The following is a 144,179-nucleotide window of genomic DNA, read 5'->3' on the forward strand; positions in this document are numbered from 1 at the left end:
GTTGTCCTCTGAATCAGCCTCAAGGGAAGGGGAGAGGACAGGCTCTGAGCTGACTGATACACTGAGTTGTCTCAGATTCATTGTTTTGCCTCCAAGTGAAATAAAACATTAAGACAGCAACTGCAAACATGTATGGAAAGTAAAGTACATTTCTGCACTCCTGAGTATCCCCTCCATAGAAAGTCGTCAGCACTCAGATTTTCTCTCTTTTCTTTATAGTCACGTTCTACCTTGTTGCCTGTTTTCCTCTTGCTTGTCATCAGGTACTCTCTAGGTGGGCTATGGCTGCTGACAGCTTCAAGCATACATGTAACCAATTGACAAGGGAAAAGAAAGGACCTCCTGGCCAACAGCTCCCTGCAGAGCACCAGTACTAACTCTCATGCAAGCGTTTTGCATCATGTCCTGGACCAATCACTGGGGCTGTTGACATGGAGATGCTCATATGGCTGACCTGAGATCATGGCCACATTGTAGTTGGGGATGGAGTCAGGTGATCTCCATTTCCTAACGGAGGATAAAGGTGATATTCCCAGAAAGGCAAAGAGATACAGAAAAGGCTGAAATAGCATAAATATTTAATAAAAATACTGCTTAAATGAGTGGAAGAACAAGGCCTTCAAAATCTAAGACCAGGACTGTTGCAGCTACATTACATTGCCTCTATCTTTATTCCATAGTTTATACCAATCTTTACCGAACAAGAAGTCATAACTTGGCTACCTTAAAATGGCATTAGGTCTGTAAGATGGTAAGTAAGCTAATTATGACACATTTTGCACAAGAATTACGGATTCTAAATTGTCTTTCTATGGTACCTAGCTTTCAAGATTTAAAGTCTTATAAAAATTAAATATGAGCTCTTAAGTGGCAAGAAAGTGGCAGAAATGAGGTGAGAGGCTGGATTTCAAGGTAAGCAATCTGACCAGTTCTAAGTGACATGTGAATTTAGGGAGATTCACACATCCTGGAAAAAAAAAAGTTTCATTTATTCTTGAAGTTTCTGAGTTCTCCTCAGATTTAGCACTTATGGTCAAGTGCCTGCTGAGTCTGCTGGGCGGTGAGTCACCTCTAGTTATTCTCCAAGATGGACCACAAGCTATGAATGCAGGACCTGTTCTCACCCTGCACCCCCAGTCTCGCACAGGCTGGTCACTTGGCAGAACGTCAGTGAGTACTTACTAAATGAATGAGATATGACCAGCGGTTTAGATGAGCAAAAGTAGTGTAGACACACTCAGTTTTGACTATAGAATTTTTTTAAGTTGAATTTGTCTTTTCATACTTCATGTCAGTTGATGATAGAGTTACATTGCACCTACGTTTCTTCTCTCATGGTAGGGATCGTGCCTGTTCATAACAACAGCCGACATATACTGAATCTTACCATGTAGCAGGCTCTTCTGTAACTGCAGTTTACTTCATCCCTACAACAATTCTAGAAGCTTCTGTCATTACACATTGTTTCTTACAAAGTTTGTTGTTTATAGAATGCTGGGACTTGACCCTGGCAGTGGCAGTTCTAAGTACGTATTCTCGCTGCTAGGCTTACAAGGCCTTTTGTAAATACTTGCTTGTCCCATGTTTCTCTCTTAGAAGGAAAGAGCTATGATGCTGTCTTAATCACCACACCTGCACAGGGCTGGGCTCAAGTTAATTCTGTCAAATCAAACAAGGGATTAATCAGCTCATTTCCTTGCATACATTGATAGAAAGAGGAGTTGAGTTAGGCATCAGAGATCTAACAGATTTCTTAGACAATGTAGAGAGGATATAATGCGTTATGACAAATAAGAGTAGCTAAATAATTAATATAGACAGACAGATATAAGTACAGGTATTTAGCATGTATAGCCTGCTTTTAGGCTTCCCTCATAGCTCAGTTCATAAAGAATCTGCCTGCAATGCAGGAGACCCCGGTTCCATTCCTGGGTCAGGAAGATCCCCTGGAGAAGGGATAGGCTACCCACTCCAGTATTCTTGGGCTTCCCTGGTGGCTCAGCTGGTAAAGAATCCACCTGCAATGCAGGAGACCTGGGTTTGATCCCTGGGTTGGGAAGACCCCCTGGAGAAGGGAAAGGCCACCCACTCCAGTATTCTGCCCTGGAGAATTCCATGAACTGTACAGTCCATGGGGTTGCAAAGAGTCAGACAGGACTGAGCAACTTTCACTTTCACTTTCAGTCTGCTTTTAGTTAGACATGCTTCCCAGGTGGCGCTAGTGGTAAAAAAAAATCCTGCCACCAATGCAGGAGATGTAGGAGATGAGAGTTCAATCCCTGGGTTGGGAAGGGAACCCACTTCATATTCTTGCCTGGAGAATCCCATGGACAGAGGAGCCTGCTGGGCTACAGTCCATGGGATCACAAAGAGTCTGACACGACTGAAGTGACTTAGCACATATGCGCCTCAACCCTAGATTTGAATAATAAAATCATCATATCTTTGACACTTTCCTAGGGAAAAAAACTACTTTTACTTTAGTGGCTTTTCTGAACCATTTCTTGGAAGTGTACTTGTAGACACAATGGAATGGAAGAAATATTTCCAGATCTGAAATACTTAAGTCTACTGTAATGGACATTTTATTCTGAATTATCAGCAATCTACAAGTTAAAAGAATGATGTCATAAGTTATGAGGAATATTGGTATCAAACGTTTTTAAATATTCATGTTTATAAGCCATCAAGCCCAATAGTCTCCAGCATTTCCTTAATTATGCTGAGTATAATGAGGAATACAAAGATAAATCATAGTAAGGATTACCCTAATTGTGTATTTCATAATTACCTTAAGATTTCAGTTGTACTTTAGAGTTTTAGACTGCCCAACAGGTGTTTTAGCTCTCATGGGTCCATCTAACTACACATCTGGTTTATTTAAAATATTTTTGTGAGGAATAAAAGTAAATTATCTCTAGAGGTCCAAAACAAACTCTATATTTAATCTGGGTAAGTCATCCAAATTGATGTTGGCTATTCATATAATTAGGTATTTAGTGTATGGAATAAAAAAGAAAGAAACCTGCAATTTCAAGGAATCCCCACTGAGGCTGCAGATGCTAGAATAGAGGTATAATTATATGATTTAATTTTCGAGTAATTGCTCGAATTTTCTTCTTCAAGGTAGCAACCTCTTTTAAATCCATCCAAGTTAAATTCCATAACTTTTCAGTCACTCTGTCTCAGGTTAGATCCACGGATCCAGGGCTGTAAGAGTGAGTATCTGGTTTGTTACCTCCCTTTCTCCATTCTCATTTCCTCTTGGTGTGCTACCACTCTGGTGCTGCTAAGCTGGGGAGGAAAGTGAAAGTGAAAGTCACTTAGTGGTTTCTGACTCTTTGTGACCTCCAGGACTATACCGCCCATGGAATTCTCCAGGCCAGAATACCGGATTGGGTAGCCTTTCCTTTCTCCAGGGGATCTTCCCGACCCAGGGATCAAACCCAGGTCTCCCCCATTGCAGGCGGATTCTTTACCAGCTGAGCCACAAGGGAAGCCATGCTGGGGTGGAGGTAGAGGACAAATGATATTTCCTTAGGTGAAAGAGAAAGGTGGAGACCCTCTTCATTTGTTTTTAAAAGAAAAAAACAATCAAATTAAGGACTGCTCCTACAGTGTGCAGGATCCTGAGCAGACAAAAATAGTTTTGTAGGGCCCCTGTTCAACAATTTAGTTAAAAAAAAAATACTACAACATTCATATAAGGACCCATATAAAGTAGAATGATTTATCAATGATATGGATAGAGAGGACATACTTACATATTCGTTTATTTTCCAATCAGGGCAAGGGAAGATTCTTCATAGTGTCCACACCCCACCTCTTTCTCTTAAGGTTCAGGAATCATCTTTTTTGTGTTCTTTCTTCTCAAATGTGCTGTTTCCAAATAATTTCATGTCTCCCCCATGAGCCAAAGGCAGCAAGACTGTCATTAGTCACAATACCATAGCTCTTTGGAACGTGTTTGTGTGGACACAGTATTGACCAGTTTGCCTTTGCAGTTCCCTGATGCCATGTGCTTAATGCTGGTTGTGTCATTACTCATGAGGTTGCATCATCCTGTGGACACTGGCTTCCAGGGAGTCACCCAAACATTACTTTGCTTTCTTGATGATGGCATATACAACTTTATCCAGAGTATGCAGGAAAATGTGAACAATAATTTGTTTTCGGGATATGTTAAATTTATTATCTGAAATTTTAAGTATAAACACAGGATGATTCATCTTCCTTTCACATCTTTTCTTGAACTTGTCAGGACCACAGTGGCTGCACTCCTAGAATGTGAAGTCCTCACTGGGGAAGTCATCCAGATACTAGATCTACTCTTTCTTTTTCTCAGAAGGCTCTTTTGACAGGTTGTTGTCTGTGTGACTATCACTATTATTCATGTTTAAATTCAAATGTCACGTCTTCAGAAAGGCCTTCACTGCCCACTCTAACTAAAGCAGCCATAGACATTAGTTTGTTTTATTATCTACATGTACTCATCACTGGCTAACATCAATTCGCTATTTCTCTGAGTTTGTCTGACTCCTCTATCTTGACTGTAGGATCCAAGAGCAAGGGGCTCAGTCATATTTCCTCCACTATCCTTAGTGTATAGACTAGGTCTTGGCATAAAGAAATTACTCAAGAAGGACTTACTGACGACTGTGATATGATTCTTAAATTTTTCATTTATATGTATAATTATACCGTATTTCTTATTCCTAATATTTTCTGTGGTGAATCCTTTTCTTTCTTTTTTTTTTTTAATTATATTTGCCCATCTATTATATATTTTCTATTTTTCAAGAAACTAATTTTTGGTTTTATGACTCAGGAGTCATGTCTGTATTTTATAATATTTTAAAATTTCTATTTCTTGGTTTATTATTTATTTTATAAGCATTGAACTCATTCCAGGACTTGTACCCAGCATGGCATATAATTCTGGATCTCCTGTATGCTCCCTTTTAACCACTTAGGATAGTCAAAGTACACCTGAATTCAGAGATGAAATGTCAACAGAAGGCAGTTGGTTAGACAATGGTTGGGATGTAGCTCCTGATCTTTCCTCTCAGTGAAGTCTTTTGCCAGTGAAGAGTTCATTGCTTTTAGACTGCTCCATTGGATAATGAAGCCAACGACTACAGCAAAGTACTTGACTGTTAGTCTAATGAGAATTTATGAATGTATTCCTCAAATACCGTGAGATTGGGTAACCCCAAATCTACATCATGAACAAAAGTGGAGATGCACCCTGGCCTCTACCCTCAAGATTCTTGTTTTGTTATCTCTTTTGATCAGTCCTGCTAAAAGGAGTCAGATCAAGCTCCTACCATGTATGAATCTTTGATCTTAAGACTGTTCTTAAGATCTAGACTAGGAGAATGAATTGACTCAGATGCCATAAGAGCATGTTGCTAGACGTGCTCTCATGGCATTATCCCTATTTTGTTTCCTGATTTTAGGAACTAAATTAAGAAGAATATAGGATAAAGGCAGGCTATGAAATATTTATTTGGGGACAGTCAAGGACGTTTGGTATACAGGAAAACCGCTATGTCATCTCAGTGTAGGGTTGACTGCTTTCCTCACCAACCAAGGCACATAAAGTGCACACTTGTTGAAGACAAATTTAAATGACTTCATTTCAACATTGACTAGGTGGAAAACTTGAAAAATTCACCTTTAAATACATGCTCTTTGTGTTGAAACTAGTTCCTAGCTTAACATCTGGTTTTCTAAACCTTTCTTTATTGGTCACAAAGGTAATTAGAAATCCATGTCCTGGCAGCAGATTCCAAAATAGAAGCTAAGGACAATAAGGACTTAATGAGTAAAGCACACATGTTATGTGCAAATAGCTTACTGAAGAAAGTAAAAGCCAGACTCACTGTTTGTATTTCATCCTGAAACTGTAAAGACACACACATCTGGACTACAGGTCCTTCATCCTAACTTTTGGTTTTCTTCAACTTGTAAAATGATTCACACAAATGGGAGTTATAACTAGTCTTAAATATACAAAAAAACAAATACCTTTATATGTACACACATATATATACTTATACACACACACACACACACATATATATACCTCATATAGGTAATATTTATCTCAAATGTGTATGGCCAAGTTATGTGAAGCATAATCAAGTCATCAGAACAATAATGTTGTCATTTAAGGCAGACTTCTCTGCATGTTTTGCTTTTTAAAATCAATCCTTGGAACTGAATTTTATCATGCAATTTCTATGTACATCTAGCCCACAGTTTATTTCGTAGAGAAAAGGAATAACTCAAAATTGTTATTTTCAACCATGACCTTATCTCGTGGGACATGGAGAAATATTTGATCATGAACTTTCAAAGCCATGGTAAATTTATTGTATCAAATTTGGCCTGGTCACAGCACTTGATGCTGTCTAGTCACTTTGTCATGTAATAATACTCTCTCTACTGTCTCTACCCACACAGACTCCTTCAGTTTGGTTTGTCATTGAATTCATCAGAGTAAGGTGCTTTTAATGCAGCTAATTAATATAAAAAGGTTTGGGGTTGATAATATCCCAACATATGCATGTATATTGAGAATAACCTTTCTTTTCTGCCCCTTGCAGTTTCTGAGAACATTCATGCTTCTGGTAAATCTTGACTAAAGTCAATAGAAACAGGGGAGTGAAGAATGCAGGGCTGGCCATGCAGGGTAGGCGGGAATGGTATTTCAGCCTGATGGGGGGTGGAGAGCAAGGAGAGGAGCACTGGGGAGAACTGGAATTAAAGCTAGAAAAACAAAACAGAGTCAGCTCATGGAGAGATGTGAATTCCAGGTTAAGGATTTTAGACTTTATCATGTTGAATACAGTTAATCCTCATTATTTATGGGTTCTGTATTTGTGAATTTGCCTGCTAACTGAAACCTGTCACCCTCAAAATCAATTTTTATACACACAGTGCTTTTTCAGTCATAATGGGATATGCACGGGGTTGGGGGGCACAAAAAACTTGGGTTATTTGATGTGTATGTTCCCAGTTGAGGCTGAACCAAACACTCTGTCTTCTTGCTTCAGCTCTCAGACTGTGGTTCTTTTCACAGGACATTTAGTATCATTTTTTCACATTTTTCTGCTTTTCTGTAGGTGATTTCACTGCTTAAAATGGTTCCAAGAATAGTGCTAAAGTGCTATCTAGTATTCCTATGGGTAAGAAAGCTATGACATGAGTTGCAGAGATGATTCAATGTTAAATGAGCTTTGTTCAGTTACGGTTATAGGGCTGTTCATTGTGAATTTAATGTCAATGAATATATATGTATATATACACATACATACATATGAAAGAAAAAAAATTTAAACAGAATCCCGCATACAACAAAGTTAATGTAGTGGCCAGTTAATGAAAATGTGACTACAGGCTTGTAGGAACCAACCCTGTTTATTGCCTAGGAGGAATGGTTCCATATTCACTAACTCACTGTTCCTGGTGACTCTGTAGAACCTATCCGTAATAACTAATGAGAATTGCGTGTAACTTTTTAAAAATGCAATTGAAAGTCACTGAAAGGTTTGAAACAGAAGACATGCTGTGCGGTGGTCCCCAACCTTTTTGGCACCAAGGACTGGCTTCGTGGAAGACAATTTTTCCACAGACTGGACAAGGGGGATGGTTTAAGGATGATTCAAGCACATTACTTTTACTGAACGCTTTATTTCTGTTATTATTACATCAGCTCCAGCTCAGATCATCAGGCATTAGATCCCGGGGGTCGAGGACCCCTGCTGTATAGTATTTATGTACACATTTGTGCCTATTTTGAAAACATGAGGGAAGTGATATTTGCCTGCATATTTTAAATAGCATTTAGATTTGCAGTTGTGTTGTACAGAATATTGCAATCTTTAGCAGGCCTAGTAGTCTTTCTAATTGTAATGTGTGTGTGTGTATGCATGAGCACACACACTTGCATGTGTGCATGCATGTGCACATGCACACACACACACTGGCCTTAATTCAACTAGATGTATCAGTTTCTATAGTTGCTTCATTATTTTATTCAACAAATATTTTTGAGTGTCTTTCATGTGCCAGGTATGGTTTTTAAGCACTGAAGATTTAATGGTGGATAGAAAGTCCATCCATCTATGGAGCTTATAACGTACTGCAGAAGTACTTGATCCTGGATGCACACATAATTTTCTGATATTAAAAATCATGATGCTGGGCCATACTCCCAAATCAATTATCTGGGGTTGAGACAAAGTTGTCAAGAATATTTTAAAGTTTCCTAACGATTCTAATGTATGATGAAGATTGAGAATTGCTGTTTTAGAGGGAAAACAATCACTTAAATGGTGCTTATTTTGTGTCAGACATAGTTTTCAGCCCTTTATTGCTTTTTAAAATTCCCACAGTAAGGTCCCTTTTAATTCTCACTATAAACTTCTAAATGAGGTATTATTATATCCCCACTTGACAGATGAGAAAACTGACACACAGAGAAGTTGAGTAGATTATCCAAGATTCCAGAGTGCATATCAGAAACACATCTGCACAATCAGGATTTAACCGTTACTCCATGTTACCTGTGCCCTCAGCTGGTTCATTCCTCAATGGCTCCTGATTCAAGCCAGGCAATAGTCTTTCCTAAGAGTTTTAAGTGGCAGGCATGGTGGTCATGGGAATCTAGGAAGCTGTTAGAGGACATATGCCTTCTGTGAGGAAAGATCTACACTAGAGATGAGCTGTTATGAATCGGGAAGCGCAGCTGATGAATGCTGAAAGCACCCTGTTCCTGTTGTTGTTTAGTTGCTCATCATGTCCAGCTCTTTGTGACCCCATGGACTATAGCCTGTCAGGCTCCTCTGTCCATGGGATTTCCCAGGCAGGAATACTGGAGTGGATTTCCATTTTCTTCTCCAAAGGATCTTCCCCACCCAGGAATCAAACCTGCATCTCCTGCATTGCAGGTGGATTCTTTACCAGTGAGCCACCAGGGAAGCCAGAAATCACCTTGGGAAGACCCTTATTTTAGCTGTTCCTAAGTCCCAGCCAGAGAAAGCAATGGCACCCCACTCCAGTACTCTTGCCTGAAAAATCCCATGGATGGAGGAGCCTGGAAGGCTGCAGTCCATGGGGTCGCTGAGGGTCGGACACGACTGAGCGACTTCACTTTCACTTTTCATTTTCATGCATTGGAGAAGGAAACGGCAGCCCACTCCAGTGTTCTTGTCTGGAGAATCCCAGGGATGGGGGAGCCTGGTGGGCTGCCGTCTATGGGGTTGCACAGAGTCAGATATGACTGAAGTGACTTAGCAACAGCAAGTCCCAGCCAGATCCCTGATTTTCCTGTTATTTATCTATATAAACTTCAGCTGAATTCTGTTAACCAACAAACTCCTATTTTAAGTTAGTCCAAGTTGGGAGTCATTTGTGAGTAAAAACATTGACTATCCAGAGATCATTGGCTATAGTCTCTAAATAACCCCATTTAACTCACTCAGGTAGCAATGTTGAATGAGTTTATCATCAACTCTACATGCACAACTCCATCATGCTCTCAGAAACCTCTCCATTTGTGATGTGGAGACAGTTGGCTAAGCACCACTGATGATGCTCATGGGCAGTTGGCCTCCCATAATACCATTCTGTCAGCAAATATTTTAGCCCTTGCTGAATCCAGGGTCGTAAGAAATCTTTTTATAGTCTGGGTTTTGACTCGTAAATGGTCAAGGACATATACAACATGCTTCTCTGCAGAATCCCTTGTTTCTTCGTTTTGATTTTGTATGAAAACCTTCTAGTATTTTAATTTGAGTCTAAACACTGATTGACATCAAGGCAGCCTTGCATATTCAGATTATCACATGTAGCATGGAATTTAATTTTCAGACCACAGAATACATTAACTTGTCCTGGTGGTATATGAGAGATTTTATACCACCTGCTGTTGTCCAGCTTTTCTTTAAAAAGATAAAATTTCATTGACTCTAGATGGTAAGCAGGAAAATGGGCAGGAGATGAACAAGCCTTCAGTGGAACATGTATTTTGTGGTTCAGATATATCCTAGGATTACTTTATCTTCTGTAACTGCAAGAGTAACTACAGGAGTTCAGAAGACCCTATGAAGCACTTTATCCACAACATTTATGAAATCTCCCAACTGTTAGCAGCATTCTCACTCCAACCTACTGACCCCTGGCATTCTACATATCCACTTCCTCATCTCTTTCCATAGACCTCCTACCCCAATATACTAAAATTTGATTCATATTTAAAGCATTGCTAGCATTCTATTGTTAACCTCTTATGATTATGATTCCCTGAAGAGGTATATCCTTGAACCTCACCAATCTGCTCAGGCTGCAAGGAATTAAAGGGTAAGTTTTCTCCCACTGGTTCTGAGCACTATGAATCCCTGTGTACCAGCAGATGGCAGCAGAAATAAATAAATAAGCTAAACAATGAATTACAAAGACCCAAAGAAATGGTGCCCTTTATCCAAATTTTATTCTAAGTCTTAAACCTTGTATCTTTCTCATTTTATTCCTTTCTCCCTAATTTTTCAGAATAATTTACTGATGTTGCAATACTACTTTTAACTTGACTTCTGTGGAAGAATCAGAAAGGATGGAAACAGTTCTATTTATTCGCTACATTGTTTTTCCTGCCTCCATGTCTGACTCCAGGGAGGTCCTTTGGGAAGCCTTCCAGCAGAAATTATTGGGAGATAATCCTTTACCCTGGCTGAAATGATAACCTGAACTCATTAAGGAGATTATGATGGGTGACCCAGAAAGGGCAGGAGAGAGGTGACTGGGAAGTGTTGAGAGTAGTGATTCTCCCAGACTAGGGGGCAGGAAGGTTGCCGGTTCTGGGAGCAGTGCAGACCTGCATCTGCTCCCAACAGTGTGGCTGGGTGAATGCAGCACACATGGACTTGGTTGCTGGCTAAGTCAGGGCAATCTGAGAGCTTGGATTAGCTGAAGGTGCCATTAGCATTATTTTGCTGTATACAAGATTACTGGGATCTTCACCTGAACCTAGGGTGGGAGAAGCCCCAGAATAATGACTAAAACTGCAGTCTGGACATTCAGTGTGATGTGGCTCAGATTTATTTAGATTCAGAGAAAATAAAGTTAACTTACATGATCTTAGACCCTCAAGTTTACAATGCAATTGTAAAGTTTGTACAGTTTGTACAATCTTGGATTTTTGTTCTGCAGAAACACCTTGTCCCGTAATGGGTAGGGTTGCAACTTTGTCCTAGCAACTTCCTCTCTTGGAAGCTAAATCAGCCCTTCTGTTTTAATTCTTGTGACAAGTGAACAAGGGAGACAAATGGGCTTGGCTTATAAAACGTTATCTATACCTAAACTGTTCACCCTCAGGTCACAGGCTAAGAAATTCAGGATACCAGAAATATGGTTTTCCACTTAAGACCTCTAAAAACTAAATCCACATTAACTATCTAAACTTAACCCCCACATCTGCCATCCCCCAAATTTTAAAGAGACATCATCTCACTGCCATTCCTTTAAACTTTAAAAGCAACTTAGTTTCCAATACATTTTTCCATTAGTCCATATTTAGTTGATAAGTATAAATAAACTGAGGGCTAAAATAATAAAATAACATGCAAAGCATTAGTTACCAAAAATTAGCTCTATAGCCTTGTGACAGCCTCTGCATTCAGAAAATCATGCCATTTCTTAAAGCATAAGAACGACTTTCTCACTGAAGATGCAATACACTGAATTTCTTGTCTGTGAACATCCCTGAGTGCAGTGCTATCATTCAGTTCAGTTCAGTTCAATTGCTCAGTCTTTTACGACCCTGTGGACTGCAGCACGCCAGGCCTCCCTGTCCATCACTAACTCCCGGAGCTTACTCAAACTCTTACCAATGAGTTAGTCATGCCATTCGACCATCTAATCCCTCTGTTGTCCCCTTCTCCTCCTGCCCTCAATCTCTCCCAGCATCAGGGTCTTTTCAAATGAGTCAGTTCTTTGCATCAGGTGGCCAAAGTATTGGAGTTTCAGCTTCAAGATCATTTCTTCCAATGAATATTCAGGACTGATTGCCTTTAGTATGGACTGGTTGGATCTCCTTACAGTCCTAGAGACTCTCAAGAGTCTTCTCCAACACCACAGTTCAAAAGCATCAATTCTTCAGCACTCAGTTTTCTTCACAGTCCAACTCTCGCATCCATACATGACCACTGGAAAAACCATAGCCTTGACTAGATGGACCTTTGTTGGCAAAGTAATGTATCTGCTTTTTAATATGCTGTTCAGGTTTGTCATAGCTTTTCTTCCAAGGAGCAAGTGTCTCTTAATTTCATGGCTACAGTCACCATCTGCAGTGATTTTGGAGCCCAAGAAAATAAAAATCTCTCACTGTTTCCACTGTTTCCTCATCTATTTGCCATGAAGTGATGGGACCAGATGCCATGATCTTAGTTTTCTGAATGTTGAGTTTTAAGCCAACCTTTTCACTTTCCTCTTTCACTTTCATCAAGAGGCTCTTTAGTTCTTCACTTTCTGCCATAAGGGTGGTGTCATCTTCATATCTGAGGTTATTGATATTTCATTTCTCCTGGCAATCTTGATTCCAGCTTGTGCGTCATCCAGCCTGGCATTTTGCATGATGTACTCTGCATACAAGTTAAATAAGCAGGGTGACAATATACAGCCTTGATGTACTTGTTTTCCTATATGGATCCAGTATGTTGTTCTATGTCCAGTTCTAACTGTTGCTTCTTGACCTGATTCTTGACCTGCTATCATTATCATTATTGAACCTCCCTTATCATTATCATTATTGAAAACCCTGTAGACAAGTTGACTAGTACAAATGAAATGTCAAGATATGTATCATCAAGGATTAAATGTTGTTTAAGTAAATCTCTTTTGGTTCTATAGAAATATAGAAAATCCGGATCACACAAGCCTTCTATAAAATCTGAAAACCTATGCAAAACTCAGTGCAAATGTTTTCTGTAAAAATCTGAAGACTAAATAGTATACTCTGGTCAGCACACTGAAATTTAGCCAGTAGGGGGCAATCAAGGAATGGCTCATAGAATTCAATTTATTCCGATTCTACACAAAGTTCTTTTAAGAATTCTTTCAAGTGAGCTTCTATAATTCTATAAAATCCTGTGCAGTTATGGTACAATTTCTGGGTTCTGGATTCATGTTGCAGTCATAACCATTTTATGCTGTAAAAGTTCTGGTTTCTTTTATTTAGGATCTGAAATACATGCAGTGTTGTTAGCTAGATCACCATTAATTTAATATGATCTAAAATTAATTTTTTGTTCAAATTCATTGCAAGACTGAGAATGAACGTTTTCTCTGAATTGTTGAAAAATCTGAATGTAATTTAGAAACGTTAAGTGAAAGATTCATCTATAGCATGAGTGAGCCTACATATTAATAGAAGGAATTGCCTGATAAGAAAAGATAAGTAAGCCTTCTCATGTTTACAGTCATATCAGAAAAGTCAAACTCTTGGTTTTAATTTCCCAGTTACTCAAACTACTAAATCCCCCTGAGACACAGTGGGATGGAAATGCCCTTTTGGGGAGAATTTCTGGTACTTTCAGAAGGAAATTGTACAAAAATAGGCATGTTTGCAGCATCATAGCTTCAAGTCTTTTCTAATTTACATCCAGTCTTCCCTGGAAAATGGTGAATCAGAATTAAGAACTTCAAATGAAGACAATATGAAGTTTAGTTTTAAAAATGAGTGGAAATTCAACGTATAACATTTTTTTTCAAAAGTTATTTTCACATGTTAGTTGGCATGGAATCAAGCAACATATTAATATTCAATCAACAATATTCAATACAACAAATGTGCCAGCCCCTGTGCCCAACCCTGATGGAATGGGATGCTGTTTACCACTTTCTGTGCCAGTGGGTCTCAAAGTGCAGTGGCCTCCTCCCCTCCCCCACCAACCAGCAGCATCAGCATCACCTGGGCAGTCGTCAGAAATGCAAATCAATAATGCTGTGCAAGCGTGCCTGTACTAAATCGCTTCAGTCGTGTCCAACTCTTTGCAACCCCATGGATCGTAGCCCATTAGGCTCCTCTGTCCATCACCAACTCCCGGAGTTCACTCAGATTCACATCCATCGAGTCAGTGATGCCATCTAGCCATCTCATCTTCTGTCGTCTCCTCCAGGGGATCTTCCCCACCCAGGGATGGAATCCCTGTCTCTTAGATCTCCTGCGTTGGCAGGCAGATTCTTTACCACTAGCAGCCACCTGGAAAGCCCAATGCTGTGCATGGAACCCAACAATCTGTGTTTTAACAAGTGATTCTGATGGGTGCTCAAGTTTGACACTGGAATCACTGCCCATGGGCAGACAGATCAAAATACCTGTTACAGTGGAAGAAAGAACTGGGCAGGCTTCACTCAGCTGCACTCTATTCCTATTGATTGAACTGTAGGCAGAGAGCAGGACTTAGCTTATTCATATCAGAGAAGTCAAAGTCTTGGTTTTAATTTCCCAGTTACTCAAAATACCAAAGCCCGCTGAGACACAGTGGAATGGAAATGCCCTTTTGGGGAGCACAGGCTCTTCCTGCCCATCTGGAGGTTTTAATTCTAGAGCTCAGTATCACCTTTGCCTGCACATATACCCTGTATCTTCCAACCCAGCTCTCAGTAATAAAGGTCATATTATAGTTTTTATCAACCTTATTCCCTGCCTTACTGTCCAGTTGATTCAGAATCCAGGCAGGAAAGAGAGTGTGTTTAGTGGACCCCCTTGAAGACATTAATGTAGCAGACAGATTAGCATGAAGTTTAAGTTTAATAAGTGTAAATCTCACAATCTTAACACAATTACTATTCCTAAAGAATCCAGCTCTCTCTTTGCAATATTAGAATTGTCTTTTTTGTTTCTTTCTGCAGTTTTTCCATATTTACTTTTTTCGATCTCAGAAATAACAACCTGATTCTTACAGGAAATTACACATTTTATGCTGCTGCTAAGTCGCTTCAGTCGTGTCCGACTCTGTGCGACCCCATAGACGGAAGCCCACCAGGCTCCCCCGTCCCTGGGATTCTCCAGGCAAGAACACTGGAGTGGGTCGGCATTTCCTTCTCCAATGCATGAAAGTGAAAAGTGAAAGTGAAGTCTCCCAGTCGTGACCTCATGGACTGCAGCCTACCAGGCTTCTCCATCCATGGGATTTTCTAGGCAAAAGTACTGGAGTGGATTGCCATTGCCCTCTCAGACATTTTATAATGAGAAAAAACCAAGATGTTCACATATCTTTTACTTTAAAGAATGCATTGCTCAGAATGCATGCAAGGTGGATCCATTTAATACTCATTAAAATATATTTGAAAATGATAACTCAGTGTGTTTGGGTGACTTCTTTTGGAATTTTTGCATTATAAAGAAAGTCATAGGCTTCACCTGTAGCTGAAAATTAAAATTCCTGTTTCAGTTCTCTTTGTTAATCTCAGTTCTGCCCATGCTATATGGCCTGGTGATTTTTTCTTCCTTGCCTTTCTCAGTCACCAAAGAAACCTTCCTACTCTGATGCCCGTAGAATTCACGACCTGGTCTTGTTGTCTGATACTTCACCTCCTTATTCATGTCCTATTTCCTCAAATTAATTGTGAATAGACAGCATGTCACTCTCTTTTATAGTCTCAGCACTATGGAATATGATACATATATATGTGTTGATCACATTTATTTCTTAAACATCTTTGATGCTTTCATTTCTGAGTATTCAATAAATGATTAAAATCTTACTTATAAAACTTGTATATACTTTAGTTGTGTAATTTAAATCCATTCATTGATTTAACTTTTGAAATAGTTCCGTTAAAAAGGTCTGATAGAGATATAAATTAGATTAGTGATTGCCTAGGGCTGAGGGACTTGAAGGAAAATGGAGAGTGACTGCTAATAAGTATAAAACTCTTGGGGGTGATGAAAATATCCTAAAATGATTGTGGTGGTGGGTGTGTAATAGTATGACTATATTCAAATGATTGAATTGTACATTTTACACGAGTGAGTTCCAGAATACATGAAATAGATCTCCACAAAGCCGTTCATTTTGACTTAGATGATGATAGATTTGAAACCATGACCTATGATAACTTAAAGAGTATAAAAGGAAGTTTGAAATCATGAAAATCTTTATGAAAACTCATAATCTTTTTCTCCTTAATTTCCCTTTTCAATAGATGTATATAAAATGTGCTAAATCTTGCTCTATTCCTGGGAAGATTTTATTTCTAAATTCCAAGCTGTTTTTATTTCCAGAAAAGGGAGTTCTTCAAAAATTGATTTCTCACTTAAGATGGACTGGCTTGGTGACATATCCAGTCCCATCACTTCATGGGAAATAGATGGGGAAACAGTGGAAACAGTGGCAGACTTTATTTTTGGGGACTCCAAAATCACTGCAGATGGTGACTGCAGCCATGAAATTAAAAGACGCTTACTCCTTGGAAGGAAAGTTATGACCAACCTAGATAGCATATTCAAAAGCAGAGACATTACTTTGCCAACAAAGGTCCGTCTAGTCAAGGCTATGGTTTTTCCTGTGGTCATGTATGGATGTGAGAGTTGGACTGTGAAGAAGGCTGAGTGCCAAAGAATTGATGCTCTTGAACTGTGGTGTTGGAGAAGACTCTTGAGATTCCCTTGGACTGCAAGGAGATCCAACCAGTCCATTCTGAAGGAGATCAGCCCTGGGATTTCTTTGGAAGGAATGGTGCTAAAGCTGAAACTCCAGTACTTTGGCCACCTTATGTGAAGAGCTGACTCATTGGAAAAGACTCTGATGCTGGGAGGGATTGGGGGCAGGAGGAGAAGGGACGACAGAGGATGAGATGGCTGAATGGCATCACTGACTCGATGGACAGGAGTCTGAGTGAACTCCAGGAGTTGGTGATGGACAGGGAGGCCTCGCATGCTGCGATTCATGGGGTCGCAAAGAGTTGGACATGACTGAGCGACTGAACTGAACTGAACTGAAAGCGCTGGAGGCAGCACTTCTGGTGGTCCTGCCCTGTGGATCTGGCTCTTGCCTCAACAGTGTTTGGTTGGAACAGATGGGGTCTTCCCTTCTTCCAGACTCCCTCTGCCCTCCAATATCCTCTCTGGCCACAAATTCCATATCACCTTGACCATTACCTGCTTTAGGGACCAAGCAACAACGTTGTTTGTGGTTAGCTCTTTTTGCCAACCAACCATGGAGCCCCCAGATTTGTCAGAATTATTCCACTGAGGTGCACTGCCTGATCAACCAGCATCTGCAGGCCTCTTGCACCTACCTCTCTCTGGGCATCTATTTTCACTGTAAAGATGTGGTTCTGGAGAGTGTGGGCCTTTTCTTCCTCGAGCTAATCAAGGAGAAGCCAAGCATCTGTTGAAGATGCAAAGCCAGCGTGGTGGGTGCACCTTCTTCCAGGATGAGCAGAGCTGTCCCAAGATGAATGGGGTAAAGCCCTGGGTGCCATGAAAGTGAAAGAGTAGATCTCTCTATGAATGAGTCTTTCCCATTGCCATGGGTAATGTTCCCTCTGCAGATGGAAAAATAACACAGCATTAATACGTCTGTTGGGATGGAAAAGTAGAAACAAGAAAACAAAGTTTTGACAAAATACTGAATTAGAGTAAGTTCAAATCCTAGCTCAATCAGCATGTCTTGCTTCTAATCACTATACATAGAATAATACTGTCTACTACAGGATCTAATGTTCTTAGTCACTCAGTCCTGTCCAACTCTTTGCGACCCCATGGACCCCCAGACTCCTTTGTCCATGGGGATTCTGCAGGCAAGAATACTGGAATGGGTTGCCATGCTCTCCTCCAGGGGATCTTCCCAACCCAGGGATTGAACCCAGGTCTCCCATATTGCAGGTGGATTTTTTACCATATGAGCCACCAGGGAAGCCCAAGAATACTGGAGTGGATAGCCTATCCCTTCTCCAGGGGATCTTCCCAACCCAGGAATTGAACCTGGTCTCCTGCATGGTAGGAGGATTTTTTATCAGCTGAGCCACCAGAAAAGCCCAGGATCTAACAAGGATTAGATAATTTATGTTAAAGTGTGTATCACCCTGTGGAGACCCAGTAATATTTGATTTATATATGAATGAACAAAAGGGCATATTCTGTCAATGATATATGTCCTCTTTCTTTTACATATGAGCTTCCCTCAGCTCAGTTGGTAAAGAATCTGCCTGCAATGCAGGAGATCCCAGTTCAATTCCTAGGTTGTAAAGATCTACTGGAGAAGGGATAGGCTATCCACTCCAGTATTCTTGGGCTTCCCTTGTGGCTCAGTTGGTAAAAAATCTGCCTGCAATGCAGGAGATTCCAGTTTGATTCCTGGGTTGGAAAGATCCCCTGGAGAAGGGAAAGGCTACCCACTCCACTATTCTGGCCTGGACAATTCCATGTAGTGTATAGTCCATGGGGTCAGATGCTTTACGGCAGAAATTCAAAGTAGTTTATAAATGTTTTTCTGTTACCCATAACCCAGCTTAAAATTGGGACAAATGTCTGAAAATTTGTAAAATTTGTGGAAACAGTATTAGGAAGGGAAAAATAATAAGTACAAACAGGAAATCACTCAGTATTTTCATGTGGATAGATAGTATTACTTGTGTTAGTACTATACTTTTCGTTACTCAGTTAATTCAGCAATATTTATTCTCTCCTAAGTGTCTGATATTATTTGGCCACTTGAGATAAAGAGCCGTCAATGAATGAGACAGACCAAGGCCACATGGAATTTACCTTTTAGGAGAGGAAGAGAGACAATAAACAAGAAAAATAAACAAATGAACTAGAGAAAGCCTCAAAGTGATGACTGTTAATAGGTTAGCTGAAAGGATTTGGTCTAGCCTCAGGGTTCTTTTTTCTAACCCTAAGGGACAACTCTGGAGAAGGCAATGGCAACCTACTCCAGTACTCTTGCCTGGAAAATCCCATGGACGGAGGAGCCTGGTAGGCTGCAGTCCATGGGGTTGTGAAGAGTCGGACACGACTGAGCGACTTCACTTTCACTTTTCACTTTCATATATTGGAGAAGGAAATGGCAACCCACTCCAGTGTTCTTGCCTGGAGAATCCCAGGGACGGGGGAGCCTGGTGGGCTGCCGTCTCTGGGGTCGCACAGAGTTGGACATGACAAGCGACTTAGCAGTAGCAGCAAGGGACAACTCAGTCAGTTCAGTTCAGTTCAGTCGCTCAGTCGTGTCTCACTCTTTGCGACCCCATGGGACAACTGGTTGCTTGCAAACTACTGATCGTGCTACCAAATATCAGCTGTATTGCAGTAGAAATCTGGAATAAATTTATAATCAGAGAACTATATAACATAGATCATCAATTTTTGCAAAGCACTTTACAGAATGGAAGGGGCTTGCTAGGAAATGTTAGTGGTAAAGAACTCTCCTGCCAATGCAGGTGATGTAAGAGACATGAATTTTATTCCTGGGTCGGGAAGATCTCCTGGAGGAGGACATGGCAACCCATTCCAGTATTCTTGCTTGGAAAATCCCATGGACAGAAATCCTGGCAGGCTACAATCCACAGGGTCACAAAGAGTCAGACAGGACTAAAGTAATACACGCATGTCACATTTCCACATTTCCACAAAGGGTGGAAAACACCTTTAGGTATGCACACTAATAGAATGACTTGCTTCTGCTTTTGTTAAAGGCCAAGGTGCTGAACCCAGAAGTCCTCTCAACAGTACTTGTGAACAGCCACTACCACCTGCAAGCAAAACCTAAGCAGTTAGGGAAGCTTGATCAATAATATTTGTATGGTCTTGCCAGAGAAATAATTGCATTTCTGACCTTGTCTCTTCTGGACACTTTTTATTGTTTTTCTGATTGATGAATCTGCTATTTATCTGTTTATCCCCAAACTACAGGTATGTCCAGGTGAGCCCTTTAGTCAGGTGTATTTGGATACCCAGCTGGAGGATGATGCTTTGTGAACTTAAAAGGGGAATTCACTTTTGCGGGCATGTGGTGCTGAGGCTTGAAGTGACTTGAAGTCACTAACTTCAAGTGACTATTTTTTTGTGTGTGTTTTTGTGTAGTCCCTTTTCAGTGGTAATTTAGTTAAGAGGGGCTGAAGCTATGGACTTAGTTAAAATTTAGTCCCTAAGAGGGGACAGTTCAGCGCACAACACTTTATTTTATTCCCTCCTGCCTGCCATCCCTATACCATTGCGGGGTGGAGGGGATTCTTTTTGTTTTTTAATACAAGTATCATCTTGTATTTTAGAAGATGATGCTTTCTTGAATGAATCATATGGGTTTACTTTCACTTCAGAGGAGAGTATAACCTCCTTACTTTTTATGTATTTTCCATCTGTCTCTTGCTGTTTTTTAAAATGAAATATCAATCAATTGCATAAATATTCAAAGCCTATTGAACTAAATATATAAATTTTCAGGTGACTGATTTTATGAAACTATGTTTAAGTCATAAAGCAGAATTTTATAGGTGGAACTACATGAAACTGTCATTTTGTAGGTCAAAAACTGTAAATACTAACAGTTTTACAAAATTTGACCTTAATCAGACAATCTAAGGTCTGTGTTCAATTTTGCTCCATATTTATACAGACAGGCACATTGAAATTGACCAAGAAAAACAAACTGAAATATCTGTAAGTCGTATTTAAAGTAAAATAAATGGGTGTCTCCTTCTACTGCAGTTTAGAAAGTGTAACATATTCCTAGGGAAACCCAAGTGTGAAAGTCAACAAAAAAGGTGGTTAGTGAGTCATTTTGCATATTTTATTTTCCATTTCTGATTACCTCAGTTTTGTTTGTAAGGAGCTAACACTATACAATGAGTGATTCATCTATGTCACTTGGTTGATCCGAAGGAAGTATTCTTCTGTGTTTATGCATTAACAAAGTATTTGTGTTCTCTGCCTTGAGAAAACACTACTGGGTATTGAGTGTAATAGGGATTGTGACAACCAAGGTAAACTCAGTACAGTGGATTTGAGGTAAACTTTGCTTAGGTCATATAACTAGGGGTGTTGGTAAGTTGGGAATCGAATTTGATGATGACACTTTGAGAGTCTCTGAAGGAAGCCTGTACCTCTAGTTACTTTCTCCTTGTCTCCCCAGTACCTAATGGGCAGTCAGAGCTCACTGAGTTGAAATAAATATTAGAGATAATTTGCAGAGCACACAAAAGACAAGGCAATTCTCATTAAAAGAGACTGATGAGCATACTGTATACTGAAGGAGTATAGAAACAGAAAACAGCATTGTTTAAAATGTAAAAACTGTCTTCTCCGGCAAATTAGATAGAAATTACTCAATCTGAGTTTTATCAGGTTGTTGTATTCCAAAAGTGTAGATTGGCATTTTTGATTGTCTGAAGATTTCTGGAACTAACTAATAACTGGACTGAAATCTTGCCAAGGGCATGAAGAGTGTAAAGCTGTGAACAAAGTTGGTATTGTATCGTTCTTAGTGTTGTCACAGGGCACTAAGCAAGCACTTCTTAGTTTGGTTACAGTTGCTTTCTTGTTCTGCCTATTGTTGGCATAATATATGTGAACTTAATCTTTCTTGGCAGTTCTCTTTGCAGTTAAGTAGTCCTGGCTTTTGTTCATTCTCCCTTTTCTCTAACGCAGTTTTAACTATGTACTGAAATGTCCTAAAATGATATGTAAGCACTGTCTTTAATTAATTGTGCTTACAGCTAGCATCTGGAAAGCATAATAGAACATCTGCTTTGCATACAGCCACCTAAGGATTATTAAAATCTGGTATTTTAAGTCTTTTTATATTGTAAGTATCATGTGTTAGCCATACTCAAATACAAATGATTTGAAAAGAAATTAAGCAAAATGGCTGTAGTTCAGCACTTTAAAAGAAACAATCAGAACTTAAGGTTAAATTTTATTTTATTTTTTTCACCTAAGGGAATTTATTCTTTTCTTGGTTTGTCTTGGATGGGGTGGGAAGCGTAAAAGTGTGGGGGAGGGGAATTATAGAGTGCTAAATGAATGTGGCTAACCTGCAGAGGAAATGCTATATAATCTTTTTGTAGGTACAAAATGAAGATGGAGGGAGCATTGTTATTTAGTTGGAAACAATTTCTAACTCTGGGATCTTCTTTGATCCCAGAGTTGATTTAAGAGTGTACAATTATTAATGTCCTGTATGACAATGTCTGTTTCACAAATGTATATTTCTGCCTTACATCACCTTCTCGTTCTTATTTGGTACATGCCTTTAAAAAGTGAAGTTCCAGTGAATTTTAGCATTATGTAATTTTTACATTTTAATTTGGCATTGTAGTTGTCAGTGATACAAAGGATGAATATTCTTGTTTTTCTTCAAAGTCATACTACTTACTAGAAACACATACACTCACACATCATATATATATATATATATATGCATATATATGAACATTTACCCTATCATTATTGTGAAAAGCCACAGGGAATTTTAATATTTCCTTGAATTGTCTTCTAGAATTATGCAAAATATAGTAGTAATACAATTTTATTAATAATGTAAGGTATTTTGTTAATGAACAAAATAGATAGTAATCAAGTGAGTACTGACTTTATTATTTGATAAGACCCAAGTACATTTGGTGTGAATTTCAAGTAGCTAAAATGAAAAAGCTGAGATGTTTACTTCACACCATTAGTTCTTTCTATTTTATAGATGTAAGCTAAATCTAGACCCTGTCCAGTTACCTTGCAAATATATAGATTGCTCAGAATAAACTTGTATTAAATAGCTAGAACAGATGGTATCAGAATAAACTTGTATTAAATAGCTAGAACAGATGGTATGCAAAGAATATCATCTTCCTACAAGAAGGAGATCACATTTTTAGAGCTCCGAAACTGTAAATGTCTGAAGAAAATAACAATTGCAATAATAATTTAAATAACAACTGATGTTTACTTAGCTCCTATAATGTGCCAGACACTCTGCTAGGTGCTTGATCGGTGTTTCATGTTACAATCCTGAGTCAAGTACACTTACTATCCTCACTTCATAGGTCAAAAAACCAAGCTCTAGTGGGATTAAGTGAATTACTTGTATCAATAGGTTGCAGTACTCCAATACTGTAATAGAAAGACATGACAGGGAGTTATTTTATTGAATTTTTCAATAAAATAGGAGCCAAAATGCTCAGCAAGTAGGCATATTAGCATGCAGCTGAGTTTTATTTCTACTAAAAGATTTAATATATATGAAGCCTAGACTGAAAGCTAGAGTACGTTTAAAAGAATATATGAAGACAATCTTACTTGATCTGGGATATTGGATATGCCTAACCCCTGGTCGTTTGGCAAAGTGATGAATTTTTTTTCGACATTGGCCAGCTTAGTTCACAAATCCTAGGTCTTCTATAAATTTAAAATAAGAAAGACAGTGAGAAAGAGAAGGAGAAAGAGAGAAAGTGCAAGAAAGGCAGACAGATGAATATATGCCATTTGATCTCCCTTTTTTCAAAATGAGTATCGGATGTGATATGCATTTTGGCATATTTTGTTTTAGCCACTCGGAAAAGAAAGAAAGCCATTTGACTAAAATGACATTCCAGGTTTTGAAGAGAAATGTTTTAGTGAATTTAGGAGTACTTCCAACAGTCATCCTGCCCAGCTAAAGACGTAAACTGATTTTTGATTCACAGTAAATGATTTCATGGCTTCCATCTTATTAGAAGGAAATAAATCCTGAGACTGAAAGAGAAATGAGCCAGTCAACAAGAACCCTGACACCGTGGGCTCCATGTGCATTAATGAGCATTTGGGTTTGGTGGTATGTACAGGGACCCTGAATAACAGAGGCTTATGCATGATAGAGGGCTTCCTAGGTGGCACCAGTAGTAAAGAACCTGTCTGCTAATGCAGGAGACTCAAGAGATGCGGGTTTGATCCCTCAGTCATGAAGATCCCCTGGAGGAGGGCATGGCAACCCACTCCAGTATTCTTGCATGGAGAATCCTATAGCCAGGAGAGCCTGGTGGACTACAGTTCATAGAGACTGAAGCGACTTAGCATGCATGCAAGATAGAAACTTATGTTTCTCTCATCTGGTAGTTTGAAGATAAGTGGTAGTAGGCAGGCATGGATGCTTAGCTCCAGAACTGGATCCAGGCTCCTTCTGTCTGGTTGCTTTATCATTTATAGTACAGGTGCTGTATCCTCAGCTTCATGGTCTAAGATGATGCTCCATCATATCTACATTCCAAAAGCAGAATGGAGAAAGTGGGAGAAAGGACATATCCCATCCCTTTAAGGGCTTTATCCTAGAAACTGCACATATCACTTTCTCTTTCATTCTCTTGGCCTGAACTTAATCATGTGGCTATACTTAGATAAGAGGAAAATAGTGAAATGTAATTGCTATTCCAGGTTGGCTAAAATTAGAAAGTTCTATCATAGTAGAAAAATGAGAAAACGAGTAATGGGGAACAACTAGCAGTTGCTGTCGTATCATCTTTGTAAAAATTATTTCTCTCCTTTCATTTTTTGATAATTTGAGAAGTATAGGTCAATTTCCATTATTGATTTGACTTCATTTTTTTCTGGATCATTTTAATTAGCAGTAGTTCCTTCTTAAAAAATCTCCAGGACACATGTAGAAATGAATTCCTAATTATGTGTTGAATTCATAAACGATTATGCACTGAACTCTTTTCTAAAAATGAGCTCAGAGTTGCTACATTATGAAGTTTTCTTCCATCCTTTTTTCTTCAATATTGATTATACATCTCTTCTGAATCATTTGATCTGTTAGGTGCTGGAGGTAAAGGAATAACTAAGACAAGTTCTTTTCCCTGGAAACATGGTGTAGATAGAGAAAGAATGGGATTGAAAGCTAGAGGTGTTTGATTCCAAATCCTAAGCTCTTTTACTCCATACACCTGCTTGCAGAAGGAAGTGCATAACACAGTCTGAATGTTAGTTTCACCATCAACAACCAGAGATAATTTGTAGGGATGTTGCTAGAGTGAACTGTAAGGCATTAATAGTTTTCGAGTGCTTGACACATAATATTTTCTTTACCTTCTACTCTAGCTCTGTTTACTTGAATCCTGAAGTTATTTTTTAGACATAGGAGTTCAGTTCAGAGAACACCATTGTTGGAATCGTTTCCCCGAAATGTCATTGAATAATTATATTGAGGTCTAGAACAGAGTCTTAAAGAATTGGTATTAAATCTGAAGATAAGAAATATTTAAGATATGAATTTATTTGTAAAAATTTTTATTAGAGTACAGTTGATTACAATGTTGTGTTACTTTCAGGTACACAACAAAGTGAATCAGTTATGTTGTTGTTGTTCAGTTGCTCAGTTGTATCCAACTCTTTGTGACCCCATAGACTGTAGCATGCCAGACTTCTTGTCCTTCACCGTCTCCTGGAGTTCGCTCAAACTCATGTCCATTAAGTACGTGATGCCATCCAACCATCTTGTCCTCTGTTATCCCCTTTTCCTCCCACCTTCAATCTTTCCCAGCGTCAGGGTCTTTTTCAATGAGTCAGGTCTTCGTATCAGATGGCCAAAGAATTGGAGCTTCAGATTCAGCATCAGTCCTTCCAATGAATATTCAGAGCTGATTTACTTTAGGATTGATTGGTTTGATCTCCTTGCCATCCAAGGGACTCTCAAAAGTCTTCTCCAGTACCACAGTTCGAAAGTATCAATTCTTCGCCAGCCTTCTTCATGGTCCAACTCTCACATCCATACATGACTACTGGAAAAATCATATACATATATTCACTCTTTTTTTCTTTTTAGATTCTTTTCTATATAGGCCATTACAGAGTTCCTTGTGCTATACAACAGGTTCTTATTAGTTATCTATAATAATGTCTCTTGCCCTGTTTTCACTAAACATGCAAATAATCAGTACAATGAACACTTGTAAATTTTAAATTACAGAATAAATTAAAATGCTTTCACTTGGAATTTATTGTTTTGATCTCTCTTATAATAGTGCTTATCTCCATATAGAGAGTTTAAATAATACTATTCTTTGGAAGATGGTTGGTAATAGAAATTATCAAATGAAATGCTATTTATTAAGCATCACTTATATTTCAGGCACATTCTGGGTGCTTTTACATATGTTGACTCATCAGGTTCTTTGATGTCACCATAGACAGTCTATACTGATTACCTTTCAAAATTTATAAAATATACTTGGTATCAAGACTGTAATATACAAGCTTTTATCTTTCCTCATATTTCATTTTGCCATAAATATCATTAGGAATTCACTATTTTATCAATTAACAGAGAATTTTAAATGCTGGCGTGTTAGTCTGATTTATTTTTTTTTTAGTTTTCTTTTTTTAATTTAATTGGAGGCTAATTACTTTACAATATTGTATTGGTTTTGCCATACATCAACATGAATCCACCACAGGTGTACACATGCTCCCAATCCTGAACCCCACTCCCTCCCCCCTCCCCATACCAACCCTCTGGGTCATCCCAGTGCACCAGCTCCAAGCATCCTGTATCTTGCATCAAACCTGGACTGGCGATTCATTTCTTATATGATATTATACATGTTACAATGCCATTCTCCCAAATCATCCCACCCTCTCCCTCTCCCACAGAGTCCAAAAGACTGTTCTATACATCTGTATCTCTTTTGCTGTCTCACATACAGGGTTATTGTTACCATCTTTCTAAATTCCATATATATGCGTTAGTATACTGTATTGGTGTTTTTCTTTCTGGCTTACTTCACTCTGTATAATCAGCTCCAGTTTCATCCACCTCATTAGAACTGATTCAAATGTATTCTTTTTAATGGCTGAGTAATGCTCCATTGTGTATATGTACCACAGCTTTCTTATCCATTCATTTGCTGATGGACATCTAGGTTGCTTCCATGTCCTGGCTATTATAAACAGTGCTGTGATGAACATTGGGGTACACGTGTCTCTTTCCCTTCTGGTTTCCTCAGTGTGTATGCCCAGCAGTGGGATTGCTGGATCATAAGTCAGTTCTATTTCCATTTTTTTAAGGAATCTCCACACTGTTCTTTCTCTCAGCTTCTAGTTCTCTAAGAGATTCCTAAAATGCAAATTTGTACTTGAAACTTTTTAATAGTTTTCCATTACTTCAAAGATAGAACTGTGAGTATGATTTATAATTTCCTCTGCAATCTGTTCCTACTTCCCTGTCCATCCCAAGAAGCTCTCTTGCTCCCGAGAGCTTCTCCCTATATCTCACCATGCATATCAGCCAAGTCTGAGTTCTTTGCAGTTCTGAGAACAAACAATGCTGTTTTACGTTTTTATTTTTTACCTACATTGATCCCTCTGTCTGGCAGCTTTTCCTCACCTCAGAGATATAATGAAAACAATTGAAAACATACAATTTGGTGGGATAAAGCTTGGTTATGCCTTCTTGGTGGAAATGCATTTGAAAATCATCATTTTTTTTTGCCAGTAGTTTTTCATGTATCAGAAATCTTTGTACCCTGCAAAGCAATTTTGCAAATTACTGTGCTTTTAAGCACTTTTAAAATTGTTTTTTATTTTTTCAACTTCCCCCCCCTTTGCTTTAAAAATTTGATAATCTTTTAATTGAAATATAAAACATAAAAACAATGTGGCTCTTGTAATACAAAGACTGTGGGGAGAAAAATGTTCAACCAAGTAACTTATTTTTTTTTTAACACCAGCACCTTTGGACACACTATTCATTCTGCTGAAACACTACCCTCCTCTCCTTGCCCCCTCTCTGTGTCCACAAGTCCGTTCTGTACTGTCTGCACTTCCATTCCTGCCCTATAAATAGGTTCATGAGTACCATTTTTCTAGACTCCATCTACATGCATTGAGGAGGGAGGATGAACTAAGAGAGTAGCACTGATGATATATACACTATGCACGCATGCTCAGTGTCTGACTTTTTGCAACCCTATGGGCTGTAGCCTGCTGGGCTCCTCTGTCCATGGAATTCTCCAGGCAAGAATACTGGAGTGGGTTGTCATTTCCTCCTCCTGGGGATCTTCCTGACCCAGGGATTGAACCCACATCTCCTGTGTCTCCTGCATTGGCAGATGGCTTCTTTACCAATAGGGCCATAAAATAGAAAGCTAGCAGGAAGCTGCTGTGTAGTACAGGGGGCTTGGCTTGGTGCTCTGTGATAAGCTAGAGTGGTGGCATGGGAGTGTGGGAAGGAAGCTCAGGAGAGAGGGGATACATATAACTGATTCACGATGTTGTACAAAAGGAACTAAAACAACATTGCAACATTGCATTTATTTTCCAATAAAAAAATCCCAGTATGCCCACTCCTCCCACCATTCTCTTCTCCCTATTTTCAGTTCTTCCAAGTCTCAGCTTCAAAACTGATGCTCTTAATTCCCTTGACAGCCCCAAGTTAAATTGGTTTTGTGTGGCTCAGACGGTAAAGCGTCTGTCTACAATGCGGGAGACCTGGGTTTGATCCCTGGGTCAGGAAGATCCCCTGGAGAAGGAAATGGCAATCCATTCCAGTACTATTGCCTGGAAAATCCCATGGACAGAGGAGCCTGGTAGGCTACAGTTTATGGGGTCGCAAAGAGTCGGAGACGACTGAGCAACTTCACTTTCATACATTTTTTTGTAGATTGTGTTTTTCTTTATTTCATCCATCCATCACAATTTGCAGTGCTCTAGGTGAAAAATGTGTACAGTGTAGTAGTTGAAAATATAAGCTCTGAAGTCAGAGTGCGTAGGTTCACATCCTAGCTCTGCTAAGGCTATATGACCTTAGGCTATCATTTAACTTTTTAATGCTTCAGTTTCTTCACAAGTAAAATGGGGCTGAGAATAGTAATGACCTCAAAAATCCCATGGACGGAGGAGCCTGGTGGGCTGCATTCCATGGGGTCACTGAGAGTCTGACACGACTGAGCGACTTCACTTTCACTTTTCACTTTCATACATTGGACAAGGAAATGGCAACCCACTCCAGTATTCTTGCCTGGAGAATTCCAGGGATGGGGGAGCCTGGTGGGCTGCTGTCTCTGGGGTCACACAGAGACAGACACGACTGAAGCGACTTAGCAGCAGCAGCAAGGATATTATGGGGATTGAATGAGAGAATATATTTAAGTACTTTGCACATTGCCCTGGCACATCAAACTTACTACTTTATATTTGTGTTTATCTGCGTGCCTGTGTGTTAAGTTGCTTCAGTCGTGTCTGACTCTCTGTGACCCATGGACTGTAGCCTGCCAGGCTTCTCTGTCCATGGGATTTTCCAGGCAAGCATATTGGAGTGGGTTGCCATGCCCTCCTCCAGGGGATTGTTCCTACCCAGGGGCCGAACCCTGACTCTTGCGTCTCTTGCATTAGCAGGTGGGTTCTTTACCACTAGTGACACCTGGGAAGCCCCTATGTTTATCTATTTATTTATTTTTAAAGTTTTTATTGAACATATTACAATATTGATTCTGTTTTTGTTGTTGTTGTTGTTTTTGTTCTTAGCCAATGAGAATTTGCTGTATGATTTAGGGAGTTCAAGCATGGTGTTCTGTGACAACCTAGAAAGGAGGGTAGAATGGAATGGGAGCTGGGAGGCAGGCTCAAGATGGGTGGGACATATGTGTACCTCTGGCTGATTCATGTTGATATATGGCAGAAACTAACACAACATTGTAAAGCAATTATCCTCCAAAAAAAATAAATTAATAAAATAAAAAATATGTTTTTTGTTTTTTTTTCTTGGCCATGAGGCTCCTGGACCAGGGATTGAACCTACATCCTCTTCCCTGGAAGCTCAGCTGGTAAAGAATCTGCCTGCATTGCAGGAGACCCCAATTCGACTCTTGAGTCAGGAAAATCCACTAGAAAAAGGATAGGCTACTCACTCCAGTATTCTTGGACTTCTCTGGTGGCTCAGCTGATAAAGAATCCATCTGCAATGCAGGACACCTGGGTTTGATCCCTGGGTTGAGAAGATCCCCTGGAGAAGGGAATCCCCTGGAGAATACAGCTGCCCACTCCAGTATTTTGGCCTGGAGAATTCCATAGATTGTATAGTCCATGGGGTCGCAAAGAGTTGGACACGACTGAGCAACTTTCACTTTCACTTGCCCCTTCCCTGGAAGGTGAGTCTTAACAACTGGACACCAGGGAAGTCCCTATATTTATGTTTGCTTATGAAATCTTTTATTATATTATAAGCATTATGTGGTTTGTGACCATGCCTGTTTGTGAACTGCTGCACCCATCATGAGATAGACATGCCAAAATCATCTATTGAATGAACAAATGAATTAATAATATAGCAGTTTGAAAGTTTAATATACTTGACTACATAAACATTTTTATTATTTTAATTAGGCCTCAAAATTATTGAAAAGGAGTAGGTCAAGGCTGCATATTATCACCCTGCTTATTTAACTTATATACAGAGTACATTATGAGAAACTCTGGGCTGGATGAAGCACAAACTGGAATAAAGATTGCCGAGAGAAATATCAATAACCTCAGATATACAGATGACACCACCCTTATGGCAGAAAGTGAAGAAGAACCTAAGAGCCTCTTGATGAAAGTGAAAGAGGAGAATGAAAAAGTTGGCTTGAAACTCAACATTCAGAAAACTAAGATCATAGCATTTGGTCCCATCACTTCATGGCAAATAGATGGGGAAAGAGTGGAAACAGTGACAGACTTTATTTTTGGGGGGCTCCAAAATCACTGCATCCATGAAATTAAAAGACGCTTGCTCCTTGAAAGAAAAGGTATGACCAACCTAGACAGCATATTAAAAAGCAAAGACATTACTTTGACAACAAAGGTCCATCTAGTCAAAGCTATGGTTTTTCCAGTAGTCATGTATGAATGTGAGAGTTGAACTATAAATAAAGCTTAGTGCCGAAGAATTGATCCTTTTGAACTGTAGTGTTGGAGGACTCTTGCGAGTCCCTTGGACTGCAAGGAGATCCAACCAGTCCATCCTAAAGGAAATTAGTCCTGAATATTCATTAGGATTGATGCTGAAGCTGAAACTCCAATAGTTGGCCACCTGATAGAAAGAGCTGACTCATTTGAAAAGATCCTAATGTTAGGAAAGATTGAGGGTGGCAAGAGAAGGGGAGGACAGAGGATGAGATGGTTGGATGGCATCACCGACTCAATGGACATGAGTTTGAGTAAGCTCCAGGAGTTGGTGATGGACAGGGAGGCCTGGCATGCTGCAGTCCACGGGGTTGCAAAGAGTCAGACAAGACACAGTGACTGAACTGAACTGAACTGATTGTCTTATGTAATGCTTAAAGAAGTATCATGAAACTTTGAAAATAAATTTACCTGGAAATCATGCATTAACTAAAAATGGTACAAATGTGAATAGTTATCTTTCTAATGTAATTACAAAATAACTATCTTTGTTGAATTTTAATCCATACTTTTCTTTACATGTTTTAGTTTAGGGGTTAAGACCAAAAATATTATTTTCATTCAATTGTTCCTTTATAATACATATCTTAATACTATCCTATAGAACATTTGGAATTTTGTTTTCTGGTTTTGGCCAAAGGGTACTTTGAAAAGAATCCTAATTCCCTGAAATGGTGGCTTGAACTCCAATATTGAATTTGTCCCAAAATGATATATATATTTCACTAATGTTAAGTTAATGGACTTTATTTTGACACAGTCGTGTTATGGCAATTTTGCCAGTTTTCTTTTTCCCCCCATTACAAAAATGCATATACATTTTCTTACTTTAGAGAGCAAAAGGTGAGTAATTCTAAAGTGAAAAAAAAATTTTTTTAATTTTCATGTAAAGGAAAAGTAAAGGTAGCATCTTACTCAAGCTTCTCTCTTTTTCTGTTTGATCCAAATGGAAACAATGAAATCCTGGGTTATTATGCAGAACCATATGCCACTTGTTAATGGATGCTCAATTTACATTTCACTCTATTGTTCTTCTAAGTAGTTATTTTCACATTAAGTTAAGCTTAATTTTTCTGTATGATATATATCACTTTTAAAAATAAACTGCACAAAATTGAAGGAGTATCACTTTGACAACTTACATTACATCACAAACTGAATTTTATGCCAAATCTGATCCATACAAGCTGAAACTATGCTCAGCCAGTGTTTGGTCTAGTTTGAATTTAATACTCAACTGGCCTAAATCTGACAGACTTAATTTTATTAATTCAAGAAAGTTTAATCTGTTCTGTAATATGTGCCAAAAAAGACTGGTTCATTGAGAAGACTGAAGGGCAGATGGCTGAGCAAACCGTTATTAAATATTGAAATGAAGGGCCACAGTGACAGGAAGTGATATATTCAATTTACAGATTTTGAACTGATAAGGGCATCTAGTAAGAACATTTTTATACTCTTTACAAGTTGCTATTGTTTAAATAGCAGGACATAATTATAAGAAAGTGTGCTATGCTCATTTGTATTTAACAGTGTGAAAAAAAATCCATGGATTGGTTTCAATTATCTGAATATCTTACACATGGCAGTGCTCAAATTAATTGCATGATGGCTAAACAATGAAATTGGTTTGCATTTTCTGGATCTTGCCTTGCCCTGCCTTCAGATATGTGTTGTCTTAGTCAGCTCAGGCTGCCACAACACACTACCATAGAGTGGCTGGTTAAACAAAAGAAATTGATCTTTTCACAGTTCTGGAGGCTGAAAGTCCAAAATCAAGGTGCTGGCAGGACTGATTTCCTTTGAGGCTTCTCTTCTTGACTTGCAGGTGACTGCCCTCTTGCTCTCTCTTCACGTGGTTGTCCTTTTGTGCTCAAAATCTGTCTCTATGTGTCCAAATTTCTTCTTCTTATAAGAAGACTGGATTAGGGCCCACTCTAATGATCCCCATTTTAACTTAAAGATCGTTTTGAAGGCCTTATCTTTAGATACAGTCACAGTCTGAGGTACTGGGGTTAGACCTTTAAACTATGAACACAATTTAGCTGATAACACCAGAGATACACTTTCCCAATACTGACATTTTGAATCTCTAGTGATAAAAGCTGGGCTTCCCGGGTGGCGCTACTGGTAAAGAATCCCCTGCTAATGCAGGAGACATAAGAGACACAGGTTCGATCCTGGGTTGGGAAGATCCCCTGAAGGAGGGCATGGCAACCCACTCCAGTATTCTTGCCTGGGGAGTCCCATGGACAGAGGAGCCTGGGGGGCTACAGTCCATAGTGTGGCAAAAAGCCTGAGACAACTTAAGTGACTTCGCATGCACACACAATTATAAAAGCTACAGTATAAAATAGCTATTTCAGTTACAATCACCAGCATTACCCCAAGCAGCATAAGCTCTAAGAGCACTATTTTACCTTCCAATAGCTGCTTTTTCTGCATTTTATGTTTGAAGTTACATTAAAGATACTGTAAGTAGGCCAGGGTAATAAATGGAATTAAGGTAAATAAAGCCAAGTGTCTTCATAAAACCTTTTAATGAATTCCCTTTTCTTTTACCCCAGAGAGCCTGTAAGGGTTCATGGGGTGGAGGGCATGTTTGTTTGTAACCCCAGTTACAATTCTAATACAGTCCCAGACTCAGACTAGATGATTAATGAATATTTACTTATTGAATATATACTAATGATTTGTTTAGTAATATCTGATTATAAACCATAAAATAAGGATAGAATTTTCTTCAAAGTGACAAACAGGCTGTTAAATTAATAAATATGACCTATTGGAAAAAGTTTTTTTTTTAAGCTTGTTTGCATTTTCATGTTTAAATGATATCACCTGATGTGAGGTTTGAATCTACAGAAACTGAAAAGTAATAGTTTTGGGTACATTTATTTCAGTCCTTTAAATTATTCCTCTAACATTCTTCTCACTGATGACTTGTGCTTTTTCTGAGTGGAAATCAGAGCTCTAGCTCATTGTAGGGCTACAGATGGAAATTGGGTGGTCACTTGGGCAACTGCATGGAACTCTGTGATGATACAGTTATCTTGTGACAAGGAAGTTATGAAACAGCAGAGAGACTCATCAGGTGATGAAATAATACATGCTCAGATAAAATAGGAGTCTTAGCCATTTTACAAACACTGCAGTTCAGCAGAAGCATCTTGGGTGCCATCTTTAGGAAGATATATAAAAATGTAAATGTGGCTAAGAAAGCTAAATTTTAGTTTCTATTCACTGTAGAAATGATAAGGTGGACAGAATGGAGTTAAGAAAAATGAAACCTAAGAACAAGAGGTTATCATGAGTTTCAGCACGCCTGAAAAAGGGTTGGTTCTCCTGCAAGCATTTCTTTATCATGGAGATGGAGCATAAAGCTAGAGTAATGTCTGTACTAGTTTTCTAGGGCTGTCATAACAAAGCACTACAAACTGAGTGACTTTAGCAACAGAAACTTATTTCTCACACTTCTGGAGAGTGAAAGCTCAAGACCCAGATCTTAGCAGGTTTCGTTTCTCCCTAGGCCCCTTTTCTTACTTAGCTTGCAGGTGGCTGCCTTCTCCCTGTGTCCTCCCGTGGTCTTCCTCTGTGCAGACTCATCCTTGATATCTCTCTGTGTGTCCAAAAGTTCTCTTCTTAGAAGGATACCATTAAGTTAAATTAGGATCCACCCTAGTGGCCTTATTTAGATTTCCTGCTTACAAACAACTCCTTTTTATAAATTGATTTTACATGTACATTTTCTTATTGGGAAAAACTGGGCTGTTCAAATTTCCTTAAAGTCACATTCCTTAACATTCAATTTCTCACTGATACTAGGTTATTCCACAGATACTTTCAAGTCAACATGTCCTTGAGTTGGACTCCCTAGACTTGTACCTCCTTCTGTGTTTTCTATATTTGTTATTGATGCCACCATTCATCTATTCACTCAAACCTGGAACTTATCCTGTTGATTCTTTAATCTTCATCACCTCCTTTCCCATCATAGACTTGGTTGATTCTGCTTTCCGAATCTCTTTCTCCTGCCCATTATAATTGCATTGCTCTGGTTAGGCTTTCATTTTATTTTGTTTCCACTGCTAAAATAACTCACTTTGTTTCCAAACCATCTATCCTTTGTCGAAAACTTCCTCCTAAAATGTAAGTTTGGCTATTTCATTCTTTTCTTTAACTTTTTCAGTTGCCAAAATTCAGCCATATTAAGAAGGTTCACAGGACCTCTGTCTACCCCTTAAAACTCCTTTCTCTTCCTACCTGCAAAAATGTTTACTCCAGCCAGAACATGTTCCCTGAATGCATATCACTCATGTTTCCTTCTTTTTAGCTCTGGATATGTTTTTAGCTCTTTTGAGAATGACCTTCTCTCCCTCCCAAATCTTGCTGGTAAACTCCTATCCATCTGATTTATTCAGATGTTATTTTCCCAGGCACGTGATGCTTTTTCCTGCCTCCCCTAGAGACTGAAACCACCTCTATTCTACCATTTACAAGGCTGTTGCAATTATTTACTTTTTTGTCTATCTCTCTTATCCCCCTGGAATCCCTCAGGGAAGAAATAGTTTCTTAGTAATCTGTTAATCTTTATCTCTCTAGGGAATTTAATGAGATTATGAATATTATCTCTGGAATCTGACTGCTTTGGTTTATTTTACTCCAATATTTAATCTTGAGATGTTAGTTCACCTTTTTAAACTTGTCACAAAGTAAACAATAAGTACTAGTTATCTCATTATTTGTACTAATTTTTTTGTTGACTAAAGATGGAATGAATACACTTTTAAGAGAAAGAAATGTATTATACTTTTATTCTGAATGGTGTAAATAGATCATCACCAAAAGGTAGCAAAATAGAAAACATTTCAGTTGTTTTTCTTGAAAATTATAGAAAGTTAGGACGGGTGTCTGAGGTTATGTCATTAGGACTATGGATGCTTCATACTTACCTTCTGTCATCTTACTTTGGCACTAATGTTCCCTTAACTCTCTTTTTAATGGAATCATATTAACATATTGTTTAGGGAAAATAAGCAAAACTTAAGCTCTGCTGCATGCTCAAACATGATTTAGTGAGGATAAAAATGCATACTCTTAGGGGAAAGCCTAATAACACTATCATTTAAGTGCCTCCTATTAGTATTTTATAATTTACTCTTGGAATTCTTCCCAAATATAATTATTCCATCATCATAAACATATCAATTAAGAAGATACATAGTCTTTGCTATCAGTTTTTTTGGCATCAGATATTTTAATATTTATTTTAAAGAAAATATTCAGTGTATTTCATCATCTCTTTTTCTTCAGAAATATATTTTTAAAGTCTGGGATCTTTATTAATTTCTTTATGTTGGAAATACTACTCTTTTATTTTCATAAGCAAAATATGAAGCTAATAATTAAAACATCATGGAAATGGGTCCTAATAGGCATTTGATACATATTTATCAGAAGATATCATGTATTATTTACCTTTGAAATGTTGATGTCATAATCTATAAATCATACAAACAAGAATAGTTTCAGATTGTTTTTGATGAACAGGAATTTCAAATTACCAAAGGAAATCAACTGAATTCTTGTATTGGTAGTTGAATTTAGATCTCAGAATACTGTTCATTTCTGAACTTTGGGTTCATGTTACAGATCATAAATCAAATTTTCTCTAATCCTTTTAAGTGTCAAACAATTTTATAAAAATAAGCCAAATACTTCCCTCTTTTACATAATGAGATGTGACTTCAGATAAATACCAACGAACATAGATAAGAAAGAATGTTTCATTAAAGGAAATACAAGGGGTTGAACATATAATATTTTCATAAATTTATTTATGTTCAGAAAGCATAATACAGCCAATGAGAAAGATATAAAACTCTTCATGAGTAATAACAAACACATTGCAACAACAAAAAAAAGAAATCCAAGGCATGCCCTTTTCCTACTAGAATAAAATACAGCATTAAAAATAGGAAAAGAAAAATAATCAGTTATATACACAAATGTGATTTTTTAAAAGTGAAAAACAGCAACAGAATCTTTGTTTACATATGTAGTTCTCACGCATTTTTGTATGAAAAGAAACATCATTGATACACGGATGAGAAAACTGAACTAATTTTATTTTAAAATTTAAAATTATATACCTTAAATAACTTATCCATGCCATGATTTTAGATTACAATCTAGGGTATAACATTATATTAAATTATATACCTAGGCTCGCCTTCAGATAATCTTCATGTTGATTTGCAAATGCAAAATCCTAGATACACACATGCACGTCTAACTGTGCTCTCAGATTTGGCATTTTTTTATAGTTGGATTAACATATTTCGGAAAGAAGATAGTAACTTCAAACAGTTATCAAAATTTCATTACATGCTTCACTGTAAGAAATTGAGATGTTAAAAAGCTTATGCTTTTGATTTTATCTCATTAAAATAATGTAGCATTAAGAAAGATACAAACAGACGGAGAAAAGCCTTAGGACTTTTTTTCCCCTCCAATCTAAGAATAGAAAAGAGACAGGCCAGTGATGGAACACACTATGTAATGAGGCAAAATCCTTGCCAATAGGTCCCAACCCAAGTTCTTTGAGAGGGTAAGGATGCATTTGGACTACAGAAATCAGTGTGCCTAATTTATTTAGACTTGTACAAAGCTTTTGACAAGGTTCTACGCAAAAGGTTAACAAAAACAGAACAAAATCAAGTTGTCGTTGGATTTAAGGAAATATTTGCTTTAAATGTAGGACTGGATTGGATGCTTGGGGCTGGTGCACTGGGACGACCCAGAGGGATGGAATGGGGAGGGAGGAGGGAGGAGGGTTCAGGATGGGGAACACATGTATACCTGTGGCGGATTCATTTTGATATTTGGCAAAACTAATACAGTTATGTAAAGTTTAAAAATAAAATAAAATTAAAAAAAAAAAAAAGAAGTGTAATCCAAAAAAAAAAAAAAAAAAAAGATACAAATAAAAGTTAGAGATAATGGGGAAATGCCTGGATGTAAACGTGTGCCTCAAATGTCTCTTAAAGGGTATAACTGATTTGCAACATTTTGAAAATTAACTTATTAAATTAAGAATAGAACCTGGAATTCCAGGCAAATGGAAGTAAACTGGAGGGAATTTACTAAAACAAAGCAAACAAAAACAAAATACTGTGAAAGGGAACATCACAAATAGAGCTGTACTTTAATTTTGACCCATATTCTAAGTACTTATAGCTTATTATTTGGCCTAACAGAAGTCTCTCGTCACCAATCTCTCACTGTCACCAGCTACAGAATTATTTTCAGAGTCATCATGGGGACAATTTAGAAGCACGTGGGTCATTTTACATGAATTTTCCATTTCCATTTCTATTGCCCACCTGAAGGTGAGCTTTTAGAGGAAAGGGATAGTGTGTGATTGGCTTTACATCTTCAATACCTTGAACAGTATGCATAACATAATATGAGCACACATACACAACAAAAGTTCATCAAATGGATTAAAGGGGAACTAAATCTATTCTGTATCTTAACACACAATGCATGATATAGCAAGCAATCTTTCTTTCTGATGAAAAGTGCTTTTCTTAACAGCTCAGTTTACTTTCAATTTTTTTTTTTTAATTATATTTCAGGAGTAGCCTCTCTTCCATTGATTTCAATAGTTTTTGGAGGTCTAGCCTTTGACAGAGTCCTATTGTGATGAGTTTTGAAGGGGACAGCATGAGAAAGATTCCTCTCCTGTTTATTATATCTGGCAACTGGCCAGAGGTAGGAAGGAAGGCAAATGTGAAGGCAAAAGAGAGGAGCTCTGTGGCCTTCCCTTCTCTGTGGTTCACTGCCACAGGGAAGAGGATGGAATGAAACAGGAAGGTGTCATGAGACCTGTGAGGGCTCAGTTCGAGTCTTTCAGCCGGTCACAAACTTAACCTAAAATTAAACTTGAAAATGACAAATACCAATTACAGAACATGATATGAAATGAATACCTTTGTCTGTTTTAAAATCTTTGTTGACTGTAAACTCATTGATGGAAGAAGTTTTTTGCCTTACTAGGCATTTTGTCTGTGGGTCTTAGCATTGTGCTCAGCACATTAGCTGGTACTACATATTCACTGAATGACTGAACAAATAAATAAGCAAAACTCCTTAAAACGGAGCAAAAAAAAAAAAATAGTATGTAGACAATTCATATTACAGGAACAAAGTGAACTGCCTAAAAATTTTTTAAGGAATGATTAAAGAATAGCAAAAAAAAAAAAAAAAAATAGTAAATAGGGTTAAGGCTTTTTCCCAAGGACAGCTGACCCACAAATTTGAACTGTGCGGATCCGCTTTTATGCAGATTTTTTCCCATAAATATGTATCAGAGAAGCACAAAATCTGCAGTTGATTGTATCCCCTGATGTAGGAGCACAGATACAAAGACTGACTCAAAGTTTTACTTTGAGTTTTTATTGCACAGGGGTGTTGGCAGCTCTAACCCCTGCACTGTTCAAGAGTCAGCTATATTAATTTGCAAGATGGTGTTTGGAACTCAGAATTTCCTGAAGACATGTGTTACACACAGTGACTGGCAAGCACCCCTAATTCTATTTTACCAATAATGTAACAGTCCAGAATTATGCCTACCAACATTTCCTTAAGACAATGCAAGTTCAATTGAAAGGCATCTGCCATGATGTAAATTCTCCTATGGGGCATTCTGAGGAGTTTGTCTGTTTAAATACATTGTGCTTGTGCTCAATTATGTCTGACGCTTCAAGACCCCATGGGCCCCATAGCCTGCCAGACTTCTCTGTCCATGGGGTTTCCTAGGCAAGAATACTGAAGTGGGTTGCCATTTCCTTCTCCTGGGGATCTTTCTGACCCAGGGATCAAACCTGTGTCTCCTGCATTGGCAGGTGGATTCTTTACATTAGCACCACCTGGGAAGCCCCTATATAAATACAATAATGCATGAAAAGATGCTTGGCATCATCAGTCATTATAGAAATGCAATTTGATATCAAAACACACCTGTCAGAATGGCTAAAATTTTTAAAAAGTGATAATATCAAATGCCAGTGAAGATGTAGAGAAACTGGATCTTCATGCATTAGGAATGTAAAATGGTATAGCTATTCTAGGATAGTATGTGGCTGTTTCTTATGTAGGTGCACTCAGTTAGCTACTGGTTTTGAAACAGAAGCAAAAAAGCCTCTACTGAATCATATGAAGCTATGAAAAAGACCAAGATGCCCCAAAATTACTTAGCATATTACTGTAGCACAGAATTTATACTGCTAATTTGTATTCTAACTCAAGAGATTTTCAACTATTTAACCTAAAAATCAAACTCTTGGGATGAATAAATAATAGAAACTGTTTATAATGAAGAAACTCAAACCAGCAGTAGATGATTGATCTGATGGTGCAAGACTATTCATCCACCCAAGAGAATTGAATATGTGACAGTTGTATTTGGAGTCTTATCCATGAGGTATTTATGGCCTCTGGAGATAGGCAAGATTTTTTTTTCTAACTGAGCTGTAGTTGATTTGCCATACTGTGTTACTTTCCGATATATAGATAGTGATTTCAGTATTTTTGCTGGTTATATTCTATTATAAATTATTATAAGATAATGGTTTTCATTTCCTGTAGTATATGGTATATTGTTACTTATCTATTTTATATCTAGTAGTTTGTATCTGTTAATCCCATACCCCAGTTGGTCCCTTCTTCCTTCTCTGTCCCTTTTGGTAACCACAAGTTCGTTTTTTATATCCGTAGGTCTGTTTCTGTTTTGTATGTACATTCATTTTTATTTTTCAGATTCTACATGTAAGTGATATCACATAGTGTTTGTCTTTCTCTGATTTATTTCACTTATCATAATATTCTCTACATCTATCCACATGATATATGTATAATGTGGATATACATATCTATATCTATATCTATATACACACACACACACACATCACATTGTCCTAATCCAATCATCTGTTGATGGATACTTGAGTTGCTTCCATGTCTTGACTGTTGTAAATAGTGCTGCTATGAACACTGGGGAGCATGTATCTTTTATTTAGTTTTTTTCTGGATATATACTCATGATCAGGGGCTTCCCTCGTGGCTCAGATGGTAAAGAATCTGCCTGAAATGCAGGAGACCTGGGTTTGATCCCTGGATTGGGAATATCCCCTGGAGAAGGAAATGGCAACCCACTCCAGCATTCTTGTCTGGGAAATCCCATGGATAGAGGAGCCTGGTGGGCTTCAGTCCATAGGGTTGCAAAGAATTGGACTCGACTGAGGGACTAACACTTTACCCGTGATTAAAACTGCTGAATCATATGGTAATTCTACTTCTTGTTTTTTAAGGAACTCCCACATTGTTTTCCACAGTGGCTGTGCCAATTTACATTCCCACCAATAGTGTATGAGGGTTTCCTTTTTGGTGACAGGCAAAGGAGCGAAGGAGGAATTCATTTTAAAAAGTTCAGTCATAACTAGCTAGAACTGCTATCTCATATAGATTACAATACAGAAAGAACATTTCACAAGTATTTTATATCCCTTTGTTCATTGTAACATCTGTATGGTGCTGACAAGATAAAATAGTCTGGACTTAGAGCAGCTATTGAAGGCTATTTACCTTATGGTGAGAGATGGTGTTCTGGTTGAGAAAGAACAATACTTAGGTGTAACAGAGTAGAACATGCAGAGAACTGAACTTGTTATTTTAGCATTTGGAATTCCTATATATTGTTGAGCTTGACATATTTAAATAGTGTGATTATGAGAATTCTGAAGTACAGCTATTAAGGTGATTCTATCTGGAAAAGTTTTGATACTGTTTGGCCAGGCATAACTCTTACATAATGGTCCATGTCCAGATACTGAGCAGGTCCCTGGAGTTCAGAGAGAAACAACAGAGGCTGATCCAATCATTTGGTCAGAGAAGCAAGAGGTATCCCCATTGTATTTGCATTGTATGTGCAGAAAATGCTCAAATCTTGGACACATTATTTAAAATGTCTTTGTCTCAGTTTCCTTATTGTTAAGGTGGGGATCAGTGAATCCACCTCTAGGATTATTATAAGGTTTAAGTGAAGTAAACCTGGAATGTACCCCAAGAAGTGCCTAGCGCAAGTGTCAGTCACTCAGTCATGTCTGACTCTTTGCAGCCCCATGGACTATAGCCCGCCAGACTCCTCTGTCCATGGAATTCACCAGGCAAGAATACTGGAGTGGGTTGTCATTCTCTTCTCTAGGGGATCTTCCCAACCCAGGGGTCAAACCTGTGTCTACCACATTTCAGGAAGATTCTTTAGCATTTGAGCCACCAGGGAAGCCTGGCACCACCAGGGAAGTAGTTCCTGTGTGTGTGTGTGCTAAGTCACTTTAGTCGTGTCTGACTTTGTGTGACCCTGTGGACTTCAGCCCACCAGGTTTCTCTGTCCATGGGATTCTCCAGGAAAGAATATTGGAGTGGGTAGTTGTACCCTCCTCGAGGAGATCTTCCCCATCCAAGGATGGAACCTGTGTCTCTTATGTCTCCTGCATTAGCAGGCTGGTTCTTTACCACTAGCACCACTGGGAAACCCCAGTAGTGTCTGTGCTGTGCTTAGTTACTCAGTCATGTGCAACTCTTTGTGACCCCATGGACTGTAGCCCACCAGGTTCCTCTGTCCATGGGGATTTTCCAGGGATGAATACTGGAGTGGGTTGCCATGCCCTCCTCCAGGGGATCTTTCTGACCCAGGAATCTAAATGGGGCCTTCTGCACTGTGGGCAGATTCTTTACCAGCTGAGCTACCAGGGAAGCTCTGTTAAAGTTAGTGTTACCATTAAGACACAAAATTGTAGCATATGGTAGTGTAGTGCCTTGCTACATAATGAATAAATGTGTGGTCCATGGACTAGTAGAACTGATGTCACCTGGAAGCTTGTCAGAGATGCAAAATCTCTGGCCCCACTCCATGGATCACAATCTGTGTCTTAATAAGATCCCTGAGTATCTTTATAAACAGTAACATTGAGAGTCACAACACAGAAACTGAAAAGGAGATACTGAATTTTGTTAAAGGCAGAGCCCAAGAGGGAAGACCTACAAATTCCAGCAGTTGAAATGATAAGAGTTGCCTCAGTTTCTACTCTCATCCTCTGTTGTTCTGCAGTGCTTGCTGGTTTATATTTCCACATGGGTTACAAAAGATGTCCTCTCATATATTTAGTTCTTGTTCCCAAATCACCTTAGTGTCCCTGGGTCCTTAGAAAAATTTCCCACCTGTCCCCAGAGTTTTGGAGAAATATCCTGAAAGGGCACTATAGAGCAAAATAGAACTCTTCACCTTACATATGCATCACTAAAAAGGGCCCACTCAAGGATGTGAAAGGATTAGTTCCAAAGTCCACTGGGCAGTGAACAGTAGACAATGCTGACTTACTGAAAATGTCACTTAGCTTTTTGAGAATTTCAGCTTCTAGGTTTCTCATCTTCCTTGAAAGAGAGTAAATAATGACAATGAATGAACCATACTGGAGAGGAACAAAGACATAACTGGTGCCAACCCACCTTCTCTAGATCCTGGGCATTCATACTGAAAAACCCATTATTTTCTTAGGTTAGAAGGTAGCAGTTTTGCTCTGGAGTTTTTGTTTTGCTCTAGCTAGAGAGGTTCAGTCTATCAGATTGAATCTAAAATAGAACCATTTTTTCAAGTCAATATAGCTTACTGAATGAAGCTTCTTTCAGGTACAGAACATTCCTAAGGACAGCATCACTCATATTTTAACTGGGCCTTTTAAGACACAATGTACTTAATGAGCTCAGTAGGTGCTCACGCTGGTGGATTTCTGAGCCCAGGGAACGATGTGCTAGGAAACACCTGGGGCAGACTTCAGTAGGCTAAATTCTGCTTGCTACCTTCAGAGCAGAATCTGTTATATCTTGCTCCTTTTTGAGTGTAATATTTAATCAGCATTTTTTTTATAAGGACTGGAATTTCCATAAGTCAGAAATGCAGTCTCCAGCAAGTACATGTCCTGAAATCCTAATCTCTATTCTTACACGTGCTCTCAATCATAATGCACAAACCTTAGGACAAAAAAAAAAAAAAAAAAAAATCAAGCTTCACTCTCAAGTATTTCAGTACCATAAATGGCTTGCATAGCCCCATGGGTCATAAAGTCTCTTAATTTACTGAAAGCCTGAGTGCATTTAATAATTGCTGGACATACAAAGCCAAAGCTAGTCATCATCAGTTATTTACTTCTCTTTTCCTCTGCACTAAGGGAGAAAGCCAAATTCCCATAGCTGTCCCAACATTCCCCCTCCCAAATGGAGAGAGAGAAATCTTCTGCCAAAGCAGATTGTGTGCAGTTCTCCTTGTTTCAGAGCTGCCAGTTTTCCTAAGCACAGAATCAGAACTAATACATCATCCTTGAACTTTAAGCCTCTGATGTACCCTGACATTTGGAATAGCCTAGGATCCAGAGGGATTAAGAAGCAGTAGATTCTCCTTTAATGATTTATGTTGTTTTCAATCTCCTTTCACAGGTTAGAGCAGCTTCCTGTTCTCAGCCTATATGAGGCACAAAAGGGTGGTCTTCCCATGATTTGGAGGAAAGGCAGGCATACATATATTAAGACCATCCTGCAATTAAATACTTTCTCTAGTTGTTAGGAAAAGGAAAATAATGATTAATTTCCAAATGTTTAAAGTGAAAAAAAAAAAAAAGGGACTTGGACGAACCTTTGAGTAATCAAAAGGAAAGAAATGCTTAAGGACACGTATAGAAGAGCACCTATATTTTCCAGTTCTCATTTCCAGTAATCTGTCTTTATCCCAATGAGCTTCTGCTTAATTTTTGAGTTGAACTAGCATTTTTAGCCTATGTAGCAAGGACCACAGGTTCTATCTAATCAGAGCACAAGGCATCACTGAGAATTAATATAATTGCAGCTGTGTCTATATGTTGCCAAATATCAATGTGGATCTTAAGGAGAGGAAAAAAAGAATGCAAAGGGCAATAGAAACTTTGTTTTTGGAAATTGTCTCAAATAGCTCCAAGCTGGAGAGATATCCAAGAAGTAAATGTCTTAGTCAAACTAATCAGTTACCTAGAGACTAAGGATGAGCTTCAAGATACTCCCCTTGTGTGTTAAAAATACATCGAATGATCCAGGAATGATTATCTTTCTGTTTTATTAAAGAAGCTGCTATCATTTTGTTAACACCACTCTGGATTGCTTGGGCCACCCAGAAGTAAGAACTTCCAATCACTTGTCTGTGGAGAACTCTCCTGAGATAAGGACCGACCTGTATTATCAGTTATCTTTCTGGGAACTGACAACAACAACAAAAATGTAACTTCCCACATTAAGGTGCTATTGCAGTAGTGGTTTTGTGGTAGTAAACACATAATAAAATCAAAATTATTAAATTCTAAATTATTAAAATATTTGAATAGCAAATAATTGCAGCACATATATTTCTTTTCCAGTGTTAGAAAATACTTTTGACATAAATTAGCCTGATTGGAGTTGGTTTCTGAATTCTATTCCTACAAGTAATATGGAACAGAAGGCGCTCAAAGGTATGCCCATATACCTTCACTTTCCTCTTTTACCCTCTGACTCACCTCCACAAAAGAAAACACAATTTTGTATGGATGTATGACCAATCATACTCTGGGCTGGAAGAAGCACAAGCTGGAATCAAGGTTGCTGGGAGAAATATCAATAACCTCAGATATGCAGATGACACCACCCTTATGGCAGAAAGGGAAGAGGAACTAAAAAGCCTCTTGATGAAAGTCAAAGAGGAGAGTGAAAAAGTTGGCTTAAAGCTCAACATTCAGAAAACTAAGATCATGGCATCTGGTCCCATCACTTCATGGGAAATAGATGAGGAAACAGTGGCAAACATTATTTTTTGGGGCTCCAGAATCACTGCAGATGGTGATTGCAGCCATGAAATTAAAAGACGCTTACTCCTTGGAAGGAAAGTTATGACAAACCTAGATAGCATATTCAAAAGCAGAGACATTACTTTGCCAACAAAGGTCCGTCTAGTGAAGGCTATGGTTTTTCCAGTGTCATGTATGGATGTGAGAGTTGGACTGTGAAGAAAGCTGAGCACCAAAGAATTGATGCTTTTGAACTGTGGTGTTGGAGAAGACTCTTGGGAGTCCCTTGGACTTCAAGGAGATCCAACTAGTCCATCCTAAAGGAGATCAGTCCTGGGTGTTCATTGGAAGGGCTGATACTGAAGCTGAAACTCTAGTACTTTGGCTACCTCATGCAGAGCTGACTCATTGGAAAAGATGCTGATGCTGGGAGGGATTGGGGGCAGGAGGAGAAGAGAATGACAGAGGATGAGATGGCTGGATGGCATCACTGACTCGATGCACATGAGTTTTGGGTGAACTCCAGGAGTTGGTGATGGACAGGGAGGCCTGGTGTGGTGCGATTCATGGGGTCGCAAAGAGTCGGACACAACTGAGTGGCTGAACTGAACTGATGACCAATCATAATGTTGATCTTGTGATTTTATAGCCAGAGATGACTCTAGCACAAGCTTTGGAGCCAGGTTACTCAACTGGAATCTTGCTCTAGACACTTAAACTGCATGTGCATGCTAAGTTGCTTTAGTCGTGTCCCACTCTTTGCAACCCTATGGGGTGCAAACTAGATACTACATAATCTTGGGCCAATTATCTAACTTCTTTTGGCTCTATTTCCTCATTTGTAAGATTTGTGGTCTATAAGTTTTCCTCTAGATACTCTGACCCCAATTCCTGCCAATGTTCCCTTGAAGGTTACATTGTACTCAGAGCCCTGAAAACAGCATATTGTCATAGCTTTATCTCAAACCTGTGGCAGTTTGCAACTTAGCTAATATGAGGTTGAAACAAACCTTGGAAATTTATCATTTAGGGGTGACTAAGGCAATATTTGTGTCTATTTCATAATTATACACAAGGGATATTGCTTAAAATAGTTTAATTTCTCTTAATTTGTAATACATTTCTCACCTTGTTCTATCCATCAGATCATCATTTTTAGAAAACTTTAATCCTGTTAAAATGGTTTGGATAGATTCTATGCTACTTTGAAAATCCTCCATTAATAAAATATAGTTTTGATGTCAGTGATGTTATCATTAGTTAAATATAGCATTGATTTTGATTCTTATTCTATGGTTTTTCTCTGAATTATTATCACTCTTTCCTCTAATTAAGTAGGTAAAAAACCTGGGAATATAATGATGTTTTCTCGTTCTGCTTCTTTATCTCCCACTTCTCCAAACCACCGACTACATTTTGCAAGTGCAGGTTACTTAAGGAAAGAAAAGTGCTTGTTACAATTCAGTAACTGGAGTGAGCAGTAGGCACTTTAAATCTGAGTACAATAATTTACAACAGCGAGTGCATTTCTGAGAACCCTATGTGAGCTCCCAAGAACCCTGGCTACACTGTCAGACACCTATCTTTAAACTGCCTCCTGCCAAATGATGACTGTGGCCCTGTCACCCTGGTCAGCCCCATAAGTCTCATTCACACCCCTTCTAATTGGCAGGATCCCACTCTGGGCACCTCCATGGCCCTTGTAACATTTTTTTAAGCAGATAACTTGACACTGTAAATTTGGCTGCGAGCCTGCTACTGTGGGATGTCTTTACATCCGCCCTCAATGGTCACCTCAGTTCATACCCTTGAAATTCCAGCCTCAACAGTCTGCAAATTAAATTACAGGACAGAAAGATGTGATTGCTTCAGGGTGGGTGGCCAGCCCTCTTCACCTGTTCGAAGAAGAAAAATTTGATTACTGGGAAAATAAGGAGTGAAAAAGTGTTTTTTATGGACAGGAAGAGGAGGGCGAAAACTATCAACCAGAGTATCTCAGGACTTGAGGAAGCCTAGAGTGTGTGGCGTTTGGTTTCCGACACGAATGTGGCAGCAGGCTCAGGAAACCTGATAACAGCTTTTGTGACCTTGAGGTCTGGAAACGGTTTCACTGATTGAAGTTATATAAGTTCAGCTAAATTTGAATGTGTTGTAAATATTTATCTGGCAGCCTGACATACAGTTGTTCTTGAAATTATGGGGTAGAGTCTTATCTTTCCTAGCATATAATTTTTGAAATGTTCTTCTGGATGGTGTTTAAGATTATAAATATAACTGAGTTATTGTTTTGTGCTAAGGTTTTCTCAGGCTTTAAGCCTGTTTAAAAGAATAGAGAGTGTTTTCTGGCAGCTTTGTTTTCCTAAATATATTGGAGGCTGCAATAAAAATCTGCCTGGAGACTAAGCCTTGGTGAAACATAAACAGTCTGCTTCAGCTGCAGTTATATATTTTCCTTCACATTTCCAGATATGCTGGTATATAAGGTCTCAGATCCAATGGGTATTTTATGTGAGAAAACTGTTAGTATGCAGCATTCCTTTCCAGTGAATTATTGAGTTGTCCAGCAGCAAAACAGGCAGGAGACAAGCTAGTCTACAATGAAATAGTCCTTCATTGCTTCAAAAGCTACTCTGAGCCAGCCCTGAGCCAGCCCTGCCCTGAGACACCTGGGCACGTGAATGCTGAGACGTTTGAGGAGGAGTACAAACAGACCTGAGCAAGTTCTTAACGGGTGCCCCATAACATACACCACTCATCTCCCACTGACGAACAGCATCTCAACCAGCAGGCAGGTGCCTTTTGGGGAAAACGTGGGGAAAGCGAGCAGTAGGCCAGGATGAAAGGAGTGACAAGAATGAAGATGTCCAAGGTTAAGTCTTAGACCAAAGCTGATGATGTATAGCCACTGTAGATGGCCCAAATCTCATCCCCACAGTTGTGGTTCCATCAATTGTAACAGCCCATTTAACTATCTAATGTTACTCTCACATCTTGAGGCATTTTTACCAGGTGGGACCACTCCTCGATTCATTAGCATTTCCCAGTTTGATTTAGAGGTGCCACTGGAGAACTTTACCACTGTGCTCTAAGAGGCCAGTCAACCCTGTGGCTGGCTAATACAAAATCGCTGCATTGAGAGATCTTACAGCTCTGCTACATAAATAACAAAATCTTTGTCATGCTGTTGATTCCATTTGTAGTGCTTATATTCAACAATCATTTATTAAAGACATGTCATACATCAAGGTCTCAGAAGCTTTTGGTGAGTAGTTGATATAAAGGTAAATCTACCATGGACCTTACTTTCAGACACTTTACAATCTTGTAGAGAAAAGAAGATGAGAGGGTCTCCAATCTAATTAATTACAATGTAATTTTATAATTAGTATGTTAGTAAAATGTGTTTGTGGCATGACATCTAAGTTGAAGTAGGAATAAACAGAAATTTTAATCTTATTACATAGTTATTTTTGGCGAGATGGAGAATGTTATGCAACAGACTGCCTAAAATAACACATTTCTATTTAGGGCTCTCTATTCTGTTTGCTTTAAGATCAAATGGAAGTGTTCAGCATTTCAAATGTAGGACAAATTTACATCACACTTATAAGCAGACATTATCATATAGGGCAGGGAGGGTTGATATGAGACATGCATGTTTATAGTCCTTTTGATGTTGATAGATAGGTAAGTTAACTGTGACTTTCTGAATGAATCTGAATTTAGTTTCAAACTACTTACTCTGCATAGACTTCAAGAAATTACTACTAATCAAGCTTAGTAGGCATAACACATGAAATTTATTTTATCATCCCAGCTATAAGTACTCTCAGATTCTAAGGTACAGACCATTTTATTTCCTGATTAATGATTTTTGACAATCGATTTATATTTTCTGTCTTTTGTCAACATCATTTTTCAAGTATTTCAATTTTATCATCAGAAAATATCCCAAATAACTGCAAAATAGGTAAGAAGTGTGTATGTTATCATTTAAACAGCTCTATACTGCCACAAAACCTACATGGATTTAATGGTACCTACCTGGATTTAGATCACATCATTAAGAGTTTGAAAAGTCTACAGTGACTCCATACTAAAGAGTTCATAAGTGTAAATTAAAACAGAAGAAGAAAAGAAGACTTCATGGGATTTAAATGCTTCCAGATACATTATTATTTCAGCTCAGATTGTATGAAGATTCTAATTGTTGGCTTAAGGCATCATTTTATTTATAAATATGTGAGCAAATATAACTCTTTTACAAACCCTAATGTGTCTGGTAGTCAGGATAACATAAGTTACACTGCAGTCATTAAAACCCCCAAATTTCAGAGGAGAAGTGCGCTACAGCGGATGAGACGGTTGGATGACATCACTGACTCAATGGATATGAGCTTGAGCAAACTCCGGGAGATAGTGAAAAGAGGGAGGCCTGGCGTGCTGTTGTGCATGGGGTCACAAAGTCTCAGACACGACCTAGCAACTGAACAACAACAAACGAGAGTTCACTTCTTTATCATGAAATTCCTCTGCAGACCCTGGCCATTCTATGGGGCAGCTGACCTCCCTGTGGTGGCTCAACATTGTTCCCTCCATAACAGCACGGACTTCCATGGCAGCCTCAGCAAGCAAAGAGAGAGACGTAGATAGTAGAGAACTGGGGAATAAACAGCTTCACCTGGGAAGGATGTACACCACGTCTGCTTACTCACTGGCTGAAACAACTTGCAAGTTGTACTTAAGTTCAGAGGGCAGGAAATACAATCTTTCTATTGTGTTCCAGTTGGAGAAGGAAACAATATCAGAGAATGGTAGTAATATTTGCCTCAGTGACTTAAGCTTTTTCTATCACAACTTTTGTCTTAAGGGATATAGTGTATAGGGCGTTATACAGTTTGAGCTTTAGACAATGAAACAAAATCTCAGTACAGTTCAGTTCAGTCACTCAGACGAGTCTGACTCTTTGTGACCCCATGGACTGCAGCACACCTGGCCTCCCTGTCTATCACCAACCCCCAGAGTTTACCCAAACTCATGTCCATCGAGTTGGTGATGCCATTTGACCATCTCATCCTCTGTCATCCCCTTCTCCTCCCGTCTTCAATGTTTCCCAGCGTCAGAGTCTCTTCAAATGAGTCAGCTCTTTGCATCAGGTGGCCAAAGTATTGGAGTTTCCACTTCAACATCAGTCCATCCAGTGAAAATTTAGGACTGATCTCCTTTAGGATGGACTGGTTGGATCTCCTTGCAGTCCAAGGGACTCTCAAGAGTCTTCTCCAACACCACAGTCCAAAAGCATCAATTCTTCGGCGCTCAGCTTTCTTCACAGTCCAACTCTCACATCCATACATGACCACTGGAAAAACCATAGCCTTGACTAGATGGACCTTTGTTGGCAAAGTAACATCTCTGCTTTTCAATATGCTATCTAGGTTGGTCATAACTTTCCTTCCAAGAAGTAAGCATCTATTAATTTCACAGCTGCAGTCACCATCTGCAGTGATTTTGGAGCCCCCCAAAATAAAGTCTGACACTGTTTCCACTGTTTCCCCATCTATTTCCCATGAAGTGGTGGGACCAGATGTCATGATCATCATTTTCTGAATGTTGAGCTTTAAGTCAACTTTTTCACTCTCCTCTTTCACTTTCATCAAGAGGCTTTTTAGTTCCTCTTCACTTTCTGCCATAAGGGTGGTGTCATCTGCATATCTGAGGTGATTGATATTTCTCCCAGCAATCTTGATTCCAGCTTGTGTTTCTTCCAGCCCAGCGTTTCTCAAGATGTACTCTGCATATAAGTTAAATAAGCAGGGCGATAGTATACATCCTTGATGTACTCCTTTTCCTATTTGGAACCAGTCTGTTGTTCCATGTCCAGTTCTAACTGTTGCTTCCTGACCTGCATACAGATTTCTCAAGAGGCAGGTCAGGTGCTCTGGTATTGCCTAGCTAATGTTAGAAAGTTCAGTTTTGTTGTGTATTCTGTGGGTTTGGACAATGTATAATGACATGTATCCTTCATTATTGTATCATAGAGAGAATTTTTTACTACCCTGAAAGTCATCTATGTGTTTCATCTATTCATCCTTCTTCCTATTAACCATTGATGTTTTTTATCATCTCCATAGTTTTACCTTTTTCAGAATGTCACATAGTTGGAATCATATGACACAGCCTTCTCAAATTTGCTTCTTTTACTTAACAATATGCATTTAGTTTTCCTCTATGTCTCTATGGCTTGATAGCTCATTTCTTTTTAGTACTGATAATACTCCATTTTCTGTATTCTACCACAGTTTGTTTATCCACTCATCTACTGAGACATTTTAATTGCTTCCCAAGTTTTGGTAACCATGAATAAGGCTGTTATAAACAAGCATGTGCAGGTTTTGTGTGGTCCACTAGGTTTTTAACGCCTCAAACAGTAATAAAATCTTCCTTTTTAAAAAATTCAGCACAATAACTAGAATTTTATATGGAATACACAAAATAGACACTCAAAAATACTTGGTGAGTGTATATTTAAAAATTAACTTCAAGGGTAAATAGACCAGTCTCCAGGTTTTATTGTTTCCATTCTAACAATAATAACTGATCCTTATTGAGTATCTATTTTATTCGAGGTACTATACTAAGTGCTTTATTTCCTATAATTCATACAACAAGCCTATGAACTATATATTTTTAGTACTCTGATATTACAGTGAGAAAACTGAAGCTTAGAGGGGTTAAGCAGCTTGCCTTCTTTTCAATAGTGGCTAAATCAGAATTTAAACTAAGCAGAGAGAGCCCCAGAATTTAACCACCACTCTATACTGTTTCCATGTCTACTTTAATGATAACTTGAATAGACTGTCGAAAAGAAAGTCTCCAAGATCTAAGAAAAAAGGTTAATGGAAATAATTTGTCTAGAAAAATAAAACTGATTTCTGGATTCATGCAAGTTATATCCATGTTATGTGTCATGTGCTTAGCTGTGTCCGACTCTTTGTGCCCCAGGGACTGTAGCCTGTCAGGTTCCTCTGCCCATGGAATTTTTCAGGCAAGAATACTGGAGTGGGTTGCCATTTCATACTCTAGAGGAATTTCCCAACCCAAGGATGGAACCCGGGTCTCTTGAATCTCCTGCATTGGCAGGCAGATTCTTTACCACTATCGCCACTGTGATTAACCAGTACAACACATCTCTTCTAAATCAACATCAAAGGATTGCCTGCGACATACTGCAGAAGGGTAGTAGGGTGCAGACCTCTAATTTTAATATCATGTCGCATTTAAGGTCAAATTTCCTATAGGGATAAAACAGAAAAAGGACAAATAAAAATTTTAATTTTTATATTACTATCATTAAAACATAAGTTCAATAATGAGATAAAGATTGATTTTATTCTTATTTATAAAAAACACATTAAGCAATGCATTAGTTTTAATCAAACCATTAGAAACATGAAGCAATGTATTATGTAATACCGGGGAGGGAAAAAATAAACTTGAATTTTGACTTAAGCAGGGATGAAAAAAGCTTAGATTAAAAAATACACATACATTGTAAATCTAAAAAACTATTTGAAAGAAACATATGCCAGAGACTTAAAGTTTACTGTGTATACACATTAGACACTAATGATGGCTCTTGTGTGAAGTTGCAATAAAGGTATTATTATCAGAAAGTAAAGAAATAGCCAAAATGGTACCTTATTATAACAGGATCAGGATGCTATTTAAGCCAGTTTTTGGCACTCAGTGTGGTGAGTTACTTAACAAGTTATTCTAAGACTACAATTTCAGTTACATCATTTAAAAGTGTCAGATGTTGATTTAAAAGCATTTTAAATGACTTCTTGCAGTGATAGGGTACTAAAAATTTAAGGGAGTTTAGAGGAACTTCAAAAATGTTCACTGAGTTAATTACAATGGAAAATTCATTACCTGATATTTATCATGAAGATATATGGAAAAACATATACAAGCATATAAAAATTGCTGATAATTTTATTGAGTTTTCTACTAAAAGAATCCTATATTCAGCATAATCTTATCTGTTTATAATATACTTTGAATTTGGAACTATTTGATGAGAAATTTAGGTTACTTTTCATGTGGAATTATACCCTCACTTTCAGAAGTTAAACTGAACCTCTAATAGTTATTGAGAATGTTCATAAATGGTGATTGATAAATTAGAGTGAGCTAGAATATTTTTGAAGGGAACTGGAAGATGAGTTGAAGCATTACTTTGAGTTGTCAGTCCCTCTGAGTTCAAACACTAATGTGAACACTGTTGAACTGTGAATTCCTGGGCACATCACTTAACCTTTCTGTGTTTCCATTTCCTTATCTACACAATGAGGCTAATAATACTGATTGACCTCATAACATTTAATTAGGCCATTGGGAAGCTCTTTGAAAATGCTAAGTATCATTTGTTGGCACTTAGCTTCATGAAAGGTTTGTGTTTTTAACACACTGTGGTTTGAAGATGTGTTGGTACAGCTCCTGCCAACTTCTTGTTTTTCAACCATATCTTTTCTGAGCTCCCTTTGAAGTCCATGGGAATTATGGTGATTGAAGGCACTTAGGGGAGGCAGCAGTAATGAGAGTGTGTTCTCTGGCACGTTTATAATAGGTTTACTTTACCGTTATGAAGAAAATGCCATACTTCTCAATGGAAAAAGGGCTGATGGCTTCCCAGTGGTTTATGGGTGGGTAAAATCATGATTGCTCATGGATCTTAAGCCCTAGAGGAAAAGATTCTTTGGCAAAGACAATGAGAAAGTTTAAAGTGTTTGAATTTAACTTTCAGGGAATATAAAAAATGACAGTCTCCTGTAGGGGAGGATTATATCTTTTACTTTCTGTACAGAACACATAGTCAGTACTAAATACATGCTTACTAAATAAATGCATGATGAATGGGCAGAAATTACTATAACAGTAGCATATTACATGATAATTATCACATTATATAACATTAATGCAGCATTTAGAATACACATTGGTTACTACTTTTTAATTCTTTTTGTGTGTTTCCCCCTCTATTATAGCATTAACTAGTATGCTTGTAGTACCATTTACAGAAATATATTGCAACATATTTCTACTCAAAGTTTAAAAGAAAGGGGGTGGGAGGAGTCCCATCACACTTTAAATTTGTATCTATTTGGAAGCATCACCATAGTCTCATGATGCCTATTGCAGACTATGTCAATAGCCTTCTAGTTGGGATCCCTGTTTCTAATCTTTTAAAGATCTATTTTATAATTCACTGCCAAATTAATCTTTCTTTAACATCACTTTCTTTATGGTACTCATTTCAAAAGTTTCAGTGGCTTTTTATTTCCTATTTTGTCATGTCCATTTCCAAAACTGTGATTTTAAAGCCATCTGTCATTGGTTGAATTGCATCCCTCCAAGTTTCATGTTGAAGTCCTAACCTCTAGTACCTCATGATGTGATTGGATTTGGAGATAGAGTCTTTAAAGAGCTAATTAAGTTAAAGTGATGTCATTAGGGTGGGTCCAAATCCAAACTGACTTGTGTGCTTATAAGAAGAGGACATTTGGACACAGACATACACAGAGGGAAGACGATGTAAAGACAAACAGAAAACAGCTATCTATAAGCCAAGAAGAATGGCTTTGGAAGAAACCAATCCTGCCAATACCTTGATCTCAGACTTGCAGTCTCCAGAATTGTGAGAAAACAAATTTGTTGTTCAAACCACTTGTTGTTTATTTTCTAAGTTGTGTCTGTCTCTTCTGCAACCCATGGACTATAGCCCATCAGCCTCCTCTGTCCATGGGATTTCCCAGGCAAGAATACTGGAGTGGGTTGCCATTTCCTTCTCTAGGGAATCTTCCTGACCATGGATCAAACCCATGTCTCCTGAATTAGCAGGCAAATTCTTTACCAGTGAGTCATTGGGGAAACCCCTTAAGCCTCCTAGTCTGTGAAATTTATTAAGGCAGCCTTGGTAAACTAATATAACATTCATAATATAGAAGCCCCCACATGGTTTTATGACCTTATTTCTCTAAGATAATTTAAGTTTTAGTCATCTGGTAAACTTAGTTATTTTTACTGTGATCACAATTCCTCTTTTTTCTGTGTCACCCTAAGATTCCCGACTTTTCAAAGGGAAGAACCCTGAGCAGAAGACAGAACATGTCTTTTACTGACCTCAGGACTTGGGCATGTCATGTCTCCTCTCCAAAACTTAGAAAATAATGCCAGATTTTCCTACTTCAAAGGTCTACAGACTTTTGAAGTCTCAAATAAGATGATGCACAAGGAAACATTTAGATGGTCACCAAGTGCTGGGACTCTGCTTGAAACTGGATCATCTAGCCCAAGATGATGACAGCCCCTTGCATGCTTCTGCCTTTTGATGACACTATTATGGACCGAATGTTTGTGTCCCCACCCTAACTTCATATGTAGAAGCCCTAATGTGATGATATTTGGAGATGGGGCTGGAAAGCATTAAGTTGGATGCCAGGGAATGCCTTAAACCAAGTAAATTATTGTTTAGAGCAGAAACAGGTTTCTAATAATAACCTTGAATAAAAAATAAGAAATAAGTCTGAAGCCAAGCAATAAGGACTGGGTAATTCTAAAGAGAAGATGCAGGTTCCACAGGTAGTTTAACCTAAGCCCACTAGACAGAGAGTTTCAGTCGGCAAAGCTAACTCCAGATTCTACCTACTGTTATGGATAGGGTGGCTAAATTATGGGCTCCAGGTTAACGAGGATGGAGCTAAACATGCCAGTGTAGACTGAAGATCTTTGTTACTGTAGCCAACAGCATTTGGGAGGTAATTAGGTCATGAAGGTGGACCTCAATAATGGGATGAGTGTCTTTATTAAAAGAGGAAGAGAGCTAGCTCTCTTTTTCTCTGCCAGGTGAAGCCAAGTAAAAGACTACCACCAACAAATCAGGAGAAGAGCCTTCACAAAGAACCCAACAATGGTGTCACTCTGATCTAAGATTTCTAGACTTCAAAACTGTGAGAAATGAATGTTTATTGTTTAAGCCACCTAGTCTGGTATTCTGGTATTCTGTTATAGCAGCCTGAACTAAGACACTTGTAAAAACAGATGTTCTGTGTCCAAACACCAGGCTAAATCAAACCCAACTTTGCCATCCCATTTAGACACTGCAATTTAGACTTTGAACCCACCTCTCTAGGGTTAGCCTCATAGCTAACTAGGCCATTTACGTACTGCTCTTCCTCTGTGTATTCCATGACAAAAACTTCAAGACTGAGCTCATATATGATCCATGCAAAGAGACTCCTCTTATTTTATTATGGAATATCAAAGCTAAGTTCAGTTCCTATTTTTCTAATAAGTATTCTCTGATAAATATTTCCTTTCTTTGAACTTTTAAAGTATTTTCAGTCCACATTACAGAACTAAGCCCTTACTTATACAGCTGATCTCTTACCCTCTTTTTGTGATTTTTCTTCACATGAATGAATGACTTTTGATTAACTAGATTATGAAATCTCAATGATATACTTATATTGATTGTATATTCTGAGTATAACAAAATATAAAACCTTAAATGAGCTTCAAAATTAAAAATACTTTCATTGCATGTACTTTTATGCTTTTTATGAATACAAGTTTCAACTTTGGGCTACACAAGTACATTCTGTCTTATCCTTTTCAGAAAGTTTTTAATATTCATGAGTTTAAAATTTAATGTAATTAATTTTGTCAGTGTTTTTCACTTTATATTTTTGCTAAAAACCTTTCCATTTTCATAGTCAGTTTGAATATTTACATACATTTCCTCTAGTTATTATGTTTTATTACTTTAATTTTAAAATTCACACAGTACATAATTAAATTTGCAAATGCATGCCCACACTGAATAATGCAGAGGAAAAGATTGGCAGGAAATAGCAAAACATTAATATGATTACATGATTATGTCTGAGCAGTAATTATTTTGTTTCCTTCCTATATTTCTATATATCACATAATTTTATTTCTTTTTTTTTTTTTTTTTTTCGATGGAGTTCCATTTTTATTTATTTTTTTTTTTTAATTTTATTTTATTTTTAAACTTTACATAACTGTATTAGATTTGCCAAATATCTTTAATGTGCAGGTCCTCCTGCTTAATGTTAAAAATATTGACCTAAGAAAAAAATTAAATCACCTATTTCTGTGCTTTCTTGTACTATTACATTTAAAATATTTTTCCTAGCCTTCTAGTTCATTGTTATCTCTGTATCTCTATTTTCTTCTTCTATCTTTACAAACTTTCCTTAAAGTGGAACAAGATAAGCATCATGATTAAGTAAATGTGTGTAGAGGCTACAAAAATGAGACCCTAAATTCAAAGATTCTAAGGAATTTTTAAAGTCAGGATAGATTAAGCTATGGTAAACAAGCAAATTATAAAAAAAAAATCTACCTCCAGAAATCTGTGGTTTAAAACAATAAAGGTTATTTCTGACTCATGTTACATGTTCATTTTGAGTCAGCAAGGGGCTCAATACATCACACTCATGCAGGGGCTGAAACTGACAGAGAGGCTACCATCTCAAACTTTATGGATCACTTTGCTGAGATAGAAGAGCTCAGGAGGGTATCACATCAACAGCTAAATACTCAATGTGGAAGTGACATAAGTTATGTGTTCTCACAGCTCAATGGTTGGAACTAACCATACGGCCCCAAAACAAGTGGAAAAGGAAGTTCAATCATACTATAAGACAGAAGTCAGAGAAATAGACATATTTGGTCAATTATTAGCACTAATAAGCATTTGTCTGAAATCACTTTAGCTAAGAATATTTCCAGTGTAAATTTTTAAGTACAATGAATTACACTGTGGCCTAAAATAAATAATAATTTTCATTTAAAAATTTGCATTTTCCTTTATGTTACAAAAAATAGGGATATATTGAAATTAATATTGATATATTGATATATTCAAATTAAAACAGTATTAAAATGAAACTACAGATTGATTAGCTATGAAAATAACAGTTTATAAGCCCAAATTGTTAAATATCCTGTTTACTTAAAATGAGATAGTGATCAGAGATACCATTTTGACAATTAATTTCAATTTTTAATTTTGTTAATTAACAAATCATTATATTGCATAAAATGAATTTAAAAGAAAAAGACTGTCGCTTGATAGACAAAAAAAGAATATCATGAAACACAAACTTTTGGATAGAAATTGTGACAGAATATCCCTGCATTTCTCGTAGGAGTACTTAGTAATTTAAAGAATTGTATAACAAGATAAAATTAGAAGAAAATTTAATTGTTTTACCTAATATGAAAAGTATTTAAAATACAAACAAACCCATGCTAAGACTAAGTATAGGACTAGTTTTTAGATTATGTTAATTGTATCCATGGCTTTGAGAGTCAACTTTTGCAGGCTTTGTAAATCCTTTAATAGTGATAGTGAAAGTCGCTCAGTTGTGTCCAACTCATTGTGACCCCATGGACTATACAGTTCATGGAATTCTCCAGGCCAGAATACTGGAGTTGGTAGCCTTTCCCTTCTCCAAAGGATCTTCCCAACCCAGGGATAGAACCCAGGTCTCCCACATTGCAGGTGGATTCTTTACCAGCTGAGCCACAAGGGAAGCTCAAATCCTTTAAAAGGCCCTCCAATTTGAATTTTGATATTTTCCCACAACATAAGGGAATATCTTAGATAAAGGTATTTAGAGGAAAGAACCTAACAACTTCTCTCCAATCTTTTCCATTGAAGTATTTTCAGTTACCTTGCCAAAATAGAATAGATTTTGATCCAGTAGGTTTAATGAAAAATAATAAATTTTCATTTTCTTCTTTTCTACCAAGCAGATGTCTTCATCAAGTCTTTAGTCTCTGAAAGTATTTTTCCAGGGAGGTGAATCATATGAAGTAATTTATAAGGTTTAATATGTCAAAAGTGCTGTCATTAAACTAGTAATGTATGTCTATAGGGGAAACATTCTCTTGAGACCTGCTGCTGTTCATAAACTTGACCCGTGATTTCATATTTTATATTTTCAGCAGAACACCTCTTGTATATTACAATTCCTTATTTGCTTGGAGGTGCTCCATTATTCTCCATGTCAAGTATAGTAAATGCCAAACTCAAGATATATTCATTCCTCTCTAATAATAGCAAAGATATTCAGGTTTCAGTTTACACTACTATATTACCAGAAGTCATTCAAGAAGAGGTCAATGCTGGACCTATTCCAAAAAAAAAAACAAAAAACAACACCAAACAATTCACTGAGAACTGTTTGCATTCAGATCTAAGTACTTGTTAGTTGATAAGTTAAACCACTAAACAATTAAAGTTTTGTATTCTGCATTATTTTTGGTAGATTTAGATAAGAGAACATTTCAAGTATGAAGGGAGAGAAATTGCAGTCATTTGGCAGGCGAGATTTTTATTATTATTATTGTGATTTTGGGAGATTGATAGAATATCCAGGAGTTGCAGGAGACTGTTCCAGATGTCAGAAGTTGCAGTGAAGATGACTTTGACAAGGAGAGTAGCAAAAGTATGTGATGGCTTTGGTTCTGTTATTAGACGCTCTGAGAAAGGTGGAAAACACTATGATGTAGTCACAAAAGTATGTGATGGCATTAGGAGTTTAGGCATTAGATGTTCTGAGAAAGGTAGAAAATATTATGGCTTTGATGTATTTACAAATGAGATTAGGCAGTATAGAGAATATTGTAGGTAAGTTATTTAAATTACATCTTAGAATTACTGGGAAATTAGGTCTTCATGTATCTAAAGGAACAAGCTGCATTTTTTCATAAGGATTCAGAAGTGTTCTGGATTTGGGGGGCCTCTGAAGAGGACAATTGTAGTAATACAGGAAAGTCTTTCAAAAAGTTCAAAAGAAGTGAAGATGATAAAAAAGAGTACAGAGTACATTATTATTACTATTATTTTTAATTTTATTTTATTTTTAAACTTTACAAAATTGTATTAGTTTTGCCAAATATCAAAATGAATTACATGAGAGTCATGTAAAACTGACATGGTAGATAGTTGGGTCTATAGGACATGATGTGGGAGGAAAACATTGAGGGATGGTTCTTCAGGAAAATTGTATACTTTTATACCAGAACCATCAGGTACCATTACAGAGGGTGAAGGAAATGAAAGAAAATTACATTGGTAATTATCCTATCAGGATAAAGGGACAAAACCAAAAAAAAAAAAAGTGAATAAAATAAGACTAACCTAGAAATTAAGAAAAGCTATGACCAACCTAGACAGCATATTAAAAAGCAGAGACATTACTTTGCCAACAAAGGTCTGTCTAGTCAAGGCTGTGGTTTTTCCAGTAGTCATGTATGGATGTGAGAGCTGGACTATAAGGAAAATCGAGTTGATGCTTTTGAACTGTGGTGTTGGAGAAGACTCTTAAGAGTCCCTTGGACTGCAAGGACATTCAACCAGTCCATCCTAAAGGAAATCAGTCCTGAGTGTTTATTGGAAGGACTGATGTTGAAGCTGAAACTCCAATACTTCGGCCACCTGATGCGAAGAACTGACTCACTGGAAAAGACCCTGATGCTGGGAAAGATTGAAGGTGGGAGGAGAAGGGGACGGCAGAGGATGAGATGGTTGGATGGCATCACCGACTCAAGGGAGATGAGTTCTGGTAAACTCCAGGAGTTGGTGATGGACATGGAGGCCTGGCATGCTGCAGTCCATGGGGTCACAAACAGTCAGACACAACTGAGTGACTGAACTGACTGACTGAACCTAGAAATTAATATAAAGATTTTAATACATTGCCTGAAGTAAAGACAGAAAATCAAGGACTGGAATCAAGGAGCAGTTGATGTTGTGATGTATTCACTGTATTGGCTTATTCAAAAAATTTTTATGCTTATAATTGTGATGTTGCATCAGTTCTGAGGGAAAAAAATCATTATGGAAAATGAACCATTTCATGTTTCAACTGATGGAGGCTGTTGTATAGTGAAATCAGTGTTGAATTTGGATCAAGAAAGGGATTCATATCCTGGCTCTGACATAAAACAGATGTGTCACCTTTTGAGTGTTCATTTCCTCAACTGTAAAAATGAGAATTATAATTGCAGTAGAGACTAGAATGCCATTTTCCATCAATATCCACTCTTTCCTTCCCCCATGGGAATAAAATTTACACTCTTTGGCTGGAAAAATGTCCCAAATAAAGTAACATTTTCTATTTTCCCTTGTAGATAGGCTTGACCATATGATTAAATTCCAAATGGAATCAGAAGTGTCATGTAACAGTTTAAGGAACATTCCTTAAGAGATACTGATATGAGCCTATTGCTTCCTTTATTCTTCAAAATCTTTCCCCATCCAACTGTCTGGAATGCAGGTATAATGGCTGGAGCTCTGGCTGCTCTCATGGACAAAGAGGACACGGCCACATATGAAGGATGACAGAACAGTGAGCTAAAGTGAGCCTGGTTTCTTTTCTTATTTTTTTCTTTCAAACTTTTTTATTATGAAAACTTACATGAAAGTTGATAGAAAAGTACAATGATCACCCATCATATACCATTTAAGTTCAGTGAATGTTAACTTTTTGCCATATTTGTTTACTCATGTGTGTATGTTCGTATTTTGCTGAACCGTCTGAAAATAATTTGATGTTTTACCCCTAAATACCCAGCATGAACCTCATAAGAAATAAAGATATTCTCCTACATGATCAAAAAACCATTATCAGACTGTGGGAAATTACAGTTCCTGAATACTGTCTAGTATCCAGTCCAAATTTAGATTTCTCCATTGCTCCCAAGATTATTTTAGTGTGTGTGTGTGTGTGTGTGTGTGTGTGTGTGTTCAGTCGTGTCTGACTCTTTGCAACCCCAAGGACTGTAGCCTGCCAGGCTCCTCTGTCCATGGGATTTCCCAGGCAAGAATACTGGATTGGGTTGCCATTTCCTTCTCTAGGGGAGCCTGGTTTCTTTATAAAGCAGAGTCAACATATAACTTTTCAGACTTTTATGTAGGAGAGAAATAGATTATATCTTATTGAAATCTGCTATTTAGAGCTGAATTTAATCTTGATAATATGCCTGTCTGATAGTCTACTAGGAATGATAAATAAAGTATTGGGTACAGAAACTATTATTGGGATTCTGGTACATAATGGGAGAATAATTAATTGAAGCTGATTGAACCAATCCATATTGAACAAAAATATTTTCATATGAATTTAGTTTAGCATCAATATGTAGCTCACTGGCAGTTGAGATCTAAATTTTAAAAAATCTATCTTGAGAGTGCATGAAACAATTTAGAATGTAGAGTAAAATAAGTAGAGAAAAAATAAAATGAAGGCAAGAGGTGAGTTAAATTAAGCTACAATGAGGTCTCACCTCCTTCATGAAGTCTTCATTGTTTCCTTAAATAGAACTACCATTCTTCTTTTTTGTCCCTTCCAAATATTTGAACCCCAAGCCACACATTACTTCCCCATTTTATGGCTCTGAGGGATCATCCTTGAGAGCAAGCCTGAATGTCAATGCCATGCCGAGCGTCTGTATTTCATCAGCACCACTGGACAGTGAGTTCCCTGAAGAAAGTGCTCGTTCTACAGTTATCTCTGTCCTCCACTTAGGGCTTGGGAGACTGCTCAAAAGTATCAATTAACTCCTATTTACAGATTCCTTTAGTTTTGAAGCTAATCCAACTGCAATATACTGTCAAACACCTGTTTTGCCATGTGGTAAGTGCCTAATAACGGAGAAGGCAATGGCACCCCACTCCAGTACTCTTGCCTGGCAAATCCCATGGACAGAAGAGCTTGGAAGGCTGCAGTCCATGGGGTCACTGAGGGTCAGACAAGACTTAGCGACTTCACTTTCACTTTTCACTTTCATGCATTGGAGAAGAAAATGGCAACCCACTCCAGTGTTCTTGCCTGGAGAATCCCAGGGACGGGGGAGCCTGGTGGGCTGCCGTCTATGGGGTCGCACAGAGTCGGACACGACTGAAGCGACTTAGCAGCAGCAGCAGCAGCAGCAGCAGTGCCTAATAAATGTTTATTGACTATTTGAACATACTTTTTTTTTCTAATAAGGAAGTACAGAGTGTGTAATGTTGTAGTTTCTAAATCCTCTTTATTTTACTGTGATTGTAACCTTGTTACCCTCTTGTCTTCTACCTCTCTCTCTCCAACCCCTGCCATCCAATCCATAGCTCACAGCTGTCCATGCTTTTCCATTCCTTTTGGAGGCTGTTCTCAGGACCCTGGTCTCAATCTTCTACACCTACCCCTCCTATTTCTGTTTGTCCTAAACATACTGCAGAACAACTTTTCAGGCATGCACATGTAGTAATGTTCTATCTTTCCTGACGTGTATGACTTCCTTTAGCAAACACTATTGGTGACATATTCTACAACTTCTTTCTAAAAGAATCATTCTTTTGTTGAAGTATAAGTCAGCAATATGCTAAGGGAAAGTGGGTCCCACTCCTTGACCACAAGGAGTTTGTCATTAGTTAGTTTTAGCCTTGGCTATAAACAAGAGAGGACAAATATACTAGCAATTTAAATATGACAGAACATTATTTCTTTTTCATGGTAATGAATCAAGCTGACAGTCTGCAGCCACCTTGGTAGGTCTTTCTTTATGAAGTGTGCAGAGAATGAAGTTCCTTTTACCTTGCAACCCTACTCTGGAGGATTCCATACCTAAAGTCATTTCATGGTCCCAAATATTGGTTCAGGCTACATCCAGACATCGGGAAAGAGAAAGGGATACAACACAGAAGAAAGGGACAAAGGAAGCATTCCCAGTATCCTTTAAGAAGGTTTCTAGAAATTTCCACTTAATGTGTCAGTTTACAACCCAGTGGCTAGAACTTGGTCATAGGGTCAAAGTTTGTTTCAAAGAGGGGCTGGGAAGCATATTCTTTGCTCAAGGTCAACATATATATATACTCATCCAGAAGCTGAAGATTGCTCACTGGGAAGATAAGCAGAAATGCAAGAAAAGAGACTGAGGAAAAACTAGCTCTCTGTTACTTAAGTATGGTGCATGCATACCGAGAACTCAGTAATGAGTAACTCAAACGGGTAGCCAGAACTTGGGGCTCATAGCGCATCTGAACAAAGGACAACGCATTTGTTGAGAAGTGACAAGACAAAAAAAGAGGCGTTAGGCTCAACCCACTCCAGTGCTCTTGCCTGGAGAATCCCAGGGACGGGGGGAGCCTGGTGGGTTGCCGTCTATGGGGTGGCACAGAGTCGGACACAACCGAAGTGACTTAGCAGTAGCAGCAGCAGTGAGCTCCTTTGTGCAGGTCCATCTAGGTGCCACTCCACTGTTGTTTCTGGTGATAAGGTGTTATCCCCTTCCTGGTATAGGAAGGGCAGACATACCTTCACAAGAGGGATTTCTGTTCTGCTTACGGGCAGACTGGGGGAGGCCAGAGAGCTCATCATATGTCCACTTTTTCTCAATTGCCTTATGCACAAAATAATCCTTATATTAGAGTAGCATATGCCTTATGCCTCAGAACCCCTTCAGTACCATCATTCTCCTTTGCCAAAGGTGAGACTAGGAATGTATAACTCAGTTCTGCCAGTAATATGAGGAAGCCTGATGGAGGCTTTTAGGAAAGATTTTCTCTGATAAAAATTTTTCTTAAAAAATGAGAAGAGCAATGCTTAGTTAGCAGCCCCTTTTTCCTTGTCTTTTGGATGTGATGCCTGGAACATAATTGCCAAAATGCTCCCAGTACGGAGAAGCTGAGAGAATCACAGAGAAATCAACTAAAGAAGAGTCTGAGCAGATGCTGTTATTGAGCCTCTGAATCTATTGTATAACCTTCTACATGTGGACCTTTTGTTAAGTGCATTCAAAAAATTTCTGTAATGCTTAAGTCATCTTTACTGGGGTATTCAGTGGTGAAAGCACTGAAATTGATACACTCTTATTGGCAGAATAAAACCTAAACTACTTCGACACAGTAGACAAAAATGCTTTATGATCTGGCTGCTAACTTTTTTTCCCTACTCTCCTCCTTCCCTGCACCATACATACTACATTTAGGTGCAGAAATTCACAACTTCTTTTTGTTGTACACAACACAGAGTCATGTCTTTACACAGAGTCATTTTCAACTCACTTATATGAGCTGGGGTTTGATTACCTGCATATCTCAGGATTGGACCTATATTAGTAATTTAATGGCAAAAAAAAAATGATTTATTTTCCCCCCAAATAAGAAGTCGAGGTGTAGGCAGTTGAGAGTCAGAATACCAGTTTTGGAAATTACCAAAGATCAACGCTCCTCAATTCCTATTCACATCTTGTGAAGCACTTTACTTCACATGGTCTCAGGATGGCTACTGTGCTGCCAGATACTGAATGTGTGTCCCAGACAGGAAGAAATTAAAAAATAAAAAAACATCTGTGACTAGCTGAATCTGTCAGTTTTTATGAGAAACACAACTTTTTTTCTGGCAGCTCCACCTGGGAGACTTCTGTCTACATCTTTATTGGATGAACTAGCAGCCAGGGAACCTGAAAGATTGAGTATTTTTAACTGAATAGGAACTAATCCAACAAGTTTAGGGTTCCATAAGTAAGGAAGAAAAGGAAAATAGATTTTGAGTAGACAACTAGGAACATCCATCTATGATCCATTGTGCTTTGAATTTATCTTGATTATGATAGGAGCTATAAAAGATTATTTACATCTATATCTGGCTCTCTATGAGATCATTCTAGAGGGCAGTATACATGTCACGGCCTTTGCAGGAAAAGGACTGCAGAATACAAAAGGAATATTTAAAATAGTTTAAAAACAGAACTATTACAAAGGTGTGGATAGGATTATCGGAACAAGAAATGGTGAAACACCCAGAGATTACCAATAAAGGACAGCAATTATTACCCAAGGGCTAAAGGGACAAGAAAGTCAGCTACTACCAGGACAGAGTGAGACCTGAAACATTTGGAGCTGTGGCTGTGGGTAGAGGGACACGGTCTTAGCCAATTTATATCCTGTGAGCTGTGAACAGGGAGAATTAACACTCTGACCCTTCCCCCTCACTTCTGGCATTATGTCTCACTAGGCACACCTAACAGGAAACCAGAGGGCAGGTGTAGCTCTACTGATTACAGGTCAGCCTCTCAGGGCTCAAGGCGGGGTGCAGAGGGACAGAGATGGATTTTGATGCGTAAACAAAGAATAATCTGAACAGGTGAAAACCATTTCTATAGGGCAGTGTCTAGTACAGTGCCTGGAATATAGTAGGTGTTCCTTAAGTATTTACAAAATAAGTACTGTTAACTAGACAGAGAAAAATACTCTGCCAATACGTAACCTCAGAATTTATACAAGTTTAAACAAGAGTTGAAAGTGCAGTTTGACCCTTGGCAATGAATGGCTTGGGGAGCATTTTCAAATCATCAAGTGTCTTTGAGGGTGTATTTACTCTGGATGATTCACTACTTAAACAATTTAGTAAACAGAATCTGGATTGCTTATCTGTCCCCTCAAAACAAGAATACCTTTCTCTAGGAAGCCTCTTTTGAGGAAAATCATGATACATACTTCTGGTACAGGAATTGCCAAACCCATAGGAGTTCATAGTTGGGTGATACTAGTTGTCCTCCCACCCTTCATCTAACTTTACTAAATGCCTTGGGGAGATAATATATTTCATGTTGGTTCCTTAGTATGAAATCCAGTTAAAAGAGTGTCCATTTAATTTTTGAGGTGTTTGGTAATCTCAACCATCAATAGGGTATTTATAAAATTTTCTATGAGTAGCCATTTGAGTTCTGGGTGAATAGAGATATTAAAAAGTGTTGTTGCTGTTTATTCACTAAATCATGTCTGACTCTTTGAGGCCTCATGGACTGCAGCAAGCCAGGCTTCCCTGTCCTTCACTACCTCCCAGAGTTTGCTCAAACTCATGTTCATTGAGTTTTTGATGCTATCCAGTCATCTCATCCTCTGTTGCCTCCATCTCCTCCTGCTCGTAAATCTTTTTCAGTATCAGGGTCTTTTCCAATGAGTCAGCTCTTCACATCAGGTGGACAAATATTGGAGCTTCAGCTTCAGCATCAGTCCTTCCAATGAATATTAAGGGTGGATATCCTTTAGGATTAATTGGTTTGATCTCCTTGCTGTCCAAGGGACTCTCAAAAATTTTCTCCAGCACCACAATGTGAAAGCATCAATACTTGGGTGCTCAGCCTTTTTTATGGTCCAACTCTCACATGAAACAATGGATTTTATTCAAAAAACCAATGACCCTCATGAATTACTATAGATTTTGCAAAGGACCATTGTTAAGTGCAACAAGTATATAATAAATACATAGCATATAAATATTTTTTAACATTTTTGATGTTGGTAAGAGATTTCCTTTGCAAGGAAAAGCAATTTAGTTGAAACAGAGTTTTGATTAATTTCCTGCATTGTAGTGACAATATTTTGGATGGTAAGAGATGGAATAAGAAAACTGCCTTCTTTCTGCATTGGCAGGTGCTAGAACTGTGAGGGGCAAGGAAGAAGATACAAGTTGTAAAAGTATTTATGAAATTATATGCTGCAGGGTATGTGGCAGAAGTTGATAAGAAATCTTCTTTTTTTTCCTCACTACAAAATCTTTATTAAAATCTGCCTCTCAAACGTGTTTGGTTCAAGTAGATATTCTCAGTGGAATGTAAGGAGGCCTTGAATACTTGTAATCACTGGACTGAGCCAGTATAGACATGGGATACAAGCATTTTCTTGATCAGGATATGAAAGACTTTGCTCTATATTCATTTTTAAACAAGGAAACGAGATACACACTAAATAGTTTTGGGGAATTAAGACCATGTACTGTGGCCTGAAGGTGGTTCTGGATAATTAACAAGTATTTTGATGACTTGCCCTTCACTGGAGAAGGCAATGGCAACCCACTCCAGTACTCTCACCTGGAAAATCCCATGGACAGAGCAGCCTGGTAGGCTGCAGTCCATGGTGTCACTGAGTCAGACACGACTGAGCAAATTCACTTCTGATTACAGCTTAACCTGGATGTGGGGGAGCATGAGAAGCACCACTTTCATGGTTAGAAGGGAGCAAGATTAGTTCTCAACTACATATGTGAAAAAATTCATGTTTCTCAAAAAGAATCTCATGTTTTCAAGACTTTTCTAGCATGAAAAGTGAAATATAAAACAAACTCTAAAAACATGGTTGTAGGCACCTAACATAGACTTTCATACCTATGATTTGCAAATTCCTCTATAAATATATATCTTTTGTTTATATTGCTAAGTCACTGGTATTAAAAATAGTATGAGAAAATGTTTATTTTTAAACTGATATGGTATCTTGATGTTGTGACTGTGTACTGCTGCTCCTGCTGCTGCTAAGTCGCTTCAGTCGTGTCCGAATCTGTGCAACCCCATAGACGGCAGCCCACCAGGCTCCCCCGTCCCTGGGATTCTCCAGGCAAGAACACTGCAGTGGGTTGCCACTTCCTTCTCCAATGCATGAAAGTGAGAGGTGAAAGTGAAGTCGCTCAGTCGTGTCTGACTCTTAGCGACCCCATGGACTGCAGCCCACCAGGCTCCTCCGTCCATGGGATTTTCCAGGCAAGAGGACTGGAGTGGGTGCCATTGCCTGTGTACTACTATTTATGAAACAGTAGAATGGTTCTAAACCTTTATAACAATGGTCTTAAATTCCTTGAATTTTAGAATAACAAAATGGCCTAGAAGATTTATTTTTTTAAATGAATAACAAAATATACCCATTAGATTTTATGAATGATCATTAATTGTTTCTCTGCAGTGGATCACAAAACATTAGAGTCCAAGGAATGGGTTCAGGTTTTCAAAGGGATATATTCTACTTACTATCAAATGTTGGGTATGTGATGAATTACCTACTTTTTTTTAGGAAGTTTATTTAGGATTCTTAACAAAAATAAAATGTCTCTGACCAAAGTCTAGGGTAGAGAAAGGTTTTTAACTTGTATGTTACACTTCTGGGTTGTATCTTCTTTTAGAATTTATATGCAGAAAACTGATACACTTGGGTACACAGAAAAATCAGGCAGAAGCAAGATGGAAGAGTCTACATAAGGAACTGCTGTGCTTTCCCCATGAAGACGTGTGTGTGCAATTAGTTTTGTTTAATGTAGATTTAATGTGACTGATGGGAATAGATATGACTGAAACGGTACAAGTTAAAAGACTATCTTAGCCACTTACAATTTAATTTACAACAAAAGGCATTTACTATAATTCCTTTGGGGTAGGTATGTTTGGATAAACTTTTTCACCATGATTAACCTGCTATTATTTAAGAAATTGTGTTTTTTCAGCTAGTGTTGTTTAATTTCCTAAAGTTTAACTGTCTCAATGTAGTAAATATATGATACACTCTGACACTTTCTTTTCTTTTAGGTATCTGGTTCTCCTTGGAATGCTTCCCAGGATCTTCTGGAAACCAGATTTTTTATATCTAGGGACTTTGACTCATTAAACAGTTGTAAATACAAAAAATGTACCACAGAATAGCTCATTGTCTTTATTTCACAAGAGCTATTTAATGTAAGAGTTCACTGATAATTTAGTTCATTGCTATATATCAGCATGAGTTCTGAACATCTATTAATGGAAATTAGGTCCAACTGGATACCCTTTCAAAATCTATAACTCAAATCTGGTCCCATCATTTAATTTTATTTGGCACAAACACCAAAGTCAAAGACACAAACCTGCTAACTTGAAACAGGTCTAACCTTGGCCATATTTCCCTTTCAATTGAGTATATTGGTTGAGGTCTTCATGCTTTCTATGTGCAATTCAATCAACTAATAATGTCCTTATCTTCTTTGAGTTGGCATTCTTCCTTCAAACTTTTATTTTCCCTAATTAGCAATGGAATTAAAAGTTTTCACATAAGTATATGTATCCTCTTGAGGAAAGAGAACTAATGGAGATTAGTTCACCAAATTCCAAAATGAGACCTATTTAGATTAAGATGAGATATTTAGGCCTGGGCTAAGGTTTTCAAATATTGGACTTCAAAATCAGATTATGAGTAGTCAAGGGAAAGAGAAAGTGTCTTATTTGAAGCACTCCCTATAATTAAATCTGGACCTATATCAGTCTTGGCCTTAAAGGGGTCATTCAGAGACAGGTTGCAGGTAATTAGACACGCTTTTGCTGAAAGTGGGCCCAGGAATATACAGGAATACTAGCATAACCTGGGAGTGGTTCCTAAATGGCACCTATGTTTTGCCTTCTTCCCTCTCTTTAGGGGAAACTCCCCACTCCCTGTGGGGTTCTACTGAGAACAAACAATTGAAGGCCTTTCCTCTCTAGGTATAGAAACAGAACTCTACTTATGCCCTTTGAAATCATCCTTCAGACTACTTTTGAACTGGAGTTTAAGAAAATCTTTGTCTAAACATCAGCTAACAACTGAGTTAATCAAGTGGAGACTTCAATGGTGCATATGACAAATAATACAGACCATAAAGAAATAGTCCAGGAAATTCACTAAAAAAGCAAACAGCAACAACTCTGGGAAGAGGAATCTAATTTCCAGAGTGCCACATGAAGTTATTTAAAATAACTTTTTTTTTTAATATCACAAGTCATGAAAATAAACAAGAAAATATAGTTCATACAAAGGAAAAACAAAAACAGTCAACAGAAACTGTCCTTGGGGAAGTCTAGATATTAAATTTATTAGACAAAGGCTTTAAATAAAGCATTGTAACTATGTTCAAGTGTTGGGGGCCAGCGTGAGGCACTCCGCCCATGGCAAAGGTCATGAGGAAGGAGGCTCGACATACGCAAAGGCGGGATCGAGCCTCAGGAGTCCCCCTGGAAATACTCGAGCATCTACCCCCCTAACCAGAGCCTGCCTACTTTACTACTTTGTGCTCTCACCTACACCTCTGACCTTACGGGGGGCTGTCCCCCACCACCTCTTTCGGAGAAGGAGTTAACTTAGAGCTCCAGTTAATAATAATTCCTGGGCGTGATAGGAGTGTTTCAACCTACAAACTCCTCTGAAGGTTCTCTAGCCTGCCTGACAGGCTTGTCCGGCCACATGTGATTGCTCACAGCCTCCCAACTGTGAGAGGCATGACATGCTTTAAACCTTCTAAAAACAGGTTCTTTAAAGAAGTTAGAAAACTATTAGTATAAGTATAATGGGCTGATTAGAAATTGTATTGGTGAAGGGTTTTTCATTTGTTGAGCCAATATTTACTGCTAAGTCTCCACATCCCCTGCCCTTATACACATTAATGAATATATAGAAGAAATAAGTATTAACCTTTGATATAAATCACGTTAGACCTTAGGCCAAGTAAATTCTTTCCTTAACTAAAACCCACTACACCCTCACCCTATAGGAATGTAACGTTATTTGAGTGACGTCTGTTTTAAGAGTAATCACCCCTGGAGAAATAAGTGTTGACTGACCACTGTCACAAGGAGAGGGTCATAAATTGTCAGCAGGCTCCCCTGGCCAGAAGATGATGTAACACCCCTAAGACCTCTGTATACATTTGTATGAAGCACCTGACTTTAATAAAAGTCCGGACTGCTGTCCCCGTGTGACTTTTGTATAACATCCCAGTGTATAAAAACAGACTCTGGAAAATAAAGAACTGGGATCAGTTTCTCGAAATACTGGTCTCCCCATGTCGCTCTCTCTCTCTCACTCTGGCTGAGTCTCCATCTGGAGCGTGGAACCCACCATGCTTACTAATTATGCCTGGGCTTCTAAGATCCGACCGGGGAGGCCTCAGTGTCTCCTCTCCTTCGGGAGAACAGAAGGACGCCTGTGGCCTACGTAAGTGGTGCAAGCTTCTTGTCTTGAAATTTTATTGGTCTCCCGCGTAAACCAAGCTACTCAGCCTCTTTTCTCCACTGATTTTTTCTACTGAGCTATCCTCATTCTATTATTCTTTGTATCTTTGATGAATAAATAAATAAATAGGTCGCTGATGCCGTCCCCGCTTCGAATACTCTGGATCAGCTGGGGCTGGACCCCGGCATTCAAGGAACGAAGGAAACCATGTCTAACTGATTATTTAACTGTGCTGAAAATATCACTGATAAGGCTTCTGCCTCTCTAGATTGGTTTGAAAATTCTGGAATTTCATAAATGAAATCATACAGTATGGGTTTTTTTTTTTTATTCAGCATAATTAAGATTCATCCATACATTAATTGTGTGCTGCTTTTTGTTGTTGTTGAAAAGTAATTCACTGTGTATAGCTCAGGCTTTTTAACCAATCCAACAGGCCAAATCCAGCTGGCTAGGTGCAGCTTGTTTTTGGCCAGATCTGACTACTCCCATCTGTTTACATATTGTTTATAGTTGCTTTCATGCTAAAACAGCAAAGCTGAGTAGAAATCATACAGCCCACAAAGCTGAACATATATGTTATTTGTTCCTTAAAAGAACAAGTTTGCATACACTTAGTATAAATATATCACCATTTTTAATTTATCTGTTAGTGGAAATTTGAGGCTTCATTTCAGTTTGAGGATTTTAAAAATTAAGTTGCTGTGAACATTCATATACAACTGAATGTACAGACATATATTTTCATTTCTCTTGGGAAAATACCTTGAAGTAGAAGAGCTGAGTATTATAGTAAATGTACGTTAAACATCTTAAGACACTGCCAGACTGCTTTCCAAAATAATTGTGTTAGTTTACAATCCAATTAGTAATGTATGAGAGTTTCAGTTACTCCTCATCCCTAGCAACACCTGATGTGTTTTTTTTTTTTAATTTTAGCTATTCTATTGAGTGTGTAGTAAGATATTAGAATTGTAAATTGAGTTTTCCTAACAACTAAGGATAATTAACATCTTTGTCCTTATTTGACATTTGTATATGGTAAGTTGTGTGTTCAAATATTCCACCTGATTTTTATTGGACTGTTTGTATCATGAGTGGGATGTATAGGCTTATCTTATTTTACTGAAATTTGCAGTATAGCATTTTATGCAAATTGAAGGTTTATGGCAACCCTGTGTTGAGAAAGTCTATCAGTATTACCTTTCCAACAGTATTTGCTCACTTTGTATCTCTTTAAAATATTTTGGTAATTATCACAATATTTGAAACTTCCACTATTATATTTGTTTTGGTTATCTGTGATTAGTGATCTTTGATATTAAGACCACAAAAAAAAAATAAGATCTGTTGAAGGCTCAGATAACAGCATTTTTAAGCAATAGAGTGTTTCAAAATTTAGATATCTACATTTTTTAGACATAATACTATCACATACTAAAAATATTACAATAGAGTATAAACATAACTTTTATATGGTCTAGGAAACAAAAAATGTGACATTCGCTTTACTGTCATGATCTGGGACCAAACCTCTGATATCTAATTGTGCCTATATATTTCTTTCCATATCCTAGATATAAATCACTTGTCACATAATATCTTGCAAATGTTTTGTACAAGTCTGAGTCTGCCTTTCTCTTTCATGACTATCTTTTGAAGAACAAAACAGTCCAATTGATCAAGTTCAGTTTATTGATTTTTTTTTCTTTTATCCTTTGTGCTTTTTGTTTTGTTAAAGTAATGCTGGCCAAACTCAAAGGAACTAAGATTTTTTACTCCTATGTTTTTTTCCCTAGAAATTTTATAATATTAGTCCTTACATTTAGATCTGTGATTGACATTGTTAATTTTGTATATAGGAAGAGGATATAATCTAGATTTATTTAACATTTTCATATTGATATCAAATATCACACCATCTTGACTGCTATAGCTTTATGAGCCTTGATATCAGGGTGTATTAGTTCTCTAAATTTTTCTTTCCAGTTATTTTAGTTTTCAAGGTCCTCTTCATTTCTATATAAATTTTAGAACAAATTTGTCAATTTCTATAAAAAAAAAGGCTTACTTAGATTTTGTTTAATATTGCACTGAAAAATAATTTGGAGAGAGCCAACATGCTAACAATATTGAGTTTTCGAATCCATGAATATGTTATATCCTTTTACTTATTTAGGTCATCTTTAATTTCTCTCAGAAACATTTTGAACTTTTTGGTGTTTCTGTCTTACACATCTTTCATCAAATTTATCTGTTTCATGTTTTTTTATATTGTAAATTGTCTTTTTAAAAAATTTATATTTCATATTCCTTCTCATATATAGATTCAATTAAGTTTTGTTATCAACTTTATATCCTACACACTTGCTAGGATTATTCCAATGGCTTCTTTGGTAGATTTCTTATAGACCTTTATATATAGACAATCAAATCTTCTGTGAACAAAAACAGTTTTATTCTTCCTTCAAAAACTGTATCCCTCTTTCTTTTTCTCTTGTTTAATTGCACTGGCAAGACCTGTCAGTACAATGTTAAATAGAAGTGATCAGAGCAAACACACTTGATTTTCTCTCAATCATAAGAGGAAAAATTCAGGCATTCACCATTTGTATGGTATTAAATGCAGGCTTTTTATGGGTGACCCTTATGAGGGGCTGTGAAAAAGGGAATGGCAACCCCTCTAGTATTTTTGCCTTGAGAATTCCATGGAAGCTACAGCCCATGGGTCTCAAAAAGTCAGGCACAACTGAGCAACTAACACTTCACCTCACCTTATGAGGCTGAGGACTTTCACTTCTATTCTAGCTGAGAGTTTTAATCATGAGTAGACACTGACTAGTAAAATGTTTTTCCTGCATATATTAAGATGATCATATGGCTTTTTATTAAGCTTTTAGTATATAAATTATAGTATTTTATTTTTTAATATTTGATACTAATATTCATTGATATTTTAAAATGTTAATATTAAATCATTACCTTGAATCTAGAGATAAACCTCACTTGGCCATGATATATTGTTTTCTCATGTATCACTGAATTTCAATTTCTAAAATATTTTTAAGGAGCTTTTTAAAAAATCTACATTGATGAAGGATATTGGTCTGTAGTTTTTTCCTGCTAACAGCTGGCCTTTACACTCCTGTCATACATTTTACTTCTATATGCTAGATAAGTGCCTAAATTCACTGTAGCATTTTTGCTTTAAACAGTTTAGTATATTTTAAATGTAATTTAAAAATAAAAGTTAATTATTTGATAATTATAATTTCTGGTGTTTTCCATTACTTTAAAAAATCCAGACTATCATCCAATATCATTTACCTTTATCCTCAATGACTTCCTTTAGTATATGTCTGCTGGTAATAGGTTCCAGCAGATTTAGATTCTGGAAAAGATTTCCCTCACAGGCAGGTCAGGTGGTCTGGTATTCCCATCTCTTGAAGAATTTTCCACAGTTTATTGTGATCCACACAGTCAAAGGCTTTGGCATAGTCAATAAAGCAGAAATAGATGTTTTTCTGGAACTGTCTTGCTTTTTCGATGATCCAGTGGATGCTGGCAATTTGATCTCTGGTTCCTCTGCCTTATCTAAACCAGCTTGAACATCTGGAAGTTCATGGTTCACATACTGATGAAGCCTGGCTTGGAGAATTTTGAGCATTACTTTACTAGCGTGTGAGATGAGTGCAGTTGTGTGGTAGTTTGAACTGGACATGGAACAACAGACTGGTTCCAAATAGGAAAAGGAGCTCGTCAAGGCTGTATATTGTCACCCTGTTTATTTAACTTAAATGCAGAGTACATCATGAGAAACGCTGGACTGGAAGAAACACAAGCTGGAATCAAGATTGCCGGGAGAAATATCAATAACCTCAGATATGCAGATGACACCACCCTTATGGCAGAAAGTGAAGAGGAACTCAAAAGCCTCTTGATGAAAGTGAAAGTGGAGAGTGAAAAAGTTGGCTTAAAGCTCAACATTCAGAAAACGAAGATCATGGCATCCGGTCCCACCACTTCATGAGAAATAGATAGGGAAACAGTGTCAGACTTTATTTTTCTGGGCTCCAAAATCACTACAGATGGTGACTGCAGCCATGAAATTAAAAGACGCTTACTCCTTGGAAGGAAAGTTATGACCAACCCAGATAGTATATTGAAAAGCAGAGACATTACTTTGCCAACAAAGGTTCGTCTAGTCAAGGCTATGGTTTTTCCTGTAGTCATGTATGGATGTGAGAGTTGGACCGTGAAGAAGGCCGGGCGCCGAAGAATTGATGCTTTTGAACTGTGGTGTTGGAGAAGACTCTTGAGAGTCCCTTGGACTGCAAGGAGATCCAACCAGTCCATTCTGAAGGAGATCAACCCTGGGATTTCTTTGGAAGGAATGATGCTGAAGCTGAAACTCCAGTACTTTGGCCACCTCATGCGAAGAGTTGACTCATTGGAAAAGACTCTGATGCTTGGAGGGATTGGAGGCAGGAGGAGAAGGGGACGACAGAGGATGAGATGGCTGGATGGCATCACTGACTCAATGGACGTGAGTCTGAGTGAACTCTGGGAGTTGGTGATGGACAGGGAGGCCTAGTGTGCTGCGATTCATGGGGTCGCAAAGAGTCAGACACAACTGAGCAACTGGTCTGATCTGATCTGATTGAGCATTCTTTGGCATTGCCTTTCTGTGGGACTGGAATAAAAACTGACCTTTTCCAGTCCTGTGGCCACTGCTGAGTTTTCCAAATTTGCTGGCATATTGAGTGCAGCACTTTCATAGCATCAGCTTTCAGGATTTGAAATAGCTCAACTGGAATTCCATCACCTCCACTAGCTTTGTTCATAGTGATGTTTTCTAAGGCCCACTTGACTTCACATTCCAGGATGTCTGGCTCTAGGTCAGTGATCACACCATCGTGATTATCTGGGTCATGAAGCTCTTTTTTGTACAGTTCTCTGTGTATTCTTGCCACCTCTTCTTAATATCTTCTGCTTCTGTTAAAGTGAAAGTGAAGACGCTCAGTTGTGTCTGACTCTTTTCGACCCCATGGACTATAGCCTACCAGGCTTCTCTGTCCATGGGATTTTCCAGGCAATAGTCCTGGAGTGGATTGCCGTTTCCTTCTCGAGGGGATCCTCCCAACCCAGGGATCGAACCCGGGTCTCCTGCATTGTAGACAGACGCTTTACCATCTGAGCCACTGCTTCTGTTAGGCCATACCATTTCTGTCCTTTATCACGCCCATCTTTGCATGAAATGTTCCCTGGGTACCTCTAATTTTCTTGAAGAGATCTCTAGTCTTTCCCATTCTGTTGTTTTCCTCTATTTCTTTGCATTGATCGCTGAGGAAGGCTTTCTTATCTCTCCTTGCTATTCTTTGGAACTCGGCATTCAGATGCTGATATCTTTCCTTTTCTCCTTTGCTTTTCGCTTCTCTTTTCACAGCTATTTGTATGGCCTCCCCAGACAGCCATTTTGCTTTGTTTTGCATTTCTTTTCCATGGGGATGGTCTTGATCCCTGTCTCCTGTTCAATGTCACGAACCTGCCTCTTGAGAAACCTATATTCAGGTCAGAAAGCAACAGTTAGAACTGGACATGGAACAACAGACTGGTTCAAAATAGGAAAAGGAGTATGTCAAGGCTGTATATTGTCACCCTGTTCATTTAACTTCTATGCAGAGTACATCATGAGAAATGCTGGGCTGGAAGAAGCACAAGCTGGAATCAAGATTGCTGGGAGAAATATCAATAACTTCAGATATGCAGATGACATCACCCTTATGGCAGAAAGTGAAGAGGAACTAAAGAGCCTCTTGATGAAGGTGAAAGAGGAGAGTGAAAAAGTTGGCTTAAAGCTCAACATTCAGAAAACTAAGATGATGGCCTCCAGTCCCATCATTTCATGGGAAATAGATGGGGAAACAGTGGAAACAGTGTCAGACTTTATTTTTTTGGGCTCCAAAATCACTGCAGATGGTGACTGCAACCATGAAATTGGACGCTTACTTTGAAGGAAAATTATGACCAACCTAGATAGTATATTGAAAAGCAGAGATATTACTTTGCCAACAAAGGTCCATCTAGTCAAGGCTATGGTTTTTCCAGTGGTCATATATGGACATGAGAGTTGGACTGTGAAGAAAGCTGAGTGCTGAAGAATTGATGCTTTTGAACTGTGGTGTTGGAGAAGACTCTTGAGAGTCCCTTGGTCTACAAGGAGATCCCACCAGTCCATCCTAAAGGAGATCAGTCCTGGGTGTTCATTGGAAGGACTGATGCTGAAGCCGAAACCCCAATACTTTGGCCATCTCATGCGAAGAGTTGACTCATTGGAAAAGACCTTGATACTCAGAGGGATGGGGGCAGGAGGAGAAGGGGACGACAAAGGATGAGATAGCTGGATGGCATCACAACTTGATGGACATGAGTTTGAGTGAACTCCGGGAGTTGGTGATGGACAGGCAGGCCTGGCGTGCTGTGATTCATGGGGTCACAAAGAGTCGGACACAACTGAGTGACTGAACTGAACTGAAAGATTTCCCTAGATTTTAAAAAGGCAATTTGACTGAATTTAGGATTCTAGGTTGACAGTGTTCTCCTTTTAGTACTTTAAAGTTGTTGTTCTACTGTTTTGGGGCTTGTGTTCTGAAGAAAAATCTATTATTTTCATCTTTGTTCTTCTATATGAAGTGTATTTTTTTTCACCTGGAGTCTTTTAAGATTTTTTTCTCTTTACCTCTTGTAAGCAATTTTTGTATGTCACTTAGTGTTGTTTTCTTTAAGCTTCTTTTGCTTGCTATCTTAAGATTTCTTGGATCTGTGGGTTTATAGTGCTTATCAAATGTGGAAGGTTTAGGCCATCATTTCCTCAAATATTTTTCTATCCTGTCCCATTCTCCCCTTCTTTGAGACTTCAGTTAAACTTACATACGGCTGCTTAAAGTTATCCCAGAACTCACTGATGTACTTAGTCTTTTTTCATTCTATGTTTCAATTTGAATAGTTTCTATTAGAAGGCCTTAAATTAACTTTATTAGACTTTCAGAAATGTCTAATCTGCTATTAGTCTCATCATGTAAAGTCTTATCTTAGACATTGTACTCTCTATCTCTAAAATTACATTTTGGATCTTCTTTTATACCCACAGTGTTCTTAATATATTAATATTCTATGTTCTGAAATATTTGCAAAGTAAATATTTGAAATATTTGCAAAGTAAAACTTTTATTTTATATTTTTGCTTATTAATCCCATCATCTGTCAATTCTAAATTGTTTCAATTGATTGCATTTTTTTCACCTTTTATGAATCTTAAAGCTTGCTTCCCTATATCCCTGATACTTATTTATTGGATGCCAGACATTGTAAATTTTCTTTTGGCTGTTCACATTCTTCAAAGTGTTCTTAAACTGTGTTCATGGATATAAGTAAACTAGAAACAGTTTTATTCTTTGAGTCTTTTACTTTTAAATTTTTTTTTGGCAGGAGCAGAAGAGAAGTTATTTTAGAACTCATTTTTTTTTCTACTACTGAAAAAAATCCTCTTCAGTACCCTACATGGTATCACATGAATACCAAGATTTTTCTTTTCTACCTGGTAGAGACATGGACTGACTACTCCTGGCCCTGTTTGAACTCCAGGGATTTTCCTTCCTGCTCCATTTGATGTTTTAATAACTTGGGCTCCAGTAGCTTTCCTCACAAACACACTGATCAGTATTGAGCTTTTTTTCCCTTCTGTGATACTTTCTCTTCTCAGGTGGTTGCCCCGCTAACTCTAGCTATTTCAGGAATTGTAGAGATTGTCTTATTTGTTTCCACTCTTTCATGGATCAGTGTCTAACAACTGTTATATGTTTTGTCTACACTTTAAGTGATGTTAGATGGAGGAGAAACCCATTTACTATTGCTCCATTATAGCCTCAAAAAATATCTTTAAAGGTGGATAAACTTTGAAGGTGAGAGGTATTACCTGAAATGAAATCCTAAAATCCTAGTGTAGGGTAGCAAAAACAAGATAAACCAGCTAGTGCCAGGAGTTTCCTGGACTTAGTTTAATTCTGACAAATATAGAGAGTAAGTCTAAGTCAAGACTCACTTGTTGGGAAAAATTAAGGACTAGTTCATAATCAAAACATCTGGATTTTGGGAAAAAGCAAAAAAACAAAAACCTCAGCTGTCTAGGAACATAGCTCACACCCATACTAATTTTTTTCTGTAAACAATTAATCTCAGGAATTAAAACCTACTTTGCTCAAAAGTGAGTGATAAAAATAGAATAGCCTGTATAAAAACTTGCTACACCAGAGAAAAAAGAAGAGAAAAAGATTTTGTTTAGAAAAGTTCTCAAAGACATAATATTATCTCATAATTTTTGTGAACAGAATGGGTATAAAACATGATGTCATTATAGTCTTGATCTTTATTTTCCTGACCAATAATAAGTATAAATATCTCTCCAAATATCATATCCCACATGTTTAATTGGCTTTTATAAAGTTGAAAAGAAAATCAAACAATATATATTTTAGAAATATGTGTACTTGTATTATATGTATTTAAACATATATACATGTATCACACATAACATATATGTGACAGAATTATATTTTGGAAAGACAGAGTATGATAAAGCTAAGTTACAGGATAGTGATTACTTTCTATGAGGGTGGGAGACAGAATGAGGAAACTACAAACATTTGTTGATTTATTCAATATTTCAGTTCTATTATTAATATGAATAAAAACAAATAAACAATCAAAAATAAAAGACATCCATTCATGGATTAGTGATGAAAGCATGTTAATCAGTCCAATTTTGTTTCCCTTATCAAACAGCAACAACAAAAAAATATAAGATGGAGGAGGAGAGCAAGAAAAAGAGAAGGAGGAGAAGGAGGAGTGACAGGAAAAATAAATAGCAGATTTAGGTCTCTCACAGGAAAAAAATTGCAAAGTGAATTAAAAACACATGATGAAGAAATTGCTTCCATGAAACAAGAGCACTGGGCAAAAATGCAAGAGCTCTGGGAGGAGATGATGAGATAATGGAAAGAAATGAAATGTGAGCTGGCAAAACTCAGGAACTATGTGAAAAAAAAAATATCAGAGAAATGATAGTTACAATAGAAGAAAAACAAGGGAGAACAGACAAGAGAGACTATTAAAAACATCTATGCTAATATTCATATTTGTATTGTTATTTATATTTTATCTGTATTTCTTTTATCCCCCATATTTGTATCTCCATTTACATCTTCCTGATATCAGGCTTTCCTTGTGGCTCAGCTGATAAAGAATCTGCCCACAATGCAGGAGACCTGGGTTCAATCCCAGGGTTGGGAAGATACCCTGGAGAAGGGAAAGCTACCCACTCCAGTATTCTGGCCTGGAGAATTCCATGGACTGTAGTCAATGGGATTGCAAAGAGTCAGACATGACTGAGTGACTTTCACTTCACTTTATATCTTTCAGTTGTTGTTTGTAAGGAAACACTGTTGAAAACAAAGTATAAAATATGTTCTCCTCTAAGAGTTTTATAGTTTCTGGTCTTATGTTTAGATCTTTAATCCATTTTGAGTTTATGTTTGTGTATGGTGTTAGAAAGTGTTCTAGTTTCATTCTTTTACAAGTGGTTACAGGAAGCTTGGGGCTGGTGCACTGGAATGACCCAGAGGGATTATATGGGGAGGGAGGTGGGAGGGGGGTTCAGGATGGGGAACACGTGTATACCTGTGGTGGATGCATGTTGATGTATGGCAAAACCAATACAATATTGTAAAGTAAAAAAAAAAAATATGAAATGGTGATGAAGAAAAAAAACAAAGAAGAGTTAGAGAAAAAAGAGGAGATATAGAGGACAGGGAAAGAATGACTTTGCAATTTCCAATTGATAAAAACAAAACAAGGGGTCAGTAGCAAAATATTTACAACTTACTTTCTTGAAGTTAAAAAAAAACTTTGAATCTACACAAATACACATCACGTCCTGGGGAAAGTGAGCTAGGAAAGACAGCATAGAATTATAATGAAGTAAGTAAGCTGAATTTTGAAGACAAAGAAAGAAAACCTCAAGGAGTAAAGCAAAATGTAATTACCTCTAAGGAAGGAAAGCATCAGGCTGTTCTCAGACTTCTCAACAGTGAAAGCCAAACTAAGAGAATGTGAAGGAAATTCAACAAAAAAATGTCAAAGAAACGAAGCATGATGAAAGATTTTATACTTCTTAAAACTGATGTTCAGTATAAGGCAACATTTTGACACATTAAACATCAGATATTCTTAGAGAATGTTGTTTCTATGAGACTTCTTGAGGATTCTCATAAAGAACTGCAATTAGACAAATGGAAAGTATAAAATGAATATGAGTGCTGCTGACGAGCACTGAATCTTTAACTTCATCTGTGTAAAATACTGAACTAAGAGTGGGGATTAGGACGACAGAACAGAGTGTTGTATACTTGGATGATGTAGAAAGTGTTACAACAAAAATTAGAAGTGGAAGGTGGAAAGAAGAATTAATTAAAGAATAATTTAATGAATTATTTCTCCTCATTTTAAATAATGGTGGTGGGAGGTGTCAAAGTGACAAATGAATCAAATATAGTTAGGACCACAAACTTAAATACTAAGATAACATAGTTGGTAAAAATCAGATGGTAGAGGAGAAAGAAAGGAAGAAGAAAGGAAATTGCATGCAGTAAGAAATTAATAGAAACCAGAGAAGTAAATGAATAAAAAATGACAGACTATAATTATGTCAATAATGACTAAACTCACTTATTAAAAGAAAAAGCTTTCAGATCAGATCACATATTAAAGCCCTATTTTATGTTGTATACAAAAGCCACACCTAAAACAAATGAGTCATAAAGGCTGAAAATAAAACAATTAGTAAACATAGTCCAAGCCAGTGAAAACAAGAAAACAGGGGTTGTAATTTTACTATCTGGCAAATTGAACTCAGACCTCAAAGCATTAAATAAAGAATGGTACATTTTAATGCTAAAATGTATACTCCATGATAGTTATGAATACCTGTGCATAAAATAACATAGAATCAATATTCAGTGTCAAAAACACAGCATAGGAAATGTAAGAAAAGTAGAAGAGATTTACAGTGAGTGATTTTAATGACTATTTTATAATTCATGACAATTGCCTGGATAGAAAGAAGAAAATCTTTAAAAAAAAAAAGTGAGGGGAGCAGTCAAGAAAGAAAATATTAAAACTTTATCTTCAAACTCTTGGGTCAAGAGAATATCCAAACAGAAATTGTAGAATACATAGAAAAGAATAAAAAAAATGTTGTATATTACACCTCAAAACTTATGCATTTTTGGGTTTAATGCTCAGATTGGCTAACGAACACTAATGCATTATTTTATAATTTTTGAACTTTGAATCAACTGAATGGATTATGTAGTCAACAGAAATGTCAAACTTCTGTTTTTAAAAACTATGAATATTTTTCTATATCTGAATAAAAAGTTTTCCATAAATATTTCTGCAGATAATCATTGATGAGGGATTAATCCTTTGTTTGTGGAGCCTTCACCAGAACTCATCAGTGAGTGATCTTGGTTGGTTCAGCTGACTTTAGATACACTTCATTAAAGAGCCTGAATTATTGCCCTTGATTTGCACATGAGACAATGAAGTGGGAAGAAATGACCAAGCGGACAGTCTTTCCTACAGGCCCTCTATTGCTTATAATTTCGACTCTGCCATTTAGTCCGTGAAATCTGGGCAAATTACTCAGTTGAGGCTGCTGTAACAAAGTACCATTGACTGGGTGGCTTATAAGCAACGGAAACTTCTCAGAGTTCTAGGGGTTGGAAGTCTGAGATCAGAGTGCCAGCCCTGATGAGTTCTGGTGAAGGCTCTCTCTTGAGTTGCAGACTGCTGAGTTCTTGTAGCCTTGATTGAGAGCAGAGAGGGGAAGCAAGCTCTCTTGTGATTCTTAAAAGGTACTAATGCCATTCATGAGGGCTCCAGCTGCAGGACCTCATCTAACCCCAATTAATTTTTAAAGGCCCCACCTCCTAATACCATCACATTGGGGAGTTATGAATTTGGGGATGGGGGACACAAACATTCAGTACCTAACACTAGCATTCTCTTTTGTAAAAAAAAAAAAATTATCATTAGTCTTGTTATTTTTAAACTAGGATAATGAAATTTTTTCCTAAGGGTTTTTGAAAGGAAAAATTAGATGATAGATATAAAATGGTTGATGGTATACTATTAAACAGTGGATCTTATCTGCTTGGGAACATAAGGAAAAGTCAGCTTTTGCACTGGGGCATCAGGTTTTGGAAAGATTTTAGAAATATTAATTAGATATTCTATGTAGTAGGCACTATTCTAGACCCAGAGGATACAGCTATGAATAAAACAGATAAAAACTCATGGAATCTAATTCCTCAATGTAAGTGACATCTATCAACCTGCCATTTTAAAAATTTTAAAGTGTTACATGAGGAGCTTCCCTAATATCCCTAGCCATCTCTGCAACCTCAGAGAGAAAGGGTCAAGGGCATTGCTTCAGACCCTGATGGCTCTAATTTAGACACTGGGTATTATTTGTTACAGCACCTTTCTAGAGTGGCTGATAGAGATTCTGCTTGTCCTGAAAGCCAATTCCAGGTAAGAGAACTTAAATTTCCCAAGGACATACTTGAAAAACAAATGTCTTCATCATAGAGTAAATCTCATTTCAACAATAACAAGTAGAATTTTTTTGTTGTTGTTGTTTTTTTTAAATTTTATTTTATTTTTAAACTTTACATAATTGTATTAGTTTTGCCAAAGAACAAGTAGAATTAAAGCACAACATTTCTGGCCATTCAGTGGCTATGAAAAGAAGTGCGAAACAAACTAGAAACAAACTAAAATCCAACTAGATGACACGAAGTGTCTTCTGTCCTCCAGAAAAGCATTATGATTCTATATCTTTCTGAGAAAATTACCCTTAAACAGAACCAAAGACAACAAAATGTGACTTACTATTTCTTTCTTGAGACTCCTTGACATTTTGTTTTCTTTAACTGACAAGGATAAATTGAGTTGGGAAAGAAGTTGTAGTTCCCTATTCAGGAAGCATCTGGATTAGGTCACAAGTACAGAAAGCACCCAATTGTGTAACAAATGTGTATTTTCAACCTGTGCAAAAAAGGAGGAATTTCTGAAATATAGTATTGTAATCAGAAATGTTGTCTCTGATTATTATGCAAAAAATTCAACTTGTACCCCACTCATATAATTTCAGGCATTATCAGATAAGGAGCCACTTAGATTTCCAGGGCACATCTGTAGAGCTCATTCAGGAGAGCAAAAGACAAATATGATGGAAAAACTTCTCCCCAAACCCTAAATCAAACAATCTAAATTCTACACTTACTGAAAAGTGCTTCTTCTTTTTTTTTTTTTTTTTTTAAGGAGTGAGAAATAAAAATTCTGGCATAGTCATGATTAGTCATAGCCATTTCCAATGGTTGTACTGCCAACCCTTTTTCCTTAAGTAAATTACTCTGAGTTCTCTATAAACAATTACAAAGATGCTTATCTTTGGTGAGAGTTTCCCTTCACTGATTCAAATTTTGTCATTGAAATGACCTCCCAGAAACCAGCAGTCTCCTATCATGAGGGTGGGATGTCTTTTACATAGTTCTTGATCAAATCAAGAGAAAAACTTTCCTAAAGATTTTGGTTATGTATTAAGATAGTATTTTAAGAAGTAAATCTTTCCTCCTCCCTGTTCACTTCAGGTTTACATATTATAGTTAAATAACAAAATAAGGTTGATTGAACCAAATAAAAACTGTCACTGGTCCACAAAATGATCTAGAAAATTTTACTTTATACTAAGCAGAAATCTATTCTTAAAATTGAAGGGCATCAGAAGCCAAATGATTTTTCATGTCTGATGGTAAAGCAAGCACATTAAACATATTTTTGAGTAAGCAAGAATACTTGGCAAATAAAGGGTAAATGAAGAATTGGGCAACATTTTGGACAAAACAAGAGGCATTTATTTCAGTAAATATACAATCTTGTTAGTATATTGATTCCTCATTCTAGTGATTGAACTCCTGAGTTGTGTGCCTATAAGTTACATTTAAAAATCTCCAGCAAGTGGGCATAGAGGGAATCTACTCAATATAATAATGGCCATATATGACAAACCCACAGCAAAGATCATTCTAAAAGGTAAAAAAACTGAAGCATTTACTCCAAGATCAGGAGCAAGACAAGGATGTACACTTTCACCACTCTAATTCAACATAATTTTGGAAGCCCTAGTCTTGGCTATCAGAGAAGAAAAAGAATAAATAAAAGGAATACAAATTGGAAAAGCAGTAAAACTGTCACTGTTTGCAGATGACATGATACTAAACATAGAAAATCCTAAAGATGCCACCAGAAAACTACTAGAGCTAATCAATGAATTTGGTAAATTGAAGGATATAAAATTAACACACATAGATCTCTTGCATTCCTATACTCTAACAATGAAAGATCAGAATGAGAAATTAAGGAAACAATCCTATTTACCATCACAACAAAATGAATAAAATACCTAGGAATAAACTTAAAGAGGCAAAAGACCTGTACTCAGAAACTATAAAAAAATGATGAAAGAAGTAAAGATGATACAAACAGATGGAGAGATATACCATGTTCTTGGATTGGAAGAATCAACATTGTGAAACCGATTATACTACCCAACGCAATCTACAGATTCAGTGTAATCCCTCTCAAATTACCAATGGCATTCTTCACAGAATTAGAATAAAAATTTTTACAATGTTTATGGAAACACAGAAGACCCTGCATAGCCAAAGCAATCTTGAAAAAGAAAAAGAGACCTGGAGCAATCAGGCTCCCTGACTTCATACTATACTACAAAGCTACAGTAACAAAGACAGTATGGTACTGGCACAAAAAACAGAAAAGATCAATGATATACGATAAAAATCCCAGAGATAAACCTATGGACCTATGGTCACCTAATCTATGACAAAGGAGGCAAGAATATACAATGGAGAAAAGATAGCCTCTTCAGTAAGTGGTGTAGGGAAAACTGGACAGCTACATGTAAACAAATGAAATTAAAACACTCCCTAACACTATACACAAAAATAAACCCAAAATGGATTAAAGACCTAAATGTAAGACTGGACACTAAAAAACTCTTTGTTTTTGTTGTGTAGTTGCTAAGGTGTGTCAACTCTTTGCGACCCCATGGGCTATAGCACATCAGGCTTCCCGGTCCTTCACTATCTCTTAGATGCAAACATAGGCAGAACACTATTTCATATAAATTGCAGCAAGATCTTTTTTGACCCATCTCCTATAGTAATGAAAATAAAAACAAACAAATAAGACCTAATTAAACTTAAAAGCTTTTGCACAGCAAAAGAAACATAAACAAGATGAAAAGGCAACCCTCAGAATGACAGAAATAATTCCAAACGAAGCAGCGGACAAAGGATTAATTTCCAAACTATACAAACAGCTCATGGAGCTTAATATCCAAAAAACAAACAACTCAGTCAAAAAATGGGCAGAACACCTAAAAAGACATTTCTCCAAAGAAGACATAAAGATGGCCAAAGGCATATGAAAAGATGCTCAACATCATTAATTATCTAAAAAATGCAAATCAAACTACAATGAGGTATTGTCTTACACCGTCAGAATTGTTGCTGTTGTTGTTCAGTTCCCAAGTCATGGCTAACTCTGTGATCCCATGGACTGCAGCATGCCAGGCTCCTCTCTCATCCACTCTCTCCCAAAGTTTGCTGAAATTCATTTGCTCATGTTCATTGAGTTGGTGATGCTATTTAACCATCTCATACTCTGCCACCCGCTTCTTCTTTTGCCTTCAATCTTTCCCAGCATCAGGGTCTCTTCCAGTGAGTCAGCTCTTTATATGAGGTGGGCAAAATAATGCAGCTTCAGCTTCAGTAACAGTCCTTCCAATGAATATTCAGGGTTGATTTCTTTTAGGATTGTTAAGAAAAGGTGGAAGAATACACAGAAGAACTATACAAAAAAGATCTTCACGACCCAGATAATCATGACAGTGTGATCACTCACCAAGAGCCAGACATCCTGGAATGAGAAGTCAAGTGGGCCTTAGGAAGCATCACTAAGAACAAAGCTAGTGAAGGTGAAGGAATTCCAGTTGAGCTATTTCAAATCCTAAAAGATGATGCTGTTAAAGTGCTGCACTCAATATGCCAGCAAATCTGGAAAACTCAGCAGTGGCCACAGGACTGGAAAAGGTCAGTTTTCATTCCAATCCCAAAGAAAGAATGCTCAAACTACCACACAATTGCACTCATCTCACACGCTAGTAAAGTAATGCTCAAAATTCTCCAAGCCAGGCTTCAGCAATACATGAACCGTGAACTTCCAGATGTTCAAGCTGGTTTTAGAAAAGGCAGAGGAACCAGAGATCAAATTGCCAACACCCGCTGGATCACTGAAAAAGCAAGAGAGTTCCAGAAAAACATCTATTTCTGCTTTATTGACTATGCCAAATCCTTTGATTGTGTGGATCACAATAAACTGTGGAAAATTCTTCAAGAGATGGGAATACCAGGCTACTTGACCTGCCTCTTGAGAAATCTGTATGCAGATCAGGAAGCAACAGTTAGAACTGGACATGGAACAACAGACTGGTTCCAAATTGGGAAAGTAGTACATCAAGGCTGTATATTGTCACTGTGCTTATTTAACTTATATGAAGAGTACATCATGAGAAACGCTGGGCTGGATGAAGCACAAGCTGGAGTCAAGATTGCTGGGAGAAATATTAATAACCTCAGATATGCAGATGACACCACCCTTATGGCAAAAAGTGAAGAAGAACTAAAGAGCCTCTTGATGAAAGTGAAAGAGGAGAGTGAAAAAGTTGGGTTAAAACTCAACATTCAGAAACCTAAGGTCATGGCATCTGGTCCCATCACTTTATGGCAAGTAAATGGGGAGACAATGAAAACAGTGAAACACTTTATTTTGGGGGGGCTCCAAAATCACTGCAGATGGTGACTGCAACCATGAAATTAAAAGATGCTTGCTCCTGGGAAGAAAAGTTATGACTAACATAGACAGCATATTAAAAAGCAGAGACATTACTTTGCCAACAAAGGTCCATCTATTCAAAGCTATGGTTTTTCCAGTTGTCATCTATGAATGTGAGAGTTGGACTATAAAGAAAGCTGAATGTTGAAGAATTGATGCTTTTGAACTGTGGTGTTGGACTGTAAGGAGATCCAACCAGTCCATCCTAAATGAAATCAGTCTTGAATATTCATTGGAAGGACTGATACTTAAGCTGAAACTCCAATACTTTGGCTACTTAATGTGAAGAACTGACTCATTTGAAAAGACCCTGATGCTGGGAAAGATTGAAGGCAGGAGGAGAAGGGACGACAGTGGATGAGATGGTTGGATGGCATCACCGACTCAATGGACATGAGTTTGAGTCAACTCTTGGGATTTGGTGATGGACAGGGAGTCCTGGCTTGCTGCAGTCCATGGGGTCACAAAGAGTCAGACATGACTACGCAACTGAACTGAACTGAATCTCCTTGCAGTCCAAGGGAGTCTCAGTAGTCTTTTTGAGTACCACAATTCAAAAGTATCAATTCTTCAGCACTAAGCCTTCTTTAGGAGAAGGCAATGGCACCCCACTCCAGTACTTTTGCCTAGAAAATCCCATGGATGGAGGAGCCTGGTAGGCTGCAGTCCATGGGGTCGCTAGAGTCGGACACAACTGAGTGACTTCACTTTCACTTTTCACTTTCATGCATTGGAGAAGGAAATGGCAACCCACTCCAGTGTTCTTGCCTGGAGAATCCCAGGGACGGGGAAGCCTGGTGGGCTGCCGTCTATGGGGTCGCACAGAGTCGGACATGACTGAAGCGATTTAGCAGCAGCAGCAGCAGCAGCAAGCCTTCTTTATGGTCCAACTCTCACACCCATACATGAGTACTGGAAAAACCATATCACTGACTACACAGAACTTTGTTGGCAAAGTGATGTCTTTGCTTCTTAATATGCTGTCTAGGTTTGTCATAGGTTTCCTTCTAAGGAGCAAGCATCTTTTTTTTTCCCATGACTGTCCACAGTGGTTTTGGAGCTCCCCAAAATAAAACCTGTCACTGCTTCCAATGTTTACCCTTCTATTTGCTATGAAGTGATGGGACCAGATGCCATGATCTTCGTTTTTTGAATGTTGAGTTTTCTGCCAGCTTTTTCACTCTCCTCCTTCACTCTCATCAAAAGCCTCTCTTTCCGCTTCACTTTCACCATTAAAGTGGTATAATCTGCATATCTGATGTTGTTGACATTTCTCCCAGAAATTTTGATTCCAGCTTGATTCACCCAGTCTGGCATTTCACTTGATGTATTCTGCATATAAGTTAAATAAGCAGGGTGACAATACACAGCCTTATGGTGTGTAACAATTTGGAACCAATTTGGGAAACAACTGGGAAACAATTTGGAACCAGTTCGTTGCTCCATGTCTGATTCTAATTGTTGCTTCTTGACCCCATACAGGTTTCCCAGGAGACAGGCAAGGTGGTCTGGTATTCCTATCTCTTTAAGAATTTTCCATAGTTTGTTGTGATTGATTCACATAGTCAAAGGTTTTAGTCAGTGGAGCAGCAGTAGATATTTTTTCTTGAACTCACTTGCTTTCTCCATGAAAAATGCAAGTCAAAACTACAATGAGATAACACCTCACACCAGTCCGAACAGGCATCATCAAAAATGCTTGGGGCTGGTGCACTGGGACGACCCAGAGGGATGGTATGGGGAGGGAGGAGGGAGGAGGGTTCAGGATGGGGAACACATGTATACCTGTGGCAGATTCATTTCGATATTTGGCAAAACTAATACAATATTGTAAAGTTTAAAAATAAAATAAAAATAAAAAAATACCTCCCCCCCCCAAAAAAAAATCTACAAAGAATAAATGCTGGAAAAGGTGTGGAGAAAAGGGAACCCTCCTGCACTGATGCAGGAATATCAGTTGATAGAGCCACTGAGGAGAACAATATGGAGGTTCCTTAAAACACTATAACCAGAACTACCATATGACCCAGAGACTCCACTACTGGGCATATATTGTGAGAAAACCTTCATTCAAAATGACACATAAACCCCAATATTCATTGCAGCACTATTTACAATAGCAGGAAATGGAAATAACCTAAATGTCCAAAGACAGATGAGTGGATAAAGATGTGGTACATTTATAAAATGGAATACTGAGCCATAAAAAGGAATGGAATTGGGTCATTTGTAGAGATGTGGATAGGCCTAGAGTCTGTCATATAGAGTGAAGTAAGTCAGAAACAGAAAAACAAATATATTAATGCATACATGTGGAATCTAAAAAATGGTACAGATCATCCTATTTGCAGCAGGAATAGAGACACAGATGTAGAGAACAGACCTATGTATATGGGGGAGGGGTGGAGGGAATGGGGCAGGGGGATGAATTGGGAGATTAGGATTGCTATATATATATATATATATACTACCATGTATAAAACAGATAGCTAGTAAGAACCTGCTGTATAGGGCTCAGCTCAGTGCTCTGTGGTGACCTAGACGATTGAGATAGGGATTGGGGGTGGGAGGAAGTGTAAGGTGGAGGGGATGTACATATACATATAGGTGATTCACTTCGTTGTACAGCAGAAACTAACACAATGTGGTAAAGCAATTATACTCCCCCCAAAAAAAGCCAAGGCCAACTTGCATAGTCAGAATGAGAAGTATTTCCTCTATTAGTGACATAGAAATACCACCAATTAAAAGGATACATACTAACGCATCATCAACTAGAACAGTTAGCTCTCTGACTCAGTTTTTAATTCCTGTAGAGACAGTTATAATTCATTTGATCACTATACCCTACAGCATGTCATTTTACTGAACAAGTGAACCAGATCCTTCAGGCTTTGCTTATAATGGAAATTAGATCCCAGAACCAAAACATACTTACATATTTATCACCAGTTTCAAAACATTGTTGTAACAGGAAGATAATATTAAACAGACTTATAGTTGTGTTTCTCAATGTTGATATTGCTTTTTAAAGCTCTCATATGAAAAAATGAGAGCATGAATAGTTTCAGATGCTAAATAATAACAAAATTTATTTTAATAAAAAATTAAGAAAATAAGCTAAAAGCTCTGCACATTTACCAGTTAATAAGACCTTATTAGTAAGGTCAGACAATAATTGAATCTAAATAGTTGTTATAATAATCATGAACATTTGTGCTGAGCATAAATAGTTTAAAAATAGGTCATAAAAATTTCTAATCTCTTAAATTTTCTTCACAGCACACAATCACAACATGAAATTGTCTTACAGAAAAATCTTTAAAACCTCTTTTATTATGCATACAGAACAAGTTCTTGGTTGTTAAGGAAAATGTGCAAGGGGCTATTTAAATGGAAAACTGTTTCCATAGACATGATGATAGGATATGCTGACAAGAATATTTAATATACATCTCTTCTCTATATGACAACTTTTCAAAATCTTTGAGTTGAAGAACAAATAGGTAGATAACAATCTGGAGGCTTTTGAGTTATTTAATACATCAGTAAAATGTTTTATTTACGATATGTTTATCAATGCCTTTTCTTAAAATTATTATGATACCAATGCCTTATGTTTTTGCCAAAATGCTCTGACAATCTTGGCTTGGAGTAGTTTTACTTTGTATCAAATTTATAGTGACTCAGAGTCTGGGTGCAGATATCTTAGGTGTGGAGAGAGAGCCAGATTTATCAAGCCAGTGACCTTCTGTGATGCACAAGGCCAATCTGTCCTTTTAAGATATATATTTAATTGCTTTGGTGATTTTGATGCTATGCTATCAATGCTTTTTCAGTCATTTAAAATGATCAGCATAAAACATTTCTATTGTACTAACCTCTGCTCTAGGAGATATGTATGAAGGCTTATTCTGTGAAAAGAACCTTCAGAACTATAACCAATATATTCTGTTGAAAACCATATAAAGAACTTTAATATTTTAGAAGAACTGTTAATAAAAAAAACATTTATATGATCATTTTTTTCCTTATTAGTCAATTAATACTTTCTGGATACTCCAATGTTTTTTGAATATTTTTCTTCCTTAACTAAAACATACGATTTGGAAAATGAAATTACTTAAAACAAGTGCTCTTGAGTTAATCAGTAAGTTGTGAGGGGTCAGGAATTGTGGTGACTGGAAACAGTTTGGGGAAGGAGAATTATTAAAGCACTGTTCCTCAATAACAAGTAATAGCATAAAAATATTTAACAAAATGGGAAATATTTATAACATTAAATAAAAGATAAATACAGAATATGTATAATACAATCTAAAAACTAGACCAAAATAAACTAGAACATTAACAATCATGATCTCTAGGTTATGGGAAGGGTGGTTTTTATTTTCTCTATACTATTCAGTGGACATGAGTTTGAGCAAACTCCAGGAGATAGTGAAGGACAGGGAAGCCTTGGTGTGCTACAGTCCATGAGGTCACAAAGAGTTGGACAGTGACTGAACAACAAACAATATACCACCTCTCATTTCTACTACTGTGTAGCAACTTAAAAAATAGACTTAGTTATGTCTTAATTCTACCACTTACTTGGATGAGTCAAATAATCTTTTTAAATCTTCTTTTCTTAACATATGTTAATAAAAAGGAGAGTAATGTCTACCTTATAGGGTTGTTGTGATGCCTCAATGAGACATTAAGAGAAATGCTTAATGCTATGCTTTACCTATAGTAAGTGCATAATAAATTCTAACTAGTATGGTTACATACTTTACTGAAACAGATTGATACATCTACAAAATATTTACCACTTTAAAGTGAAAGTGTTAGTCACTCAGTTGTGTTCGGCTCTTTGCAACCCCATGGAGTGTAGCCTGCCAGGCTCTTCTGTCCATGGAATTCTCCAGGCAAGAAGACTGAAGTTGGTAGCCATTTCCTTCTCAAGGGGATCTTCCTGATCTAGGGATTGAACCTGGGTCTCCCGCATTGCAGGTAGATTCTTTACCATCTGAGCCACAATGGAATCTCCATTTACCACTTTAAAGCATCCTCAAATATGAAGAATATTTTTAATCTAGGTGATATCTAAATAATAAAAGTGACTACCTTAATTCAGGAAAATTATACGCATTTTTAAATTATTCTAAGCCAATATTGTAGATCTATTATACTATATATATGTATATACAATACAAAAATTTTTTATGTTGGTATACCAATATACCTGGGGCTTCCCTGGTGATAGGGGCTTCCCTGGTGGTTCAGCTGGTAAAGAACCCAACTGCCAATGCAGGAGACACAAGAGACTCAGGTTTCATCCCTGGGTTGGAAGATCCCCTGGAAAAGGAAGTGGCAACCTGGTTCATTATTCTTGCCTGGAAAACTGTGTGGACAGAGAAGCCTGGCAGGCTACAGTCCATGGGGTTGCAGAGCTGGACACAACTGAGCACACTCGCACAGACACTTATAACAATATACTAATAGTTTATACTATTTCAGAAGCATGCACGTTTGTATGTATGTGTGTTCCTTAATACTAAATATTACATAAAGTTAAAATTACTATCTAAAATTTCTAGTTTTTCATTACAAAGCCAACTCTATAAAATTTAAAAAGTAGTTATAGAAACACATAAGTATATAAATGTTTTAAAATTTCCAAAACTTTAGAAAATCTCTATTTAGACATGAAAAACAATTATCTCTGTGTTATATTAAATCATAAATAATTCACAAAACTAACCATGAATTATTTATGGTCTTACTGAATATTTTTCAGGATAATAAAATAAGAAGTATGTTCTGGAAATCTAGCTAAATAGCCAGAATTTTAGTTTCTGTGTGAGCTGAAACTTTGAAAAGAGAAGTTTAAAAGACTGAACTTAGTTTTCAAATTCTGCAACCAGAACACTTAGAAAGTTTATTATTTTTGCTTGGGGCTGGTGCAATGGGACGACCCAGAGGGATGGTATGGGGAGGGAGGGGGGAGGAGGGTTCAGGATGGGGAACACATGTATACCTGTGGCGGATTCATTTTGATGTTTGGCAAAACTAATACAATTATGTAAAGTTTAAAAATAAAATAAAATTAAAAAAACAAATAAATAAAAAAAATAAATATAATTAAATTAAAAAAAAATAAAGTAGACTTACCTACTTGGCTATTTAGAGAAGATTGGCCCATATGTGGCTGAGGATACAATATGAAATTTAAGTTCTCCTCTTCTTTTGATAGCAGAATGGGGCCTCACAGAATTAGAACCAGAAATTATATGACAGTCAGCATCCAACAATCTATCTATCACTCCTGCCACCCATCATCCAGCCATTTATCCATTCCTTCTCTAAATATTATTAATAGTTGAGCTCTTTTAATATGACATGCATTCTGCTAATATGACATGCTTCCTGTTCACAAAGGTGAATAAGAGGGACAAGGTACCTGATCCCAGGGGACTTACTATCTCTCGGAGGAATCGTCGTTGTTGTTGTTCTTTCCCTAAGTTGTGTCTGACCCTTTGCGACCCCATGGACTACAGTATGCCAGGTTCCTCTGTCTTCCACTATCTCCCAGAGAGTTCAAATTAATGTCCATTTCCAGTGATGCTATTTAACCACCTCATCCTCTGCCACTCCCTTCTCATTTTGCCTTCAATCTTTCCCAGAATCAGGGCCTTTCTCAATGAGTCACCTCTTTGCATCAGGTGGTCAGAGTTTTGGAGCTTCAGCTTCAGCATCAGCCCTTTGTTGAATGAATATTCAGGTTTGATTTCCTTTAAGATTGACTGGATTGATCTCCTTGCAATCCAAGGAGATTCTCAAGAGTCTTCTCCAGCACCACAATTTGAAAGCATCGACTCTGAATGCTCAGTCTTCTTTATGGTCCAACTCTCACATTCATACATGACTATTGGAAAAATCAATAGCATTAACTATATGGACCTTTAGCAGCAAAGTGATGTCTCTGTTTTTTAATATGCTGTCTAGGTTTGTCATAGGTTTCCTTCCAAAAGTAAGTGTCTTTTAATTTCACGGCTGCAGTCACCATCCACAGTGACTTTGGAACCCCAAAAAAGTCTGTCACTGTTTCCATTTTTTCCCCTCTGTCTATCATGAAGTGATGGGACCAGATGCCACGATCTTAAGTTTTTGAATGTTGAGTTTTAAGCTAGCTTTTTCACCCTCCTCTTTCACCTTCATCAAGAAGTTTTTAATTCCTCTTCACTTTCTGCCATTAGGGTGGTATCATTTGCATATCTGACATTGTTAATATTTCTCCCAGTAATCTTGATTTCAACTTGTGATTGATCCAGCCTAGCTTTTCACATGAGCTATTCTGAATAGAAGTTACATAAACAGGGTTACAATACACAGCCTTGACGTACTCGTTTCCCAACTAGAAACCAGTTAGTTGTTCCATGTCCAGTTCTAATGATTGCTTCTTGACCTGAATACAGCTTTCTCAGAAGGCAGGTATGGTGGTCTGGTATTCCCATTTCTTTAAGAATTTTCCACAGTTTGTCATGATCCACACAAAGGCTTTCAAATAGTATAGGTGTTTTTCTGGAATTCCCTTGTTTTCTCCATGAGCTAACAGAGTTGGAAAATTTGATCTCTGGTTCCTCTGCCTTTTCTAAACATTTGAAAGTTCCTGGTTCACATACTGCTTGAAGGATTTTGAGCATGACCTTACTAGCATATGAAATGAACACAATAGTACAGCAGTTTGAACATTCTTTGGCATTGCCTTTCTTTGGGATTGGAATGAAAACTGACCTCTTAACAGTCCTGTGGCCGCTCACTGCTGAGTTTTCCAAATTTGCTGGCATATTGGCTGCAGCACTTTCACAACATCATCTTTTAGGATTTGAAATAACTCAGCTGGAATTCCATCACCTCCACTAGCTCTGTTCGTAGTGATGCTTCTAAGGCTCACTTGACGTCAGACTCCAGGATGTCTAGCTCTAGGTGAGTGACCACACCATCATGGTTATCTGGGTCATTAAGATCTTTTTTTGTATAGTTCTTCTGTGTATTCTTGCCACCTTTTCTTAATCTCTTCTGCTTCTGTTAGGTCCTTACTGCTTCTGTCCTTTATCTTGTCCATCCTTGCATGAAATGTTCCCTTGTTAGCTCAAATTTTCTTGAGCAAACAAATGGATATTAAAGATATTAACAGGGTGACATGAAATATATATTATATATATATATTTCATATATGTTTGTTTGGGTTGGGGCTAGGATGGAAGATATTTCAGATAGGTTGTCTGAGAAGTTTCTCTGAGCTGTGACCTAAGGGAGAAGACAGAGCCAGCCAGAAAGAGCTGGAGCAAGAACATTCCAGAGAGGGAAAACCACAAGGGTTTGGAGAGTAATCATGATACAATATTAAGTGAAACAGAATGCTAAACAGATTTATTCATACAATGGGCCGTAGTTAAAGAAATGTATTGGATTCATGTGCATCAACATGGAGAAAACTCAAAAACACTATGAATGGAGAAAGGAAGATTCAAAATGATATTCCTCAAGATATTTATCTATGAGACTGTTAAAAGCACAAAGGATATGGTGATGGACAGGGAGGCCTGGCGTGCTGCGATTCATGGGGTCGCAAAGAGTGGGACACAACTGAGTGACTGAACTGAACTGAAAAACACAAAACATATATGTATTTGTTTATATACATATATATTATAAAGCTTATATACATAAATGATTGCAGTGTATACCAATTTCAGGATTTTGCTTACTTCCAGGGAAAAAGAGGGAAAAAAACGGAAAGCCGGGCTTTAAAATGCTTGTTTCTTTAAAAGAAATAAATTTGAAGCAAAAAAACTCAAGTCAGAGGATGGTTACAAGTGTCAGACTTTTTACTCTTTTCTGTATGTTTAAAAAATTTTGAGGATTAGAAAGTTTAAATAAAGCATACACAAATCGTCTAACAATAAAACTAAAATCAAATATTGACAGTATAATCTTGATATTCAAAAAGTGAAATGACATATTCTCAAATGTCAATAGTCATTATCTCTGTGTGGTGGGGTTGTCAGTAATTTTTGTTTTCCTTTTTCTTTGCTCCAAATAGCAGTATGCTGCATGGATTAAGAATGTAAGAAAAGATACTGACTACGTGAGAAGTGAGTAGTGAAGAGGTACATTGTTGAGGAAGAACAAATAACTTATAGCCATTCTGTCATTTTGGTTGTTGGGACAATGCTGTGTAGCTTTACCCCCTAGTGTGTTTCACAGTCTTTTTAAAACATGTTTATTCATTTGTTATTTTTCAAATAACTTTGCTATGCTATGCTAAGTCACTTCAGTCGTGTCCGACTCTGTGTGACCCCATAGACGGCAGCCCACCAGGCTCCCCCATCCCTGGGATTCTCCAGGCAAGAGCACTGGAGTGGGTTGCCATTTCCTTCTCCAATGCATGAAAGTGAAAAGTGAAAGTGAAGTCGTTCAGTCGTGTCTGACTCTTGGCGACCCCATGGACTGCAGCCTACCAGGCTCCTCCGTCCATGAGCAAGAGTACTGGAGTGGGGTGCCAAATAACTTTACTGAGGTATAATTGATATAAAATGTGCTGCATATATTTAAATCATACAGTTTGATACATTTTAACATATGTATACCTCCCATGAAATCATCACAATCACCTCCTGAACATATAAATCAGCCCCAAACCTTTCCTTATATCTCTTTACCCTCTCTCCCTTTCATCCTCTTCCCTTTTCTGAAACCACTGATCATTTTATAGATTTATACATAAATGGAGTCAGAGACCAAGAACTCTGTTTTGGTCTTGCTTCTTTTACTTAGCATCATTATTTTGAGATTTATACATGTTATCACATGTGTTAATAGCTCATTACTTTTTATTGATTAATTGTATTCCATTGTATGGATATATCACAATTTGTTTATTCATTTAATTGTTGATGAACACTGGATTGTTTTCAGTTTTTGGCTATTACAAATAAAGCTGCTATAAACATTTATGTGCATGTGTTTGTATGGGCATATTCTTTCTTTTCTCTTGAGTAAATACAATCTATTTTTATTTAATATTTAATACATATTTATATTATAAAGCTTACTTCCAAAGTAGAAGATCTTCCATCTCACTTGGGATTATTCTTTGTTATTTTGAGTTCCCATGGTGAAAATGCTTTCCATTAAATATCCTCAAGTTGATTTACTTAATTAAATTCATCCTTTCCCCATTCATGCTTAGATGTGACAAACATCTCTTAGCTATCATTGTGCCTTTGGTCACTACTCTGTTAAACAAACTTCATAGTCAAGATTCTTGATTGTTTTCTTGTATGAGTTAGTCCTTTTGGCTTTTTAATCTCATGGATATTCTGATTGATATTTATCAAAATAAATAATATTTGTCTTGTTACAGTGACAAAGCTGATTCTAGAACACATATTTACATTTGAGGGGGAATGGACTTGTTAATCCTTTATCCTATAATTAAACTTAGCTCCTACCTCTAGTACTGGCAAGCTAGCCAATCCTGGGCTTCCCTCCCTGGAGCAGACTTCCAAGTGCACAGATGGAGCAATGCACAAAACACTCTCTCAGCTGCCTGGCAGATCTCAGGAGGAATGGGTCCCATGGAGCATGATGAGATATGTGGTACATTTTTGAAACTCCCCATTCAAATATTTTGTTTCTCTTTCCTTAGGTGAAGAGAAAGAAGTAGTGGAATGTTCATCTAGGTGGAGTCCTTCAACAGAGAAACAGAAGAATATGGAATAAATGTCTCTTCTTCACCCAGTAAGAGTTTCATACAGTTCATGGGGCCCATCACCTTTCAGAGTCAGGGAATGATGAGTTTCCATCTTAAGAAGTGGTTGCATGAGTCTATGTTCCTTCATACTATGTCCCTTGAAGTCAGGGTCCTGGTTCTTTCTCCTTTCCTCTCAACTCTAGGTAGAGTATTCAGCACCGCAGAGCATGGAGTGATTTTAAAGTGATTTTATTCTTGAATAGAGAGGATATGGCAAAGAATAGAGATAGAGGAATGTGTCCTTGGTTGTCCTGCCAGGAGGCAAGGCGCTAATCTTAACAAAACATTCCTCTGCTTTCAAAGCTTTCCCTTGGCACTGGAGGGAACCTTTCACTTACTTTTACATTCATTGAGAACTTCCAAGAAGGAGCGTGTTTCTTTTTCCTTTGCACGTGAAGATAGCATTCCTGTTTCATATGACTCTTTCTAAACAGAGACAAGAAGATATAAAGGTTTAAAATGTGCCAATTTCAATGTGTGAAGCTTTCATGAATTTGTTCTGCTAAAGCAGTTGATATCAATAGATTGCAAGTCCACTCGATTCCAGAGAAAGGATGCTTGTCTGTTAAGAAAGCACTTCTCTGTATTGAGCCATTTTACTTCAGCTTTATCTTAATCATGTTCCAGCACCAAAATTTTATCAATATAAGAAAGTTTTTAATCCTAAAAAATGCTTTAAAAAGAAACAGGAAAAGAATCAGTGTTTTGATTAGAGGTTACTTGGAATTTTCCCTTGTGAAGCTATGATCTTCAAGTTTGGAAATTTTAGTATTATCTATCATGCAAGGATAAGTATGTGGATTATTTCTATCCCTTGAGGATCAAATGAGAAAAGACAAATATTACTGTGATACATCAATTTGTGTCAATTGAAGAATAGGACTGTGGAGGAGAAGTTAAATTCGTGTTATAATTACAATCCATTTTACATGTTATGTAGGTAGAGAGAAAACCTAATCATTTTTATTTAAAAAGCACCTTTCCTTCAATTTTTTGCATAATTTTTGAAACTGTTTTATCTCTGCTAATATCCTGAATTTTGTTCAATAAAGAAATGTGATTTTCATGTTTATGATAACCACTATTAGGGACCAAAATAGTGTTATGGGTTGCTGTGAGTATAAAATGGCTATTACATCCATCTACCAAAGTATTTCACATTTTGTTTCTGAGGTAAATAGTCTCATCTGGGTCATGACATTCATACAAAAGTAAAGTTCTGCACTATGTCTCCTAATGTCATATTATGCTTTTTCTAGGGAGGAAAAATCACAACTTGATAGACGTTAGTTCACTCATCAATTAAATGAGCTTCATGTAAAATGCTTCAGTAAGTTCTAATTGCTCATTTATAAAGCAGTCTCTAGCAAAAGTGACATTTCAGATGATAGGCATTAATGACTTACTAGGAATACAAAAAAAGTATTCTGATACAAATCTCAGGTTTTCCCCAGAAAAAGAAATATGATCTGTTATAATGTTTTCCAATACTCATTAATTGTTTTAACTACAGGAAAACATTGATGTGGATAATTCAGCCACTTATGTCATGGGTACTTCCCCAGGCCAATTAAGCCTGGGAATTTAGTTAGGATACAAAGTAATCAGAAGTCTATTTTCCTGTGGTAGTGTCCCATCTTCTCCAGGGTCTTAGTTGCTTCTAGCAACCAGATGATTCAAATTAACCCTGGTTCCCAGCTCATGCCCAGAGAGACCACATGCCACAATCCCAACAACCTCCCAAATCCTGTGGCTATTAAAGAGATTCCCCTGAACAGTTGGGATGCTTCTTCTTCTTCATTTCTACCACTGACATTCTTACTCTTTCCTGATGAGTACTCCTTCTTTTTTTTTTTCTTCTTCCCATGGGGGAAATATGCACTTTTGAGCAAGAACAGATCAGATCTCAGGAGTTTTATTTGAAGTTAGACACTGATTTTAAGATCTGACAACTATATTACGTGAGGATAGATGAGTCACTTGTTAATGTCTCAGCCCACGCAAGTGTATCAAAATTGGTTGCTATTTGCTGTTCTGATAGAGGCAGAGACTGCATGGGAACAAGGTATTTTTGTGAGCCATTGGAACTGCTATATCCCTGAGAAGGTAGAGATATTTTATTTGGTTGTTAACCTGAATCCAGGTCATTAGTTAGGAGACATAGCTATGCGGGCAAATAGGAAACATTATTCTGCTTTACTTTTAAACTGGTGCAACTAATACCTGAAGGTAATAACCTGACAAATAGTTAATATGTGTTTATATCGTGAGAGAAACTTCTACTCATGTTATGCAATAAATATACTGCTAATGCCCTTCATGAGGGAGTAATGACAAAGTGTTGATCCTCCATGACTTGCTACAAATGTAAACTTTTCTAATGAACTCATCTGTCTCTCAGATATGAATCCTTTAAATGTTGTTTTTGCTATCTAAACCTTAGACTCAGTGAATAATAGATTTTTGTTATAGCAAACTATTTTCGCTCAATTTTTAATCACTTTTTTCTGCTACTAATAATATATAAAACATTAAGCACACCACTGAGGAAAGTCATACTTTTAAATTGTTCTTGAAAAATTGGCATTGTATTGTTTCCCTTTGTCCTCTCCTTCACGTTCCTTTGGTTACTCTATCTAAATATGCTCTTAAAAAAAAAAAAACTGAAGTATAGTTGATGTGAATTTTTTTAACTTAAAATTTTTCTTATTGAAGTATAGTTGGTAAAATATTCTTAACTGCACATATAGTTGGCTCTCCGTATTCTCAAATTCAAATCCATGGATTATACCAACTGCAGCTCGAAAACAATAAAGTTCCAGAAAGTTCCAAAAATCAAAACTTAAAATTGCCACAGTTATGCAACCAATTACATAGTATTTACAGCTATTTACATAGCATTTTTTACTGTATTAGCTATTATTTAAGTAATCCAGAGGTGATTTAAAGTATGTGGGAGGATGTACATAGGTTATACACGAATACTATGGCCATTTTATACAAAGGACTTGAGCATCCAGGGAGTGTTGGAGACTTGAGTATTCAAGGAGTTCTGGAACCAACTCCCCCCGCCCCTACCCCAGATACTCAAAGACAACTGCATTTCTTAACATTCATTGAATGTCAACAGTACCCTTAAGTATATCCCCAGCTCTTAGCACTCTTCCTGGCACACCCTATGTGATCCATAAATATTTGCTGCATTTTATTGAAGCATAATCTAAACATGGAATTAAATTCTAACAAATTTGTAAATAGACAAAAGTCAACCTCTTTTTTAAAAAATCCAAATATTTATTTAAATATGCTTACTTATTTATAGAGCATTTTTGGAAGTAGTCTAAGTAAATATCTCTAAACAAAAATTTAGAAACATTAACCAATTTTAGTTCTTCTACCACTTAGCTTTCAATCAATGCAAATGCAATACAATTTCATGACAGTCATGCTGAATTAATCTGATTCACTTGTAGGCACACATTTACTTAAATGAAACTTAGGAGAATGTGACTAAAGTTATTTTATTTGAATTTATTTGAAACTAGTGTGAATTCTATTTAGTTTTAAGATCAAACATTTGGATGCTCTGATTTTTCTGTCATGTACACATGCCGTTTTTTATTTGCACATACTATTTTTTCTCTTAGCTAAAACCAGAAATGGAAAAGGCAAAAATACCGTGAGAACAGTGGTTTTCTTGTGGTATTTCCAGCTCATTGGAAGTGGAGTATACTGGAAATCATGGGAGACAGGCCTTTCCCAGGGGGCTCTAAGTCCAGTGATGCTAATCCAAGATATTTGGTTTATTTAAAGCAGTCCTTTTAGGCTCATCTATCACTAATCTCAAGACCCTGAACAAAACCCTTAGCAGTCCAAGCAATTATACACACACTCTGGCAGTCTTTTTTCTCTATACGGAGTTATTGTCCAAAAACACACTTTCCTTTCAACAAATGTATAACAGATTTTCATAACTCTGAAAGATGGATCTCCAAGTATGGGTCTTATTTTCATGTCCTGTGTGGAGGTTTGGACCACTTTTTCTGATAGCAGGATGAAAAACAAACTACCTTTTAAATAATCAATTCTTTACCTTCTGCTTTCAATTTAGGTGGTATGATATGATACCACCACCACTACTCTAGGCCAGGACATGCAAAATAATTTGAAATACCAGGGTTTCTCAGCCACCACAATTTCAATTTTTTTATAAAAAGTATACTTTTCTTTTGGCCAAAGAGACAACTGAAGGACAAAAATATGTACATAATAAGAAGGAAACTGAATTTGTTTCAGTAAACATATCCCAAACACTTGCTCTGTGGCAAGTTCTGAGGATTCTAAAATGAGCACACAAAAGTAGGTGACACTTAGGGGTGCTGATTGTTTTCCATGTAAGGGACACCGTAACAACAACACTATAAAGAAAATACCAGTATTTCCCCTATTTTACAGAGACCACTGGGGTGCAGAGAAGTCAGTTAACCTGCTTAAAGTCACATGGGTAGAAAATGATAGCACTGAGATGAAATCCATGTAGACCATTTTTAGAAACCAAGATTTTAATAATTTAGTCTCAAAATATTAACATTTTAAGGTAAAGGCAGTGCACAATTTAACAGGAACAGTGGTTAGTACAATAGAGATACAAAGTAGCAATCTGAAGGGGGGAGGATAGAGGAGAAAGTCCGGGAGGCTTCAAAGAAGAAACCATATTTGGATAGAGATAGTTCTTGCCTGGAGAATCCCATGGATGGAGGAGCCTAGTGGGCTGCCATCTATGGGGTCTCACAGAGTCAGACACGACTGAAGCGACTTAGCAGCAGCAGCAGCAGAAAGGTGGAAATGGAGTTCACCGCATAGAACAGCTTGGGCAGGATGACAGGATGGAGAAACCCAAGAACAGCACATGAAATACAGATACATGAAATAGTAAGACGACGTTCTAGACTCACAAATGACCTGATATTACTGAAAAATAAGGCATTGATGTGGCAGAAAGTGAGTCTAGAGATACAGGCAAGTGTTAATTCAAAGGAGAGCTCATAGAGATGACAAACCTAGGCAGTATATTAAAAAGCAGAGACATCACTTTGCTGACAAAGGTCCATATAGTTAAAGCTATAGTTTCTCCAGTAGTCATGTATGGATGTGAAAGTTGGACCATAAAGAAGGTTGGGCACGAAAGAATTGATGCTTTCAAACTGTGGTGCTGGAGAAGATTCTTGAGAGTCCCTTGGACAGCAAGGAGATAAAAGGAGAAAGTGAAGAGGAATTAAAGAGCCTCTTGATGAAGGTGAAAGAAAGTGAAAAAGCTGGCTTAAAACTCAATGTTCAAAAAATGAAGATCATGACATCTGGTCCCATCATTTCATAGCATATATAAACAGGGAAACAGTGACAGACTTTATTTTCTTGGGCTCCAAAGTCATTGTGGATGGTGACTGCAGCCATGAAATTAAAAGACTCTTGCTTCTTGGAAGAAAAGCTATGACAAACCTAGACAGTATAGCAAAAAGCAAAGACATTACTTTGCCTATAAAGGTCCATATAGTCAAAGCTATGGTTTTTCTAATAGTCACGTATGGATCTGAGAGCTGGACAATAAAAAATGTTGAGCACCAAAAAATTGATGCCTTCGAACTATGGTGCTGGAGAAGACTCTTGAGACTCCCTTGGACAGCAGGAAGATCAAACCAGTCTATCCTAAAGGAAATCAACTCTGAATATTCATTGGAAGGCCTGATGCTGAAGCTGAAGCTCCAATACTTTGGTCACTTGATGCGAACAGCTGACTCATTGGAAAAGACCCTGATGCTGGGAACGATTGAAGGTGGGAGGAGAAGGGGATGCTGGAGGATGAGACGGTTGGATGCCATCACCGACTCAATGGACATGAGTTTGAGCAAACTCCGGAAGATGGGAAGCCTGATGTGCTGCAGTCCATGGGGCTGCACCATCTAGCAACTGAACAATAGATAGGTAGAAGCCTCCCTGGTGGCTCAGTGGTAAAGAATTTGCCTGCAATGCAGGAAACTTGGGTTCAATCCTTGAGATGGGAAGATCCCCTGGAGAAGGAGAAGGCCTGGAAAATCTCATGGACAGTGTTCTTGCCGGGAAAATCTCATGGACAGTGTTCTTGCCTAGAAAATGTCATGCAGAGGAGCCTGGTGGGCTACAGTTCATGGGGTTGCAAAAGAGTCAGACACAAATTAGCAAATAAACAGCAACAATGACATAGATAAAGAAATAAAAACTCTGAGGCTGTGGCACTGTAATCCATGTAATCCAACGTCCTCATGTCAGAAGCCTAGTTTAAATTTTATGCAAATTTACTTTCTATTATATAATATAATGTGCTTATTTTAATATGTAAATTATTGTTTTAAATTATTTCTCACTGAAGAAAATCAATGTTTTAGAATTATTTACATGCTTTATCTGTGACAAAGTCCACTGTGGTTGAGAAGTCCAGTTGAAGATGTTGGTGGGGGAGAGGAAAAGCAATGATATAATCATATTTGCCTCTCTGACAATACTAAGGAGACAGAGAAAGAAGAGGAAAATACTTCAGATCAGATTAGAATTGATGAAGGCTGGCCACACCGAGGCAACGACAGTGGTGATGAAGAAAAAGAGGTGACTTTAGAAACATTTGTAAGAACATATTAGCTAGTTATCAAATGGATGCAAGGGGTAAAGAAGACCAGAGGCTACCAATCAATTAATGACAGGGCAATCTCATTAACTGAGATGGAGGATTTAGGAAGGTTTTCCAACAATTTCCAAGAATTTCATTACAAGGAAGTCTTAAGACAGACCCTAAATCCATGACAATTAAGAATACGGTACAGTATGCATGGAAAACGGTATAGAGGTTCCTCAAAAAACTAAAAATAGAATTACCACATTGTTGAGCTATTCCACTTCTGGGTATATACCCAAAAGAACTGAAGCAGAAACTCGAACAGATATCTGTACACTGATGTTCATAGTAGCATCATTCCCAACAGTCAAAAGTTTGAAACAACCCAAGTGTACACCCACAGATTAATGGATAGACAAAATATGGTACATTCATACGATGAAACATCATTCAGCTTTAAAAAGGCTTAAGACTTAAAAGGGCTTCCCGGGTATTGCTAGTGGTAAAGAATCTGCCTGCCAATGCAGGAGACTCAAGAGACACCACTTTGATCCCTGGGTAGGGAAGATACTCTGGAGTAGGAAATGGCAACTCACTCCAGTATTCTTGCCTGGGAAATTCCACAGACAGAGGAGCCTGGCAGGTTACAGTCCATGGGCTGCAAAGAGCTGGACATGACCAAGCACACATAAGACTTCAAAAGCTTTAAAATTCTCACTTCAGTTCAGTTCAGTCACTCAGTCATGTCCGACTCTTTGAGACCCCATGAAGCGCAGCACACCAGGCCTCCCTGTCCATCACCAATTCCCAGAGTCCACCCAAACCCATGTCCATCGAGTCAGTGATGCCATCCAACCATCTCATCCTCTGTCATCCCCTTCTCCTCCTGCCTTCAATCTTTCCCAGCATCAGGGTCTTTTCAAATAAGTCAGCTCTTCACATTAGGTGGCCAAAGTATTGGAGTTTCCACTTCAACATCAGTCCTTCCAATGAACACCCAGGACTGATCTCCTTTAGGATGGACTGGTTGGATCTCCTTGCAGTCCAAGGGACTCTCAAGAGTCTTCTCCAACACCACAGTTCAAAAGCATCAATTCTTCAGTGCTCAGCTTTCTTTATAGTCCAACTCTCACATCCATACATGACTACTGGAAAAACCATAGATAAAAAGTGACTGGATTACTTCACTTTTTAAATGTCTGAGGTATGAGACTGTGATAAAATTTTTGAAAAGTCAGCTTTCCGGAAATTGTTTATTAAATGATTGACTACTTCCCTATGAGTTGATGATGATTCTTTATTGTGACTTAATTTCATATTTATCAATTCAGTTCAGTCCCTCAGTCATGTCTGACTCTTTGCGACCCCATGAATCGCAGCACGCTAGGCCTCCCTGTCCATCACCAACTCCCAGAGTTCACTCAGACTCACGTCCATCGAGTCAGTGATGCCATCCAGCCATCTCATCCTCTGTCGTCCTCTTCTCCTCCTGCCCCCAATCCCTCCCAGCATCAGAGTCTTTTCCAATGAGTCAACTCTTCGCATGAGGCGGCCAAAGTACTGGAGTTTCAGCTTTAGCATCATTCCTTCCAAAGAAATCCCAGGGCTGATCTCCTTCAGAATGGACTGGTTGGATCTCCTTGCAATCCAAGGGACTCTCAAGAGTCTTCTCCAACACCACAGCTCAAAAGTATCAATTCTTTGGCGCTCAGCCTTCTTCATAGTCCAACTCTCACATCCATACATGACCACAGGAAAAACAATAGCCTTGACTAGATGGACCTTTGTTGGCAAAGTAATGTCTCTGCTTTTGAATATGCTATCTAGGTTGGTTCAGGACCATATCTTTTGTCATTCAATCTGTATGGATGAAGAAGCTACGCAGAGGTAAGAATATTGACTTTCAGTGAAGTGGCTTGTGTTGAGGCCCAGAACTTCACTTTCTAGTTGTGTGAATTTGGGGAAATCATTTAATCTTTATTAGCCTTGGCCTTCTGCATGAAAAATACAAATAACACTATTATCCACCTTATGGAATTGTTGCCAGGTCTGAAAATGGAAGACTTGCAAACTTTCAAAGTACCTTGCATACAACTAGTGCTTAATCAATGTCAACTATTATTATTACATTGCAACTTGGCAGTTTTATATGTATATTACAAATCTGTCTTGACTCAAATACTTACATTTGGGTCCCACAATTTTCAAGTTGTTCATTATAGGGATGTATCAAGGCAGAAACTGCATACCTATAGCTTACAGACCTCTTTTGCATCCATTATTGATCTGCTTTCCATCTACACAAAAATTCTACAAGACATTTTTTCTCTCCCCTATGGAGATGCAGAAACTCTAAAAACTCACAAAAATGTTAAGGCCAAGACTGTGGACTTCAGCTACAAATCATTTGACATCCAAATTCAGTGCTTTTTTTCTGATTTATCATGCTGCTTTGGGGAACAGAATCTCTTGTATTATATAGCTAAGTAAACTGTGAACATAGTCTTTTTATTGATGAAAGTGTTTAAGTATGAAAAGAATCTTTCTGATGCTTCTAGGGTAGTCCACATGTCCATAGCTGAAATAACTCTAACTCCTAAAGCGTGAACAGGAAAGATTAAAGAGACCACTGGAATAATGTATATAACATAGCAGGTGCTTAATTTATCCCTGTATAAAATTTCAGGAGGATTAAGGAGCCTTACTGTGAAAGTGGTGTCAAAACTAATTATAATACCTGACTCAAGACAGACATTCTTCAGACTTCTTTCTATCTGTGGGAGCTTTCTTGGCAGCCTGCTCTCATCACAAAAAGGTGTTGGAAGAGGGAGATTTTTCTCTGAGAAGCCAAGTTCTACTGAATTTTCCAGAAGGGGGGAAAGTGTGTTTAAAGCTTTTCTTGGTTGTTAAGAAGTAACTGGAACTTCTTGCTGAATGTAAATTGGCCCTTTCTACTTTTCCATTCTGGTTTGTCAAGGTAACTTAATTTTTTTTTTTTTACTATAAATTAAGTCTGTCAACCAAATCACATATGATACATTGTTTTGCATGCTTAAATGACTATTAATCATTTAGAATTTCAATTACATGAAAACTGCTATTTCTTGCCTTTATTACCCATAATTAGCCATTCCTCCCCCAATTTTTTTTCATATTTTCAACTTACTGAGGAAATTCAATCAAGTTCAAAGTATCATACTGAAAATACAAGTTTAAGTCAACATCTGTATAGTCATAAATTCTCTTTGGAAGCTATCACATGCAGTTTAGAAATATGTTTCCATTTATTATGCAGAATTCTAAAAACCAGAATGAATTTCAATTTAGCTCTCAAAGAAACCTAATTTACAGAGAAAGATTAGCTAAATCATTATACAAAAATAAATTTAAAGTGTCTGCAGCTGGATTAAACTGCAAAGCTGTCATTTCTTATCTTGCCACAGAATATATTGATTTACACAGCCATGTAATTTGTTTACTATAGTGGACAGTTGGTTTTGTTTTGTTTTGGTTTTGCTTCCCAGCTTGCATTAATTTTCTTTTGGTACCTACTGGTACTCTATGATCTTCTGAAGAAGTGCCTCCTCTATTCCGTGTGTTTCTCTCAGAATGAACTCCATCTTTGACTCCAGGGATGAGCATGTTATTCAAGCCCAGTTAGTCAGAGCATCTTATTCTCCTTGGCCAGAGTGATTACTTCAAGAATGGTATGTGGCCCAATCAGAGCAGAATGGCACTCAATCAGAACAGTCCCAGTTCTGCTGGGACTTCAGAGAGAGAAAGCTACTTTTTCCCACTGGGCTTGTGGAATATAGACCTTGACCTGTAGTCAGACATGTTTGTCAGCAGGAGCAGCCTGAATGAAACCACCATGTGAGAGAGCAGAGTTGAGGACCAGAAAGTAGCTGGGTTCTGTTGACCTTGCTTTCAGCCTTGGATCAAGTTGGAATGCAAACCAGCCCTACTCCTAGAAATTCACCTTTTTACTTAAATACACTTATTGAGTTATTTCACAGATCTTACAGTATAAAAGATAGTATAAAGAAAAAAGTTAGTATGGTATAAATTGGCAAATATAATATGGTGTAACAAAGATTAGATCAAAACAAGGTGCTAAGAGGAAATTAGGATTACTGTGGATGAATCAGACAAGAAATTCAGGAGGAAGAGATCCATTCTAGTTGATCCTAAATAAAGAACAGAAAGTAGTGATTATTTGAGAGGAAGAGGGTGGTGAACAGAGAAAGGGATACAGATGAATGGTCTTGAATAAGAAAATAGTGCAAAATTCTAGAGAACAGAATAATGATTTCAAGTAACATTCAGTATAGTATGATGGATCAAAAATTTAATAAGTGGAGAAAGAGTTTTCAAGTCATGAGACATCTAGCTGGCAGCATAAGCAGGAGCTAGATGAAGGAGATCCTTATACATCATGTTTTTAAACAGAAGTCTTCTGTTTTAGAAATCTCACTCATAGCTGTGTAGAGAAATAGTTTGAGACACAACAAAACCAAAAGTAATAAAACTTAGAAGAGGAGAGATGATGGCGATATGATCTGACATAGTAACTTTATAAATGAAGAAAATTAGATAGATTTCAAAGAGGTTTTCAGTGGATGAAAAGTCAAGGCATCTCATTGACTGGGTGTGGAAGAAACCCAGGATGTATTAGAAGTGATTAAAATAAGAGAAGGAGGTTTGGTAGTTAAATTCTTCTCCCATACTAAGGTTCTGCTCTCTGTGAAAAAACTGTTTTCTTCTTTTGTGACTGTTTATAGTAAATGATTGGAGAAGGAAATGGCAACCCACTCCAGTACTCTTGCCTGGAAAATTCCATGGATGGGGGAGCCTGGTAGGCTACAGTCCATGGGGTCGCAAAGAGTCATACACAACTGAGCGACTTCACTTTCTTGCTTTCTATAGTTCCTTTTGGAGAAGGAAATGGCAACCCACTCGAGTGTTCTTGCCTGGAGAATCCCATGGACAGAGGGGCCTGGTGGGCTAGTCTATGGGGTTGCACAGAGTCAGACATGACTAAGCAACTAACACATACGTAGTAAATGATATTACCAGCCACCCAACTGTTCAAGCCTCATCCCATTATTTATCTTTTTGGATTTCTGAGTGCATGTATAACTGTTTCTTGGTAGTCATTGTTGGGGAAATAAAACAATCCTGACTGTAAAAGTCCTCTCTGTACCAATATATTGAAAGAGAGATAAAGAAAGAAAAGAGAGAAGAGAAAGAGAACACAATTTAATATCGGAAAATTATTAGCAGATTTATTTGCATTTAGTGAAAGTCACTCACTCTTTGCAACCCCATGGCCTATACAACCCATGGAATTCTCTAGACCAGGATACTGGAGTGGGTAACTGTTCCCTTCTCTAGGGAATGGCTTATTTGCATTTAAGTTCAGATGAAAGTGACCTGCAAGGTACAAAGAGAATTTCACACAAATGTACACAATAAAGCAGAAAAAGAACAAGAAACTTCTCTTATTGCCTCAAGGGAAAAATGATGGTACCTGTGATTGCTACCTCCTGAAAAATACTCTGTTCATTTTGGAGATACGTGTTTACAGTTCCAAAGGTCAGAAGGTCTGGACTTTACACTACAAAATCAAAAGGTGAGGTCTCTTCTTAGGCCTATTATTAGGCCTGTTTTTAAGGAGACACCTTAAAAATGGAAGGGTAGGGAGGCAACCACTTTCATTTTATTAACAAAGAAAACTTCATCATTTAACTCTGTGTCACCAAAATCTCTCTGTTACATCCCAGCTGGTTCAGTCTGCTTCTTTTTTCTTCCCCTGAATTTAGTAACTGTGATTAACCTTCATACTTCATAACCCACATTACAGGGTAAAAGACATATGAGACTGTAAGTCCTTGACAGGTTCAGAGACTAACAAGGTCCCACTCAAGTGGTTGGCTGACTTAGTAATAATTATTGGAGGTCCTATCATATTTGTTAATTGGGTACCTCCATGTGTTCAAATGTGTTTCCAATCATGGGACAACATTCAGGTCACCCAGGTAAAGGATGCTTGTTTCCTTATTTTCTCATCTCTTGTCTCCTAGTGTCTTAATAAAGTGCTGTGATGGCCACATCCCAGGAAGATGAAAAATAGGATGAGACTGAGGAAGGCTTATGTTGTTCTCCTCTGGTTTATTTTACAAGTACCTTACAAGAATGTGTATCAGAAAGAAAGGTAGAGAGGAATGCATGCTACTCAGGTACATAGAAATTCTTCCTCAAATCAACAAACTTTCTCAAAGTACAGTGAAATAAGGTGGTGTCAGCGATCTGCCGCCTCCAGTGTAGACTGGCCTCTGGGTTCTACCTGACACCTCCTCTATTGAGAATCCTAAGGGGGATTTTGGCTCTTTTGCAAAAATTTCTCTGCACGGTGCTGTGGTGAGAAGCTGAGTAGCAACAGCTGCTGTCCCTTTGGGATATTATGCTCGGGTGAACAGCCCCTGGTTGGTTCTTGAAAGGGAAAAAATCCTGGCATTTGGGTATTGGCTGAGGTGGTCTGGAGTAATGTGTTTACAGGTAAGGATTTTACTGATGATGTCATAGGGAGAGTGAGGAAAGGATTTTATCTTACATGACATAAATGTCTTCCTAAGGTATCTCTTTAAGCATCTCGCTCTTTCTCCAAAGTCCTTTTGGTCATTTCTCTCCTTGCCTCTTCTTCCATTTCTTTTACTTTCTCTTCCCCACCTTTCTCTTGACAATCCACTTCAGCTTTCGTTGCTTTTCCTCTGGATCCCTCTATTCCTTTCCTTTTCAATTCTATTCACTCTTCTTTTGTCTTTTTCAAAATATATCCTCAACAGACATGGTGCTGAGTACCATGAAGGATCAGCCTTTCTTAGTGGGCTGAAATGAAAGAATTGCCTAAACCTATGATTTAATATGGCTTTCCTGGTGGCTCAGTGGTAAAGAATCCACCTGCAATGCAGGAGACACAGGTTTGATCCCTGGGTCAGGAAGATTCCCTGAAGAAGGAAACAGCTATCCACTCCAGTATTCTTACCTGGGAAATCCTATGGACAGAGGAGCTTGGTGGCCTACAGTCCATGGGGTCACAAAAGAGTTGGACACAACTTAGCGACTAAACAAAAATAACAGATGATTTAATACATAGATTTTCCTATCACTTTAAAAATGAGCTGTTCTTGAATCTTAGAGAACCCAAATGAAAGTATTTCTGTCTTGTATTATGGAATTGACAGGCCCAGTAAAAAACTTTATAATCTCTCACTGGCTTTGTTAGAAGGGGAACTGATCATGAAGTGATATGCTGATCATCTGCAACTAGCAACTTTCTCAGAGAATGGAATTACCATTGTTAAAATTAAAAAACAATATATCCAGAAGGTTAAAAAATTATTATTGTCTTATTTCAGAATATATATATATATATATATTATATACATATATACGCACAAACTCTACATATAATCATTTAGGCTTTAGCCTTGATGAGGAATGTAGTAATGAAAAGTGAATTGCTTATTTTTTGAACACCAATACTTGTCAATCTAGTAGTCTCCCTTATACAAATACAGCAAAACTTTCTCCTATAAAGATTTTTGCTATTTATCAGGTATTAATCAGGCAGTAGAAGGTATCTATCAATCACAGACTGTCCTGAGTTTGATTCTTAACTTGAATTTTATCTCCAAGGCTCAGTCGTCTTATCTTTAAAGTGGGGGAAATAATCTCCACAGGGCTGCTTATAGGACTGAATTTGTGATATACAATACCTAGTAGACACTCATGAATGTTAATTTCATTTCTTTTTCTCTTGACCTTGATTTGCATTGTTTGAAAAAAAAGTAGGCATTTGTTGTTCTTTTTTTTTCACCAAAATCAATGTAAATGTAATACAAAGGTAAACTTATCTCATTAGTTGTTGAAATATTTATGCTATCTAACTTCTGATGTATAGAGTTTCAGTTGTTGGTATTGGAGGAGGTGATATTTTCTTCATAGTTAAACTTTTCTCCATGAAAAGTTGGCATCGTTTTAACTTTATTTCAACCATTCAGCCTAAAATAACACTATTTGTTAATCTTGTTAACCCAAATTTATTTTATAGCTGTTTACTTAGAGTGGATTTCATTTATAAACTCTCAAGATGTCAAAGAAATAAGGTAACTTTTGCTAATATTCTGGATTCATATTTCAACTCTTTGAAACTAAGTAAGTCTGTTTATTTCTTTTCTTTTTGATTACACCTGTAAGCTGAAAGTCTGTGATGATTAGCTATTTATCATTGCAGTTTGGAATGCTGATTGTTTTGTTAATTAAAAGCAGATGGTAGAAGCTGGAGAAAGAATGTGTAGCAGCTGATTAGTGGAGTAAATGAATTTGAAGATATTTAACTTCCAGATAATAGATGGGTCAAACACAGTTTATACTTCACTGTGTGTACTTTTAGAGTAATTCCATGCCCGATGTTTGATAATATATCAAGAAGTAGGTGTTTGTTCCTCATCTTCTTTTGCTCTATGTCTCATGACAGAATGCTCACTTTCCTTGTACAGCATATATACAAACACATTAACTTCAGCTCAACTTGGTTACTTGGGTCACCAGTGGCTTCTTGATAAGGATTTGCTTTGCCGGGGGATAGGTTGAGGCTAAGAATTATGTTGCTCTGATTTTTCTTTATGGAATTTGCTACTGGTTTTCAAAGCCAGCATTCAACAAAGTTCAGTCACCCTACAAAGTTTATCTGTCAGCCTGAAACTTTTCATTTTGCTGCTGAAAAAAAAAAAAAAAAAAGGCCTTCATTAGGTAAAATTAAGTTTTTCAGCAAGTTAGACATGTTTTAAACATGTCCATAGGCTGACCTCCATATTCTCTCTGATTAATGTTAATTAAATTCTAATTTCCACTCCCCTGGAATTGTGAAACCAATTTGAAAGGTGTGGATAACTTCCCTAATTTCAGCAAACTTGTGTAAGGAATTACTGGCCATAAAGGCTCAAGGATCCAGATATAAATGTAAATTCACTAAAGCACTGAAAATTCATGTTCCATGAAGGAAAGTCACCAAGCTGGTTTATTTTTCATCATTTTAGTCATTTTCTGAGAAGTGTCTGCTGAAGTGGAAAAAGTGGGAGAATCAAAAAATATGCTTCTAAGGGTAATAAAATTCTTATCCTTCTCTGGGTAATCATCCTTTATTTCAAGACTTTTATTAACTTTTTGAGAATAGTTCTACTTTTTTCTTTGTCTATTTCTGCCTTGATAGAGAACGTAGTGCATGGTATCAATTATATTATTTCTCATTAAAGACCAATCTGTATGGGTTGAATTGTGCTCCCCTCCCCAAAAAAGAGATATGCTGAAGTCCTAACCACCAATACCTCAGAATATGATGTTATTTGGAAATAGGATCTTTGCAGCTTTAACTAACAAAAACGAAGTGATTAAGGTGTGCTCTAATCCAATATAACTTGTGTCTTTACAAAAAGGAAATCTGCATGAATATACACAAAGAAGGAAGCTGATACGAAGGCAACTACATGATGGCGAAGATGGGACAGACGAAACTGCAAGCCAAGTAATGCCAAAGAACTGCCTACCACCAGCAACTAGGAAGAGGCAAGTAAGGATTCTACCCAGAGTCTCAGATGGAGCATAGCTCTGCTGACACATGGATTTTGGATTTCCAGCCTGTAGATTTGTAAAATAATACATTTCTGCTTGTTCTAAGCCACCTAGTTTGTGATACTTTGTTACAGTCAGTCAGTGTTAGTCACTCAGCTGTGTCCAACTCTTTGTAACCCCATGGACTGTAGCCTGCCAGGTTCCTCTGTCCATGGATTCTCCAGGCAAGAATACTGGAGTGGGTTGCCATTTCCTTCTTTCGGGGGATATTCCTGACCCATGGATCGGATCAGGTCTCCCGCATTGTGGGCAGAAGCCATACTTTGTTTTAGTAACCCTAGCCAAATAATATAAAATCCACTACCTGTCATGAAAGTTTTTCCTTGAGAAAGACATCTGGAAGAATGGGTTAATAATAGAGAATGTAATACTCTGCTTATTAATATATAGCCCTTCAATATATTTTTAGATGTTTTTAAATGTGAAATTTCTGTTATTAATACAAAAGCTACGCATGTTCACTAAAGAAAATGTTCAAAATAGTGATAGGTGGTATGAATGGGTCCTTCCTTGCCCTGTAGTGTTTTCTCCATAGAGCAGCTAGGATGAACTAACTGAAATATTGATCTTGCCTCTTCTCTCATTAAAACCCTTCAATGACTTTTTCATCTCACTCAGAGCAAATCTATAGAATTTAAGTGACTTATAATCCATATAAATCATTACAGTAATTATTCTCAATAAACTGGGAGCATTTGAAAACTGCTGTTGTCTTGAGTTCCTTCTTAAATTCAAACAGATCTCTGAGGGTGTGGACTGGGCATGGGTATTTTGAAAGTCTCTCTTGGTGATTCTGAAGTAAGATAAAGAACCACTACCTGTCACAGTTTCTCCTACCCACTCCGAAAACCCCTATTTTTTCTCCTGTTATTCCTTCTACCTCATGTCCTACTTCCTTCGTCCTGGCTGCACTGGCCTCCTTGCTGTACCTTAGAATCCTCAAGCATGCTCTCACTTGCTTTTTGTTCTGTCGCTGCTCCATCAGGTATTCATTTACATGACTGGCTTCTTCACTTCATTCAGGTCTTTGCTCAAAGGAAACTTTACCAGTGAAGCCTTTTCTGACCCTTTTAAAAAATACTCTCCACATTCCATCTCCTACTCCTGCCCTAGTGTTCCTTTTCCCCTTTCCCTTCTTTACTTTTCTTCATATTATTTACCAACTTCTGACACATTATGCACTTGCTTATTTTTTGTCTGTCACACCCAATTTGAAAAAATGCTCCTTTAGGGCAAGAATTTTGTGTTGTTCATTCTCTAGCATGAACGACAAACAGTAGGCACTCAATATATTATGATAGGGTTGGTAAATATACAAAGATGTGAATGAAATCATGTCCTAATGGATTCTTGAGTTCCTTCTCAGCTCTGGAGTTAACTTAGCCTATCAGGACTGTATTAATCATTTTATTATAATAAAATAACACAAGAGAAATTCATAAACGTTTTGAACCATGCTTGGTATCCTGACATTTCTATGTCTACTTTCCAGTCATTTTTCTTTCTTGATATTTTAAAAATCTGCTTTTTCCTCCTACTTTTAAAACTCTGGATCAGTGTTTTCCAAATCCTTTACTTGTATCTTGAATATTGGTGTTGGCCCTGTTCTCGTTACACCCACCACTCCCAGTGGCTTCAGTAGTTCTCACTTTGGGTGCCCTTTAGAATATCTGAAGAGCTTTAAGAAATACCAATGAATAGTTCCCACTGTAAACTAACTGAATAAAAATCTCTGAGTTGAGTCTCAGGCATTGGTTTAAAAAATTCCTTGGGTAATTCTAACGGATAACTCAAATGCAGAATCAGAGATAGATGCTGAAAACTCAGATCACAGTTTGAACTTTTCCTGATTTGGGGGAATACACACACTATATAAATAAGATGTGAAGAAGCAAGATAGATGATGGATTGTGGAAATGAAAATCAACCAGGGAGAGACTGCTACTGCTAAGTCACTTCAGTCATGTCCGACTCTGTGCAACCCCAGGCAGCCAACCAGGCTCCCCCATCCCTGGGATTCTCCAGGCAAGAACACTGGAGTGGGTTGCCATTTCCTTCTCCAATGCATGAAAGTGAAAAGTGAAAGTGAAGTCGCTCAGTTGTGTCTGACTCTTAGCGACCCCATGGACTGCAGCCTACCAGGCTCCTCTGCCCATGGGATTTTCCAGGCAAGAATACTAGAGGGAAGGAAAAAAAATCAGCTTTTATAATACTCTAGGCAAGCGATGAGAACCTGAATTTAGGACATTGACAATGGGAGTGTAAAGATAGACACACATTAGGGAGGATGTCACTACAGATGTTGACTGCAGCCATGAAATTAAAAGACGCTTACTCCTTGGAAGGAAAGTTATGACCAACCTAGATAGCATGTTCACACGCAGAGACATTACTTTGCCAACAAAGGTTCATCTAGTCAAGGCTATGGTTTTTCCTGTGGTCTTGTATGGATGTGAGAGTTGGACTGTGAAGAAGGCTGAGCGCCGAAGAATTGATGCTTTTGAACTGCGGTGTTGCAGAAGACTCTTGAGAGTCCCTTGGACTGCAAGGAGATCCAACCAGTCCATTCTGAAGGAGATCAGCCCTGGGATTTCTTTGGAAGGAATGATGCTAAAGCTGAAACTCCAGTACTTTGGCCACCTCATGCGAAGAGTTGACTCATTGGAAAAGACCCTGATGCTGGGAGGGATTGGGGGCAGGAGGAGAAGGGGACGACAGAGGATGAGATGGCTGGATGGCATCACTGACTCGATGGACGTGAGTCTGGGTGAACTCCAGGAGTTGGTGATGGACAGGGAGGCCTGGTGTGCTGCGATTCATGGGGTCGCAAAGAGTCGGACACGACTGAGCGACTGATCTGATCTGATCTGATCAGTTATCTACTGTTGCATAACAGACTACCTCCAAATTTAATGGGTTAAAAGACAAACAATTACTGATTTTGCTTAAATTATGCAATTTGGCTAGACCTCAGTGGGAATGGCCTGTCTGATCCATGGCTGGCATCAGCCAGATGGCCTCAAAGAGATCTGAAGGATCTACTTTTAAGATGGGTTACTCACATGTCCGTGTCAGATAGGTGTTGACTGTCACTCTGAAGCTTAGCAAGGGCTGAGGCTGAGGGCGTTTGTTAAAAAGAAAAAAAGTTTTAGTTTAAGTTTCACAAATTTCATGAGGGCCCGGTGGGGTATACATTTGGGAAGATGCCCCAAAACTGGCTCTGAAGGCTCCTCTCAGGGTAAGCCAGCTCTGAGCTGCCTGCTTCTTCTCGGGTCCAAGCCCTAGGCCCGAGGGGTTCTGCATTCTGACCTTGGGCAGAAGGGTCATCGATCAGTGCGGCGCAGAGTGACAGCGACAGCTAGGCAGACAGGTCTGGCTCTCGTAGCCTGGTTTGGGCACGGCCTGTCCTCCGGTCTCACTTCCAGCAGTGCCGGCTTTGTCTGTCCTTCAGCGCTGGCGCTTGAGGGTACGAATGGCAGTGGCGGCGTCTTGGTGGAGTCCTGGAATGTTTCCTGTTGACCTGTTTGTGGCTGAGTGTGCAGCGAGGCCGCGGGAGACATCTGCTGGGAGAGCGAGGAATTTCTGGGTGAGGGTGAGGCCTGCATCTCCAGGATGACTTCTGGCTTCTTCTCAGACTCATGCCAGGGCCAGTGACTGAGGTTGAGACAGTCTTGCTGCGCTGACTCTGTCGCTACCATACGAACCAGCGCAGCTCCCTTGCCTCCTCTGTCAGGATCATCAAGTAAAACTGGTGGTGCTCCTTCTGAAGCAGCTTCCGCACCTCCTTGAGGAACTGCTGGGGTCTCGGTGACTGCCTTCGTCCGCCGCTCTTTCTGCGTGTGGAAGCCCGTAAGGTGTTTTCAGCAGGTGTTCCCGTGGCTTCTCGCGGTAACTAGCCGCGACCTCATCCCGCGGCCATTTTGCTTCTTGTCCTCGCGACCCCTGGCGGTGAAAGCGGTGTTGCATGGCTCCGGCTCGCCTCAGGCACCTGTAGGGTCGAGAGCCAGAGAGCTTTGATTCCCCTTCAAATGAGTCTATCCACGGGTTGCTCGGGCTTGCTTCCAGCACAGAGACTGACTTCCAGTAACATGCAGAGCAAGAGAACAGAAGGGGACGTGGATTGGCTTTCGTGACTGAGCTTTGTAAGTGACAGGGCGTCACCCTTCGCGAAGGCCAACTTCCATTGAAGAAGGGACTCCAGACTCCAGGTCTTGATGGAGGGAAAGCTAGGTTGTAGAAGAAATACAGGGATAGGAAACAGTGCGATAGCCGTTTTAGGGAACAACAATCCTGCACAATCTTGGGGACTAATTGGAAGGGGACAGGGAAAGAAAGTGAAAAAAGAAGAAAGTCATTTACATAAAAGCAACTTTGAAGGTATGCTTATTTGGATTATTATGAAAAATAAAATAATATTAGCTAAAGATGTGGGGAAATAGTTTGTGATATACAGCGTGGAGGGTAATTGTTTCCTTTGATTTTTTGAGAAGTTAAACATGGACAGTTCTTTTGAAGGGTAATAGTAGTTTTCTAAAAGCTTTTGGAGACTGGTACTTAGGCTGTTTTTACACATACATACTGTTAAAATTTTTTGTAAGCTTAATTTATTTACTTGTGGTTGTGCTGGGTCTTCATTGCTGCTGACTGGGGTGGAGGTCACTCTCTAGCTGTGGTGCTTGAGGTTCTCATCGCAGTGGCTTCTCTTCTTGGGGAGCACTGGCTCTACCAAGGGCTCAGTGGTTATGGCACACAGGCTTGGTCCCTCCATGGAATGTGGGACAGTCTTGGATCAGGGATCCAGCCCATGTTTCCTGCATTGACAGGTGGATTTTTTTTCCCATACTGTTAAATTATTTGAATATACACTTCACCTCAAACAACTGGTAAGGTTAGTGCAAAAATAAAACCAAACCAATTACTGTAACTTGTCTTTTGTTTTAAAAATGAAAAGGTCATAACTTTTTCTCTCTTTCTTATTTTTCTTTTTTAACATAAAAATAGGAAGCCATTCCTTCCAACTCACTATTATTATTTTAAGGGATTAACACAGAGAATTTCCTGAGTTAACTGTAATCTGTCTTCAATTATAATGCTTCCCTGGTTGATAATACAAAGTGGGCCCAGTGGAATCACATCTTTGTCTTAGGTAAGTTTGCTGTTGGTTAGAAGTGGCAGCTAGAATCATTTTGAAAAATGACCTTCTCATGCTAATCCCAGGGTCAACTGCAATAAATATTATGTGATGACAGTAACTGTGATGAGTGGTATTGAAGAGAACATAGAACAGTGTTTTGGGTTCCTTTTGGCTCTTTTATTCCTGTTGGCAAATACTAAAAGAGAGGTTCATGCTCAGCTCTACCTTGTCCATTTGAGTTTTTGGTTCACGTATTAAAGCAGAAGAATGAAGAAAAAGGGGATTGAGAAATCTTTTTTAATGGTTTCATTGAAAAGCAAGTGTACCACACACTTTGGTTTCCTTTTTTTCCCTGGAATGAACTACTCAAACTTCTGCCTAGGTTTGTTGTTTTGCCAGAGTTCAAACTTTGTGAATCATGTGAAAAGAGCATTATGTATCAGATATTTTAATATTAGGAAAACAGGTGTGTGACAAAGCATATTAATGCACCTAGCAGTGATTTATTAAATGTCTTTTATGTGCAAAATGCAGTGCTAAATGAAATTAGAATCTTGTTCTGATTTAGCTTAGCTTTGGATTCAAGAGTTGGTTTTTGTAACTATCTTTTTCATTAGTCCAGTATTTCACTTTTACTCAGCCAAGTTTACAGATCAGCACATTGCTTACAGTTGGATTCATGTAGTGGCAGATTTTTATTGCTGCTTTCTCTTTTCTCAGTCTTTTCATTGACTATATGAATACATATAAAATCAACACCATTGGCTTTGAAGACATTTATTATAACAATGCATTTGTGAGAGGAAATTTTATGGGACCCATGGCTTACAAACTCCTTGATCCGTTTACTCCAGATGATTGGATCCTAATCCTTGCAGGGTGGGACATGTCCTAATGCTTACAGGGTGGGATGAGAGAAGATTTTAAACTTATCAGTCACAACTGGAGTGCACTGCTCCCTCTCAGTGATTATGATCCTCATGTTTATTATTTTTGGCCCTTGATCTACCTAGCATAAAGTTAAAAGTGTACTTATGTGGTAGGTAGTTCTCTTGAAGGAATGACATTCTAGCTACTATAACTTTAAAGGTATATTTTCTAAGTTACTAAATTTTAGTGAGTGTGTATATGTGATCTGTTCTATTCAGATAAATGTACCAATCAGTATTTAGTACAGAAAAAGTTGAGAACACATTTCTTAAAAAAACAAGTTTTCTTAAGTAGTATTCTTATGTTTTGGAAGAGGGCTCAGAATAGTAACATAAATTTTTGACAGAGGAACGAACCTTCTATCTGCATGCTACACACTGGATAGTTATTGGAGAATTAAAGATGACCAAGATTTGTCTCATGGCATTCCCTGGTGGCTCCGAGGTTAAAGCATCTGCCTCCAATGCAGGAGACCTGGGTTCGATCCCTGGGTCGGGAAGATCCCCTGGAGAAGGAAATGGTAACCCAGTCCAGTATTCTTGCCTGGAGAATCCCATGGACAGAGGAGCCTGGTAGGCTGCAGTCCATGGGGTCACAAAGAGTCCGACAGGACTGAGCGACTTCACTTTCACTTTCACTTTCAAGATTTGTCTCATACCCTTGGGGAAGTTGCTGTGGGAGTGAAGAACTTGATTCAGATGTAAAGGAGGATAATGCACCACCATATATGCTATGGTATTTGCATCTGGGAAGGGATGCAAGGGGTGGTATCTTGGAGAAGCGGATACTTGAATTGGCTTTTAAAGCGTGACTAGGAGTTTTCCAGGCAGGAAGAGCAGGGCTTTGTGTTCTAGGCGAAGAATCACATGGAAAAGACACCAAGGAATGAAAAGACACAAGTGCAATTGAAAAACCAAACCCTAAGGACTTTTAAGAGAATGCCGCACAGGACAAATGAAGGCAGCTCACAGAACTTGGATGGTGTGAAACTCAGAGTAGAGACTGGCAAGGCTTGAAAGTTATTAAGAGCTCTTGAAAAATAAAGAGGGACAGGATAACTGGCTCTTCAACAATAACAACACAGCATTTGTAAGTCAGACTAGGCAAGAGGAACCTAATATAAAATCAGAAGTATTTCCCCTTGCCTAAAAGCCCTTGCTTTGTGGGGTTTCCACCTACTTTTGTAAGCTCATCTCCTGCCACTCTCCTCCTTATTTACTATGAATTTCTTTTGCTTTTCACACATACTAAGCCTAATCTCACCCGAAAAATTTCACTCTAGGTCAGTGGTTCTCAAATCAGGGGTGATTTTACCCTCCAGAAGACTGTCTGAAGTATCTTGAGACATTTTGGCAGTAAGGACTTGGGGAGGGCTGTTGGCATCCTATAATACTGCTAAACATCCTACAATGCACAGGATGATCCCCCATAATAAAGAATTATCAGTTCCAAAGTGTTAGTAGTGCCAAAGTTGAGAAACTTCTAGGTGTCCCCTTGGCATCAGGACTCTTCACTTTGTCACATCCTTGTTTTATTTTCTTTAAGCAAATTATCACGACCCAGTGAATTCTTGTTTATTTGTTTCAATTATTGTGTAGATCCTCTATCAGGACAAAAGACAGGGGCCTGTAGTATATCCCTAGCTACCAGAACAGTGCCTGGCATACTGTGGGTGCTCAATGCTTATTTGTTAAACAAATAGATGAGAGGGTTGCATTCCTGGTTCTAGCCCTTACCAGCTCTGTGACTTTGGTAGGTTACTTAAATTTTGTAATATTCTTACGTGTAAAATGAATTTTTTAAATATTAAGGATTCAAAGTATTTTGAGAAATAGCAAGATAATATAAAATACCTCACATAAAGCAGGTAGATGCTTAATAAATATTAATACCCTGTAGTATTTGATAATGAAGCAATTATATAATATTGTAACATATTATACAATTATACAACATTGTAGCATCATAACAAATTATAACTAATTAGGCAGAAAATATTTTACTTTAAGCTTCATTTCCTATAAAGAAAGAGAAGCTTAAGTATTTAAAGGTATGGACTGGTATCAGATTCCCTGGATTCAAATCCCATCTACAACATTTACTGCCTGTAGGACCTTGAACATTTGATGTAACCTTTCTGTGCTTCACTTTTTTCATCTGAACACTAGGCTATTAACAGTGCAACTATCTCTCACAGGAATTTTAGCTTGGGCTCTCCCAAAATACTGAGTCTGAGAAGAAGGATTATGTGTGGATGGTTTAGTTTGGAAAGTAATTCTCAGACTTCATTAGATCTCTAGAATCGGGAAGTGGAAGGAATAAAACAGGTTGGTCCAAGGGATCATGAGTGAGCATGTAGAAGATGATCTGAGATTCTAATGGGCCCTCCTTGTGAAGCAGTAAAAGGTAGTTCAGAGTCATCTCCCTGAGAAAGGGGGTTTATCTATTAGCTCCCTGGTGCCATTAGTCAGCGGTTGTTGCCCTAGAGGGTGTACCTCCCTGAACTTCCAAGTTTGTGCAGGCATCAGTGTGACTAAGAGAGATACCCCTGGCATCCCACTCAGTAGAGGCACAGAGCACTGGTAAAAAGCAAGAGACAAGTAATGTGGCTGAGGGGAGGCCAGAGTGGAAAAGTGGGCTGAGAGGATAAAAGTGAGGAACATAAAAATATCTAGGACATCTGGCTGTTTGAGCATTGAAAGATAAGAATAGCATTTACAATACCGGCCACACAAGGTATTGGTATTTTATAGAAGTATTATATTAGCATTTTTATGATTATTATTTTACATTAAAGTTCTATTTACTTCCTCTTAAGGGTTGATTATGGTATTACTTAGTAGAAAGAACACCAGATTGAGAATCAGGAAACGTTGAGCCTGTAAGGTCCACTTGATAAATCAGTTCTTTAATATTTTTCAAATATGCTTTCAGTTCAGTTCAGTTCAGTTGCTCAGTCGTGTCCACCTCTTTGCAACCCCATGAATCGCAGCACACCAGGCCTCTCTGTCCATCACCAACTCCCGGAGTTCACTCAGACTCACGTCCATCGAGTCAGTGAGGCCATCCAGCCATCTCATCCTCTGTTGTCCCCTTTGGGTTCCTGCAAAGTGCAAAGTGCTGAACTTTTGCATTAGAGTATACAAAAGCACAAGCTGGAATCAAGATTGCCAGGAGAAATATCAATAACCTCAAATATGCAGATGACACCACCCTTATGGCAGAAAGTGAAGAGGAACTAAAAAGCCTCTTGATGAAAGTGAAAGAGGACAGTGAAAAAGTTGGGTTAAAACTCAACATTCAGAAACCTAAGGTCATGGCATTTGGTCCCATCACTTCATGGGAAATAGATGGGGAAACAGTGGAAACAGTGTCAGACTTTTATTTTTTGGGGCTCCAAAATCACTGCAGATGGTAACTGAAGCCATGAAATTAAAAGACACTTGCTCCTTGGAAGGAAAGTTATGACCAACCTAGGTAGTATATTGAAAAGCAGAGATATTACTTTGCCAACAAAGGTCCATCTAGTCAAGGCTATGGTTTTTCCTGTGGTCATGTATGGATGTGAGAGTTGGACTGTGAAGAAAGCTGAGTGCCGAAAAATTGATGCTTTTGAACTGTGGTATTGGAGAAGACTCTTGAGGGTCCCTTGGACTGCGAGGAGATCCAACCAGTCTATCCTAAAGGAGATCAGTCCTGGGTGTTCATTGGAAGGACTGATGCTGAGGCTGAAACTTCAGTACTTTGGCCACCTCATGCGAAGAGTTGACTCATTGGAAAAGACCCTGATGCTGGAAGGGATTGAGGGCAGGAGGAGAAGGGGATGACAGAGGATGAGATAGCTGGATGGCATCACTGACTTGATGGACATGAGTTTGCATGAACTCCCGGAGTTGTTGATGGACAGGGAGGCCTGGCGTGCTGTGATTCATGGGGTCACAAGAGTTGCACATGACTGAGTGACTGAACTGAACTGATAGAAAATGATTAGCCATGGTCAGCCCTTGAGGAAGCTGAAATCTGTCAGTGGAGATAAGATAAGTATGCATACAGCTGAAACACCAAGTCAGAAAATAATACCACATTTTGCTTATTCTAAAATGCATACCCCCCTTCCCACCTTGAATTTCATATTTCTGAAATCAAGAGTTTTAATAGATGATATCTTAATTGGATAAAATAAGGTAGATTTTGCTAGAGATTTACCTACAAAATTCCATGGGAATGAAAAGTAGGAGGTGATTATTTTTAATTGGGGAGCTTAGGAGACTGAGGAAAGATATAGAAAGTGACAAATAGTAGGTATATTGGTCAACGTTAGAAAGTGCCTTCTTTTTCTTTCTAAAATGAAAGGCTTAGGCTAAACTAGGATTTCCTCTGTTATGTAATCTGAAATTTCAGTGATAGGCCTGGAAGCTTGTTGAAGCTGCAGTAGTCACTATCCACATGTTCCTCATGAAGAGGAGGGCTTTCCTGGTGGTTCAGATAGTAAAGAATCTGTCTGCAATGTGGGAGACCTGGGTTTGATTCTAGGGTTGGGAAGATCACCTGGAGAAGGGAATGGTGACCCACTTTAGTACTCTTGCCTGGGAAATCCCATGGACTGAGGAGCCTTGCAGGCTACAGTCCATGAGGCTTCAAAGAGTTGGACAGGACTGAGAACTAACACTTTCACTTTCATGAAGAGGTTTATCTGGACTTCCAATAACAAAGAGAGTCATTTGGGTGTGGGACTCCTATGGGGCTTCTGGGTGCTCCCAGGGACTGTTATTATCAGGCTGTGGCATACCTGCCAGTATCTGCCATCTTCATGAGACTCTGAACTCTGTGAGGCAGGGACTTGTGTCTGTTGAGTGCAGAGTTTTGCCTACTCCCCCATAACTTGCTTGGGCTATCACTAGACCCTCACTGGCACTAGTTGAATGAATGTCAAAGGTATTAAGTCTCTTACCAGCACCTACTAATACTTGCTTGGATGCCCAGATAAGCATAAGAAAGTAAAGTTGCTCAGTCGTGTCTGACTCTTTGCGACCCCATGGACTGCAGCCTACCAGGCTCCTCCGTCTATGGGATTCTCCAGGCAAGAATACTGGAGTGGGTTGCCATTTCCTTCTCCAGGGGATCTTCCTGACCCAGGGATCGAACCCAGGTCTCCCACATTGTAGGCAGACGCTTTGCCATCTGAGCCACCAGGGAAGTCCCAGGTAAACATAAGCACCAGGTAAACTTAGGAAAATGGAAAGGTAAGTAGATATTTTTGCTACTGCTGTTTGGAGTCTCTAAAACTAGATGATATAATACTTTTTTTTTTCCTTTAAGAAACTATTTTTGTTGGTGGTGTTTTACTTGTGACTGACAAGTTCCAAATGGACCCCCCTCCCCTTTTTTTTTCCTTAGAAAGAAAGACTGGTTAAGCAGTTTAAAGTAGCTAAACTGTGTTTAGACCAATTCAAGCCAAACTTGAATGCTCAGCAAGGATAGAATTAGCACTGAGTCCAATGCGAGCCATCTTGGTGACAAAATAAGTAATTCACATGGTTGATTCTTAAAATAATTAATTTCACAGTTTCCATTTTTGGAAAAAGCCCTGGGGATACCTCTGATTCAGAAAAAATTTGATGAGACGAGGAGAAAGAAAATGTCACATTTAGCTTATGAAAAATATTGAGAAACAAACCAGAAAGATTCCCTATTGGTAAAACAAACAAGAACTGGTAAACTGCCCCCGTGGAAACCTGCCAATATCAAATCGCCTGCAGAGACTTTGCAGACTCTTGTTCATTTCTATTTCATGTAGTTTCCCCTGTCTTTCCAGTACTTCCGTCATCTTTAATCAAGCATAAAATTAAACTGGGAAGCAATCTTTTCTGGTTTATGTTCCATTGTTTCATCCTCATCAGTTTAAAATTACACCTTAGCAAATAGTCATGTCTACAAGATAATGTTCTCAACTATTCTAACCATGAGGAGATTGTACATTCTCAGGAAGAATGTTTTGAACAAACAAATATTATTACTAATCTAATTTTAATAAAGTATTATCGTTTGAACAGGGAAAATAGTTTAAAAATGTTTAGAGCACTTTTGAAAATCTCTGTGCACCTGTTATACAAAGCTTGAAAATTAGTTGCCCATGGTACACTTGTGGCACAAAAGTCTTTTGTTTATTTAGCAAGAGTTCTTTTTAGTTCAGAATTTAAAATTCAGTATATAAATTTTTATATAAAAATTTAAACTTTTGTTTTCTTTTAAAAAATTAGGAAGTCTGCTAATCTAGGACCTTTTTATCCTGCATTTTTTCATATAGCCAACAAATATTTCCTACATGCCTACTATTTGGCAGGCACTTAATGGAATCACCTAGGACCTTGTGCAGTTATCCGTTTTAATGGGCGGAATGATGGTTGTGTGTATTTTCCAGTGTGCCACAGTCCAAGCCATTTCAGTGAGGCCTACTTTCAGTAGCTATTTATCATTATTCTTGCACAATTGATTTTCTCATAATGGAGAAAAAAATTTTGAATCGATATCTGGCAAAAACAATAATTTGTTATCTCTCATAGAGTAAAGGTGCCATTGGAAAATGGCTTTTTAAACCAGGTACTACATTTTATGGTCTCCTTTTTATCCAGGTGATAAGAAAAACTCTCGTTGGTGGAATGAAAGTGAAGTAATGGGTTTCATTCTTGAGTGGCCTTTTTTCCCCCAACAAATTCAAACTCATGCTATTGAAAGTTATTGAGAAGCTATGAGCATTGCTAGTAAGGAGGATAAATGAAACACAGGCTCTTTCCTTTCTTCCTGTGGAAAAGACAGACATGTGGACAACCAGTTTGAAGTGATAACCAGCATGAAGCTCAGGTGGGTAGGATAGGACAACTCCTTCTTCAGACCTCAGTTAGCCTTCCCTCCTTCCCCAGCCACTCTCATTGTCTAATGAGCTCACAAACAAAGGCTGCTTCTTTCTTTCTTTTAATTTAGAGAAGATATTTAAGAAAAAAAAGGAAATAGGCTCTCTTCACTCTTTTTCCCTTATAAAGGTTGTCTTAGAATATCTGAGGTCTTGAGAACCACAAAATGGAAGAAACTTGGATTCCTCAGTTCCGTATGAAGAAAGTCAACCCCTGAGCACAAACACATGCATGGTCTGATACACTGGGATCATGACACCAGCCAGCAATTACTTTGGTACAATATCATGTTTGTTACCAAAACTGGGAAAACAAAATATTATTCAAGAGAGTGATATGTTTCAATGGAGAAGGCAATGGCACCCCACTCCAGTACTTTTGCCTGGAAAATCCCATGGATGGAAGAGCCTGGTAGGCTGCAGTCCATGGGGTCGCTAAGAGTCGGACATGACTGAGTGACTTCCCTTTCACTTTTCACTTTCACACATTGGAGAAGGAAATGGCAACCCACTCCAGACTCTTGCCTGGAGAATCCCAGGGATGGGAGAGCCTGGTGGGCTTCCGTCTATGGGGTCGCACAGAGTCAGACACGACTGAGGTGACTTAGCAGCAGCAGCAGATATGTTTCAAAAGTGGAAGAGAAAATTACCTACTCACATCAATAATTTACAATACCTGACTCCTGCAGGCCTTTGAGCTTGAGAATGTTTCCCTTAATGAAACTGTTCAAATAATTGGTTTCCCTGTAATTTCATCCTTGGTCACCTTCTCTATAACAAGAGCAGATTTGATCATAATATTCAAAAAGTTGAAAACAAAGTCTTAAAATTTTAGACAAAAAGAAATGGCTTGAGAAATCATTTCAAGCATTTTGTATTCGTTATCTTATCTATGGAAAGCTATATTGCTTAATGAAATCAAGGATTAATAAAATTGAAGTCAGTCTGCTGCTGCTGCTGCTGCTAAGTCGCTTCAGTCGTGTCCGACTCTGTGCGACCCCATAGATGGCAGCCCACCAGGCTCCCCCGTCCCTGGGATTCTCCAGGCAAGAACACTGGAGTGGGTTGCCATTTCCTTCTCCAATGCATGAAAGTGAAAAGTCAAAGTGAAGTCGCTCAGTCTTGTCCGACTCTTAGCAACCCCATGGACTGCAGCCTACCAGGCTCCTCCATCCATGGGATTTTCCAGACAAGAAGTCAGTCTAGAGCCATCTAACCTTGTCCTCTATATCCAGTGTGTGGATTTTCCTCTCAGTTGTTACCTTTGAGTATGTACTACTACTTCTTTTTAAGTACTTAAAGTGATGGGAGCTCCGTACCTCACAAGACAACTTCAACAGTTTTTGTTGTTAGAATATTTTTATTGTTTTAGATAAAAATCTATCACCAAAACCTACCACTGACTGTAACAAGTTCTATTCTCAAATGCCTATAAGTCAAATAGGGTAAGCCTGATTTCTTCTCCGTGTGCCCATGAAATAGCTCTTTGTCTGTTGGAAGATAGATGTTAGATATTATGTCCATTACTAAATCTTTATTTTTCCACACCAAAGAGTCTCAGTTTTTTTCATTGTTACTCATATTTACTATGCCATCACAGTCCTGATTGGCTCTTCTAGAAATACTACATGAACTTGTAGGTGTATTATTAATTATATATTATTTTGCATTTGCTTTGGGTTATCCTCATCAGGCAGTTGAAACATATTTGAACTTTTTGTCAACTACATGTCCTGTATTTTTCTAGTATTATAGCCTACTACTTGCTATTTGCTATTTCAGCCTAATTAATTAATTCTTCTTCTGTCATTTTGAAGTATTTCTGAAGTTTCCCTACCCTCAATAGTTAAAATTTTATAGTTTCTGCAGTTTTGATCTGATGGAAAAATTGATTTGATTTCCATGGAAAACTATATGTTTATTTTTTAAGCTTAAACTAAAATTTATAAGAGATTTAGAGGTAACTTCAAATTTAGGATTTTTTCAGCTCCATTTTTAAACATAATTATTTTATCATTTTTTCTTCACATTTTTAAGATACCATTAGATTCATGCATTTCTAAGTGTTTGTAATTTCTTACAGAATTTTAAAGATTTGTTTATTCTTATCTTTGTTCAGTTTGAGGAAAAGCCCATTTTGTTTTCAGAGTATCTGATAGGATGCTTCATGGTTGTGATTGGTTCACAAAAGTTAATGAAATTAAAAAAAAATGAAGCTCTTATTTTATAACTATACAGACTTCTCTAAAAGAGAAACCTCTTGTTTTGTCTCGCTCAGAGGACTTATTTTAGACTAGTAGACATATTGATGTTTCTTTAAACAAATATAGATTTTATTAGTTGAGTTTAAAACTCTACATATCAAGCTTCTTTTCCCTTCAAGTGCTTTCCATTCCTTCCTGATTCTAATTTCTTAAGGTGTTAGAAACTTGTATGGTGTTGGTAGGAGGGGGAATGTGCATATGTGTATATGATTGTCCAGTTGGGTTACTACTGGGAGGTAATCCAAATAGTCCAGGAGAGCTTTATGTTGACTCCAGCTGGTAGTGATCTAAAAGTTCAGTGATTAGTGGTTAGTTGTTAATGCCCTCTTAGCACAGTGACCACAGTGCTGGTGCTTTAGTGTGTCATACTGGATAGCTGGTGTGCTCAGCCGGGTCTCCATGAAATTTCATGGCCTAAGTGGTCCTTTGACCTTCACCCCTGGGACTTTTCTACAATTCATGCCAAGGTCCCTCTTGGGGACTTGTGGATTGACTAATGTGCCCAGCTAACATTTGTAGCCTCTTATAAGATTACAGGAAACTTAGGATTCTCTTTTGTACCAAAGGTATCCACAGAAAACTGTGGTTGTCCCTTGCTCTTTCTAGCCTAGACATGCCTTTGTCTCATTCTTATGGTCTATCTCAGATGGATTTGCAGGTTCTACTGTTAAGCTACTCTAATCAAGGAGTGGTTGATAGTCTTCTATTACTAGATTCCAAGTCCTTTCTCCAGTTTCATGAGAGGGAATATTTTGTGGTTTTTTCTGTCTCCCAGTAAGCACCCAGGAAACAGCTAAGGGGAATTGCACTATCATTTCCCCTCTATTTCCTGTTCATTTTTTATAGCTGGAGAAACACCAACTTTTCAGATTTGCATATCTTTCTCCAGTCTCAGCCTGATGAGCTGTTTTTCAAGCCAGATAGTTTATACCATCCTTATTTATTGGTGGTACATAGAGGAGAAGGAAGAAAGTATGAGGATGTGGTCAATATATGGCACATGTTGAGGCCACATCTATCACTCAATTTCATGCGGTTATGAGAGACAACATGCTACTGAAAAAAGATGAGTCATAATGAAAATAAAGAGGAAATCAGAAAATGCCTCCAGAAAAATGATGAAGAAAAGAAAGTCTTACAAAATCTATAGGATGCAGCAAAAGCATTTCTAAGAGGCAGTGCAGGCCTTCCTCAAGAAACAAGAAAAATCTGAAATAAACAACCTAACCTACCACCTGAAAGAATTAGAAAAAGAAGCCCAAAGTGACCATAAGGTAGGAAATAATGAAGATCAGAGAGGAAATAAGTGAAATAGAGATTAAGAAAAAATATTATCAATAAGACCAAGTGCTGTTTTTTTTAAGGGTAAACAAAATCAACAAATCTCTAGCTGGGCCCACCAAGAAGAAGAGAGAGAGAATCCAAAGAAACAAAATAAGAATAGAAAAGGGAGAAAGAACAGCCAGTATTAGAGATCACAGAAATAGAAAAGTCATAGGAAGTTATTATGAACAGTTATATGCCAGCAAATTGTACAGTCTAGAAGAAATGGCAATGGCACCCCACTCCAGTACTCTTGCCTGGAAAATCCCATGGATGGAGGAGCCTGGTAGGCTGCAGTCCATGGGGTTGCTACGAGTCGGACACGACTGAGCGACTTCACTTTCACTTTTCACTTTCCTGCATTGGAGAAGGAAATAGCAACCCACTCCAGTGTTCTTACCTGGAGAATCCCAGGGACGGGGGAACCTGGTGGGCTGCCGTCTATGGGGTTGCACAGAGTCGGACATGACTGAAGCGACTTAGCAGCAACAGAGGAAATGGAGAAGTTTCTAGAAACATAAAGCCTACCAAAATTCAGTCAAGAAGAAACAGATAATTTGAACAGCTCTATCACTGGATGTAAAATATTATAGAATCTGGAGAAAAAAAAAAAACTTACAGCAAACAAAAATTCAAGACCACTGGGAAATGGCTTCACTGGGGAATTCTGCCAAACATAAAATGAATGTTTATACTGATATACTCAAACACTTCCAAAAGATTGAAGAGGAGAGAACATTTACAGAGTCATTCTGTGAAGCCACAATCACCCTGATACCAAAACCAGACAAAGACATTACCAAAAAATAAAACTATAGGCCAATATTTTGAAAATAGATGCAAAATATTCAACAAAACACTGGCAAACCAATTCCAACAAGCCATAAAAAGGATCATACACCTTTACCAAACTGGATACATTCCATGGATGCAAGGATGGTTCAGCATACACAGATGAATCAATGTGATATACCACGTTGAAAAAAGAAAAGACAAAGTTTACATTATTATCTCAATAGATGAACCAAAAGCATTTGGTAAAAATTCAACATCCATTTGTGATAAAACCTCTCACTAAAGTGGATATAGAGGGAATATATCTAAATAGAATAAAAGCCATTTATGACAAACCCACAGCCAATATAATAGTCAGTGGTGAAAAGCTGAAATCCTTCCTGCTTAACTCTGTAATAAGACAAGGGTGCCCACTCTCACCACTTCTATTCAACATAGTATTGGAAGTCCTAGCCACAGCAATTGGATAAGAAAAAGAAATTAAAGGTATCCAAATCAGAAGTGAAAAAGTAAAATTGTCATTATATGCAGATGTCATGATAGTCTAATAAGAAAACTCTAAAGATTCCACACAAAACTATTAGGAGCAATAAATGAATTCAGCAAGGTAACAGGATACAAGATTAATACACAGAAATTTGTTGCATTTCTTTCACTAACAGTAAAATATCAGAAAAAAAAGAAACTGAAAAAATAATCACATTTAAAACTGCAAAAAAAAAAAAATACCTCCATATAAAATTAACTGAAGAGGTAAACAACTTACATGCTGAGAACTATAATAAATTGATAAAGGCAACTGAAAATGCTTCAAAGAAATGGAAAGATGTCCCATGCTCTTGGACTGGAAGAATTAATATTGTTAAAATGGCCATACTATATAAAGCAATACACAGATTTAAGGCAATCCCTATTATATTACCCATGACATTTTTCACAGACCTGGAATGTATAATCCTAAAATTTATATAGAACCATCAAAAACCCAGAACTGCCAAAGCAACCCTGAGAAAAAAGAACAAAGCTGGAAATATAACCTTCTTGGGCTTCAAACAGTATTACAAAGCTGCAATAATCAAAATAGCATGGTATTGTCACAAAAATAGATTAATAGAACAGAATAGAGAGCCCAGAAATCCACACACCTAAGATTAATGATCAGAGTTAATCTTTAATAAAGGAGGCATGAATATACAATGGAAAGAAACATTTTCTTCAGCAAGTGGTTTTGGGAAAGTTGGACAACCTCATGTAAATCACTTTTTTATCCCATATACAAAAGTAAACTGAAAATGGTTTGAAGACTTAAATTCTTAGATTACTCTCCCAAGGAAAAAGAAGCAAAAGCCAAAATTAGCAAGTGGGACCTAATCAAACTTACAAAGCTTTTGCACAGATAGCCAACAAGCACATGAAAAGGTGCTGAACATCACTAATTATTAAAGGAATGCAAATCTAAATATAATGTGCTATCACCTCACACCAGTCAGCATAGCTGTTATCAAAAAGTCTACAAATAATAAATGCTTGAGAAAGTGTAGAGAGAAGGAGATTCTCCTAAACTGTTGATGGGAAAGTAAACTGGTGTAACCACCATGGAAAACAGTATGGAGGTTCCTTAAAAATCTATAAATAGAGTTACCATATGATCCAGCAATCCTACTTCTGGGCTGGAAAAGATGAAAACTCTTAATTCAAAAAGATACATGCATCCCAGTGTTCATAGCAGCACTGTTTACAGTGGGAAGCAGTGTGTTGATCACCAGATGAATGAATTCAGAAGATATGGCACATATATATGTGTGTGTGTGTGTATGTGTCTCTCTCTATATATATATATACACACACAATGAAATATTGCTATTTGTAGCAACATATATGGACCTAAAGATTATTATATTGAGTGAGATAAGTCAGAGAAAGACATATGATATCACTATATGTGGAATCTAAAAAATGTACAATAATTTATTATAAATTTATTGTAAACAAATTTAGTTTAAAAAAAAAACGAAAACAGACTCACAGACATAGAAAACAAACTTAAAATTACCAAAGGAGATAGAGGGGAGAGTGGAGGTAAATTAGGAGTATGGGATTAACAGATACACACCACTGTATATGAATTAGATAAACAACAAGGGTTTACTGTATAGCACAAGGAACTATATTCACTTTCTTGTAATAACCTACAATGAAAAAGAATCTGATAAAAAAAATGTATAACTGAATGACTTTGCTGTGTACCTGAAACTGACACAACACTGTAAGTAACTATTCTGCATGAAAAAAGTAGTTTCTATGATTCCTATAATCTGTTCATTTGTCTTTGACCTCTTCTTTTTGCTATACAAATCTAGGCAGCTCTTCTACTCTGTTTACATACTCAAATTAGCAATGTAAGAAAACATTGTGCACTGGCTGCCATAAAATCATCAACTTGATTTCCTACATTTCATTTGGACATTATTTAAACTTTGCCTAACAGCTGCATTTAGGAAACAGTTTTACATTTTTTCAAAAAATCTGCTTATTTGAATAGATTATCATGCCATTTACCTTAAACTGATATCCTGATTCAGTCAGAATGTTCAGTTGTAGCTAGCTAGGTAGATATCTTCCTTTATCCAGGAAAAATGTAGCATATAAAATCATTGCATTGTCTTTCCGTTGACTTATACTTCTGTGTTTCAATACTAACACCTTCAATTTAATGTGAAATGTATAGTGAGTTAAAGCCTTTTAATTTAAATGTTTTCTCAGGATATTAAAGAAAAATATTATTTTAAAAATCAAGTGGGTTTTAAACACTTTTATTAAAACCACACTTATATCTGAATTTCCTGAATTTGAGAGGTAGTGATGGATTTTTCCTTTTTTAGTGTGAAAGGAATTAGAATCTAGAGGTGGTTTGTTGTGTCCACTATGTGTATGTAATAATTCAAACATTACCAAAACTGATCTGGCACAACCCATCTGCTTTTCCTCACTTCTTCTTACTACTTGAATTATTCTAATCCCTGTCATTTATCTACTGATTATGTTATTCTTTTATGGCATTTATTTTGCCAAATAGAAACAGGAAAAGAGTAATTAAAACATGTCAGATGATTTCCATGAAAAATATTCTGGTCAACCCCAAAGAGAACTAATACCAACCATATTAGAATTCTCTTAGTTTCACAAACATGCCAAACTCTTTCATTCTTTGGGGACCTCTGCTACCTCTGTCTTGGGCTGGTCTTTCACCAACTCTTTGTCCTGTTGATTCTCTCATTTTGTACCAGAAGTATTGGATCAGTCCAAGGCATTTATGATTACTAAGATTCAGTTCAGTTCAGTTCAGTTGCTCAGTCATGTCCGACTCTTTGCGACCCCATGAATCGAAGCACGCCAGGCCTCCCTGTCCATCACCAACTCCTGGAGTTCACCCAGACTCACGTCCATCGAGTCAGTGATGCCATCCAGCCATCTCATCCTCTGTCGTCCCCTTCTCCTCCTGCCCCCAATCCCTCCCAGCATCAGAGTCTTTTCCAGTGAGTCAACTCTTCAAATGAGGTGGCCAAAGTACTGGAGTTTCAGCTTTAGCATCATTCCTTCCAAAGAAATCCCAGGGCTGATCTCCTTCAGAATGGACTGGTTGGATCTCCTTGCAGTCCAAGGGAATCTCAACAGTCTTCTCCAACACCACAGTTCAAAAGCATCAATTCTTCGGCGCTCAGCCTTCTTCACAGTGCAACTCTCACATCCATACATGACCACAGGAAAAACCATAGCCTTGACTAGACGGACCTTTGTTGGCAAAGTAATGTCTCTGCTTTTGAATATGCTATCTAGGTTGGTCATAACTTTCCTTCCAAGAAGTAAGCATCTTTTAATTTCATGGCTACAGTCACCTTCTACAGTGATTTTGGAGCCCAAAAAAATAAAGTCTGACACTGTTTCCCCATCTATTTCCCATTAGATTCATCTTATTCAGTATGGAAGATTTCAAAATGCTATGATATGGGTCACTGGTATATCCTTGGTTGCTTTGTGGCACAAACTACTAGGTAAGTTTTAGGCAGAAATTTCTTTCAAATTGTCTGCTGTTTCTTTGTTCCTCAGTCTTTCTAAAGTGGGAAGCATGTTAAATACTCTTCCAGAAGATGAGGCTAAAAACCCTAATAATTAGAGACGAACAAGGTAATAATCACTTGGTCAGTTTGCCTCCTGTGTAGGGTGATTTCCTTTAGTATATTTTCTAGCGATTCAGGGTATTGAAGTTATATTATTTAAAGGAGATAGTTGCTATTATTCCCAAAATAAAATATTTTCTAATGCAAGATGGGAAGTAGAAAGATCATATAATTTGAATTCAAACTTCTGAATTCCAGTCAGTTCAGTCTCAGTCGTTTCTGACTCTTTGCAACCCCATGGACTACAGCATGCCAGGCCTCCCTGTCCATCACCAACTCCTGGAGCATACTCAAACTCATGTCTATTGAGTAGGTGATGCCATCCAACCATCTTATTCTCTGTTGTCCCCTTCTCCTCCCACCTTCGATGTTTCCCAGCATCAGGGTCCTTTCAAATGAGTCAGTTCTTTGCATCAGGTGGCCAAAGTATTGGAGTTTCAGCTTCAGGATCAGTTCTTCCAGTAAGTATTCAGGACTGATTTCCTTTAGGATGGACTGGTTGTATCTCCTTGCAGCCCAAGCGACTCTCAAGCGTCTTCTCCAACACCACAGTTCAAAAGCATCAATTCTTCATTGCTCAGCTTTCTTTATAGTCCAACTCTCACATCCATACATGACTACTGGAAAAACCATATCTTTGACTATACGGACCTTTGTTGGCAAAGTAATGTCTCTGCTTTTTAATATGCTGTCTAAGTTGGTCATAACTTTTCTTCCAAGGAGCAAGCGTCTTTTAATTTGATGGCTTCAGTCACCATCTGCAGTGATTTTGTGACCCCAAAATAAAGTCTGTCACTCTTTTCATTGTTTCCCCATCTATTTCCCATGAAGTGATGGGACCAGATGCCATGATCTTAGTTTTTTGAATGTTGAGTTTTAAGCCAACTTTTTCACTCTCCACTTTCACTTTCATCAAGAGGCCCTTTAGTTCTTTGCTTTCAGCCATAAGGGTGGTGTCATCTGTATATCTGAGGTTATTGATATTTCTCCTGGCAATCTTGATTCCAGCTTGTGCTTCATCCAGTCCAGCATTTCTCATGATTCCAGCTTAACTAATCATTAGAAGAGTAATCATTTAATTATCTGTGAAATGAGGATAACAGTATTTCATAAATTTATGAAAGTAAAAGTTGCTCCGTCATGTCCAACTCTTTGTGACCCCATAGACTATACAGTCCATGGAATTTTCTAGGCCAGAATACTGGGATGGGTGGCCATGCCTTTCTCCAGGGGATCTTCCCAACCCAGGAATAGAACCCAGCTCTCCTGCATTGTGGGCAGATTCTTTACCAGTTGAGCCACGAGGGAAGCCTAAGAATACTGGAGTGGGTAACCTATTCCTTCTCTGGTAGATCTTCCCAACCCAGGAATCAAACCAGGCTCTCCAGCATTGCAGGCAGATTCTTTACCAACTGAGCTATCAGGAAAGTACTCATAAATTTGTAGAAAGGACCAAGTGAAATGCTGAATAAGAAAGTATTTGGTAAAGTGCTGGCCATAAATTAATGGCATCAGTTTTTCAACATATCATTTCTATATCTCATTTTGCTCCCAAGTGGGGCCAAAAAGTATTTCTTGGGAGAGGTGAAAAAAACTTAACTTTTTTTTAAATATGTAAAGCACATACAAATGTGGCACATAAATAGATACACAGTATATCTGTGTTTTTAAAATTTTATGAGGGGTAATTAAGGGCGAAAATGTCTAGGAAGGCTCTCTTTAGGGGTGATAATACCAAAAAGAGTGAGAAATATTACTTCATAAATCTCAGTCTAGAAATTTGGTGTGGGAGAAATGTAACTTCTTATTTCTTGTTCTCTGTTTTATGCTTGTTCTTTGTTTTATGCTCACTTTCTGCCAGGAGAAATAAGTGGAATCTGAGAAATTCAAGGTTTCATTCCCTTCCCTCCTTCCATTCCCAGAATCAAATCTATGCTGAGGAGCTTATGTAATAGTAATGTTTGGAGGCTCTGACTCTCCCTTGAATTCTGAGATCTCTGTGGAGTTTATTCTATCTCTGTCAGCTACTTCTGCCTTTCTAATGCACAAGTCAAGCTGGCTGCTTCCTTACTACTTTAGAACTGTGGAAATATGGTGGAGTTCTCTGAGGCCTTCTGCCTAGATCTTTCCTCCAGATAGTTCTGCTCTGTTCACCTTTTTGAAAATGAGGAATTCAAAGATTTTGTCTGTGTTTTGAGCTTTATCCAAATACAGGAGCCAAGAGTTTCTATCCATTTAGATTCTTCAAAATTTTACTGGTTTTATTGTTACCACTAGCTGGTTACTGCATGTTTCAGCCTAGGGGTAGATGGTTGGGTGGGGTAGGATGTGCAGAATTTACGTCCCTTTTGGGAAAGTAGTCTCAAAGCTAATATTGCTTCCAGGTGTTTTAGAAATGTATTTTGAAATTTAAAGGAAAAAAAAAACCCAAACGACTTCTTTGTATTAATACTCTTGTTGTTAGTAATAATCCTATCCTGATGAAATAGCTGCCTCGTAATATTATTTAATGGAGAATGGCCACAATATAAAATAGAAATATGTAGGTAATCGGTATATGCAAGGAACATGTTAGACTATTAAAAAATTACTTCAGAATGTTTCTTTCACTTTGTTAATCCATCATATAGCAAATTATTCTTTTGTAAACAAGAGTATTGAGATATAATTTACCCATTATATGTACAATTAAACAAATTTAGTAAATTATACAGTTGTGCAACCATTCAGTTTTAGAACATTTTCATCACTCTGTAGATTTTCAAAAGCCTATTTTGAGTCCATCCTGGTTGGATTTTACCATCCTGGTTGGATTTTGTGGATATACCACATTTTGTTTATCTGCTGAATATTGTTAGACATTTAAATTGTTTCTAGCTTTTAGTTATGATCAATGACTCCTGTGACCATTCACATGGAAGTCTTTGTGTGGACATAAATTTTCATTTCTCTTTGGTAGATTTCTAGGAATGGATTGGCTGATTTATATGTTAGGTTTACGGTTTATGATTTATGGTTAACAGTTAACCAGAAAGTACTAAACTGTTTTCCAAAGAGGTGGTACTGTTTTACATTCTGGCCAGCACATATGAGGGTTCTAGTTTCTTCACATCCTTGTCAATACTGGTATTGTATGTCTTTTAATTACAGTCATTTTGGTATGTCTACTGTCATATGTCACTGTGATTTTAATTTAGCAGCTAATGATGTTGCACATCTTTCACATGCTTATTAGCCAGTACTGTGTTTTCTTTAGTGAGCTAGCTGTTCAGATCTTTTGCTTCTTTTTCAGTTTTGTTATCTTTTTTTTATTATTGAGTTGTATGATTTGTTTGTATATTCTGGGTCTAAGTCTTTTATCAGATATATAGTTATCAAATACATTCTCCCTCTCTGTGATTTGTCTTTTCAATCTCTTAATATTGTCTTTATAACAACAAAATTTTTAATTTCAATGCAGTCCAATTTGTCAGCTTTTTCTTTTTAGTGGTATGTACATCTGTTGTCCTGTCCAAAAACACTTTTCCTAACCCACAGTAACAAAGATTTTTTTGTACATTTTCTCCTACGTGTTTTTAAGTTTTAATTGTTACATTTTGATGTCTATGATCCATTTTGATTTAATTTTTGTATATAATGTGATATAAGGTCTAAATTTAATTTTAATTTTTATTTTATTATTTGCAAATGTATTTCTAATTGTCCCAGTACTACTTTTTAAAAAAATTATTTTTCCTCTTAGAATTGACTTTGTGGCACCCTTTTTGAAAATCAGTTGACTGTAAGGGTCACTGTAATCAGTGAATGTAAGGGTTTCTTTCTGGAATATCAATTTTGTTCCATTGATCTATTCTAACTGCTTATCTAACTGCCAATATTGCATTATCTTATTATGCCTTTTTACTAAGATTTGAAATCAGGTAAATTTAAGTCCTCCAATATGCTTCTTCTTCTTCAAAATTATTTTGCCTCTTCCAGGTTCTTTATATTTCCATATCAGTTTTAAAATCAGCTTGTCAATTTCTACAGGAAAGATTGTTAGAATTTTGTTAATAATTATGATAGATCTACAGACAAATTTGGGGAGATTTGTAGTCTTAATATTGAGTCTTCAAATACATGAACATTGAATTTTTCTCTAATTATTTTGACCTTCTTAATTTCTTTCTATAATATTTTATAGTTATCAATTTACAGATCTATAATTTCCTTTATTAAATTTATTCCTAAGTACAATATTTTATTCTTTATTACTTCTATTATATATATAATTTTTTTTCTTTTATTTTCATATTGTTCATTGGTAATGTTAATTTTGATTACTCAAGATTCCTAACTTGCATCCTAAAACTCCTGTTAAGTCTCTGGCATTTCATTAGTCCATGTTTATCCCCTATAGGACTGTAAACTCAGATTAGTGTAGCTGCTGTCTGTCATTCTTTGCCCGCCACCAGGGCCACCACTTTAAATGTAAACACTTTGTATCAAAGGAGCTTATTCTGGTGGAATCAGAACTATATAGTTGGTTTTCTGTCAGGCTCAAAGTTGGAAACAACTTTTTTTCTATTATTTTTTCTCTAAATTTATTTTAGTATTTAAAAGGTTAGCTATTTTATTTTATTTTATTTTATTTCTGCTGGTAGATTCTTTTTTTATTTTATTTTATTTTTTTTTAATTTTATCTTATTTTTAAACTTTACATAATTGTATTAGTTTTGGCCAAATATCAAGATGAATCCGCCACAGGTATACATGTGTTCCCCATCCTGAACCCTCCTCCCTCCTCCCTCCCCATACCATCCCTCTGGGTCGTCCCAGTGCACTAGCCCCAAGCATCCAGTATCGTGCATCGAACCTGGACTGGCCACTCGTTTCATACATGATATTTTACATGTTTCAATGCCATTCTCCCAAATCTTCCCACCCTCTCCCTCTCCCACAGAGTCCATAAGACTGTTCTATACATCAGTGTCTCTTTTGCTGTCTCGTACACAGGGTTATTGTTACCATCTTTCTAAATTCCATATATATGCGTTAGTATACTGTATTGGTATTTTTCTTTCTGGCTTACTTCACTCTGTATAATAGGCTCCAGTTTCATCCACCTCATTAGAACTGATTCAAATGTATTCTTTTTAACGGCTGAGTAATACTCCATTGTGTATATGTACCACCGCTTTCTTATCCATTCATCTGTTGATGGACATCTAGGTTGCTTCCATGTCCTGGCTATTATAAACAGTGCTGCAATGAACATTGGGGTACACGTGTCTCTTTCCCTTCTGGTTTCCTCAGTGTGTATGCCCAGCAGTGGGATTGCTGGATCATAAGGCAGTTCTATTTCCAGTTTTTTAAGGAATCTCCACACTGTTCTCCATAGTGGCTGTACTAGTTTGCATTCCCACCAACAGTGTAAGAGGGTTCCCTTTTCTCCACACCCTCTCCAGCATTTATTATTTGTAGACTTTTGGATCGCAGCCATTCTGACTGGTGTGAAATGGTACCTCATAGTGGTTTTGATTTGCATTTCTCTGATAATGAGTGATGTTGAGCATCTTTTCATGTGTTTGTTAGCCATCTGTATGTCTTCTTTGGAGAAATGTCTATTTAGTTCTTTGGCCCATTTTTTGATTGGGTCATTTATTTTTCTGGAGTTGAGCTGTAGGAGTTGCTTGTATATTTTTGAGATTAGTTGTTTGTCAGTTGCTTCATTTGCTATT

General features: G+C 37.8%; 1 long non-coding RNA gene across 2 annotated transcripts; it reads left to right on the forward strand.

Annotated features, from left to right (window-relative positions):
* The first annotated feature begins 55,354 nt into the window (after positions 1-55,354).
* LOC129626962 (uncharacterized) lies at positions 55,355-117,585 on the forward strand. 2 transcript variants are annotated; one of them, XR_008702337.1, is made up of 9 exons: positions 55,355-55,519; positions 62,199-62,280; positions 98,874-98,925; positions 100,482-100,573; positions 107,130-107,225; positions 109,060-109,119; positions 115,346-115,400; positions 116,334-116,398; positions 116,730-117,585. It is a non-coding gene; the product is annotated as an uncharacterized LOC129626962 (long non-coding RNA). The 2 variants fall into 2 exon arrangements; XR_008702336.1 differs by lacking the exons at positions 98,874-98,925; positions 100,482-100,573; positions 107,130-107,225; ... (2 more) ...; positions 116,334-116,398; positions 116,730-117,585 and adding an exon at positions 70,258-70,380 and having other exon boundaries at positions 55,368-55,519.
* The last annotated feature ends 26,594 nt before the right edge of the window (positions 117,586-144,179 follow it).

This window comes from Bubalus kerabau, chromosome 14, assembly GCF_029407905.1.
Source record: "Bubalus kerabau isolate K-KA32 ecotype Philippines breed swamp buffalo chromosome 14, PCC_UOA_SB_1v2, whole genome shotgun sequence".
NCBI lineage: Eukaryota > Metazoa > Chordata > Mammalia > Artiodactyla > Bovidae > Bubalus > Bubalus kerabau.